The 134,998-nt window shown below is 32.7% G+C and overlaps 10 protein-coding genes and 1 long non-coding RNA gene across 21 annotated transcripts; 6 read left to right on the top strand and 5 right to left on the bottom strand.

Annotated features, from left to right (window-relative positions):
* The first annotated feature begins 12,383 nt into the window (after positions 1-12,383).
* Positions 12,384-24,503, top strand: LOC115978112 (TMV resistance protein N-like). The gene is made up of 9 exons (XM_031100137.1): positions 12,384-13,303; positions 17,940-19,038; positions 19,138-19,446; positions 19,532-20,398; positions 20,459-21,228; positions 21,952-22,081; positions 22,259-22,804; positions 23,161-23,468; positions 24,356-24,503. The coding sequence occupies exons 1-5, from the start codon at positions 12,798-12,800 to the stop codon at positions 21,170-21,172; spliced, it is 3,495 nt and encodes a 1,164-aa protein (XP_030955997.1). The 5' UTR covers positions 12,384-12,797; the 3' UTR covers positions 21,173-21,228; positions 21,952-22,081; positions 22,259-22,804; positions 23,161-23,468; positions 24,356-24,503.
* Positions 24,504-28,553: 4,050 nt separating this feature from the next.
* On the top strand, positions 28,554-30,698 carry LOC115978175 (geraniol 8-hydroxylase-like). Its single transcript, XM_031100200.1, has 2 exons — positions 28,554-29,541; positions 29,798-30,698. The coding sequence occupies exons 1-2, from the start codon at positions 28,651-28,653 to the stop codon at positions 30,401-30,403; spliced, it is 1,497 nt and encodes a 498-aa protein (XP_030956060.1). The 5' UTR covers positions 28,554-28,650; the 3' UTR covers positions 30,404-30,698.
* A 5,558-nt stretch (positions 30,699-36,256) lies between these two features.
* Positions 36,257-42,404, top strand: LOC115978187 (geraniol 8-hydroxylase-like). Its single transcript, XM_031100210.1, has 3 exons — positions 36,257-37,524; positions 37,789-38,194; positions 42,111-42,404. Exons 1-3 carry the CDS (start codon positions 36,634-36,636, stop codon positions 42,308-42,310), a joined length of 1,497 nt encoding a protein of 498 aa, XP_030956070.1. The 5' UTR covers positions 36,257-36,633; the 3' UTR covers positions 42,311-42,404.
* On the bottom strand, positions 41,168-42,078 carry LOC115978216. Its single transcript, XR_004088666.1, has 2 exons — positions 41,462-42,078; positions 41,168-41,375 (listed from the first exon to the last, which is right to left on the bottom strand). It is a non-coding gene; the product is annotated as an uncharacterized LOC115978216 (long non-coding RNA).
* Positions 42,405-43,702: 1,298 nt separating the features above from the next.
* LOC115978199 (2-oxoisovalerate dehydrogenase subunit beta 1, mitochondrial) lies at positions 43,703-50,077 on the bottom strand. 2 transcript variants are annotated; one of them, XM_031100218.1, is made up of 13 exons: positions 49,694-50,077; positions 48,630-48,765; positions 48,216-48,251; positions 48,064-48,123; positions 47,931-47,988; positions 47,722-47,819; positions 46,779-46,868; positions 46,613-46,681; positions 46,423-46,509; positions 45,783-45,878; positions 45,623-45,700; positions 44,089-44,175; positions 43,703-44,002 (listed from the first exon to the last, which is right to left on the bottom strand). In XM_031100218.1, the coding sequence occupies exons 1-13, from the start codon at positions 49,864-49,866 to the stop codon at positions 43,967-43,969; spliced, it is 1,104 nt and encodes a 367-aa protein (XP_030956078.1). In that variant the 5' UTR covers positions 49,867-50,077; the 3' UTR covers positions 43,703-43,966. The 2 variants fall into 2 exon arrangements, with proteins under 2 accessions (XP_030956078.1, XP_030956085.1); XM_031100225.1 differs by having other exon boundaries at positions 48,630-48,741; positions 49,694-50,075.
* A 1,648-nt stretch (positions 50,078-51,725) lies between these two features.
* LOC115978221 (YTH domain-containing protein ECT2-like) lies at positions 51,726-56,800 on the bottom strand. Of its 4 annotated transcripts, XM_031100263.1 has the most exons (10): positions 56,631-56,799; positions 55,899-55,975; positions 55,579-55,699; positions 55,291-55,370; positions 54,826-55,120; positions 54,575-54,678; positions 53,286-53,861; positions 52,985-53,197; positions 52,764-52,910; positions 51,726-52,585 (listed from the first exon to the last, which is right to left on the bottom strand). In XM_031100263.1, the coding sequence occupies exons 1-10, from the start codon at positions 56,683-56,685 to the stop codon at positions 52,343-52,345; spliced, it is 1,911 nt and encodes a 636-aa protein (XP_030956123.1). In that variant the 5' UTR covers positions 56,686-56,799; the 3' UTR covers positions 51,726-52,342. The 4 variants fall into 4 exon arrangements, with proteins under 4 accessions (XP_030956123.1, XP_030956102.1, XP_030956117.1 ...); XM_031100242.1 differs by having other exon boundaries at positions 54,575-55,120; positions 56,631-56,800; XM_031100257.1 differs by having other exon boundaries at positions 54,575-55,120; positions 55,899-55,966; positions 56,661-56,799.
* Positions 56,801-63,949: 7,149 nt separating this feature from the next.
* LOC115978250 (YTH domain-containing protein ECT4-like) lies at positions 63,950-69,264 on the bottom strand. Of its 4 annotated transcripts, none has more exons than XM_031100275.1 (9): positions 68,822-69,264; positions 67,961-68,037; positions 67,583-67,742; positions 67,331-67,401; positions 66,541-67,131; positions 65,468-66,052; positions 65,167-65,379; positions 64,940-65,086; positions 63,950-64,736 (listed from the first exon to the last, which is right to left on the bottom strand). In XM_031100275.1, exons 1-9 carry the CDS (start codon positions 68,862-68,864, stop codon positions 64,494-64,496), a joined length of 2,130 nt encoding a protein of 709 aa, XP_030956135.1. In that variant the 5' UTR covers positions 68,865-69,264; the 3' UTR covers positions 63,950-64,493. The 4 variants fall into 4 exon arrangements, with proteins under 4 accessions (XP_030956135.1, XP_030956148.1, XP_030956154.1 ...); XM_031100288.1 differs by having other exon boundaries at positions 63,968-64,736; positions 67,583-67,688; XM_031100294.1 differs by having other exon boundaries at positions 63,968-64,736; positions 67,583-67,688; positions 67,961-68,034; positions 68,822-69,078.
* A 7,573-nt stretch (positions 69,265-76,837) lies between these two features.
* LOC115978278 (subtilisin-like protease SBT3.18) lies at positions 76,838-92,788 on the bottom strand. Of its 2 annotated transcripts, XM_031100306.1 has the most exons (10): positions 82,812-85,506; positions 82,620-82,711; positions 82,411-82,508; positions 82,107-82,259; positions 80,903-81,591; positions 80,015-80,082; positions 79,422-79,673; positions 79,123-79,237; positions 78,561-78,774; positions 76,838-77,638 (listed from the first exon to the last, which is right to left on the bottom strand). In XM_031100306.1, the coding sequence occupies exons 1-10, from the start codon at positions 82,890-82,892 to the stop codon at positions 77,034-77,036; spliced, it is 2,367 nt and encodes a 788-aa protein (XP_030956166.1). In that variant the 5' UTR covers positions 82,893-85,506; the 3' UTR covers positions 76,838-77,033. The 2 variants fall into 2 exon arrangements, with proteins under 2 accessions (XP_030956166.1, XP_030956173.1); XM_031100313.1 differs by lacking the exons at positions 82,107-82,259; positions 82,411-82,508; positions 82,620-82,711; positions 82,812-85,506 and adding exons at positions 90,480-90,640; positions 92,646-92,788.
* Positions 87,529-91,686, top strand: LOC115978296 (probable serine/threonine-protein kinase PBL16). The gene is made up of 6 exons (XM_031100320.1): positions 87,529-88,093; positions 88,887-89,182; positions 89,305-89,440; positions 90,065-90,201; positions 90,799-90,922; positions 91,143-91,686. The coding sequence occupies exons 1-6, from the start codon at positions 88,030-88,032 to the stop codon at positions 91,529-91,531; spliced, it is 1,146 nt and encodes a 381-aa protein (XP_030956180.1). The 5' UTR covers positions 87,529-88,029; the 3' UTR covers positions 91,532-91,686.
* Positions 92,789-101,873: 9,085 nt separating the features above from the next.
* On the top strand, positions 101,874-103,842 carry LOC115977002 (probable WRKY transcription factor 3). 3 transcript variants are annotated; one of them, XR_004088493.1, is made up of 4 exons: positions 102,233-102,345; positions 102,526-102,611; positions 102,952-103,083; positions 103,419-103,842. XR_004088493.1 is itself a non-coding variant. In XM_031098659.1 (3 exons), exons 1-3 carry the CDS (start codon positions 101,978-101,980, stop codon positions 103,633-103,635), a joined length of 384 nt encoding a protein of 127 aa, XP_030954519.1. In that variant the 5' UTR covers positions 101,874-101,977; the 3' UTR covers positions 103,636-103,842. The 3 variants fall into 3 exon arrangements, 1 of the variants encoding a protein (XP_030954519.1); XM_031098659.1 differs by lacking the exons at positions 102,233-102,345; positions 102,526-102,611 and adding an exon at positions 101,874-102,012; XR_004088489.1 differs by having other exon boundaries at positions 102,233-102,611.
* Positions 103,843-127,941: 24,099 nt separating this feature from the next.
* LOC115978307 (ruBisCO large subunit-binding protein subunit beta, chloroplastic) lies at positions 127,942-133,672 on the top strand. Its single transcript, XM_031100329.1, has 15 exons — positions 127,942-128,083; positions 129,245-129,495; positions 129,602-129,727; positions 130,023-130,160; positions 130,395-130,490; positions 130,614-130,856; positions 131,006-131,240; positions 131,360-131,529; positions 131,637-131,714; positions 131,808-131,879; positions 131,974-132,078; positions 132,268-132,360; positions 132,449-132,541; positions 133,074-133,197; positions 133,301-133,672. Exons 2-15 carry the CDS (start codon positions 129,259-129,261, stop codon positions 133,312-133,314), a joined length of 1,824 nt encoding a protein of 607 aa, XP_030956189.1. The 5' UTR covers positions 127,942-128,083; positions 129,245-129,258; the 3' UTR covers positions 133,315-133,672.
* Positions 133,673-134,998: the final 1,326 nt, after the last annotated feature.

The following is a 134,998-nucleotide window of genomic DNA, read 5'->3' on the forward strand; positions in this document are numbered from 1 at the left end:
TGGTGGAGGAAGGGACGAACTTTTACTCCCTTAAGATTTTTGAATAGGGTAAGTATTACATGCAATCGGTTTTTATGGGTAAGAGTGCAGCACTCTAGGTGATGCAGAGTCTGGAACACACCATGATAGGGGTTAATCCAAAGCGTTTTTTCACGTTCAAGGATGGTGATTATACCTATACTTTGCAATAGGGGTCCAACTCATTTGGACAGTACTTATCTGTGACCGAGCTTAAGGTTGGGGGGTTGCAGAGAACTATCATTATTCCTGTTGGTAAGTCACAAGGAGGATGGAGAACTTTTGGGATTGAATTAAGAAGAATATTGGAACCTTCCCAATATGCGGTGGGTGGATTGAATTTTGTACCATACAAGTATGAGCAGGTTTCAAAAAATCGTATTGCCAGGTCCTATGTGGAAGCTGTCAAAGCTCCAGTACAGGCAAGGTTGAAGCCTATTCAGCAGCCTTTTATCAAAGAAAAGGTCAAGGATGGTGCCGTGGAGAAGATTTTGGAGCGTCCGAGAGACAATTCTCACACACAGGTTGTACTTTATGAAACTCAGGCCGAAAATTTTCCCCAGGCAGCCATGGGTGGTGGTGAGGGTGGAGAAGGTAGTATTAATGGTAAGAATAATATTGAGGAGAAAATCTCGGAGGGAAATAAGCTCAGTATTCTTTTGAATTTTAATTCGAATTCAAAAATTGTTGAGTTTGGAAAGTTGCATGATAATAGGAGATCACGTTGGTTAGGGAGAGGTCTGATTGTGGCTGTGAATGAGTTTGGAAAGAGGCGGGTTTCCTGGGATAGAGTTAAGGGTGGTCAAAAAGCTGGCAACTGGGTGGTAAGGGAGAGTAATATTGATAACGTAAGTAACGTAAGTAAAACAGTGGGCTGGGCCCATGCAAGCAGACAGATAACGTAAGTAAAATAGTGGGCCTTTTGGGAAGTAAGGGGTCTGTTGTGGGCCTGGGTTTGGCAAGCCCATGTTTCTTTGAGGCTGGAGAGAGTTCTGTAGAATACATTCAAATGTCTGAATCAAAATTTTTTGATAGTTAACATTAAAAAAACTGCAAAGATGCTCTATTCATGTACTTCTTTTCTACAAAATAGGTACAATATTATTCTAATAATTATTTTGTATTTGTTCCTTAAGCTCATTGACATATCTAGCTGAATCCCAATGAGCCAGGAAATTGTATTTCCTAACAGCTTTGAAGTCGTGAAAGACTTGGCTGCCAGAGGGACCATGATATTATTTGAGATAGTTATGGATGTAGTGCCACCACCACTCTAGAGCCAACCTTCAGCCAATAACTAGTTTCCTACCACCTTCATACCGCCAAAATTGCAAAGAGAAACCCTATAAGGCAGACCGAGAGAGAGTAAGAGAGAGAGAGAGAGAGAAATCTTAAGACCGCCTCTTGCCACACTCTCCCCATCTCTTGGCTCTTTCTCTTCCCAAAAATCTCAAACGTTACTTATGCCAGTTATAGTCTTATATAAGGTGAGTTTTTCTCTATTTATTATTATTATTATTATTTCAAACATTTTTCCAATGAATTTATGTTGGTTTGTGGTTGGTAAACTTTGGGTAGTTGTGGGTTTGTGTTTGGGTGTTGAGACATTTGTTTGTTGCGGATGATATGTCCATTTTGGGGCTTTGGCTGGTGTTTCAGTCCACCAAGAAATTATATACGTTTGTGCATCCTATTCATTTGAAAAAAAGTTTTGGAAATCAGTTACATCAATATAGGCTAACTGCATGAATTCAACATTTTTTGTAACAAAAAATTTGTTTATTGCTTTTTTGTAACTATGAGGCATTTGCATCTCATAAACAGTTAAAAGAGTAGTCAAACTTTACATATGTTGCAGCCTGTAAATAGCAATGATGCATTAATTTTAGTTTCTAATCTTTTCTTTTTTCTTTTTTAGATCTTATAAAATTTGGGGAATTTAAAACGTGATAATTTACTGTTTGTCAGATTGGAGAATGAAGGTTTTTATTTTAATTTTTTCATTAGACTTCCAGTTCTATGTATTTTCTGAAATGTCTTTCAATTACCTCCTTTTAGTGGGCAAGAAAACGATTACAAACTACATTTAATGCTTACCATAAAAATGATTGTTTTTTTCTTAAGCTCATGGTGCAAGTTACAATAGTATAAATGCCCAAATGAATTCTCCAACTGACATTGGCTGAATTTTCTCTTAGAATGTAGATTGATACTGAAATTGTTGAAGTCATTTAATTCTCCCTTGTGTTACATCATTACCACAAATGATTTACAATTTATTTATTTTTATTATTATTAATTTTTTTTATGGTAGTAGGTAGACACCTTACAATTGGTAAACATCTGAACATACATATACATTACCCTTATCAATTTTAGTATCTTCTACTTGGGTTTTTACCAAAATTTTCTTTTTTTTTACTCTATGATCTTCCATGGAAATTCGGCAACACCTTATTAAAAGATAAGAAAAATATGATTATATTCTAATAGATACTTTCCTATGGTTTTTTTTATTGGATTTTGTTTTATAAGTAAAATTTTGATATAGAAATTTTTATTAGACATGTTTAAAGGAAAAAGAAATGATAAGAGCTATCTGATGCTCATTCATGTGATCTAGATTATAGATGGTAGAACTAATTTCGCATTTGTATGTGATCTTCATTTGGAATCAATTTAACATTAACATTTTGTTATGAATCTTCTAATATGTCCAGGTATGCAAAGAGATCCTCAATGGCTTGGTTGCTTACAACATTAGACCCATAAAGACTTTTAACAGAGAAAGCATGAAGTCCATAAACAAAGGGTTAAACTATTTGACTTTTGGTTTATTTTAGGATTATAAATATTATTTTGAGCTATGAATCTAAATTTTTATGATGTTATGAAGAAAGATTTTTGTTTTTCTTCTACTATAAGTTTAATTTTTTCCCGTTATTCAAATTATGTTAATATATATTATTATGATGAAGTATTATTTACTTTTGATGATGTTATATAAAAAAAAAAAAAAGTGTACTTTTGATGATACTATAAACAAACAACCAGCACAATTAGAAAAATCTCGTGCATTTGCACGGGTTATAAGTTAGTATATATAAAACCGAAGTCTTTGGAGCTCCCACAATTTTCCATGTCAGCATGATATTTAAATAAAATTATTATTTTTTTAGTCCAAACTTAACAAGGAATGAAACTTTATCTTTCTAACAAGTCCAACTAAAACTGAAACTTATCATTATTATTTTTTTAAACAAAATTATTTTTGTTTAATCCAAACTTAACAAGGAGTGAAACTTTATCTCTTTAACAAGTCCAACTTAAATTCAAACTCAAACATTGATAATTTATCTCCAAACTTGCGAGATTAATTATGAACACTATTAAAAGCAAAGCAAACCCCAATATTTTTTTTTAAAACCGAGTAGAGGTATGAGCTTTTCTTATGTTATTTTCTTTTCATCTACTTTGTTAAAAAAAATTATGGTAGAGTCAGCACAGAATCAAAATAGAGTTCTTATCAAGAGTAGGAGTTTTGTCTTCATCTTTTCCATGAATAAACTATTTACACAAGAGGAAAGGCAGTGTGCTTCTTGGCCACGTAGAGTATTTCCTTTTCCAATACTTTTGTTGTTTTTAACTTTTGGGTTTTTATTTAATTTGAATTATTTGAAAAATATTGAACCAGCCAATTAAACAGGGTTGAAAAAAAATTAAAATAAAAAGGACCGCGTGAAGCGTGATAGGTATTATTGTAATTTGAATTTTTTTTTTTCTCTTTTAAGATTACAATATTATTGTTTAAATAATTTTAGAATTGATGATTGTTTTTTCATCGTTTAAAGTTTAGACGCGTTAAAATTTAAAACTTATTGTTTTATGGGTTCATGTACTTTTTCTTTTTCTTATATTTTTCTCTTGAATAGTCATATATTTTTTGAATTGTTTCAATAACTTATTCTTTAATTATATTTATTTTTTGGCTCTTTGGAAGTTTTAATATTTGAATTTGTGTTAGTTTTTGCAATATTTAAACATGTTTAGTTGATTTCAATGACTATATCATGTATTATTCTTTTAAAGGTAATCACTTTTTCTTTTATATTTCTCTATTGTATAATCATATACATTTGGTTTTGTTTCAAAAATTTATAAGAAGTAAATCTTATGATTCTTTAATATTTTTTAGTCTTTCAAAAGTTTTACTATAGGGGCCTTGGGCGCAGAAGTTCATGATTTATTCATATATTGGGCCTATGGCCCGAGTCGAGAACAAGGATTTGCCCGAGGAGGAGATGTCTTCGTCAAAGGAGATTACGCTGATAAATAAGAGGTGGGGTATGGTCAAAATGGCTTTGGAAAGTGTGCCGAGGATGAAAACTTCATCGGCCAAACTTGGCCGAGGTCTTGAAAGATGATATAACAGCAAGGATAACAACCCCTGAAATTCAGTTGGGACGGACAAGCACTGCAGAGATATAAGATAAGGATGAGCCCCAAAATATCAGGGGGAGAAAGCTGCTACCTCCGCATTAAATGCACTGCAGCTAACCCCCTGGCTGCATTAATGTGGAAGTGATATCTAAACAGTGTATTTCAGCCTTACAGCTACTACTTGAGGACTCATGAGAGGTGCTGATGGGACAAGTATTAGCCCTAGCCATCAAGTGTACAGGTGGAAGGTGGAGATGAAAGGGAGAGAGGGTATAAAAGAAGAAGGAGAAAACGAGATTGGAGATCGAAAAATGGAGGAAAGAAATACTGTAGCAATCCCCAATCAAACTTGTAACGTTATCTCAGAGCATAATTTAAGCACTATTGTCCTCGAATTTCACAGAGGATGTTCTTCCTTCATTTTTCAGTTGTCCACTTTTCATCTTTTTGTCATCAAACCTATCTAGCTCATTGTTTGACCAACTAAAGCCTAGTTTTTCTAACCCATTCCTCCACAAATTCATTGTTTTGGGCTTCTTGGGCCTAAGTCCATTACCGTGCTCGGCTAGGAATCCAAACCGTGTCCTTACATTAACATTTGAATTATTCTTTTGATGGTAACGCATCTTTCTCTTATATTTCTCTATTATGTAGTCACACACACACACACACACACACACACACACACACACACAGGAGTTTTGTCTTCCTCTTTTCCAATGAATAAACTATGTACACAAAAGGATAGGCAGTGTGCTTCTAGGCCACGTACACTATTTCCTTTGCCAATACTTTTATTGTTTTTGACTTTTTGGTTTTTATTTAATTTGAATGATTTGAAAAATATTGAGCTGGCCAATTAAACAAGGTTGAAAAAAAATTAAAATAAAAAGAACTGCGTGAAATGTGATAGTTATTATTGTAATTTGCTTCTTTTTTTTCTTTTTTTTTCTTTTAAGATTACAATTTTATTGTTTAAATAATTATAGAATTGATGATTGTTTTTTCATCGTTTAAAGTTTAGACCCGTTAAAATTTAAAACTTATTATTTTATGGGTTCATGTACTATTTTATTTTTCTTATATTTCTCTTTTGAATAGTCATATATTTTTTGAATTGTTCCAATAACTTATTCTTTAATTATATATATTTTTCGGCATTTTGAAAGTTTTAACATCTGAATTTGTGTTAGTTTTTGCAATATTTAAACATGTTTAGCTGCTTTCAATGACTATACCATGTATATTCTTTTGAAGGTAATCATTTTTTCTTTTATATTTCTATATTGTGTAATCATATACATTTGGTTTTGTTTCAAAAATTTATAGGAAGTAAATCTTATGATTCTTTAATATTTTTTAGTCTTTCAAAAGTTTTAACATTTGAATTATTCTTTTGATGGAAAATCATCTTTCTCTTATATTTCTCTGTTGTGTATTCACACGCGCGCGCGCACACACACACACACACACACATATATATATATATATAGGAGTTTTGTCTTCCTCTTTTCCAATGAATAAACTATGCACACAAGAGGATAGGCGGTGTGCTTCTTGGCCACGTAGAGTATTTCCTTTGCCAATACTTTTATTGTTTTTGACTTTTTGGTTTTTATTTAATTTGTATTATTTGAAAAATATTGAGCTGGCCAATTAAATAGGGTTGAAAAAAATTAAAATAAAAAGGACCACGTGAAGCATGATAGGTATTATTGTAATTTGCTTTTCTTTTTTTTCTTTTAAGATTACAATTTTATTGTTTAAATAATTATAAAATTGATGATTGTTTTTTCATGTACTTTTTTTCTTTTTCTTATATTTCTCTTTTGAATAGTCATATATTTTTTGAATTGTTTCAATAACTTATTCTTTAATTATATACATTTTTTGGCATTTTGGAAGTTTTAACATCTGAATTTGTGTTAGTTTTTGCAATATTTAAACATGTTTAGTTGATTTCAATGACTATACCATGTATTATTCTTTTGAAGGTAATCACTTTTTCTTTTATATTTCTCTATTGTGTAATCATATACATTTGGTTTTGTTTCAAAAATTTATAGGAAGTAAATCTTATGATTCTTTAATATTTTTTAGTCTTTCAAAAGTTTTAACATTTGAATTATTCTTTTGATGGAAAATCATCTTTCTCTTATATTTCTCTGTTGTGTATTCACACGCGCGTGCGCGCACACACACACACACACACACATATATATATATAGGATTTTTGTCTTCCTCTTTTCCAATGAATAAACTATGTACACAAGAGGATAGGCGGTGTGCTTCTTGGCCACGTAGAGTATTTCCTTTGCCAATACTTTTATTGTTTTTGACTTTTTGGTTTTTATTTAGTTTGTATTATTTGAAAAATATTGAGCTGGCCAATTAAATAGGGTTGAAAAAAATTAAAATAAAAAGGACCACGTGAAGCATGATAGGTATTATTGTAATTTGCTTTTCTTTTTTTTCTTTTAAGATTACAATTTTATTGTTTAAATAATTATAAAATTGATGATTGTTTTTTCATGTACTTTTTTTCTTTTTCTTATATTTCTCTTTTGAATAGTCCTATATTTTTTGAATTGTTTCAATAAATTATTCTTTAATTATATATATTTTTTGGCATTTTGGAAGTTTTAACATCTGAATTTGTGTTAGTTTTTGCAATATTTAAACATGTTTAGTTGATTTCAATGACTATACCATGTATTATTCTTTTGAAGGTAATCACTTTTTCTTTTATATTTCTCTACTATGTAATCATATACATTTGGTTTTGTTTCAAAAATTTATAGGAAGTAAATCTTATGATTCTTTAATATTTTTTAGTCTTTCAAAAGTTTTAACATTTGAATTATTATTTTGGTGGTAACACATCTTTCTCTTATATTTCTCTGTTGTGTATTCACACGCGTGCACACACACACACACACACACACATACACATATATATAGGAGTTTTGTCTTCCTCTTTTCCAATGAATAAACTATGTACACAAGAGGATAGGCGGTGCGCTTCTTGGCCACGTAGAGTATTTCCTTTGCCAATACTTTTATTGTTTTTGACTTTTTGGTTTTTATTTAATTTGTATTAGCTAAAAAATATTGAGCCGGCCAATTAAATAAGGTTGAAAAAAAATTAAAATAAAAAGGACCACGTGATGCATGATAGGTATTATTGTAATTTGCTTTTCTTTTTCTTTTAAGATTACAATTTTATTGTTTAAATAATTATAGAATTGATGATTGTTTTTTCATGTACTTTTTTCTTTTTCTTATATTTCTCTTTTGAATAGTCATATATTTTTTGAATTGTTTCAATAACTTATTCTTTAATTATATATATTTTTTGGCATTTTGGAAGTTTTAACATCTGAATTTGTGTTAGTTTTTGCAATATTTAAACATGTTTAGTTGATTTCAATGACTATACCATGTATTATTCTTTTGAAGGTAATCACTTTTTCTTTTATATTTCTCTATTGTGTAATCATATACATTTGGTTTTGTTTCAAAAATTTATAGGAAGTAAATCTTATGATTCTTTAATATTTTTTTGTCTTTCAAAAGTTTTAACATTTGAATTATTCTTTTGATGGTAACACATCTTTTTCTTATATTTCTCTGTTGTGTATTCACACATGCACGCGCACACACACACCTACACACACACACACACACACACATATATATATATAGGATTTTTGTCTTCCTCTTTTCCAATGAATAAACTATGTACACAAGAGGATAGGCGGTGTGCTTCTTGGCCACGTAGAGTATTTCCTTTGCCAATACTTTTATTGTTTTTGACTTTTTGGTTTTTATTTAATTTGTATTATTTGAAAAATATTGAGCTGGCCAATTAAATAGGGTTGAAAAAAATTAAAATAAAAAGGACCACGTGAAGCATGATAGGTATTATTGTAATTTGCTTTTTTTTTTTCTTTTAAGATTACAATTTTATTGTTTAAATAATTATTGAATTGATGATTGTTTTTTCATGTACTTTTTTCTTTTTCTTATATTTCTCTTTTGAATAGTCATATATTTTTTGAATTGTTTCAATAACTTATTCTTTAATTATATATATTTTTTGGCATTTTGAAAGTTTTAACATCTGAATTTGTGTTAGTTTTTGCAATATTTAAACATGTTTAGCTGATTTCAATGACTATACCATGTATTATTCTTTTGAAGGTAATCACTTTTTCTTTTATATTTCTCTATTGAGTAATCATATACATTTGGTTTTGTTTCAAAAATTTATAGGAAGTAAATCTTATGATTCTTTAACATTTTTTAGTCTTTCAAAAGTTTTAACATTTGAATTATTATTTTGATGGTAACATATCTTTCTCTTATATTTCTCTCTCTCTCTCTCTCTCTCTCTCTCTCTCACAGAGATTATCTTTAATTTGTTGGTTCTGAATCTTTTGATTCCTTTCAATAGTTATAGCCATAGATTATTCTTTTGAATGTAACTTATTTTTCTCTTATATTTCTCTATTGTTTAGTCATATATATATATGTATATATATTGTTTTATTTCAATAATTTCTAAGCAGTTTATCATCTGATTCTTTAATTTTTTTGGTCTTTCATCAGAAATTTTAATATTAGAAATTTTGAATAAGCCATTACACGTTCAAGCAATGACTTCTTCCTCAAATTGTAACACAAATTGAAGTCATACAAGAGCAAATCATGCAGTGATGTAGTTTCTTATTCAATTTAAGATTTTATAAAATTATTTTAGGCTACCTCAAAAATAGGTAGATTCCAGTACATAGCACGGGTTAGCGACTAGTAATGCATAATAACAAGAGTTAGAAGAATATGAACCACTTTACAAAATAATAATATCAATCAAAAATGATAAATTATATTTTTGTAAAAAGAGATAGAAATTACTTTTATAAATTGTTTAATTTTTAGAGAAACGAATTATGTAGGATAATTTTTAGAGAATGAATAATATATTATACCTTATTTCAAAATAATTATATATTTCCACGAATCACATAGGTCTCTAACTACTTATCTCCATGATCATTGGGACCTTCTCACATATTGGCATTGCATTTGCTCAATTGCCATACCAATGTCCTTTATAGTGGTCATGTGAAGAAAACCAACAAACTGGTGATCTAAAATAGTTTCGAAGAAGGGGGAGTGAGGGACAATGAATCATACGTGGCTTACAGTAGGAAGCAATTTGCCAATCTCAATGAATATTTAAGCCCTCCATTTTTAATATACTAATTAATGTCTCGCGCGACGCTCGAATACTTTATAATTTCATTTGAATTTATTTTTATGTATATTAAAACATACATATTATATAATACTTATTTTGTCATATAATATTTATGTTTGTCCACAATATTGTTGAATGCTTTGAAACTTGATTTTCTTAATTCATATTTTGTTTTTAAAAAGTTGTCTAACACTATAAGACTCTATTTTTTTAAGTAATAAATAATATTTACTATTACAAATAGACTATTAAAATCTACGATTAAGAATTTAAAGTATAAAATATTTTTATATCCTAAAATTACATAAATTTAAGCAACCTCCCAAACACTTTCTTAACCACTCATTCTTACACAATCAAATATGAAGATCCCAATCTCAAATGCCCAATTTATTATCTCAATGAAATGAAGGAAATCATTTGTGGCATAAAGAGAACGTGATTAAACAAAGAGATATTGGCTAAAAGCACATTCATTTATCAAATTTTAATTGCCTTTAGTTGTACTTTTGTATCTTTAAAAATTTAAAAATATATATAATAAAAAATAAAATAAAAAACACCGGAAAAAACTTTGAAATCTTCATCAATTTTTATTTTTATCACTATGGCTCATACCTCACAAAATAGCAAAAAAAAAAAAAAAAAAAAAAATGCTACACAAAAACCTACTAATTATGAGTTTTATAACAAAACAAAAAATAGCTAACTTCATAAATAATCAATTAGAAGGTTTATTTTTATTTTTCTTTATTTTTAAAACAATATATATATATATATATATTTTTTTTCAAATCCTCTTAAGATATTTTGGTTTACAAATAGTGTCCCCATAAAGCAAATATTGAACAAGGCTATTGTTATTGGGTGCTGTTCAACAACCATTAAGATTGAATTTTTTATTAATAAAGTATTGTTGCTTTAAGCATGCTAAAGCAGCACTTAAGTGTTATAGATTCGTAGGTTCCAGTTAGCTTAATTGATAAAATTTTTTATATTTGAATAAGAGATTTAGGGTTTAATCCCCTTGCCTACACCAAAAACCAATTAGTGTTTTGGTCTGATGATAAAGAGCAATTATTAAAAGCGGACGCTATAGATTGAAACCCTCTAATAAAAAGTTTCATGGACTCATGGAGCATTAAAAATCACTCATTTTACAACAAGACCCAAATACCCTTTTTTAAAGTTATTTCCTCTTTTTTTTTTTTCCTTACTAACATTTTCAACTTGGTTATGGACTTTACTTTTCTAGATGTACAAAACGACCACCCACATACCCCAAATTTCAAAACCAAGCCAAATTATCAAGCTTTTTCACATCCCAAATTCAACCCGGTCACCAAAACAACCCAGATACAACCAAATGGAGGAAGAAAAAGTAGAAAAAAGGGAAAGAGAGAAAGGGGAGGCCGACAGCTACAAGAGGTGGTGGTGGCCCCGGTGAGCACCACTACCAAATAGGTATTTATCGTTTAGTTATAACGGTAGGGCCAGTTGCTTACGTATAGCTTATGCACATGCGAAGACTTCCATATGATGCTTGCTGATGCATTTGGCTCTTGACAAAAATTAAAGAGAAATGTGATGTTCACAATATTTTTATAGCAAATTTTACGTGGCAGGTTTTTGTTGTTATTGATGGGACAAAAAAGTATTTAATTTTTAAATGTTATTTAATTTTTATTATTTTATTATTGCAAAATTACTTATTAATTTTTTGTAATTTTGTTCTATTAACATTTGTTTTTTAATTGGTAACATGATAGGACCAATCCACTTATTAAAAAAAAAAACGACCATCCACAAAGCAATGTCCTTACAATATTCTTCTTTTATTTCTACAGACTTTGCCTTCTTCTTTCTACAACTTTCCTTTTTTATTTCTACAGGCTTTGCCTTCTTCTTTCCACAACTTTCCTTTGTTGTACTCAAATATTTCTTTAATAGAATAAAACATATTTCACATTAGAAGAAAGTATATTTACATTGTACTTGCAATTTAAATTTACATGTAGACACACAAAAAATAGTAAATGTTATTTGAAAATGTATACAAAATTTACTTTTCTGTCTCTACAATGTAAATTTACATTGCAAGTACAAAGTAAACATATAAAGTCCCTAAAAAAATGGTAGAATATGCTAAACTAGCTGACAAATTGTAAAATCTTATCAACTCAACTGTCATAAAAAATGTTATGAACCTTTATGTGTATGTAGCATTAGTTTTTATTTTTGTGCTACATTCATTGTGTTAAGTTTTTACTGGTTCTAATTTGAACTCACCACTTAAATAACTTTTTTACCTATTAATAACAGTTAGTAACAACTAAACAATTAAGATTTATTGTGAAAGTATTGTGAAAATATTTTAGAAGTAACATTTATTTCTTTTTCTTTTTTTTCCTTTTTTTATTTAATAAAAAATTATTATTTTATTTATTGAATAATATTTGGTCTTAATTTATTACTATCTCAATGAAATAAGTCATAATCCCATTGGTTAAAATTTGGAAGACTTTTGACCGCATCATTTACACGCACTCTGCTACTGACAGAGGCCACTTGCAAATATATATATGCATATACTACGTATTCTTTTTTTTTTTTTGGTCAAAACTACGTATTCTTTTTGGCTGAATAGGCCGCGTGCAAAAATTATTACTCACTCTGTCTCACTTCTCTCCTTCGGTTGACTTTTCTCTCTCTCTCTGCACACTGAATTTTCTTCCTCTCTCTTCCTATCAACCAATATCAACTCCTTCATAGACGACCCAAGCCAACGGCAGAGAAAGAGCTCCGATCCGTGAGATTCTGTCTCAAAGAGTAATTTACTCTGATCTGTAAGTCTTAGTATCAATATCCTTCATGCACCTGATTGCAAGCAGACGATGTATAAATGCACCAGTGCTTCTCTGTCTGTCACTAACAAACAGTCAAACACTTCATCCAGATCCAGTGCTCTGCTTTCTTCTTCCCTAATTTACTTTCCTTTCGTGTGTTAATTCTTTAAAACTATAGTTGAATAATTTTTTTAGTACATATCTTTAGTATATTTCCCGAAAGCAATTCTATGGGCACAGAAAACGCCTCCTCCTCCTCCTCATGTTTTCCTTCTTCTTTTGTGCCTGGATGGAGGTACGAATACCACGTCTTTATCAGTTTTAGAGGCTCTGACACTCGCAAAAAATTTACAAGCCATCTATACGGAGCGTTGAAACGGAATGGCATAACCACATTTAGGGACGATGAAAGTCTTGAGAGAGGAGAATTCATCTCTCCAGAGCTCTTGAGAGCAATTGAAGAATCAAGATTTGCTGTCATCATTTTCTCTAAAAACTACGCTTCGTCTAGTTGGTGCTTGACCGAACTAGCAAAGATTGTCGAGTGCATGGACAAGAAGAAGTTGATAATTCTGCCTGTTTTCTACGATGTGGATCCTAGTGATGTGCGCAAACTGAAGGGGACTTTTGCAGAAGCTTTTGCGAAACATCTCAATGATAACAATGAGAATGTGCAAACTTGGAAAGCTGTTGTGACAAAAGTTGCTGGTATCTCAGGATGGGATTTACAGGATGAGTAAGATTTTATTTTTTTGTTTACCATTTTTCCCAATTAATATTATTTATCGTTACTTTCTGTTGAATGTTTTTAAGTTAAAAATATCATTTTGATCTCTTTATTTTGGGTTTATTGTCAATTTGGTTTATACATTTTGGTAGCAGACAATTTGACTTTTGTTATTTTCAATTGGTAGTCAATTTGGTCTCTAATGTCAAATCACGGCTTTTCTTACATTTTCTTTCACTTTCTTAGCAACCAAACATCAAAACGCAAATCAAATTTTTTAATCTCTAACTCTGATAAACACATATCAACTCAACAACAACAACAACAACAAAAAAATCTCAAATTTGGACCCATAGTGACTATAAATTGAAAATAACATGGATCGTATTGACTTCAAGTTAAAAAAAAAAAATAGGAACCAATTTGACTCCACCAAATATAGAGACCAAATTGACTACAAGTTAAAAAGAATAGGGACCAAATTAATTACTATCAAAATGTAGAGAATAAATTGACAATAATCTCAAAATATAGGAATCAAAATAGTATTTTCGCCTAGTTTTAACTACAATAAAAATTTAGAGATACATGATTAAGAAATACTATTGTGCTTCATTAAAAAAAATAATGTTTATGTGAAGTTGAAAAATCTCATGATTTTTTTATTTATTTATAAACCTAATGAAAATAGTGTTTCTATTTTATGAAACTTGATCATTTTGAGAAAAGTTCACGTCTTTAATTTTTTGAGGTTGGAAATTATGATTTTATGTGACTAATTTTCATTTAAATTTTCTCAAATAGTAGGATTACTGAAAATTATGGAACATGAGATTGAAAAAAAAAAGTGATTTGAGAAATATTTTTTGAGTCATAGAAGAGTTGATGATAAATTTTAACTATGTGAATTCTATTGAGAATTAAAAATAAAAAATTATTTTTGCCCCAAGTGTGAAAAAAAGTAGAATTATGGAAAAAAGAAAAAAGAAAAAAAGGCCATTTCTATTGTTAAGTGAAAATAATAATGCCATTTGAAGTTGGTATTCCTATTATATGATGGAGATACAATAATACCAAAATTTCATTTGATATTATCTTTTGTGCCAAGGTACTCAAGTAGACACTTAAATATGTGCCTAAAAAAAACTGAGAATGTGTAGGCATTCACATTATACAATCGTGTTATTATGATGCCAAGTTTTACAAAAATACTAAGTCCCTTATTCTTGTGAAATTATGAACATTTTTTTTTTGTTCCTAAAAGTGGTTCCAAGTAGTTAGAGACTACTAACTAGGAGTGTTCATCAAATCACTCAAACCGCATGACTATACCAAAACTAATCAAAACTGCCCGCAAAATGAAGTAGTGCACTGCACTGTAGGTGACAATGAACCGCACTGCACTATACGGTGTAGTGTACAATTTTATTATCATAAAACTGATACAACCTCATTACACCACACCCATATATATAGTAGAGATTAAAATTTAATATTATATGAATTAATTGGTCAATCCAATGTTAGTGTGTTCCAGTTTCACGTTAAAATGACTTCATTTTGGTTAAATACAAAATCAAAAATTTAAAACTTCATTCACTTCTCCATCCCACACTCTCACCCTTCTCTCTTGATACCCTCTCACTCTCAGTAGGCATGACTAGTGCATATGGTACACTGTTATGGACCTTATAGTTGTTGCTTGTTAAACATTTTTGTGTTATATGTTATATTTGTTTAACATGTATAATTGTGTGGTTTACTATCATGGATTATTTCTTTTATTTTGCATATATTTGTGTACTTTTAATTTACTATAAATCTATCATGGATTTTTTTTTGTCTTGTATATATTTGTGTTACTTTTTTTGGTATATATATATATATATATATATTAAAACTTACCGTTATATTGTCTTGGTTATTAATAGTGAACTAGTAATTGGCTATGACATCTTGAAAAATATATTAGCCCAAAACCAACCAAACTACACATTGTACACCGCATCGTACTGGACATGTGACTGCAAATTGAGGTGCGGTGCAGTAATAGTTTTGGCCAAACTGCACAGCAAAATGCAATGCTAAAAATGACACAAAACCACATTGAAATGCACTACGAACACCCCTACTACTAACCCTATGTAGATGCTAATAGATTTACATCTCTTGCCACACATATATGAATTGAGAAATGATAAAAAATAAAAAATAAAAAAAAAATAATAGAAGTTTGCATACAATTATCCAACTAGTATTTTGGACTAGTGGATAAGATTTAGTGGCAATAAATTTTGTACAAAAGAAACCACAAAGGACAAGAGTGATTTAGATATATATATATATATATATATTTATTTATTTATTTATATTGGCTATATGTGTTGTTTTGAGATGGTGGATAATTTATTGTAACTGTGAAATATGAAGGGTCCTTGTTAAATCCACCAAAGTGAGCCAAAAAAAAGTTGGTGGTACAAAAATTATAAATTTTTAGCAATTTTTAATACCATTATAATCTATACCTTTTGTCAAGTTGTGTATGAGAAGAAAAACTCTATAGCTACAGCCAAATTAAAGGTCTAGATGAACATCAAGAAGAATAAGACTAAAATCCAAAGAAGAATAAACTACATATTAGGATACCTTACATAGGATTAGAGATCCCAAGAACTAAGTTCAAAGGGAAGAACGATCGATAGATTAATGTGAATAATATGCACTTAGTTTAGTTTTGAGTGCTAGCACTCTTTGTCACTCCCTACGGTGTAAGTGTTGTATCTCATAACATAATAAAGGATGAGCTTTTCTATTAGGTGAGTATGGAAATGAGGCCGCTTCCTATGACAATAGGGCTAATTCTCTAAGTTGCTCATGAAAGCTGGGATTAAGCACAAGGCTATAATGTGCTGGCTTAGAAGCTCATGGTAAAGTACTGGAACATTTTGTGTGTGATGAAAAGTTTTAATGTCACTATTGACTTTGGAATAACATTGCCGAAGCACTAAGTGAGGATTCAAGCCATTGGCACCCTATTCTTGACCTAGAAAATTTGTATACATATTTTACATACGTTTTTATAAAAATAAATAGGAGATTGTTGGAATATTTTTATAAAAAAAATTTATATATTATTTTAATTCCGAAAATAAATGGCCAATTAAGGGAAAAAAAAATAAGATCAGCTTTTTATTGATGGACGTTCCACTTTCTTACCAATTCTTAAATTGAAATACAAATTCTGTAATTATATTCTTTTTGTTATCAATTATGAAATGAACATTGGAATTAGTGACTTTAAAATTTTTTCAAACATATTCTTGCCCAATGTTTTAATTTTTTATGAGAAAATTCTTAGGTCTTAGAGCCTAGTGAACCTTCTTATGAATTTAATAAGTAGACTCCACCATGAATATTAAAAGAGAAAGCATCATTCACCGTACTCTATGAGTACTTAAGAATTACTCTGTTTTATAACTGCTTAATAGTAAATACTAAACAAATCTTAGAATTTGTTTCCAAAAATAACAAGTTCTATACATGAATAACGTTAGTAATATGAGGACTATTTACTCTTTTGATTTGTGAAGACAATAAGAGGAAAAAGGGGAAGTCATTTATAAACTCATTATAAAGGATTTTAAATGGAATAGATTCATTGCAATATTATAAGAGGACATCATGTCCAGGAGAAATTATACAGTCCTCATGATGGATCACATCATTTGTCCACCATTTCAGTAAAAGACTCTCACCTATTTAAAATTGCTGAGTCAATATTTAGTTTTTATTTAAAACTCCACAATTTTAAACAAGTGGGAGTATTTTACTAAAATGGTGGACCACATCACTTGTCCACCATGAAGACCTTATAATTTCTCCATATCCGGCCATAGATGTTGAGAAGAGAGAAAAATATCAATTTTTGTTACTGATTTTTCACATAACATTAAACTATTAAAATACTTACTCATTCAATATTCTCTTTTAAACTCATATTACTGTTGAGAGCTTCTTATCCTATAAGTGGTATATGCATGAAAGAATAATTAGCAAGGTAATTGTATTGTGGGAACAGACAGGCGAACAGCATGCATAATTGCTGGTCTACTAGATGGCATGTTTTGTTTCAAAAGAGCAACCTAGTCTGTGCCTCAACTCCAACACCTCAAACTTATGAAATTGACGGTATTTTATTTTTCTTGTAATAAGATATTATGAAGCACACCAACTAGGTAGTATCTTTATTATTTGTTCTCTAATTTTATGGTAAATAGACATTTTAGTAAAATATTATTGTCCAAATAATTATTCTATAAATTATGAGAATGTAACTTATATATTAATTTATGTTCTTAGGAACAGCACTTTCTTTACTTGGCCACATGACAAATTTCTTTGTCCACTGTAGAATTGGACTTTGGTTTTATTTTAGGAGTATTATTTTGAGGGAAGAATTGGACTTTGGTTGAAGAACATTGCATGTATAGTTTGTGCCATGTATATATTATACACTTTTAGAGTTCCCCTTTAATTTGCTAATGAACAAAGCTAAGATTGTGCTTTTGCTGATATAGTTTTGTCCCTAAATTAATGTATCTAGCTCGACCTCATCAAAACTGTCGTTCTGCTATATTCTTTGCAGGAGTGAATCAACAGTTATCGAAAAAATCATTCAAAGGATATCTCTTGAACTGGATCATAAATTCTCGAGTGTTTTCGAGCACCTGGTAGGAATGGATTCCCGTGTTAAGGAAATGTTGAATTTATGCATGCAGGAAGGGTTGGATTGTGTCCGCTTCATTGGGATTTGTGGGATGGGTGGAATTGGGAAAACAACTCTTGCCCGAGAAATTTATAAGAGAATTTATAGTGCCTTTGTAGCTTGTAGCTTTCTTGATAATGTTAGAGAAGATACCAAAAGTAAAGGTTTAGTTTCTTTACAAAAAACACTTCTTTCTAAGATCTTCATAGGAACTGAAATAAATATAAATGATTTTAATGAAGGAATTAATGTTATAGGCACTAGACTACGCAATAAAAAGGTTATTATTATTCTTGATGATGTGGACAAAAAACAACAACTAGAAGCATTAGCAGGGAATGAAGGTTGGTTTGGTCCAGGGAGTATAATCATTGTAACAAGTAGAGATAGGCATTTGTTGAGAAGGCATGGAGTGAAACATATATATGAAGCTAAGGAGTTGAATGAAGATGAAGCTTTGGAGCTTTTTAGTTGGAAGGCTTTCAAGAAACCTCATCTTGAAGAAAATTATGTGGATTTGTCTATGGATTTTGTGAAATATGCTAACGGCCTTCCTTTAGCTCTTGAAATTTTAGGTTCTTCATTGTTTGGTAGAAAACTTGATGCATGGAGAAGTGCTCGAGATAAACTAGAAGCAAAACCTAATAGAGGCATTATGGAAATACTTCAAATAAGTTTAGTTGGGCTCGAGGATACACAGAGAGAATTGTTTTTAGATATTGCATGTTTCTCTAAAGGAGGGTACACATATTTCGTAAGAGATACTTTAGAAAGTTTAGGTCATTATCCTGACTACGATATTGATGTTCTTATCGATAAATCTCTCATAGCCATTGTATCAAATGGAATTTTATGGATGCATGATTTGCTACAAGAAATGGGTCAAGACATTGTTCGTTGTGAATCCTCAAAAGAGCCTGGTAGACGTAGCAGGTTATGGTGTTATAAGGATGTCTTGCATGTATTGAAAAGTAATACTGTAAGTTGACAAGTCTAAACTTGAATTTAGAGAAGTATATATATTCTTTCAAATTTGTTCTGGATTTTTTTTTCTAATTTTACTGTTCTTGGTATCTAGGGAACAGAGTTTGTTGAAGGTATAGTCCTAAAGATGCTTGTGGATAAAAATGAACACTTGAGTGCTGAAGCCTTCTCAAAGATGAACAATTTGAGATTGCTTAAAATTGGTTATGTGGAACCTCCAGAAGGCTTTAATAGAGGTCATGTCCAACTTCCACAAGGTCTAAGTTATCTTTCTAATGAGTTACGCATAATAGATTGGTATGGATATCCTTTAAAATCCATGCCAACCAATTTCCAACCAAATAAACTTGTTGAATTGAGAATGCATTGCAGTGGCATCAAACAATTATGGAAAGGAATTATGGTAAGATTTTCACTTGTGCTAATTTGTATTTCCTTCATTTTCATTAAGGCTGGAGTTTGTCTAATTATTTATTGGTTTATAACAGATTTTAGACAAGTTAAAACTCATTGACTTGAGTGACTCTCAAAACTTAATTGAGATCCCGGACCTTAGTGGAGCCTCAAATCTTGAAAAATTAATTCTTCAACGTTGTACAAGACTATATAAGATTCATGCATCTGTTGGAGATCTCAAAAAGCTTATACGATTGGATCTGAATGGTTGCAAAAACCTTTCAAGTCTTCCTATTGCAATTTGTAGTTTGATGTCTCTAAAAACTCTCAATTTATCTGGCTGCTCAAGACTTGTGAAATTGCCAGAGAACCTTGGAAATGTTGAAGGCTTAGAGGAGCTAGATGTGAGTGGAACTGCTATAAGAGAGCTATCTTCATCCACCTTTCTCTTAAAAAATCTCAAAAAACTATCTGTCGGTGGATGTGATTTTCTATTATCTAAACCATCCAATAAGCCTCTCAATTTTCCTTTATTGCAAAGGAGTCCAGATTCTATGGGCATGTTAATGCATACTTTATCAAGCTTATCCTCTTTGATAGATCTTAATCTAAGTTATTGCAATCTTCGCACAGTCCCTGATGCTATTGGCTGCTGTTTGCCCTCTTTAAATTATTTAAATCTAAGGGGAAATAATTTCATTCGCCTTCCTGAAAATATCATTCGATTATCAAATCTATACACTCTTTTTTTGAGTGATTGCAAGGATCTACGATTACTACCAGAGCTTCCATTAAATATTAAGTATTTTGAGGCAGAAGGTTGTACTTCGCTGGAAGCGTTACCCTTAAGACCGGAAGATGTTTTTAGTCCCCATCTCTATCTTATTAACTGCGTCAAATTGATCGACAATCAAGGTTTCGGTGACATGTTCTCAACAATGCTTGCACGTTACATTCAGGTCTCTCTCTCTCTCTCTCTCTCTCATGAAGTTCTAAACTTCTTGATTTGTGTGTTTCAGAGACCTGATGATTTAGGTTACCAAAATTTTATTATACCTGGAAGTGAAATTCCGAAATGGTTTAGCCATCAAAGTGAGGGGACTTCATTGAATCTACATGGGCCTTCAGGTTTTGTGGGAATCGCTACGTGTGTTGTTTTTGTAATCCGCCCCCATCTTTCACTTCACCAACCTCCTTCGGAATTTTATAAAGCTACGCATTGGGTTAAAATTTTATTTCTTGTCAATGGATCTAAAATTTTAGAAACCTTAAAGGTTGGTCTTGCTGAACAATTTGGTAAGATTGATTCATATCACCTTTGGATAAAATATTTTCCTTCCAAAAGGAAAAGGGACAAGGAATTGAGTCAAATTGGTGTTGAACTAAAAATAAGCCTCGAGGGTCCAGGCTTGGTGGTGACAAAATGCGGAGCCCGTTTTGTATATGAGCAAGACATGGAAGATCTCAAACAAAACATGCCTAGGTCAAGCAGCTGCATTATCACTCCTTATGAGGATAATTTAGAGGATTCAGCAAATGATACCAAAATTAAGCAAAGCTTTGATGACTTTGATGGAGATAGGGCAGGATCTAGTGGAGAAGGTACCTCTAATGAAGTAGACGACCCACGGCCAAAGTGGATACAACACCCTAATCTAATTGAAAATTGGATTGGGAATTTATGCACACAAGGACAAGGTGACTCTAATTATGAGGAAGAGGAATCCCCGTGACAATGGAGGCATTGATGACCATGCAAAGTTGATAAACCTTCTACCTTTGATCTTTTGTAAGTCACCACCTTTCTCTCTCTTACAAATCTTGTTTGTTTGTAGCTATATTTGTAATCATTTATTTATTATTTTTTAAAAATTCATTGGCTTTTGCTTGCGTTTCTTTTTAATATTTGACAAAGGCCAAATGAGTTTAATTATCCATTTTAGAACAAATTTATGGGAAATTGAAAAATCTATTTAAAAAGTTAGTCACTTTTTCATTTTTCCATAAAATGTTTCCTAAAATAGTTTACTAATATATGCTCTAAGAAGTTTCCTAAAATAGTTTACTAATATATGCCCTTAGTAAAATCTTAAAGTATTAGCATTAGAGGTGTAAAACCTCCCAAATTGCTATTTTACATTCAAACACACCCAAATTGCACTTTACCAAGGTTGCTACTGCTAAAACTTTTTAGAAATTGTGAGCAGAAGTATGCTAGTATATTTAAGAACTGCCGTAGAAAAGTTTGTAAAATAATATATATTATTTTATTATCTTTCTCCTCTTTCTCTTTATTTAATGACTTTTCTTATCTCTCTTATTTCTTTAAACTATTTTATTGTATAGTTATATTATTTTAATGTGTTGGATGTCAAAATAAAAATCGAGATGTTAGACGTATTGTAAAGTGAAATGGTATAATAAATAAAATAACTTTTAGATGGTAAAATAACAATTTTTATGCAAACCTGGATGTAAATGCTAAGTAGTTTGTCATTCCTATTTCTGCTAGTTGCCTTATACGGGGTACGAGAAAGTTTTTGGATTTCGTTGGAAAGGAGAAACTGTGTCACATTGCTTGCTGACGGGAAAGCATGTACAGCTGATTGCATGGTAGTCATTTTGTTCAATTGTGTTGGAGGGTAAATTCGGCACTCTTGTTGCTCCTTTTTTTTTTTTTTTTTTTTTTTAATATTATTTACTACAAACTTTCCTTGCCAACTCTGATAACATATTATACTATACTGATATTTCAAACATCTATTGTGAACCTATCTGCTCAGTTCCCCCTGTTCTGATGGTTATGGCCATTCTATTAGGAACCTTCTCACTGTAGCATGATGGATATCTATTTATCCATATTGTCCAGAGGATAGCACTGCTTTCCTGTACAAGTAACATTCCATGAACATGATCAGCTTTATAATCCTCTGAGATCATCTTCAGCCATTGATTTACAGATGGAATTGAGTCCTCTCTGATATTCAAGGGCAAAGCAAAGCACAATGCACTTGCAAATGGACATTTGGTAAATAAGTGGCCCAATGTTTCTTCTCCTTCTTCACACATTACACATCCTGAATTGACGGTAATTTTTCTTTTAACAAGTTCGGTCCTAATGGCGGAGCCCCATTGTGTAAAAGTCACCATCTTTCTCACTCTAAAGAATCTTGTTTGTTCGTAGCTGTATATTTATATTTTCTTTTTAAATTCATTGGCATTTGCTTGCATTTTTCTCTTTTTAGTCAGTGACAAGGGCCATTTTATTGGACTTTGTTGGTGAGGACAAATTGTCGCACTGATAGCAGACAAGAAGATAGGTGCAACTGGTCGTGTGCTCATCATTTTAGTTCAATTATGCGATGGTAAAATCCACATTCTTTTTAGTCTCTCTTTATAGTATTTATTACAATTTTCCATGGGAGAATGCAATAGATGCTTGCAATCCCAGTGTTGTTGTAAAATCAAATGGAAAGAAGAAAATTGCAAAAATATGCACTCTTGTTGCTCTCGATGAATATTATTAATTTCTTTCTGTAAAATGTTTGTAGTTGAGGGATTATCTGCTATCAATTTAATGATTCATCTTTATTAAGGATTCAATTGCTAAAAATTGGCCAAGCTTGACAGTGCAGAATTGTAAGTTCTAACATGCTGATATGTAGATTTTACCTTTTGGGTTATTCTCAGATTATTATTTGTTTTGTTTTTTTTGAATCAGTGCCGTCACATTGAGGTTGCAGTTGTAAGCTACTTCCCACTTTTGAATGTGCTGATCAAGAGCTAGAAGGGTTTGGGCAAACAATCATTAAGTGCTCTCCTGAGCTTTCTCACAATATGGATTTCATCCATCAATCCGTAGCAAGTGATACTTCGAATGATAAGCAAAAGAGTGAAGTTGGTTGCTCCTATGAGGACCCATATCCTGGAAGGTTGAGAAGACTTCTTTATCCGGAGCAGATCATTAGAAATAACATCTATTTTGAGGACTAACACCCTGATAATCAACTCCACCAAAATGATTTAATGGTAATAAATGTGTGTATTTCCTATGAAAGTACTATCAATCTCTCTCCCTCGCATCGGATTACATGCTTCTGTTTTACAGACTTTGATTATTATATAATTCTTGTCAAATTTTAGAGTGATTCAACCATTTTAGTGGTGAGCCACCACAAAACTTTGCCTTAAGACACTTGCACCATTATGTACTACTCTGTAACCGTACCTGGTGTAAAGAATATCATCAGCATGCCACCAATCCAGCTACAAAATAATTTTTTCCATCCCCCATAGATCTTATTAACTGTCTTGTTCACTCTCTAAGCTTAAGGAGTTTCCTTTATCCCCAAATTGTTTTTGAGAAATTTTAGTCATTCAAAAGGATCTTCCTCTTAGCAGATTTTCTTTTATCCAAGCCTCCAAATTGAGCCAGATTGAGCAAAAAAAATTCATTTATATATCATGATTGTTGACTTGTTAGTTGTTACAGTCCTCAACTCTCATGAGCCTCACACATATTGAATTCCAAGCTACTTAGGACATGAGTTGTCACTTCCAGTCCATAGGAGTTTTCAAAATCGCTGCTCAATCATCTTAATGACTTTCTTAGGTAGTATGAAGATGTTAGATCAGTATATCTGTATGCTCTAAAGCACTTAAGGATAACAATTTCAGCATCCAGCAAAGGAATATTTCTTAGTTCTCCAGGAATTGGTTCTTGCATATCAGACTTTATTTTCATTGTTTGATTTCATGTATATATCATTTTATTTAACAAGACGTAGTAATTCTGGCTTAGTCAATATGCATTTGGGTTTAGATCAATCTAAACATGATCTTTGTAATTAGAAGTAAGTCTTTTTTTAGACCCACTTTTGTCTATTAACTTGTTTTATTTCTTTTGGTTTTCCAAGAGGGGGGTTTGAAGACATAGCAGTTATTGGTGTTACTAGCAAGACTGTCATTGGATTGATTGGACGCAAGAAAGGTTTTGTCATTGATTTAAGAACTTCTATACCTGTCGTTTGTATACTTTTAATTTGTTAGAATGGACTTAGATAAGTGATACCACCACCTGATTATAATGCAAAATGTCCTTCATTCGACAGTAAAATACTTTATTAGTTGACCTAAGTCGATGTTTTAATTGTTGTTGTCTTTGTCTTAACCTTTGTAAGCTACGAAGCATCGATGAGATGTGTTGTATATGTGGTAAGCACGGAAATGTTTAAAACTATATGCAAATTTGACACTAATTAATGTTAATGGGAGTTTATTTTTTGTGTGAATTTAGTGGTTAATATAAATGGATTCAAGTCATACGGATCAACTTGCTTTGACATAAGTAACAAATAAGTCAATTTAATGTTAATCTACTTAACGCATAATTGACTTGAAATAAATTAGTTCATTATTGTGTCAAAATGAGTTAATGCGCTTTGTCACAAATTCATTAAATCCATATAAATAAACCTCATAGTTGACGAACATAAATTTAAAACATTTAAATGAGCAATTGAGTAATGAAAAGAAAATTAATGATTATATTGAAATTTTCTTCTATAAAAACCTAAAGTCCCTAAAACTTTTTAAAAAAAAAATACCAAAAACAAATTAAAAATATCATTCAAATTTCTAACCTCAGTGAAAATGAGAGTGCATGAATCTGGATCGACAGCAGGTATTCAAGTTGGCAATGCGTGTGTACTTATTACTGCGACAGTTGCAACTTGCAAATGCAAATGCAAATTGCAATGCATGTTGGTGTTGTAGACAGTTTTTGTTTTGCGCACACAACACAGTGGGGCCCATTTGGGATTATGATCTTGTTGGGACCGGGTCTTTTTGAGATATTTGTTTGGAGAGTACGTGCAAAGGCGCGTGGGTCCTGAGGAAATTATTGAAATTGAAAGTTGGAAAATATGAAAAAGACAATGTAGTTTTAGTCTTTTTTTTAACAAAAAATTATACAATATAAATACTAATATATCTTGAAATATTTATTCCATATAGATATTTATGTCTTATAATAATATAAGTATTCTTGTAAGTATTACTAATTTTAAAATTTTATTATTATTATTTTATATTAATGAATAAAAAATTATCACAATTTGAATTTTGATCTGATCTCTTAATTTTGCATTTCTCTTTCTTTTTTTTTTAGTGATTTGAATTTTTTTTTAATATTGGATTTAAACATTAAATATAGTGTGTACATTTAGTATGTATGCATCATTCTAATAAGGGCAAAGCAAGTACGGTTCTTTACGTGCAATACATTAGGTTTTTTGATTAAATTAAAAAAAATATATATATATATAGTTGTATTCACCAATGAAGTACAAACAATATTGTTTTTTTCAAAGGACAATTATATTCAATGATGCTATGTGTTTCAATTTGATGGGAGAAATTGAGGCATGTTGGTCTAAGAACAATACCTAAGTTTTACCTTTATTCAAAAGTAAATATGGTAGTGATACCAATGAATATATCTCAAAAAGAGCTTTTGCATAAATAAAACTTGTGCATGAACAAAAAGTAAAACCATGAGTATAATATTATTTTTTTTAGTATGATATTTAATGGAAGCAACAAGTATAGAAACACATTTTTGCATGCACTTTACCACAACTAGCATATGTGTGAAGTTATTATTAGATTAATTTTTACAAGTACCAGTGGTGGTGCCTTATATAAGCGATGAAATCCAATCAAAAATTCATAAATATGCAAAGTGTGTTGTAAAATGTATGTTCAATGAAAAACTCTCAAAGGAAAGACTAGATTTTAAAGGGGTTTTTATCCTATTGCTTCAGCTTCACCCTATGTTTGGATGGGAGAGATTGCGATAACCACATTTTAAGCCATTACACCAGCAACCTCCACATATATGAAACTCCTTCATTATACCATGGAGTCATCATTGCACCCCAAGAATATTTAGAAAGTTTGACTCCTACAAATCACATTTCCAACGATCTAATTGGCCCAAAAAGGTTTAAGGAAAATAATAATAATAATAAAGTAAAAAGGTCAGTCGGCCCATGACATGTGATCATTCTTTACTCATAGACAATGATCACATGTTCATGTTAACATATAACATTTTTTTTAGTACATAGAGCACTCCCATTAGGTGTGCCAAATGCCAAATATTTGGCACATTTGACACACCAAACACAAAAACAAGCCCTCATCAGGCGTTCTATATCTCAAAAAATTTGGAACACGTCAACAGTACCGTCTTAAATATGAGACGGTACGGACAAAAATGCTATACACTGTTTGGCTTTATTTAATTCGTTTTTTCTCTCTCTTCCATCATTTGTCTCTCTCAGTGTCTCCGTCTGCAACCCATCTCTCTCTCTCTCTCTCTCTCTCTGGCATTCTCGCCTCGCCGTCTCGCTGCGCCGTCTCGCCACGCCGTCTCGCCAAGACGTCTTGCCACGCTGTCTCGCCAAGCCGTCTCGCCACGCCGATCTCACCATGCTGAGAGACAGAGATCGCCCAAGCTCGCCACTGATCACTGACCCACTTTGCGACGAAGAGGAACTCCAGTGTGAAGGACACAGTGGCCGAAAGTGAAAACTTCCATCAGCGACGGCGACGGAGACGGTTGTCTTGATCTGGTAACAAACATTGAAGGAAGAAAAAAAAAAGGGTTTGTGCCGATTCAATTTATGATTTTAGTGTAAATTGTAATTAATTTTATAATTGATTTGGTGGATTTAGGATGTGGTTTGTTTAAGGTTTCTGCCGGTGGTGGGTTTGGGTTTGTGCCGATCTCTGGTTGTGTTTTTTTTTTTTTTTTTTTTTTTTTTGAGACGGCGTTGGCGGATGTGGGTTTGTGCCGGTGGTGGGTTTGGGCTTGTGTCGATCTCTTTGGCTGTTTTTTTTTTTTTTTTTTTGTTGAGGCGGCGTTGGCAGATGTGTATTTGTGCTGGTGGTGGATGTGGGTTTGTACCGGTGGTGGGTTTGGGTTTGTGCCGATCTCTCTGGTTGTTTTTTTTTTTTTTTTTTTTTTTGAGGCGGCGTTGGCGGATGTGTATTTGTGCCGGTGGTAGCCGTTGGTGATGATGATAGTGATAGGGATAGGGAGGAGAAGGTAATATATTATTTTAATATGTAGTAAATATTATTTTAATGTATAAAATTGAAAAATAGAATATCTGATAAATGGTATGTTGTAAAATGATATATTAAAATGATAAAGTGAATTTTTGATGTGTCAAAATGACATTTTTTTTAGAGAACTGATGAGAATGCTCTAAGCCTCAAATTCTATATCCTTGACAGCAAAAACAAATTCCGAGGTTTCCATTTGTAGTTGTTCAATGACAAAATTATCTATTTCCTCGTAGGTTCTTAAATAAAAAAAAGAAAAATAAATACTCTCTTTCCTCAACTTCGAAAAGGCATCTTCTCTCTTTAGTTGTGGTAAATGCAATTGATCGTACAAAATAAGATGTATGAAATTGTAGAAACTATTATTTAGTTGTTGGAATAAGTATTAAAAATTTGTCTAAAGAGGTGTAGGTTTTGTTGTGTGTCGGAAATGCGTAGTTTTTCTTATCTTGAATAGTCACATTTTTTTTCTTTTTCAATTTATTGCATGACCCTTTTCCTCTCCTTTTGTTCCCCTGGTATTTTTATTGATCTTCGGGGTAGGAAAGAATGTAAAATCCCATGACCCAAGGTACGTATGTCAATAGAGAAGAGATCAATTTCTTAAAAAAGATTGATTGAAATGATACCCTTTAAAAATGATTCTTGATTGGTGAATTGCTTCATTATTTTTGAGTTTCATATTTGTTAAATATGCTCTATATTTAGTATATTTCACTAGTCTGTTAGAATTGTTAAGTGTTAAAAGTAGTCACTCTCAAAGTAAAAGTTAAGAGAGCAAAGAAAGAGTTTCGAAGGATGGACTTTTCAATCAAACGCATGCTTAACTATGTACGTGTGTATATACATTTGTGATTGATTTTCATTTATTGCAACTTGGCAGTTGGCACTATATAGCTCGGTCCCTCTAAGAAATAATATTGGTACCACCACTGACTTTGGTGAAGTTACAGAGCAAGTGGGTGTGTTGCAACTTGAAGTTCTGTGCTACTTCTTTGTGTATATATAGGAAGAATGGGAGTCTTGTTTTGTTATTGCATTCTTCTTCCTCCTTTAAGATTAGAGTTCACAGAGAAAGATGGATTTCTTGAGCTTTATAATATTTCTTTCCCTCATTTGGATCATAGTCCAAGTCTTCCATATAATTTCAAGAAGCAAAGCAATTCCCAAAATGCTTCCTCCAGGTCCAAAACCTTTTCCAGTAATAGGAAACCTCTTAGACCTTGGTGACAAACCCCACAAGTCCCTAGCTAACCTTGCCAAGGTTCATGGCCCTATAATGAAACTGAAACTAGGCCAAGTAACCACAATAGTCATTTCTTCAGCAACCATGGCCAAAAAAGTCCTTCAAACACATGACCAACTCTTGTCCAACAGATGGGTGCCAGATGCTTTTCATGCCTGCAGGCATCATGAGTTTAGCTTGCCATTGATACCCGTCTCTACCCGATGGAGAAACCTTCGTAGAATATGCATAGAACAATTATTCTCCAACAAGATACTAGATACAAACCAAGCTATCCGCAACAAGAAAGTGCAAGAACTCCTTGTTGATACTCAACAAAGCAGCCTAACAAGTGAGGCAGTAGATATTGGCAGAGCAGCTTTCAAGGCTACGGCTAACATGTTATCAAACACAATCTATTCGATGGATATGGTGGAGTCCAAATCTGACCAAGATAAAGAGTTGAAGGAGCTGGTGTGGAATGTCATGAAAGATGCAGGGAAACCAAACTTGGCAGATTATTTTCCTGTGCTTAAGAAGATTGACCCCCAAGGATTAAGGCGAAGTGTAGCAGTGAACTTTGGAAGGATGTTAGACATCTTTGACCACATCATTACCCAAAGGCTGAAGTTGAGAAAAGTGTCTAGTTCTAAAATGAACAATGATATGTTAGATACCCTTCTCAACATCAGTGAAGAAAAAAGTGAGGAGATGGACAAAACTAAGATAGAACGTCTATTGCTGGTTAGTATTTTTACTCTATCTTTGTCTTGGATTTCTTTTCTATCAGATTCAGATATTGGGTAAATGGTAGTTTAATTACATGGTATCAGAGTAAGTAAAAATCCTACAAGTTGGTCCCCACTAAAAAGTTTGGGATAAGTAGTTGTTTATTGCTTTCATAATTAGTCCTATTTTATTTTTTATTTTGATGGACAATGAATAGTATTGTTTATGATCTACAAAAAGAAACTCTTAACTTAATGTTGTTATGAATTAGGACCTATTTGGTGCTGGCACGGAAACAACTTCAGCCACAGTGGAATGGGCAATGGCGGAGCTACTCCACAATCCAGAGGCATTGTCAAGAGCCAAAGTAGAGCTGGAGCAAGTCATTGGCAAAGGCAACCAAGTTAAGGAATCAGATATCCCTCAGTTACCTTACTTACTAGCAATAATCAAAGAAACATTGAGGCTGCACCCAGCAGTCCCTTTCTTACTCCCCCGGAAAGCTGGAGCAGATGTAGAAATCAATGGCTACATTATCCCAAAAGGTGCACAAGTGCTGGTGAATGCATGGGCTATTGGCCGAGACCCGAGCTCTTGGGACAATGCAAAATCGTTTATGCCAGAGAGGTTCTTGGGGATGGAAATTGATGTCAAAGGCAGGAACTTTGAGCTTTTACCGTTTGGTGGTGGAAGAAGAACATGTCCTGGTTTGCCATTGGCTGTGAGAATGTTACACTTGATGTTGGGTTCACTTATCCAGGACTTTGATTGGAAACTTGAGGATGGGATTAAACCTAAGGATTTGAACATGGAAGATAAGTTTGGCATAACCTTACAGAAAGCTCATCCTCTAAGAGCTGTCCCTATTCCAGTTTAAAAACAGTTGAAGATTTTCTTTGGTTGCAGCTGAAAACTGGCCCCTATTATCCAATTCAGGTTGTGATATCAGTGGAGGAAAAGTGCTGTAGCTTAATAAATTAGTAAATTACTACTGGCCCCTCTGCTTTCCAATGTTTATTTCCAGGGGTGACTTTCTTTTTTTTTTTTTTTTTCTTTTTTTTTTTTGAGGAAAATTATAGGGGCGACTATGATTTGCTGTCTTTGTTATCTTTGTAATTTCATAATTTTGTTGGATCTCAATAATATACATACATAGCTTGTCAACGGTAACCCATAATGGTAGTTGGTACTTGTAACATAACAATAAATCTAGCGATATATAGTGTTAGTAATGGGTTAATGTAAAAATTATGTTCCAATAACAATTTATCAACTTAATAAATTGTGACAATAACCTAAATACATTTCCATTCGGTCCATTAAATATGATCCAATTTTGTTGTGACAATGGCACTCATAGCCTAAGCCCCACAAATGTCACCTTCATAATCTTCTTGTTCTCTTTTGATGGGTCAAATAATGAAAAGTAGTAAAAGTAAATAAATAAATATTTTTAAACTAACTTGTGTGTGACTTCTCAAAAAAAAAAAAAAATCGATTAGAATAAAAACTCAATCTTAACTGTAGCCTTCACAGCACACGCTCATTAATGGATTCATATTTAAATTGAGTAATGTTATAAATGCAATAATCTTCACAATAGTTGAGCTGGCGAGTTTTTTTTTTTTTTTTAATTGGCTCATCACTAATATCATTTTTTTTATTTATAAATAATAAATTATAAATGTTACATCAGCATTATTTTTAAAACAAATTTTAGGTGATAAACGGTTACAAATAGACAAAAAAATAATTTCAATGATATGCTTAAATTATAACTAATAATATTCTGTTATTTAAGATTTGTTTTGAAAATATTGTAAACATTTCTAGTAACAAATTGCTAAGTGGTTTTATATAAATATATATATATATATATATATATATATATTTTTAATCTAAAAAGTTATCTCTATCTCTATATATACTATAAAACTAAAGTCACTGACCTATGTTTGACTTTTTTTGACTTACTTGGAGCTTGTCATGTAGGATTTGAAGCTCTCACATTTTTTCATGTCAACACTATTTTTAAAAAACACACACAAAAAAAAACTATTTCTCACTATATCTCCACCCGATGCTTCTTCTAAAAACTAAAACTATAACCCGATAATTAAAAAAAAAAACTCTCTTCTACCGATCTCCTTCTCCTTCCCCAAAAAAACCCGATCAACTCTCTCTTCCTTTCACCCCCATCTCCCTCTATATCACAAGCCCAGTACAAACCAAAGCCAAACCAAAACAGTATACATTAGCACAAACCCAAACCAAAACCAAAACAAAAGCCAAAACCAAAATAATCCCATCTCTCTCTGGAACCAAATGACTTGTAAGGGGAAAAAAATAGGGAAGAAGAAGTAGAGGGAGAAGAAAGCACAAATCTAAGTTGAACGAACAAAGAACTCAACTCTCACAACAAGTAGCCTTCATCATTCCAGAAGTCACCTGAAGGTCCTGAACGAAACCCCTTCTTCTTCTTTGTTTCGTCCTCATTTTCATCTCCACGTGACTAATTTCTCTATTGCTATTTTTTTTTTTTTAGCTTGGGCAAATTATAACTTGGCCTCCTATGGTTTGACCAAAATTTAAGTTGCCTACTTGTAGTTTGAAATTTGACACTTTATCCACCTAAAGTTAGCTCAATTAGAGTTATGTAACTCACATTTGTTAAAAAATAAAAATAAGGCTAAATATGTAATTTTGTTCTACTTTTATGTCCCTCTCTTCCCAAAACAAAAAACACATGCAAAAACAAGACAAAATAAGATAAAAAAGGGAGGGTTTTGTAAAAATTAAGAATCATCGTAATCACTTCCCCTCCACATCCCATTCATCAAAGCTCCAGCCAAAATAATTTCTTCTTCTTCTTTTTCCTTTTTTTTTTTTTTTTTTCAAGTTTACTTCTATTAGACCCCTAATCAAGCAGATTAATATAATTTCCACTTAATTAACTAGTCCGCTTTCAGCCTATTTGATTGAAATAATGAATCACAGTCGAAATTTTTTTACTCTAGTAGTAATTATAGTGAATATTTTGTTCAACATTTATTTCAAGTTTGAAAGGGAGAAGATTTAAACGTTCTTTGATTTAATTTACGATCCTTGGAGTGTGTGCGAGTTGGTAATAAGAGCACTGGTATCACCGCCAATTTTTTGGAAATGGCTTGTGGGTTTGTTCCGTTGATCCTTTCTTCTCTCTTGATATAGTTGGGTTTAGAGATTTATCTGAGACCTGGATGTGTCTAGGAATTACTTAAGTTACTATATATTGACTAATGTTCCTGGAGATGAATCTTTCTACAAGCACTATACGTTCACTGCCAAGCCTTCCACTCCAAATTAAAAAATAAACAAATAAATGCACACAAAACCCACTGAACAAAGGAGAGATAAAGTCTATGTGAGTTAAGAGAGAGACCAATACCACATTTTTATTGCCAAGTGCTTAGATTTAATATTAGTTTTTTTGTTTGATTTATTACTTTTTGAAATTGTTGTTAAGAGTTTTGAATATAGAGTCCAAGTATTAATTTTTACCTAACTCTCCATTTTTTATTTTGTTTTGTCTTATTTTTGTATGCAATTTATGTTTTGGGAAAAGAGAAATATAAAAATGGAGTAAAATTACATATTTAGTCTTATTTTTAACAAAAAAGAATTACAAAACTATAACTGAGTTAACTTCATGTGAATAAAGTATCAAATTTTAAATCATAAATAAATAACCTAAATTTTAGTTAAACTATACGTAATTTTTTTTTCATTCTCAAAAAAAAAAAAAAAAAAAACGTAATTTTTTCTTTTTTTCTTTTGTACTGACTTTTAGTTTTATGAGCCCAAGCATGTGACTAGCGAGCAATGCTGGTGCCACACACTTTTGCACAACTTTATGCCACAACTCGCCACATGGCGAGTTGTGATTGGTTAAAGTGTGTTAGTGGGCCATGTGAGGACACACTCTAACCAACCACAACTTCGCCACCATGTGGCGAGTTGTGGCACAAAGTTGTGCACAAGGGTGTGGCACCAGCATTTCTCACTAGTATTGGAAATGAGCACTGGAAATGACGAAGGACAGTGGAAAATTGAAGGGTGGGCGTTGAAAATGTTTTTGAGCCCCTCCACTCGACCACATGATATGTATGTTATGTTTCTCTCTCTCTCTCTCTCTCTCTCTCTCTCTTTTTCTTTTTGGTCAACGTGTACTTCTTCATTTTCTTTTCTCCTTTTTTTTTCATTATTTTTAGGTTCATATTATAATTACAATATTCTAGAAAATGTAGTTGTTAGTATTATTATTATTGGATAGAGATTTGGGTTTGATATAATAGTCTAGAAAATATAGTTGTTATTATTGGGTTTGGTATTGATATATTAACATCTTAAAAAATTATACGAATGTTTGGGTTTGGTATAATATTCTAGAAAATGTAGTTGTTATTATTGGGTTTGGTATTGATATATTAACATCTTAAAAAATTATATGAATGTTTGGGTTTGGTATAATATTCTAGAAAATGTAGTTGATATTATTGGGTTTGGTATTGATATATTAGTTGAAACACCTTAAAAAATTATATGAATGTTGACTAATAATATATAAAGAAATATATGTCTCTATTTCATTGGACTATTTTAGTTAATATTTCTACTTGTACTATTTTAATTTATTTAGTTATATTTTTAATTAATTATGACGTTATCACGATTCAACTTTGGCTCGATCTCGATCTAACCTCAAAAACCTTGAACTCCTCCCTTTTATAGTTCATTAAATGGTTCAAGTCTGAAAACAATGTTTAGTATCTACTATTGAGGATATGGATTTTTGAGATTGAAATCCTAATGTGCAACATTCATTTTTTTGTGATAAGAATTAGATATCTATTACGTTAGATATTTATTTGCTTCTTAAATATATCAAATTTGACCCTCACTTTCACAAAATGTAAGGTGTTACATTCATAAAATTTCACGTAAGGCTTTTTTTTCTTTGTAAAAAAATTTCAAATCCATTCCATGAGTTTATCTCAAGCTTTTAAGGTTGTTTAGCATTGTCAACAACTCTGCATAAGTGAGAGCTTAAACTCTTCATTCATCAATTGTTAGTTTTTTTTTCCATAGTTAATACCTTTCTCATGCATCGCACAAATTATCAACTAGTTAATTTTAAAATAAGAGGCAACCCAAAGTCATTGCTTCTTTTAGAGCCAAGGGATGGGCGTCCGGGCCCAACATTCACAATATATATATATTAATCCTTAAATATTACATTTGCACCCTCAAAAATTCAATTGGTCCGAGTGGTAAAAATAAAAAATCAAAAGAAACGAAGGACGTTTTGACATATAACATTTTTTTTTATAAAATTTATTACCTATGCCTTGTGGTGTTTCATGCGGATTAAATATCTTTAGTTGTTGTAAATGAAATTTTATCATATCTATGCACACAAGAAAAGGAATGTCCTTCATTATGATGTATTGAATTGCAACAATTAATGAATGCTATAGAAACTTCTCATTTAAAAAAAAAAAAAAATTGGCGCTCTTGTATTTCCAAATGAAACCAATGTTCGAATCCTTATTCTCCCAACTATTGAATTATCAAAAAAGAAATAAATATAATTGACTCACATAAAATAGAATGCACAAAAGTGCAGAACCTACCACTAAATTATTAATAAGTTGTCTAAGTGCCTGTTTGGTTTGGCTTAAAAAAAAAAAAAAAAAAAAAAAAAAAGAAGAAGAAGAAGAAGGAACAGGGGTTTAGCTTTTCTCATAGGTTGGGTAGTCATATTTTTTTTTTCTTCATTTTATTATATGACTCTTTTATTTTCTTTATTCTTTTTTACAGTATTTTGTTTAACTTCCATGCAGGAAAGAATGCAGAGTCCCATGGTCCATTGTATATCAATTAAGAAAAAGATTGTTGCTTAAAATTATTCTTGATTAGTGTATAGATTTATTATTTATGGGTTGAATAATTGTTATATACATTAGGCATTTAGGGTATTTTATAATTTTGTTAGTCTGATAAGTGAAAGTAGTCATTTTTCGAAGCAAAAAATTTAAATATTTAAGAAATTAAAATAATATCAACAAAGCAAAAATTATTCATAAACATGAATAAAACTAAAAATATATTAGAAATATATTATATACAATAAATTATACAATTTAAATTCAATTTTTATAATATAAAGATTATAAGTCTTCAATCACTCAATAACATGAACTAAAGTATCTAATCAAAACTTAGGTTGTTAAAAAATCCAAAAGAACAATTAAATCTAGAGTATCATGTAATGTTTAAAGATACTATCTAATCAATTTCATAAGTCATTTCCTATCTCTCACAAAGTAAGAAACTTTTCACTATTACTTTTTCAATCAAACACTGCATAACTACGTATATGTGTGTACATGCATTTGTGATTTGAGTTTCATTTAATTGCAACCTGGTACTATAGCTCGGCCCCTCAATGAAAAATCTTGGCTCTGTTGCAGGAAAGGGATTAATTGTGAAAACATAATAGCTATAGAAAGATATTTAAAAATAAATAATAGAAATGAAGAAAACCCAAAAGAAAAATAGACAACCACATATATAAAAGAGAACACCAAGTATTTTTGTGGTTCGGTCTTATGTCCACAACAATGTATAAGTACTCTCACAAAACCCAAACCCCAATACACCCGGATAGGTCTAATTGCCCAATAACAAATACTAGTGCAATTTCTGATTTCTCATTCCTAATTGCCGCAGCTCTCTCTCATAGAAAACAAAGACCAAACCAAATATATAAATAAGGGACAGCCTAACTGCAGATCAAGTCGAAGATTGAGAAGGAATCTTTTGTCAAGAGTTGACCGCCAAAACCAAGAAGTAAAGAGCTTTGATGAGCTTATGGGGCTTAAAAACTGCCTAAATTCAAGGCAGTTGCTAACAGGCTCCACCCGAAACTGGTGAAGTTAGAGCAAGTGGGTGTGTTCCAAAACTTGAAGTTCTGTTATGCTTGTTGTATATAAAGGAAGAAAGGGAGTCTCTTGTTTTGTTAGTGCTTTGTTCTTTCCTCCTTGAGTCTAGAGTTCACATAGAAAGATGGATTTCTTGAGCTGTATAATATGTCTTTGCCTCACCTGGATCATAATCCAAGCCTTCCTTATTATTTTAAGAAGCAAAGCAATTCCCAAAAAGCTTCCACCAGGTCCAAAACCTTTTCCAGTAATTGGAAACCTCTTAGACCTTGGTGACAAGCCCCACATGTCCCTAGCTAACCTTGCCATGGTTCATGGCGCTATAATGAGACTACAACTAGGCCAAGTAACCACAATAGTCATTTCTTCAGCAGCCCTGGCCAAAGAAGTCCTCCAAACACATGACCAATTCTTATCCAACAGATGGGTGCCAGATGCTTTTCATGCCTGCAGACATGATGAGTTTAGCTTGCCATTGATACCCGTCTCAACACGGTGGAGAAACCTTCGTAGAATATGCACGGAACAACTATTCTCCAACAAGATACTAGATGTCAATCAAGACATCCGCCGCAAGAAAGTGCAGGATCTCCTTGCTGATAGTCGACAAAGCAGCCTAACCAGTGAGGCAGTAGACATTGGCAGAGCAGCTTTCAAGGCGACGGCTAACATGTTATCAAACACAATCTATTCGATGGATATGGTGGACTCCAAATCTGACCAAACTAAAGAGTTGAAGGAGCTGGTGTGGAATGTCATGAAAGATGCAGGGAAACCAAACTTGGCAGATTATTTTCCTGTGCTTAAGAAGATTGACCCCCAAGGCTTAAGGCATAGTGTGGCAGTGAACTTTGGAAGGATGTTAGACCTCTTTGACAACATAATTAGCCAAAGACTGCATTTGAGAAAAATGAGTGGTTCTAACATGAACAATGATATGTTAGATACCCTTCTCAACATCAGTGACAAAAACAGTGAGGAGATGGACAAAACTAAGATAGAACGTCTATTCCTGGTCAGTATTATTACTCTCTTCAGCTTGGATTTTTTTATTAAGATTTTAGGGTAAGTGGTAGTTTAATTACATGGTATTAGAGTAGGTAAAAATCCCACAACTTAGCCCTAATTTGGCCTTCTGGACCACTTGAACTCTTGGGATAACTAGTAGTTTACGTTTATCACTTTGATTATTAGTCCTTTGTTTAGTTTACTTTTGATGAATGATGGATACGGTTTGTGATCTACAAAAATAAGTTCTAATTAAGTTGTTATGCACTAGGACCTATTTGCTGCTGGCACTGAAACAACTTCAAACACACTGGAATGGGCTATGGCGGAGCTACTACACAATCCAGAGGCATTGTCAAGAGCCAAAGCAGAGCTGGAGCAAGTCATTGGCAAAGGCAACCAAGTTCAGGAATCAGATATTCTTCACTTACCTTACTTACAAGCAATAGTCAAAGAAACATTGAGGTTGCACCCACCAGTTCCTTTCTTACTCCCCAGGAAAGCTAGAGCAGATGTAGAAATCAATGGCTACATTATCCCAAAAGATGCACAAGTACTAGTAAATGCATGGACTATAGGCCGAGACCCGAGCTCCTGGGACAATGCAAAATCATTTATGCCAGAGAGGTTCTTGGAATTGGAAATTGATGTTAAAGGCAGGAACTTTGAGCTTATACCATTTGGTGGTGGAAGAAGAATATGTCCTGGTTTGCTTTTGGCTATTCGAATGTTGCACTTGATGTTGGGTTCACTTATACAAGCCTTTGATTGGAAACTTGAAGATGGGGTTAAACCTGAGGATTTGAATATGGAAGATAAGTTTGGCATCACCTTACAGAGAGCTCATCCTCTAAGAGCTGTCCCTATTCCAGTTTAAAAACGGTTGAAGAATTTACTTTGGTTGCAGCTGAAAATACTGGCCCCTATTACCCAATTCTGGTTGTGAAATCAATTGGAGAAATGTACTTGGGGTGACTATGTAATATGTTTTTGCTGTTTTTGTTGTTGTACTATCATAATTTTGTTGGAGCCAAATAATATACATGGCTTGTCAATGGTAACTCAAACATGATCGGTAATATAACAAGGGTTTTACTTAGGGTATATGTTAGTAAACCAATTTATAAAACCTTTTATTGAAAAATGAAAAAGTGGTTAATTTTTTTGACAACAAATTTAGTGATACAAAATTTTAAATACTGGAAACATGCAAACTAAAGTTCCAATTTCGAATCACACGTCATTGAATGTGATCCAATTGTGTTGTGACAAGCACCACGAATGTCACCTCCATAACCTTGTTTTTTTTCTTGGACACTCTCACATCTATATATTACTAAAAGTTGAAGCGTAGCGTTTAATACTGCTGCTCTCACGTTGCGCCACATCAGCTGTCACATCATTTTTTTTTTTTTTTTTATAAATATAATTTGTCCTACAATTTTTTTTTTTTGAAACTATTTGTCCTACAATTTTAAAATGGTTTTTACAGTTTTCAGCCCCATAAATTCAGCTCAATACTTATTTATTTACTTCCACTATCACCCTATAATAAATTTGTATAATTAATTCAGCTTACCTTTTATTTATTTACTTCCACTATCAAGCCCAACTCAAAACCTTTTCAGTTTAGCTTTAGAGTTTTGTATGAATCTTTTCAGCTTTAAAAAAAAAAAAAAAAAAAAAAAAAAAAAAAAAAAAAAAAAAAAACAACAACAACAACAACAACTTTGAAGCCTTTCAAGCTTTAGGGTTTTTTTTTTTTCTTTCCAATTTTTCTATAATTGTTTTTAATATTTATTTTTTTAATATTTACCCTTCTCCAACTTTTCTCTCTCCCTTACCATTTCATCTCCCCACTACTTTTTCAATTTTTCTCCCTCCCTTACCTTTTCATCTCCCCACTACCTTCTACATTAATATCATTCTTCATTTTTCCTTTCATCTTCCTTTATTTTTGTCTTTTCTTATTCACACTCTCTTACTATAAATTTGTTACTATCTCTTCTATTCTATGCATAGTTTTCCCTCACCAAAAAAATGGTTCTCTCTCTCTCTAAATTTTTTGGTGGATTTTTTTATTTTTCTTACATCTCTACTTTAGGTTGATAATTTTTTATATTCTTTAAAATTCTATTTTGGGTTAATGCGATTTAGTTTTGTTTTTTAAATTGTTTTTTTTTTATTCTCTTTGATTGTTAAATGTTATCTTATTACGTTCTAAATAATTAAATATAGCATATAAAAATATAATATTATTCTATTACATAGCATGATTTGGATAATTTGGTATTTATTTTGTTACATAGCATGATTTTTTATAGTGCCCAATTTAGATGTTAAACGATGTGACTTTACTAATTTTTGTTTATTTTCTAATCCTTTGTGGTGGACAAAGTACTCTTAATAGTTGCATTAGAAGTACTCTATAATGCCATTCATTTAAAGAGAAGTAAAGGTTAGCCAAACGAAAATAATCGGATAGGTGACAAATTTTAAATTTTGCAATTTTATTTTAATTATTATTATTTTATAACAATGCCTGTATAAAAATTTAATTCTTAGATTTTGCTAATAATTGTTTATTTGATAATATGTTTTGGGTGGCCAAAATTATAATTTTTACAAAGAAAATAATCTTAATAGATTATCAAAAACAAAATTTTATCCTAATATTGGTTCAATTAATTATTGTTAAGTTTTATTAACTTTTTTTAATTTACGTTTTTTTGATGTTTTGGATTGTTCTTATATTATATTTATGATTGTTCCTATAATAAATAAAAATATAATTACGAAATACATCACTCATTATTAGATTAGTTTAAATTGTAATTTTTTTTAATAAAACTATCATAAAAATTATTATCACGCGTAATGCGTGAGTTTATAGCTAGTTCAAACTACTCTAGAGGGGAAAATACTTACATACCCTTAGAGTATAATAAAATTGTGCTCACCTCATTATAAATGTGAGAAAAAAAAAACCATTTATTGTGCTATAAGGACGTAAGAATTACTCACATTAGAGAAGACAAACAGTTAAAAAAGGTCCCTCGGGAAGGAGCAAGTTTGTACTTTAGCCTTAAAGGAGGAACTGGGGAGTGGGGACCCATATCAGCAGAAACTGATAAGAGTCCTTTCTTTGAGGTGGTTGCAGTCATTGAAGTACTCCATTAATCACCCTCTTGATTTTTTCAAAGCTGAAAGATATGTTTAACGGCAACCCAAAGTCAGTGTATCAGACAATTTATTGGCTTGGACAATTACTGTAAAGTTTGTCTCTATTGAAAGGTTGGGCAGTATTGATTTGCACCCAAAAGAAAAAGAAAAAAGCTGAGGAAATAGCTTTATCACATTGATTTTACTCACTAAAATAGTATCCACGTGATGGGTATTATTGATGCAGGAGGCCATATACATTATTGAAAGACTTATTTTGAATTTTGTAATTTTCAAAATTTTCTAAAATAGCATTTTAATTCCTTGATTTTAGGTGTTCTAAAGATTTTTCTGGTTTAGATAAGATAATAATGAGGTGCTTGTATTTGGGCAGCAAAATGAGCTGCTTGTATGTTCATTTCATTTATATCAGGTTAAAAGAATTCTGGGTATGAGACCCTTTAATTGCCAGTTTTTTTTTTTCCACATTTAGAAGAGATTGAAAATGGACAGTGCACTTCAAATTTCTTCCTGATGTGTTTATTTTCGTTAGATAGCCCAGATGTGAGGATTATTTGTACATGTAAATGACAACAACGGTGATAATGACCATGATGCATCTTTAGAATAAAGCAGGACAGTGGACAGTCCGATGTGCACGTAGTAATTGACAGTTGATTTGATAGCGTCCAATATCTGCAAGCAGGCAGGGACCATGTTAACAAGAATAAATTTATATCCAGACAAGAGTATTGTGCAGGAAAAAGATCTAAACAGCATACCTTGTTCTTTGTTGGCATATAGAATGGTTCAAAAACAAGAGGGAAGGGGGTGTCCAGACCACAAACTCTGGCTACAGGGGCTTCTAACTGCAAAAGCATGAACTTTTTAGTCACTAATTCGTTCAAGTTCAAGTATATCAGCTCACATCCAGGCTGATCCAGTTTGCCTTACCAATTATAAAGCAAGCACATGTTTATATTTTGAGTTTTTCATAGAATCAGTTCTTCAAGTAGCATTTCCACTTCTAAAGACATGTTATGATAGTATGATACTCCATATAGCTTAATGTGACATGCTTCAATTCATGACAGACAGAAGAGATCTAAAAGGAGAAGTGAGCAAAGAAACAATAAAGAAAAAAATAAATAAAAATAGAATTCAAAGATGTAATTTGTTAGTCAACCCTGTAACGTAAATCCATATCGAGGCAACCTCACCCCCGGTACTCCACATCTTTGAGGATTTCATCTTCTATATGGCTGATAATGGGTTTTTTCTTGTTATGCCTTCTTGGGAAATTCTGTTACTGTATCTAACCAAGACAACTTTAGATTTACAAATATTTTGCAGCTTACAAGCATCATCTAATGCAAATTGCAGTTGATGGGTATTGCTGTCAAACTCAATAATTCGAAGTTTCGAACCTACCATTTGGTGGTGGAAGAAGAATATGTCCTGGTTTGCTATTGGCTATTCGAATGTTGCCCTTGATGTTGGGTTCACTTATCCAAGCCTTTGATTGGAAACTTGAAGATGGGGTTAAACCTGAGGATTTGAACATGGAAGATAAGTTTGGCATCACCTTACAGAGAGCTCATCCTCTAAGAGCTGTCCCTATTCCAGTTTGAAAATATTGGCCCCTATTATCCAATTCTGATTGTGAAATCAGTTGGAGAAATGTACTTGGGGTGACTATGTAATATATTTTTGCTGTTTTTGTTGTTGTACTTTCTTAATTTTTTTGAAGCCAAATAATATACATGGCTTGTCAATGTTAACTCAAATTGACAATATAACAAGGGCCTTATTAACTAATGCCCTTAGTAAACCTTTTCAAAAAACTTTTATTGGAAAATGAAAAAGTGATTAACTTTTTTTATAATAAATCTAAAATGATACAAAATTTTCTAAAATGATACAAAATTTTAAATATGGGATACATGCAAAATGATACGACCCCCTCCATGGCCACATGCAACACATCTTTTCCCTCGAAGGGCTATGGTTAGATCTAAGGATTTTCAAAAATAAAACAGTAAACAAGAGAAAATTTATGGTTATACTGGATAACTAAGACCTCCTTCACAAGCAAAACTTGATTTTTACTAAAATATTCTCCTCCCTCTTTATTAATCATAATAGGTCTTATATAGGCTTACAACTGAACGTAAAAACAAATCCAACACCTAAACAATAGAAACAATTCCTACAACTGCTAGCCTACTAATCTGATAAGGATAAAGGCAATTGCTATCCTATTAAATAACAAATACTTGAAATATTAAATAATAATCAATAGCTAAGATAAAGATAAACTCCTAAGCAAATTCAAAAGCTAGAACCTATCTGGTATGGCAGCTGGTACGTAACACAAAACCAAAGTTCCAATTTCCAATCACCCGTCATTGAATGTGATCCAATTGTGTTGGGACAGGCACCACGAATGTCACCTCCAGAAGAAAATAAAAGGCACTAAAAAGATGACCACTCTAAAGGAGACAAACAGAGAGAAAGAGGGGAAGGAACAAGTTTGTACTTTAGCCTAAAGGAGGAATTGGGGTCCCATATCAGCAGAAACTGGTAAGAGTCATATCTTCGAGGTGGTTGCAATCATTTAAGTGCTCCATTAATCACTCTCTTGATTTTTCCAAAGCTGAATGGTACATGTTTAATGGCAACCCAAAGTCACCGTATCAGACAATTTATTGGCATGGACAATTATTGTAAAGTTTGACTCCATTGAAAGGTTAGGCAGTATTGATTAATTTGATTTGCACCCAAAATAATAAGAAAAAGCTGAGGAAATAGTTTTATCACATTGATTTTACACTACAATAGTACCATGTGACGGGTATTATTGATGCAGGAGGCCATATACGTCATTGAATGATTTATTCTGAATTTTGCAATTTTCTAAAATGTAATTTTAATTCCTTGATTTTAGGTGTTCTAAAGATTTTTCTGGTTCAGATAAGATAATAAAACCAGCCCTCACTTTGTGGTATCAAGTTATCAACATATTTGGGCAGAAAAATGAGCTGCTTGTATGTTCATTTCATTCATATCAAGTGAAGAGGATTCTGGGTATTAAACCCTTTAATTGCAGTCGTTTTTTTCACATTTAGAAGAGATTGAAAATGGACAGTGCACTTCAAATTTCTTCTTGATGTGTTTATTGTCGTTAGATAGCCCAGATGTGAGGATTATTTGTACATGTAAATGACAACATGGTGATAATGACCATGATGCATCTTTAGAATATAGCAGGACAGTCCGATGTGCACCTAGTAATTTACAGTTGATTTGATCGTGTCCAATATCTGCATGCAGGCAGGGATCATGTTAACAAGAATGAATTTATATCCTGACAAGAGTGTTCTGCAGGGAAAAGATCTAAACATCATACCTTGTTCTTTGTAGGCATATAGAATGGTTCAAAAACAAGAGGGAAGGGGGTGTCCAGACCACATACTCTGGCTACAGGGGCTTCTAACTGCAAAAGCATGAACTTTTTAGTCACTAATTCATTCAAGTTCAAGTATATCAGCTCACATCCAGGCTGATCCAGTTTGCCTTACCAAGTATAAAGCAAGCATTATTATTTTGAGTTTTTTCATAGAATCAGTTCTTCAGGTAGCATTTCCACTCTCAAGACAAGTTATGATACTCCATATAACTTAATGTGACGTGCTTCAACTCAAGACAGACAGAAGAGAGCTAACAGGAGAAGTAAGCAAAGAAACAATAAAGAAAAAAATAAATAAAAATAGAATTCAAAGATGTTATTTGTAAGTCAACCCCATTATGTAAATCCATATCAAGGCAACCTCACTCCCGGTATTCCACATTGTTGAGGATTTCATCTTCTAAATGTGACTTATGATGGGTTTTTTCTTGTTAGGCCTTCTTGGAAAATTCTGTTACTATATTGAAACAAGACTTAGATTTACAAATTTTTTGCAGCTTAAAAGCATCATCCGATGCAAATTGCAGTTAATGGTTATTGCTGTCAAAGTCAATAATTTGAACCTACCTCACACTTCAAAAGAGAAAGATTTCCATAGCATGTAAAGACTTGCTAACTAGCCTAACGTGTGATTACGATTCATTTAGTATGAACCAATAAAGAGAAAATATCATTAGTTAACCATAGAAGCACAGAAAGTATCAACCCAAAATGCAACCGACTTTTGTATTGGTCATGGAACACACCACCATTCTATAGTGCCACACGGAGGATACTATTTATCCATTGGGTTGGAACCTGGAAGAAATTTGGTCCAGAAAGTCATATCTGAGGGCATGGTCTAAGTGACAAAGTCAGAGTGGGTGTGGGAGCATTGATGTTAATAATAACCTGAGAGTGGGAGTGGCTCCCGAGAGGCATATTCATGGTTTTATTGGAAGAAGACAAGTAACATAATCTGTTAAGTTTGACATTTCATTTATTTTTTATTTTTAAATGTTGATAGGGTTGGCTTTAGTTCTTAGGTATGTTTTTTCTGCCATCTAGCTAGTGATATGGCGCTTTTAGACCATCTAGCTAGTGACATGTCTCGGCTTGGCTAAATTCAGGTTCCATTAATCTAAGTCAAAGATCAAATAAAAATACGCACGTGTAAAGAAAAGAAGCCACTCGTGTTCTTGCAAGTATTTGCTTCTTAAATTGGATTTCTTTTTAAATATCTTTCAGCTACTGACTATACTAGTTTGTGTGCCTCTTGTTTGGGAACTAGCCAATTATTAGGAGCCCTAGCTGCTGTAAGTAAAGGAAATCCCAAGTTTTACTAGAATTTGCAATTTTTTTTTTAAGTTGCTACCATAGATGAAACATCAAAAGGAAAAATCAGAAAGTAAAATAAAATAGAAAAGACTTGTATTCAAGTGAAGTATGTAAGTATTATCAAGTGATCAGAAATATACAAAGATTGGCACTTAACCCTTAAGAAACAACGTTCAACAATAGAAGCAGAAATTTCAGCACCAAATCCTCCTGTAACTGGAGCTTCATGACTAATCTGCACACAGGAAATTTATGGATCACCTATAATTTCACCAATTTCATCTCATAAAGCATTTGAATGGAGAAATTATGCTTACAAGAAGTCTTCCAGTCTTTCTGACAGATGCTTCTACAGTTTCCTTATCCCAAGGTATTAGAGTTTTCAGGTCTATCAGTTCACAAGAAATTCCTTCCTGCAAAGTCGCATGGTTTGAATAGAGTTTATAAAAGTAAGGAGGACGAGAATCAGAGTCCTTAAAATGACATGATTTGATCCTGTGTTATAAATACCAAGTCAAAACTTAACATATTTGCAATTTTAAATTTATCCAAATCAGGGAATATTTGAAACTTGAGAATTCTCTGGACTAGACAACTTAATTTCTGGAAAAAGTTCATCTCAAGAGGTGGGAAGGCAATGCCCTTTGTGAAAATATCACTTGTCATTTATTAGTATTTACCATAATTGAAAATTTTGACTATTAGTAAGCTTTGTATTTCTAATGTTTACTGGAAAATTTTAGCTTCTGGAAACTTTGAAGAATAGTTTTCCAGCAATGAGAATCACATAAGCTTTGTATTTCTAATGTTTACTGGAAAATTTTAGCTTCTGGAAACTTTGAAGAATAGTTTTCCAGCAATGAGAATCACATAAGCTTTGTATTTCTAATGTTTACTGGAAAATTTTAGCTTCTGGAAACTTTAAAGAATAGATTTCCAGCAATGAGAATCACATACCTTTTCAGCATCAAGACAGGCCTGTTCCATTATAGATAACTGAGCTCCCCACCCAACAAGTGTAATGTCACTGCCTTCTCGAATCACCTGAGTATTTTCAATTTTATTTAATATCAAAGTTCCTATATTACATTACAATCAGTGTTATCTTTTGAATTCTTCAGCTATGATGAAACCAGAAGAAGCGTACCTCTGCCTCTGATAGAGGCAACATGTAATCATGCTCGGGAACCTCTTCTACTGCCAAACGGTAGAGCCACTGTACCACAAGAAATTTTTCCAATTCCAATTTCAATCTCAAAGTTCTCGTTTGATAAATCATCACCTAACAATTCAATGAAGTTTCCTTGCAATACCTTTGGTTCAAAAAATACAACAGGATTTGGATCACGGATGCAGGATAGCAACAAACCTTTTGCTTGCTGCGGGCTTCGAGGGATGATCACCTATACAAGAACTTATTTTGAGAGATTTGATAATAATTCATCAATGCTATACTAGACAACAATGTGCAAGAAGCCCTATTTCCCTTGCAACAAAATTTAGGAAGAAACAAGAAATGCAATATTGCTAATTCCCTCTTTCAACCTCATGGCACTCAGCCATCCCAAAAATTGGTTAACCAATTTAGCTTCATGTATTTTGAATGCAGAAAAATCCATTTTCAATAGAAAATATCAAGCTCTCATGATGAAGGTAGCTGCCAAACATAAAAGATCTATGTGCAGATGAAGACATGAGTGGCGTGTTATGAAGTGGCCACTAGGTTCCAGGCACAACAACTACCAAAAACCCATGCTGACAGACCAGGCTATGTATGAAATCTAGAAATTATGGATTAGACACACACATACACATGTTTGAGCATTTGCTTGCATACAGTAAAATATATAATAGGAATGTTCCCACCAATGTCATAATTGTCCGATGTGATGGTGGTGTAAGTAGCTGATTTTTCATTTGTCATTTGACAAGACAAAAGTACAGTCATAAACTTCCAAAAGAAAAGAACCTTATTAAAAGTGTTGGTACTGTTGTTGTGGTTCACATACCCTTCATGGATGTTCAAGAATTATAAATTGCTTTCAAGGAGACCGTACTCATTGCTGGGGGAGACTTTACAGTTTACACAATGATTTCAACTAATTGTGAACTCATATAATGGAAGTATTTCATCAGAATACTCACATATTACAGTTACAAAATGGAGAATTGCTCATTTTAGAGAATAGATAATAACAAAAATAGAAAATAAATCCCAGAAAGAAGACTAGATGTCTAAGAAGAATGAAAACATACTTTAATACCAGGAACATGACAGAAGAAAGCTTCAGGGGACTGTGAGTGATAATGTCCACCATGGCCCACAGCTCCATAAGGGGTTCTTATTGTTAAACCTAGGGAGAAATGTTGAACCTCAGCATGTGAAATAAAAAGGGGGGGGATAAAAGGTCCAGAAGCTTTTTTTATAAAACTTTTTAAAATGGAAACAAACTATAAGAAGTTACCTCCACAATTAAATTGATTCCCGCTACGGTATCTGAACTTCGCAGCTTCATTAACAATCTACAAGAAATATTCTGTCACTCAACAGTCAATTATAAGGCAACTATAGAACATAGCATTGGGGAGGATGCATGCCTGATCAAACGCAGGAAAAATATAATCTGCAAATTGGATTTCTGCTATGGCCCGATTGCCCTATCATGACATCAGATGAGACAGAAAGTTACAGCTATAAGGCAGAATTAAAAAAAATAAAAAAGCAACCTGTATTTAGGTTTCAAACTCACCATTGCTGCTAGACCAATGCCAAACCCAACGATGCCCTGTTTACACGGCCACGTTAGTATCAAACCTATCAAATGCTCCTTGATCAAATGATACCAAAAACAGAAAAAAGAAATAGGAAGCTAATAGTAAAAGTAGATTAACAAAGATCCTTTGTGTATCACACATTATCAAAATGTGGTGTACAGCTTTCTGTTATACTCGGACTTTGTTGGAGCCTTAAGCTACAAGCCCAAAACCTTCAATCCTTTTTTCTAAATGGGTATTTCCAGAGCACCTCATCTTGTCATTTCGTCCAATTTACAGAGGATTTATTTATGCCAAAAATAATTACTCTAACCCACATAATGTTTTAGGGTGTATATATACAAGGACAAAGGTAATGTAGCAAAAGAATGTGATGTGAAACAAAATACCTGTTCACAAAGAGGGGTATTGAAAACCCTACTTTTACCAAATCGATCAGCTAATCCTGTCGTGCAACGGAATACCCCACCAAAGCCTACATCTTCCCCAAATACGTAAGCTCTGAAAGGAAAGGAAAAGCATGAGCTGAAACATGCTATAAAGATAAACACAATGAGGCAACTTATATTAGTCAAAATGCAATTGAAAATATTGACATCTTTGCATAAAGATTCAGTTATATACGAGCTCTAATGTGTGACTTCAGGCATAACCACAGGAATGAAACAGAATCTACCATGTGCTTTACAGCTCAGAAATCAAAAGCAATTCATTATGGAAGCAAAATTGAGCTTTGAATTAATGGAAGTAAACAGAAATTTGAAACAAAGGGAGACCATTTACCATTTAAGCCTGGCATTCAAGAAAAGGTTTATGATTGAGACTAAGGCTTTGTTGTAGTAATTGTTTCTTTTTATTTTGTTTTTTTTGCTAGCAGTTATAACTTTATAAGCTGTTTTGTAGGCCAAGTCGTGACCATCTGTATCTATCATCTTCTCCTAGTTGTCATATATCTTCAATAAACGGAAACAATTTTAGAAAAATCTAAGAGACAAAATTAATCAATGTGAACATTCTGGTGTTGGAGGGGTCCCAATTTCTTTTGTTTTAGTGTTTCAGAATTCTATCATCATAAGCTACATAAATCACTCAAAGCAAGTTCTCAATTATTAGTTAATAATCCCATGGATGATAAAAAAAAGACTCCATAGTTGGGAACTTGGTATTTCTTTTACCATATATAATTCATTTTCAATAATGGACAGGAGAAAGAAAATGCCAATTACCATAAAATCAATATAGATTCAGTACCAAAATAATCCAAGCTTTATCCTTACCAGGCAAATAAAGAAATGGAATTCAGCAATCTATGACTATCAGAAGCTACAGTTCAATCCAAACAAACCCATTTCAGCAAAACCAACAAAGACCCATTTAGACCCAGCCTCTGAATAAGAATCAGAAACCACAACTCAATAATTTAAATAAATTATAAAAAAAAAAAAAAAATCACCTAGGATCGGTTTCCAAGGCTATGTGAAGAGCTTGGTTGATGGCAGAGTAAAGGTTCATGGATTTCCCATTTTGCTGGACAACAACCTTGTCATCACAAGTGGAAAACTCCCTCCTAGGAACCCAACAACCCAATCTTCCAATCCTTAATCTCTTCAATGAGCTAGCTGCCATGTCAAAATAGGGATAGGAGCAGAGCTACTCTCTCAAGTCTCAACTTATAATATATAAAAGTGTTTTTTATGGGACTGTATCTAATCTTATTCTGTTTGAAGTGAATCACGTTTGTTATTAATCTATCATTTTGAAACCAGGATATACTAGGATATGATAAGGAGCATAGAGCCAGAGCTGTTCAGTTGAGAATAATATCGTTGTTTTGTTTGTTTGTTTGTATAATGAATTTAGTTACTTGGTTTGGTTGTTAGCCAAAGACCAAAAGTCGGACAAAATTTTTTTATGATAAGATATAGTTAGGCGGGACTGAGGTCCACCTCAGCCTAACATGTCATTGTTATCACAATTGTGCCCATCATCAATACAAAGAGGAAGGTGGCCTTTTTTTCTTTTTCTTTTTTGCAGCAATGTTATGCACAAAATTATTTTCACAAGCTGCTAAAATAGCAAATTGTGATGGGTGTGGTGTGGGTGCAACATTATTTTCACGTAAGTGTAGAACCTTTTTTTTTTTTTTTTTTTTTTTTTGAGGAGCACTTTAAGTGTAGAATTAATATCAATTTTTTAAAAAATTGTACACTAATTTGAACTTACTATCTTAATAGTTGTAAAAAAAAATGTTCAATATTTTGTATCTTGAAATGGATAATTGGCAAATTATTGTGTATAATAAAATGGATGAAATTTTTGGGGTTTGAAGGAAACAAAGAAAAGAATGTGAGGGATCTTGATCATTTTGCATAATAAAAGAGTTTTTTTTTTTTTTTTTATTTAAAAAAAGCAATGACACGTAACACAAAAAACACTATAATTTTTTTCACAACTAATAAGGTAACGGATGAAAATCATGTTGCACTACTCATAGCTTAACACCTCAATAAATTAGGGAAAATACAAAAACCTCCCATAAGGTTTGGGCTAATATCAAACACTACCAAGGTTTTTCAAAAACATTCAATTTGTTGTCTAAGCACAAACAACACTAAGCAACGTTTGTTATCTGTGTTCAGGTAAGTAATTCTGTTGCTCCTTACATCATGACCTCCAACATCTTCAAACAGCAAGAAACATCAAATATGTTTAAAGTTGGTCTCAATAGCGAGTTACAATTGACTCTCATAAAAGAAGTTGGACTCCTTTTCATATGTTCAACAGCTAAACAAGTCTCAGTGACTATATTGAGACAATTATATGCACAAATGTGGGTGATAAATGGTGGATGTATGGCAGGCAAAAATTGAGAAGGAAACAAAGAACTTGAAGGAGTAGGGGAATTTCCAAATGGTGTTAAGAGCCGTTTACGCTTAAAGAGCAATTAAGATATTTTTGAAAGTATTTGTAGTGCCTGACATTAACCTAAACCTCATAAGTAGTTTCTCTATCTTACCCAATAAATTATGAGAAAGATTAGGTCCCTAATGCTGCTTTAAAAACACATAATTCTCTGTAATTCCAAGACAAAAGGCTGTTTAAAAAAAAGAGGGTTTTCCTTTGGACTATGGCCACCAAGGCAATCGTAGACAAAGGTTCATATCAATTAGCTAAAAATTCAACCTGGCAAAATGATACAACATTTGGACATGAGTCAAATGTCAGAATAAATTGTTCCAAACAAAAACTGACATCAATGAACACATTCCTGTTTCAAGTGTATCAAGAGCATTTTGGAATGAATTAGTAACTTGTGTAGAAGACACCCGGAATTGAAAAATAAATTTCCACTGTTGGCAAACAAACCAAATTAGCAAACTAAAACTTATGATTACAGTAATGATAATTATGCTCAACTCCTTAATCCCAAATAAATTGAGTATGCTTTATGGATCCTTTTCCAACAAATAATAATGACAACTATATAAGAGAAAAACAACAATTATAAGAGTAAATGATCGACGAAGCTTTTTAATTGATAAAATTACACTATTTTCCCACCTTATTTCAAGCTCTTACAAATACGAAGCTTTTTAAACTTGACAAAATTACACTATTTTCCCACCTTACTTTGAGCTCTCATGCAAATATAAAAGCTTCGTTGCAAGAGCTCTCATGCAAATATAAAAGCAGCGTTGCTTTGCAACGAAGCATACCTAGATTTACAAGATATAAAATAGCCCAAAAAGAGGATATAAGAGGTAAGGGCAAAATAGGGGGATATAAAACAGTGAAACAGAAACCCCAAACACAAAATCCTAGGGTATCAGAACCTGTTGGGAGCTAACCTTGAAAAAGCAGCCTAAAAGTAAGTGGGCTTGACACTAGGTTTAAAATTTCTAAAGATGACTTTCAACTACTCAATGAATGATTGACTATTGAAGCAAAGCAAAACATATGTAATAGGCACTAGTTGGCCAGGAAGATGGAAAATTGGCCGGTAGTTTTTTCTGTGTATATTTGGAGGCAGCAAAACTTCTCAGAGAACTCCTTGTAAGAGCCTTCACATAAGCAAATGGACTAACATTCTGTAATGCAGCGTCTAGCAACCATTTGCAACCTCATTTGCTGCAGTTCTATTCTCTGATACAACCGGTTTAACATCCTTTGGGGCATCTCCCAATTTTTCAATTGAAATGTTCTCTGAAAGTTGCAGGTCCTTGTCAGTCTGTGCATTAGGGATAGGTTTCTCGATCAAATCTGAGGTAACTTCCGATTGAATCTGTGTTTTCAGCTCCCCATTTGCACCTTCTTTTTCCTGATCAGTGGGCTTTCCTTCCCATTCCTGCACTCACAAGATCAGAAGTAGGCAAAAAAAGTAAGCTCATATGATAAACAACATTGAATATTGTCTTTAGCAAGTCATTATTATCACAAAAAGAAAACATTATGAATGAGTCACAAGAATAAAATATTGGAACACAGACTACAAAACAATAACCAATATGTGGGGAGGGTCTTGCCTTTATCAGGAACTTCTTTTGCTTAGTCTTCATCTCTTGAATTTTCTTCTGGCGGTCCTCATAAAACCCAAAATCATCCAAAATGCTTGTTTTGCTGGGATGCTCCTTGAATATTGCAATCATTTTAAGCCCTTGCTCTAGCTTGACCTACACAAACCCATTAGTTTGCTGCAAACCAAATAAGATTAAAAGGCAAAGACAAGAATTATAAGTAAAATTACCTCTTGTGTGTCCCTACTGTTAGTGACAGGTTTGTTGTCATTGTTCTCAAGGGCAATGTGCTTCAACAAACTGTTGGGAATATCCTTTACAATATGCCACTTAACAGGGAAGCAGCCTTCCCATTTGTCTTGTTGCCAGTACTCCACATTCTTGTCAAAATCAACTGGCCCCACCATCTCCGCAAGGCCAACAAATTGCCCACTAGTGTTGACCTAAATAAGAATTCAGAAACATTGTTGAAAACCAATTTAAACCATAAAATAATGAAAAGCCAGTATGTATAGATAATTAGATGCTTACCGAGAAGAGAAGGAATACAGGGCAACCAGCCTCCTGGTATGCTGCCTGAAGCTTCTTGTTGCCATTTGGGGTACTGGCCCAAACATTATACTTAATGCTCTTATGGACATCATCCTCGCTATATGACTTAATAATGAAGAACTTAGCATCAGTACAGTCTCCAGGGAAATCTTCTCTGTTGAACTGTTCTTGGTCTGGCATCTCACTCGTGTTATCCTTTTCCTCACCATTAGTTTCAATTGAAGGCAAGTTCTGACCCTCTGCTAAGACAGTGGGCACAGATTCATTTTGGTTCTTAAAACCTTTGCCACCTCTAGGCCCCTTCTTCAACTCATTCAAACAGTCCACATCATTAGCATAGCCAACATACCCATTGACTCGTCCCCTGTGTTTATACTTAGGGTCAACTGCTAGATATCCACGCCGGTATGTTTGCATATCATAACTATTGTATCCAAAGCCCATCCCATATCTAGCTATGTTTCCATAATGACCATGAAACTTGTACGGATAATTATTATTCATAAACCCATAAGCTGCACCGATGCCGGACATTAGTATTGGATCATGGAAACCCTGCAGCAACAAATAAGAAAATTCCTTATAGGACCTCCAGTAAAACTTTAAAAATCAGGTTATGACATAGGCTCTGAAAACCAAACTAAATTGATCACAAGTAGGATAGGCAGACAGTTTGGTCAGGGTCAACAAAACTTTTTTGGTTGGTAAGTTACAGACAGAACTCACCCTGTATCAGGGTTTACAGTTGTATAGCCAGTATAGTCTATTAAGGATCCACAGTCAACCACAAAGTTTTGGGAATAATGCTTTGTTGTTAGTAAGTTACACACAAATCCCATGAGTCTTGAACCTGCGAACTTACCCTCAGTCCCAATTGTGGGAAAAGGACATGCCATTTAATCTAGAGCTTATTGGCCCCAACAGAACTTTCATGGGTTGAACCAGACAAATTATTCTAGTACTTTTTTTTTAATTGATGAATTAGGTCTTGAACTCATGACCTCACCCTCCACCTTCCTATTACAAAGGGAGGAGGTTCCATATGAGCTATGGGTCATTGGTCAAATTATTCTAGTCATATAATATAACAATATCAGATAGGTTCATGCAATCATTCAAAATTTACACTGTAAACTTAGTGAATGCTGCAGATTGCATTTCTAACCATTCTATTTGCAGATGCTGTCTGAATTTCATGAGATCAACACCAGCATCGCTATGCAGAAATTAAGTCCCAACTGAAGATGGCAATGTGGAATCTTTCTTACCATGAAGTGAGAATTCGGTTGGAAATTCTGGTTCTTTGAAGACAGAATGTTGTTGACATTTGACATTGACTTTTTGGAACCAGTCACAGGCCTGGGCTTCTCATCTGAAAATACAGGGCCATCAAACCTTGGGACGGGATACCTCACCCCATCAAAAGTAGATCTTGGATCCTGATAACCATAAGCATATATACTCCCTGGCAGGAAAGAATTTTCAAATGTTGGTTTTGAGAAAGCTGAGCCATTTTTACCTTTCAGACCCCCACAACTTGAAACATTAGAAGTTTCCACAGTTAAAGGCTTCTGGTCAGCAGCCATTGAGGTGGTAACATCCTCTTGGGAAGGAGCAACAGGACTAGGGGTGTGTGGCCTGCTGGTTGTAGTCAGCGACTGGAAATAGTGAGGATACTGGTAGTGCTGATGCCCATATAGCTGATCACCATTTCCCATAGTTGAAAAAGGGGGCCCTGCTACTGAATATGGATCATAGGGTGCATAGCCATAACCATAGGGATGCATAAGAGACCAATTTTCCCCGTATACTCCCTAAAAATAGACACCATAGACAAGGCAACTATTAGATTATAAGAAACTTTCTCAGTGAAGGCTACAATTAAAACACATGAAAGAGTATTAGGAATTCTAAGATGAAAAGTATAACCAACTACAGTGCCCACTTTTGAGCATATTTATGCACAAATTAAACACAAACTTACAGAAGCCATTTTCATGCCATCTGGATTTACATTTGTTGGGTAAGTATTAGAATACCCCTCAGTACCAGTCCCATCATACCCTACAAAATATATACAAGAACATTAATACAATACAACATACCCTTCAATACACAAACTTCATCCACAATATAGACAATATACTACACCAATGATTCATGCTGTTAACATTTTGATATAGTTTGCACCTCTGTCCATTGAAGCAAGCTTTGGTTGCATCAAATATAACTCAAAGCATTCTCATATGGTGAATATCATATGTTAACTTACCTCCAGAATAATGGGCAGTAGGTGAATAAACATTAGGGAAATTGTGCATGGTTGGATCCATAAGATCTGGTGACAATGGGGTTGCAGACCGCTGATATGGCCGGAACTCCTTGGTAAAAGGCTGCATATAAAATACATCAACCTTAATGCCAAAAATATATACCTCTAAAAATTTACACACCGAGTTATTCTCAAAAACAGGTTTTCACAATAAAATTTCCCTTGGGAGCATAACGACTGTTACATTCTAATCAACACAGAATGATTACAGAGAGACAACCTTCTAATTGATAATTGGTAAAGTCTAAAGTGAAATTTACCTTCTTAGCAGGCTCAGAAACTTCAGATGCCTTTGTCTGGGAATCTAATGACAAATCCTGCTGCAAGTCTGCAGCTTCTAAAGAGAGGGAAAAAAGAATACAAGAAATCAATAACTCTGTACCTTCATGACCTTATTCTCTTAACTACATTTGCTTATCCAAGAAACACAGAGAATTTCAAAACTCAATAACACATGTTATTGTCATCATGCACTTAACACTTCATCTTTCTATAACCCAAACACAACTAACAACACAAAACCTTAACCCTTCAATCCAGAATAAAGCACCAAACTTTTTGTAATAAAACCAAGCCCAAAACACAAAATTGATTAACCAAAACTAGATTTTTTTTTTTTTTTTTTTAAACGTCCATTCAAATAGTTTTTGAATAATTAGCTCAATCAAAAATTTCAGAGATCACCAAACCCATCTACAATAGTATCTCAAAAACCACAACCAAATAACATAACACAATATTTCACATCTCTGAAACTATAAACAAGACTACAAAAACTAGCCTACAAAACAATAAAATCTAATAAAGCAAAAGCTTCAAGAGCCATACACAACACTGAAACACCCAAAACACAGTAATTTCCAGAAACACATCATACACAAAGGCAACATACAAGAAGGTAAAAAACCCAGTTTGGATCCATAGGCAGGCATAGAAGAAGAGATCAGAAACTAAGGAACAACAGCAAAGAAAACCCAGAAACCAAAGTATACCCAGATGAGCAAATTGAGCAAAGATACGACCTTCAAGAGGAGCAACGGTGGCCATGACCAAAGAGAGAGTTTTGAAGCTTTAGAGAACAACAGGGTTCGTAGCCGCCTAAAGGGTTTTGGGTTTTTGGAATGACACACTTACTCAGAGTCACAGGGTTTTTATTGGTGTGTAAACTCAGCCAAAATAAATGAAAGTTTTATTTTACTATGCTACGCAATCATTTATGGATTTTTTTTTCCTTTCTGCCAAAATTATTAGATATATATATATAATATAATATAAGTTTTATATAAAATATAATATAATATAATATAAGTTTTATATATATATATATATACACAGCCAAAATAAATGAAAGTTTTATTTTATTATGCTTCGCAATCATTTATGGATTTTTTTTTCCTTTCTGCCAAAATTATTAGATATATACAATATATAATATAAGGAAGTGATGAATTTAGTCTTTAACTATACTACTACCACACTCACAGATTAACAAGCCTTCCACCCAAGTATTTTGTGATATTACTTCTCAAAAACCCAAAAAAAAAAAAAAAAAAATGTATATTGTGATGGTGCCAAAATTATTCTAGTTCTTGGAAATTGGGAATTTTATTCCTAGATTTTTTTAAAAAAAAATTCTTAATTGATAAGGTTCAAACCTGTACGATAGGCCTTGCGTCTTTGATCAAGAGAAAGTAATAAGGCTTTATAAAATCACCATTTTACAATATATGAGTCTCACACGCTTATGAATGAATGGTTTTGTAGAATGACTATATAAGATAATTTTCCTTAAGACAAAAGGATTAATGACCATACACTTTTATCTTATTATTATTGAAAAAGACAACATCATTTGAGCTGGAATTTAAAACTTATTGATGTCCATTTTTAAAACTATACGGCAAGACTTAAAATACCTAAAAGAAAATAAGTAAACAAATAAAGATCACGTATTCTTGTATATACTAAAAAGACAATAGTTGAATTTTTATTTTGTTTCCTCATACCAAAGAATGTATTTTTTAAAATATTTTATTTTGCTTGCTTAGGCAGTCATTTATGAAATAACATCTTTTTCTTTTTGTCAAAATTATGACTTTACTTGCAAATTTATTTCTAGTTTTTCCCCCCTTAATTGATTAGTTACTAACCTATCTAACACACCTCGCACTGCCACTTAGGACTAAGAGGAAATATCGAGACTCCATGAAGTCATCCTCTCAATCTCGTAACAGATAAGACCTACACATTTGTGAATGAGTGATTTTATGGAACAAATTCATAAGGTAATTTTCTTTATGATTAGAGTGCCTTATTCTTTATCTCATTATATTTTAAGAATACAACAGCATTTGAATTGGAATTTGAAACTCATTGCCATCTATTTTTGGAATTATATGGCAAAACTTAAAATAGAAAAATAAAAGGGTAAACAAATATATATCACCATATATGTGTGATAATTATAGAGTATGTATATATACTCTATATACTTGAGAAAATAGTTGAATTTTTATTTTATTTTACTTGGCACAAAAATAGGGTTTTATTTTATTTTGTTTGCTTAGGTGGTCATTTATGGGGTTTTTTTTATTTGGGTTTCTTTTTTCTTAATTTATTAGTTACAAACTTATCAAATAGGTGAATAGGTCTTGCTTCTAGGACTCATAGGAAGTATTAAGGCTCCATAAAGGCATCATCTCATGGTATATGGGATCTACAGGCATGTGAAGGGGTGGCTTTATGGAACAACTACATAAGGTTATTTTGCTAGGGTTAGAGGACCATATTCTTTATCTCATTATTATTGAAAAAGTCAGCGTCATTTGAGTTGGAATTTAACATTGGATTTTGAAATTATATGGCAAGAGATAATTACAATATGCTAATAATCTCGCAACTCGAACCATTTCTCCCCTAGACCTCCAACACTTTGTTCATGGAGAGGGGTCAATTTAATTACGCTATATACTATATATGATTTATAGAGTATATATACTTGTATATACTTGAGAAAATAGTTGAATTTTTATTTGTTTTACTCAGCCAAAAAAAAAAAACAGGTTTTATGTTATTTTATTTTTACTTGCTTGCTTAGCTTATCATTTATAAAAGGCAAATTATGAAATCACTTGCCAGTCTATTTCTAGATTTTTTTTTTCTTTCCTTAATTGATAAGCAACAAATCTATTTAATAGGTCGTGCCTAGTATTAAGAGGAAGTGTTGAGACTCCATGAAACCATCCTCTCATAGCATAAGGGTGCCACAAATATGTGAGGAGATGACTTTATGGAATGGCTTCATAAAGTAATTTTCCCTAGAACCATGAATCTACTCTCTCTCTCTCTCTCTCTCTCTCTCTCTCTCTCTCTCGCGTTATCATTGAAAAAGACTACGTCATCTGAGTTGGAATTTGTAATTCGTTGCTATCTATTTTTGAAATTATATGGCAAGATTTATATACTTAAAGAAAATAGTCGAATCTACTACAAGTGTTTGTCTTATTGTAAACGAGCTCTACCTATGAAAATGATAATGAAAGATTATATACTCTTAAGTAACGTTGCTTGGGCGTAGAGATGCAGATGATCTTTCTGCATACTACTACTACTACTACTTAAAGGACACAGGCCACTACAGTATCTGTAGGGAATTAACCCGAATTCCCAACATGTGAGAAACAAAAAAAATAGAAAAAACACACGTCAAAGAAAAACAATTACACGCACAAGACAATATTTACGTGGTTTGGCAATTTGCCTACGTCCACGTAGTTGTAGGAATTTCACTATTATCAGAGAAAAGTACAAAGTGCGGCTATAATTTTTCTCTCACTCAACAAATACGACAACAACAAACCCTATTCACAAAATTGCATTTTCTACATCCTAAGCACAGGAATTCACAATGGGCTACAAAACGGGCCAAAAATTTTCTATCGGCCCAAGCCTCCGCTCAATGGACCAAGCCTAAAAAAATCTCCCATTAAAAACTACGCAACATTATTCGGGTCAGGTCAGGTCGTCAACCGGATCAAACACAACTAGGCTCCACAATGCCCAACAGTATCCAACTATTTATCTCATTTATTTAGGAAAATAAAGAATTTGATTGGTATTAAAAAAAATGATAAATGAAGCATAATCTAGCAATGAGATAACTAATTCGACAAATGGATCAACAACTATGTGTGGAGTAATCAAGTAGAAGCATGAAGTGGGTAAATTGAACAAAACCAATGGTGACATTCAAAATCATTCGACCAGTTTTTGTTTTATACAAAAAAATTTTGAGAAAGGGCAAGGCAATTATTGACCCCCCTCATTGTAGATAATGAAACTGCAAGAATCAATAAAATTAATGTTATGCATTTGAAGGGTATGAAATGAGGGGTTTGGGATTCTCAAAAAAAAAACAATAAAAAAAACAAAAACAAAGGTTCTGATTTTAGTTTTTAGTTTGATGACTTATTAAAGTACAAGAGAACAAGGGTTTCTTAATCATAAAATTAATGGGGATTTGAGTTTTGTTAATATGTAGATCTGGAATGATTAAATGTAAAATATTATACCAATTCCATATCATTTCAAATGTTTTTATTAGAGCAAAACCCCCAAAACTCAATCATCTTGGGTTGAGAAGTTCATATCAAATTATTATACTAATTGTTTTTCAAATTTCTTGATGTTAAATTTTCAAATCCAAATGTAACCTTACATGATCCATATTGCTTAACTTATTGTCGTGAAAATCTCCTGATATTGAATATGGAACAAGTTTGTTTTCTAAATCTTGGTGTTCACATAAATAGAAGTTATTTTAAATGATTCTCAATCAATGCCTTATCCTTTAGCAGCAATTAATTCACAAGTGTAGTCAAGTTTTTGGGAAGCAAGAAAGAGTGGAATACAAGATACAAAAAATATACACCTCAAAGTTTTATTTTATTTTTTTATTTATTATAAATTGATAATTACAATAATGATGGAAGGGGATTCAAACCTCGATTCTTCTCATAAAGAAAAACAAGCAACACCACTAAGTTACAAGACTCTAGTTAGACCTCAAGCTTTAATATAACACAAAATTGGCAGTAACCTTTGTCCTTTGGTGGAAGGTATGTGAAAAAAAATAGAGTAGTTGATTAAATTGCAAGAAACAGCTTCACCACCCTAAATAAGTTAATGTCAAAATGCATAGCAGTTAAGGAGCTCTAAGCGCAAGAACCATTACTAAGAAACTATGGAGCTTTTAGCACCCAAACAAAACAACAAAAACAACAACAGCAAAACCTATGGAGCTTTGCTAATGCAAGAAAATGCAATAATAATAGATTCTATCTAGTATCTTGATGTAGAATGGTGCAAATCACCTTTCATTGTGTAGATAATTGGTATAGGATAGTGGTAGGGGGGCTTCAAAGTTCAAATAGCTCAACTAAAAAAGTATATTGTCATCAAATTGACCTGGATGGTGGCTGAATCTTCCACCCACTTCTATGGCTTCCAAATTTTTATGATTATTTCTTGGTCATGTAATTCAATTTAACAAATCATATATATAAGCTCAAACTTTAAAAAAATTATACATAAGTCAAATAAATTAAATAAGCTCATGCAAACTTTTGCAACACTATCTTTTAAAAAACAATTGCTATATTGCTATTTTGGTTTTATCGCATGTTTTTTTTTTAAAAAACCCTCTTTCATTGTTTAGCCATAAGTTTATAGAATAATAATTTTATTGAGAAACTTTAACTAAGTGTTACGTAGATTGAATAAAATTCGGTGCTTTAAAAATCTGTAAATAATCTTTAAAAAAAATATGTAAATAATAAATTAATTATGATAATTTCCTCACATAATCATAGATAATTCAATGCTAATTGTTATTCATTAGAATTTGAATTCTATATTAGAAGTTATTATAAAATACTAGACTCATTACACGCGCTTTGCACGTGCAATAATGCTATTTCTTTTTTGTTATTTGATTTTTGGTTTAGTGTTATAATGTGGTAAGGTAATGTGAAATAATATTTAAAAATGAGATAGATAACCATAAGAAGTTGAAACCTAATGGACATTTGAATTTATTGATTGGGATAAGAATTGTAATAAGTAAAAAATTTGAGATTTAAGCAAAAGAAAGATCATATATGCTAATGTGAATGGATGAGGATTTGTAATAACTGTATAGAATTTAGATAACAAAAATTTTGGAATGTTTTAAAGAATAAAAATAAAAATAAAATAACTATAGAAATTTCGGGATAAGAATTAGTAGGTTTTACATGAGGTAGTAGATTTTTTTTTTTTTTTTTTGGGAATAAGTAATTTTGTATTTTTTTTTATAAAGATAATTGAAGTATTTAAATTTAAATAGATAACAAATACATATAGGAATCAAACATTTGAATATAAATGGATGGTAAGAATAACGGGGTTTTTTTTTTTTTTTTTTCATATTTTGTACATGAGATAGTATTACTGTTTTAACCTTTTTCTTTTTTTTTTTGGTAGGAAAAAATAAATAAACTAAAGGGTATGTTATTTCAGAATTTGTATAAGGATATTTTGGTATGTCAAAAATTGAAGACGAAATAGGGGAATCCTCTTATTAGTAGTATAGATTAGGAGTGTTCACCAAACCGCACAAACCACAAAAACCGCACCAAAACCACCCGCAAAATAGCATAACCGCACCGCACCGCAAGTAATAGTGCACCGCACCACACCGCATGGTGCAGTGTGGTTTGCGGTTTTATAATAAGAAAACCACACAAACCACACCACATCGCACCCTCTCTATATATTAATATATTTAATTATTTTTAATATTAAATATATTATTAATAGTTTAATAACCCTAGTTTTCAAAAAAAAAAAAAAAAGTTTGATAACCCTAGCAAGTGTTGATTAAGAAAGTTAGACCAAAATAAAGAAAAATTAGCTTAATAGTTTAAAACTTCGACCAAAATAAAGGAAAAAATTAGTTTTGGGCTAGGTAGAAAAAGCCAAAAATTTGAAATATATACCAATTTCAAATCATTCAAACCGCATCTTATACACTGCACCATATATGTGACCACAAAAATGAGCTGCAGTGCGGTTATGGTTTTAGCTAAATTTTAAACCGCACCACAAAAATAAGGTGCGGTGCAGTTATGGTTTTATCTAAACCGCACCGCAAAGTATGGTGCTAAAAATGACCCAAAACCGTACCGCACCGCACCGCGAACACCCCTAGTATAGATGATACCTATATTATCTAATTATATATCTCACATAAGATTAAAAACAATCTCAAACTAATCCAATAAGTACCCTCAAATAAAATAAAATAAAAACTAATCCAATAAGTATTAATAATTAGAGTTATGTTAGGACTTTTGTATAAATCTAACTAAATTTTCTAATGAAAAGAAAGGTTGTGACAATAAACAACTGTATCTTACAAACATAAGACTTTATTAGAAATCTTATAGAATTGAAATCCTAATTTTTAATATGATAAGTTCAACTTATACAACGTTGACAACTTTTTTATTTGAGCTAAATTAAGATAATGAGATAGTAAAAAATGAGATAAAGTAATATTTCTTATATGAGTTATATCCTTAAAAAAATTACTATATTCAAACAAATATTACTTTATCCCTTTTTTATTTATCTTCAATTAATATAATAGATTTTATTGTTCTTTTTATACTTGTGCTCAAAGTAAAAAACGAGTCCTCTGACTCAGCAATCTTATCTATAGCTCATTTATTATATAGACATATCGTCCATGAATTATGTTTTACCGCACGTTATTTTTTTTTTTTTCATTGCATATTGTACCCAAAAGCCCAGAAGAAAAGCCACAAACACCAGTTGTTTTTTCTTGAGGTGCAAATATCATTTATTGCCTATCCAAATTTTTGACTTTTTCCCTGAATGTGCATGTGAACGCTACTTGCCCATTGTGACAACCAGGAATATTTTACTCAGTACAGCATTGCCTTTTCATCCAAAGATGAGAAAAATCCAACAGCAATAATGCATAAAATGATAGAGCTGCCACTCTGATGTATGATTTACAAGTTATTATCAGGAAACAGTTTTACCGGTAAAAGCTTTTTACTTTTCTATTTTTTCCTTGATTAGTAAACACTTTCTACTTCAAGCACATACACGAGCTGTCCGTAGAAAGAATATAATCATTATGTTATGCAGACCCCCTAAATGAGTATTATTTTATTTTCAACAAAAAAATTGACCAAAATTTGAAAACAAAGCAGACAATAATACCATAGTAAACAGAGGACAATGATAACAACAGCAACAATTGCAAAATATAAAAGGAAATCTTCTTAAACTCTTGACTATATTGTGCAGTATTTTCCCACCTTGCTTCTAGCTCTCTTACAAATACAAAAGCAAAGCTGCCCCCTCGACAAAGTAGATCTAGATTTACACGATAGGAAATTGCCAAGAAAAAGGAAAACCAAAAAAAAAAAAGAAAAAAAAAAAAGGAAGAGAAAAGAAAACATGAAGATAACAATATAAAAGCCACTAAGACATAACCCCCTAAACCCAAAATCCTAGCGAAGCAAAACCTGTTAGGAGCTACCACTTTAAAACAGACCCAAAGAAGCCCTCCTTGCCTTCACCATAGCTTTGAAAAAAACTAAAGATGACATTCTATTGCTTAACTTTAAGCAAGAGCAAGACAGACGAGAGATGGCGGCCCATAAGATATGGAAACTAAGCCAGTAGTTAGTTCTGTATTATACATAAACCAACATAACTTCTGGCTAAGTTCCTCATGAGAAACTTCAGTGCACATGGACCACCATTGTGTGAGGCAGAGACTAGCAACCATTTGCAACACCATTAGCTAGAATCCTCTTCTCTGACACAACTGGTTTAGCTCCCTTTGGTGCATCTCCAGTTTTTGCAACTGAACCATTATCCAAAATCTTGGGGTCCTCATTAGCCTGCACAGAAGGGATAGGCTCCTTGATCAAATCTGAGGCAGCCTCCACCGAATTTTGGGTTTTCAGTTCACCATTTACCCTTTCTTTCTTCTCATCAGTATGCTTTCCTTCCCATACCTGCATTCACAAGATCAGTAAGTATACAATACTATTTTAACCTCACATGACAAACAATGTCAAATCTTGTCTACAAAAGAAAACCAATTTGACCGCAATTATTAGGATATATCTAATAAGAAATTCATTGTTACTACAAAGGACAGAATGAGTATGAAAAGCTTATAACAAGGAAGAGAAGGCTTAAGAGTTAAGAGTCTTGCCTGTTTTGGAAACTGCAGTTGCTTAGCCTTCTTCTCCTGAATTGTTTTCTGGCGGGCCTCATAAAACCCAAAGTCATCCAAAATGCATGTTTTGCTGGAATGCTCCTTGAATATTTTAATCAATTTAAGCCCTGGCTCTAACTTGACCTGCACAAAGACATTCATAGCTGTTTAGAAAGGAAAAACAAAGAAAACCAGGCAACAACAAAAGCAAGAACTAATATTACCTCTTGAGTGTCCCTACTGTTCGTCACAGGTTTGTTCTCATTGTTATCAAGGGTAATGTGCTTCAACAAACTGTTAGGAACATCCTTAACAAAGTGCCACTTAACAGGGAAGCAGCCGTTCCACTTATCTTGTTGCCAATACTCCAAACTCTTCTCAAAATCAACTGGTCCAACCATTTCCGCAAGGCCAACAAACTGCCCACTTGTATTGACCTAAACAAGAATTCAAAAGACAATGCTAAGGAGCAATCAAGGAATTAAAAGAAATAAACCCATTAAATTCTTGCATCCATATTCTCACCGAGAAGAAAAGAAACACGGGGCAATCCCCAGATTTCTCCTGAGCCTCCTGGTATGCTGCATGAAGCTTCTTATTGCCATTTTGTGTGCTGGCCCAAACATTATACTTAATGCTCTTATGGACATCATCCTCACTGTATGACTTTATAATATAAAATTTAGCATCAGTATACTCCTCTGGGAAATCTGGTATGTTGTACTGTTCACGATCTGGAACAACACTTGTCTTATCCTTCTCCTCATCACTAGTTGCATTTATTGTCTCATTCTGACCCTTTGCTGCCAAGACATTGGGTGAAAAACCCTTATGGTTTTTGGGGCCACCCTTAAATCTAGGTCCTTTGTTCAGTTCATTCAAACCATCTGAGTTCTCATTACCATAGCCAAATCGTCCTCTTGGTTTATGCTTACTATCAAACACCAACCATGGACGTCCATTTGCTCTTGAATCATATCCATGAGATCCAAAGCCCATACCAGATCTAACAGTATTCCCATACTGACCATATAACTTGTTTGGTTGGTACACCCTACCCATAAACCCAGGAGTACTCATTCCAGGCATCGGTCTTGGATGGTGCAAACCCTGTCAGATAAAACAAACCCTTCAGTAAGCAACATATAAAAAGGCAACCTTATCAACAACCAAAAATAAAAAATTAGATCCTCCAGTGAAATCATAATAAATCTGTGTACAACAACAATCATAGGAGAATTTCTAAGATCAATTTTATCATCACATTATATGTTCACCAGAAAGGCAGACAAAACAGTATGCTCCAGAGTCCAGACATTTCTACAAGCCAGTTAAACCTTTATTGGTGGAAATTGAAGTTTGGAATCAGCCCACAAGTGGAACTAACAAAAGATATCTAATAACACATTTTCTTGTAAGCTATGGGTTTAAACTGTCTGCACAATGGCCATAACTTAATCCAAACAGCAGGAAACCTAGTTCATCTTTCAAAAGTTCCCATAGCAGGAAAGCACTGGCAATCAAACTACCTGTTCAATTACAATATGAAACATTAAAACTATAAAAACCAAATGAAATAATATGCGACTCATGCATACCATGTAATTAGTATTTGGACGGAAACTTTGATTCCTAGAAGATTGAAGGCTATTGCCATTTGAAAATGAAGAAGGGATTGTTGTGCTGCTCACAGGCCTAGGCTGCCCATCTGAAAGTAGCGGGCCATCTAACAATGGGAACGGTGACCTCAACATATCAAAATTAAATCTTCCATCCTGATAATTGGAAGTAGGACCACGCCCTGGCACAGCACCCCTTCCATATGAACCATTAGAGACAAACGAATTCTGATGAGCAGGTTTTAAGGGTGCTGAAGCATTATTCCCTTTGATGCCTCCACCATTTGTAATGCCATTAGAATTCCCATTAGCTGCTTCCACAGGAAGCGGCTTTTGATCAGCAGCTACAGAGGTGGAAACATCAGTTTGAGGGGCAGCAGGACTAGGGTTATATGGCCCACTAGTTGGAGTCATCGGCTGGAAGAAAGGATACTGGTAATGCTGAGGCCCATATAACTGCCCATCATTACCCATAGTTGGAACTGGAGAAGCTGCTGGTGAATATGGACTATATGGTGCATATCCATAACCATGGTGATACATAACAGACCCGTTATCCCCGTAAACTCCCTGAAAATATGAAGCAGCACATTAATAGACAAAATTAGAATAAATCAGAACCATTGATATACATAACCATCAAAATGTATGCAGGCTCATAAAAAATTTAAAACATGATAACTGACATGTACAACCGATCACAAATTCACTTGATTGACCAAGCTTATAAAGAAGCCAAGAAAATCACCAATGATAAAGCACAACTTACAGAAGGCATCTCAACTCCATCATTCACATATCTTGAGTAGTCATCCCACTCATTACCAGTCCCATCATAACCTACAAAAGGTTCTAATGCACATAAGTACAATCTAAACAGAGCCTGGCAAACATTATTTTGTGAAAAATATCCAGAAAGACAGAATCATTTATAATAAGACATTTGAATAGTAAATAGGACTACTTTATCTCCTAACCAAAATTGTACAAGTTCATTCAGTTAGTTCACATATTAATTTACCTCCATAGTAATAGGCAGTGGATGGATAAGTATTGGGAAGATAGCACATGTTAGGATCCATGAAATCAGTTAGTAATGGAGTCACAGACCGCTCAAATGCTGGGACCTGACCATTCAAAACATTGCCCGAATCAACCGATCCATATTGATTAGTTGAAGGCTGCATCAAGACACAATCAATCTTAAGACACTTTCTGTATATTTAGTATAACATAACGCCAGAATAATTTACACTATTACTGATTTTTCCTTCCAACTCAATGCTTTTTGTTAGCTTTAGTGTATCAAATATCTTTACATGTGAAATTTGGATTCCAATAAACACATAACGAGATGCAATTAACTAATCAATCACACAAAACGCAGAGTGAAAATTACCTTCTTGGTAGGCTCGGGAATTTCCAGAGTCTTCGTCTGAGAATCCAAAGACAATTTCTGCAGCAAATCTGTAGCTTCTATAAAAAGAAGAAAAGTAAAGGAAATACATACTTTCGGAAACTGAAGAAACACATTGATCACAATATATCCTCTATATAATCCATCTTTCAAAAGCATAAATAAACAAATCAGACAACCACAATTGTTTCCAAAGCCTGATTCCAAATTATGGTCTCCTATAATTCACAGATAACAAATATTCAAATCATATAATTTCACCAAAATATGAACCAATCTCTCCTCAAACCAATTCAAAGTAGAATTACCCACCAAACACCGAAATTTTAAATTGTAAACAATCCAGATCTTAAAGATAACCAACAAAATTACTCAACAAATAGGCATATCATTAACAAAAACAACAACAACCAATACAAATAACCCATCAAAATTGTCAATTCAATCATAATTTCAACGAAAGCATCATGAAAATCAAATACCCATTAATTCTTATACGAAAAAACAAAACCCCAAATAAATCAAGAACAGCTTCAACATATATAACACACAACAAATGAACAAATCACACCATAAAACCTAGCAGAAACAAACCCTCGACATCAAAATCCAAGCCAAACAAACACATCTCAACCCGATCCGAACACATAATCTTCCACAAGGACCAATAAAACCCCATAAAACGAAACACCCAGATGGATCCAAACCAAACCCGAGTCACACAAGAGCAGATCAGCACAACAACAAAAAATAATCCACAAAACTCAATCAGACCCAGATGGAGAAAACGCTAAAAAACGAGAAAACAAGGAAAACCCAGATGAAGAAATCGAAAAAGGATACGATCTGCGGTGGGAGGAGAAGGAGCTGGAGCAACGGTGGCCATGACCGATATTTCTGGATAGATCTCGTTGAAAAATAGGTTTCAAAACCCTAAATAAATCAAAAAAATCCCCAAATAAAGGGTTTTAGAGAGAGAAACCCTAAGAGAGAGATTAGGAGGGAACAACGGGTCTCACACTGTTGTATCTCACACACACACACACACAGCCGCCAAGGGTTTGTGGGTTTTGGAAGAGAGAGGGTTTTGTCGATCCAAAAGCGGTGATTCAAATAGCACCACGGCTCTCTTTTTACAAGCTCCTTATTCGGTTACCCGCAGGTGAGGGTTTTCGAGCTCTATGATTGGGCCGTGGTACACGTGGCGGGAATTGAGTGGGTTTGAAGTGTTGGAAGGTGGTGAGTACGCGGAGTTTGATTGGTCTGTGAAGTAGTTTTGGAAGACAGGTGGGTACACACGCGGGGGGGGCCTTAAAAGCCATTTAATTTTCAATCTCTCAAATTGAAAGAGTTGTGTGCCCTTTGGCCAAAAGATGGAAACCCTAATTAGAAAAGGACACAGCTGTCCCCATTTTGTTAGTCATGCAATTAACCTTTACCTTGGGTTTTCTTGTCCAATGGCAACCAAGAAAAATAATATATATTAAAAAAATAAATAAAAAATTGGGCTTTACTTTGAAGGGGCCTTTGTACTATGGGCCTTTTTGTGATGGATGTGCGAGTGTGGTATCTTCAAAGAGATGTGAACACACTGAAAATGACAAAAAAGACAAAAAAAACTAAAGGTATCTACAAGACATTTCATCTTTTCATTTTCATGCTTTTTTTAGTATGGTGAAATCTATGATATTTTTTAATTTTGAATTTTTTAAAGGGTTTTTTAAATATTCCAAAATACTACTACTCTTTCCAATTACCTTACTTTATATATTATTATTATTATTATAGGGGAGAAAATTTATAGGAATATAACAAATGGTACATGCATAATGCATTGATTTGTACAACACCACCACCAATAATAAATATATTATTATATTAGTCTCAAAATTGTAGAATATACTAAGAATCCTTAACGGACATATTAGAACTCGCCACGTGTGTTATTCCAATCATTTTATCATGTTCTAATCATACTTCATCAGTGACAGTGAGCATGTAGAGAGCATTTTAGTGAGTTTATTAAAATTGCTAAATTCAGATCAAATTTGTCCCTTAGAGGTGGCTTGGAAACTAGAAGATGTTTTGTTTATTTTTGAGAGCTTCAAAGTCATTTATATTTCTAGTGTACCTTTAAAATTTAATTGTGCTACTAATAAAAATGAAGAGGTCATTGTTTGTCTAGAAAAGTGCCCCTCCTTTTTCATTTCTATTTCTCATTGTAAAGATGATTATAAATAAATAAATGTTATATTGTCGCTTTACTAAATAAATAAATAATAATAAAAAATGAGCATGCTAATTGCAACACAATGCTCTGTCAAAATTGTCCATTTGTAATAAATAGTAGTTTGGGATGACATTATTGGACTACCACTATAGTAAATCTAAAGAATTTTTTTGAATGTCTTAAGAAATTTTGTTTGGATAAGTGGAAATATTGAGAACCATCTATAATTTATTTTATATATATATATATATTTATTTATTTATTTATTTATATAATCGAGTAAGCTTGTTATAAAAGAAAGAGAATTTTATTTTATTATATATTCCTATTCATTGCACAAATTCCCAATCAGTTAAGAACACAATCTAAAATTTTCAGAGTTATATGTAAAGTAAAACGATTATTTATATATATATATATATATATATATTTTTTAAGCTAAACCATTTTCATTAATCCTAAATATTTTTATATAAGTTTGGAAGTGCTTTTTTTTTTTTTTTTTTAACATTCAGTTTGGAAAGTGCTTTTTAGCAATGGGAAGATTCTATTTTGTTCTTTTTATTTCAAGAAATAAGTATGATAGCTTATGAATACATGAGCATATCAGTTACTTGTACAATTAGTGAATAAGTCATCCCTGTAAAATAGCTAGCTATAACACTAAATAGTGTAACCAAAAAAAAACTACATCAAATACCACCTAATGAACTGAGGTGTCAAACCCTCTTGTAATGTTAGGGACACGCTTTCTAACACCCAAATCTATACACTTCTTATTTGTCAACTACTGATTGGATTTTAGTTTTTTCAAATACATGTGGTGGACCTATATGAAAGTATTGAAATTCAATCAAAAATGGACACATAGGTAGGGTGTGAAAAAGGGTGTCCCGTGTATTTGCATATCAAATTGGTTAAGCCCCCCAATATATATTGGCATGAACTTTGGGGACTGATAAATGGACTTACACTTGCTCTTAATGTTGGAATCCAAATAATTCACATGGATTTGGATACCTTTGAAGATATCAATCTATTTAAGAACTCACACTAAACTAATAAATTGCTAATTGCTTCTGTCTATGAATGTAGGAAGTCACTACCCATGTTTCCCAAAGCATCACTGTGCATTTGCATAGAAAATGGAACAAGCATGCAAACGCCTTGGTGAAGAAAGGATGCTACCAAAAGGTGGGTTTTTGACATTTTGTTAGAGCATTTGCAGATGTAGGTATATAATAGAAAAATGTGTCAAATTTACACATTTTAACCTCAAAATCATTTACATCAATCAAGTTAAACTTGTGTAAATTTGCAAAAAATGCTATAGTGACCATGTAAAATATACATGAATTATGTAGCTTTGTATATCATTATTTTAATTGTTTTTCTCTCTCACCTCTTGTCTCATCAAATTCCTCTCTCTCTCTCTCTCTGTGAAGATAATAATGAAGAATGATTATTTAAATAAAATAAAATGTAGAATAGATAATCTGATGTGAATGTTTTTGAAAAGTAATTGTGTAAAATAGAAAATGTAGGTTTTTATGCTAAAATTGACAGAAAGTTTTGCATGAACTGATACGAATACTCTTACGTATGAGATCTCCTCTCATGTGGATCTATTACCTCTAGTAATTTTGATTTTATGACATGTTCATGTTGGTTAACATACTATCACAAATAAAATTCACAATCATAACAAACTCTTCTAATTATAGCTTCTCTTTTCGCCCCCTCTCTCTCCACATATCAATCGTTGACTAATTGTTGACCAATTGTTAATTTTTTTTTTCTCTAATTGACTAATTGTTGACATTTTTTTTCTCTAATTAGTTGCTTTCATGCTTAATTTTCCAAGTGGATTCCGAATTTATTGTCTATTTTTCCATTTAGGGTTATGAAAAAAGCCTTCCCACTTAGGGTATGTCTTCTTTAAAGAAAATTTTTGTTCATACAATTATTTGAAATGATTAAGAATAGTTTTTCTCACTAGTAGTTAAATCAAATAAGGATATACAGTCACTCAATTCTATTTGAAAAATGGCGAATAAAAATAATTGACAAGACATTGTTATACACTTGCACTATATTGTCATTTTTTAGGGAACATTTTAAAAGGTAGGGAAAAACATAATAGACCACAAAAATAATTTGACACATTTCAAATGAGAAGGAAATGGCTTTTATCTTTTGCTGGCTATGCTGCAAATCAGGAAACAAGCCACCCTACAGTCCACCACATGTCTTAGACGATGAGAACAATTTTTGTGCATATGAATTGCAGACACTTAGAAATTACATGTGCCACACATTAGGTGCACAAAATCTGATTTGGTAGTTGACTACCAGTCTACCATGAACATTTAGCTGCATTTTGGTCACACTTGTAGGTTGAGGCAGATGACAAGGACTTCACTATACTGAGGAGTGAGGAGAATATCAAAGTAGATAACAGAGCTTTTACTTCCTTCCCCATATTAAAGACAATGTAAAAGTAGTAGTAATTTTTTACTGTTAAATTATGTAGTCATCCAATCCAGTTATCTAGATTACTTACTTTGTGGTGAATTTGAAACCAACAATTAATCTTTGTTTGTTTTAGTAGAAAACTTTAAAAAAAAAATTGTGAACAAATTATTCATTTTCTAGAAAATTGACTTGTTTCAATGCAGACTTTTTAAGTTTAAAAATAAGTTAGCCAAGGATTTTAGCATCACCATTTTTATTGTAGAACTTGAAATCTTATCTGTGGTGCACCTCCTAAACAATTCAACTGCAAATAACTCTTTGGAATCTCTTCTCTCTAATTGCATTACCCAATTGAATGACTGCCCCGAAGATTGAGCACATCTTTCTGGATGCTAATCGATGTGTGGATGGCCTTGCGAAGCTTGGAACCTCTCAATCATATACTTATGTTTTATTTGATAACTCATTGTCTGCGATGGAGAATTTCTTAACTCTAAATAGTAAATATGGAAGGTTAATCCTATTAATAGACTTATTACTATCTCTTAGTTAATGCATTATCCTTTTATTATCAAAAAAATTTATTTTTTTTGTCGTGTAGCTCTCAAGGAAATAACTAACATCTCTTCCAATTCCAAATAATTATACAAACAAAACTTTCATCCTCGAAACAAAACCCAAGTTGGAAAATATTTTCTATGTTTTGTGCCATTTGGGAGTAGAAAATAAACTTTAAATTTTGAATTTATCCAAAAATTAGAGCAAAAAAGATTATTTAAAAAAAAAAAATCAAACAGTTAGTTAAAAACTAGACTCGTCACATGCGCTTTACGCGTACAATAATGCTTTTATTTTATTTTATTTTTGTTTAGTGTTATAATATTTAAAAGTGATATATAAATAACCGTGTGTATTTTTTTTTTTTTAAAGAAAGAGGTTAGATAATGTGGAATAATGTTAAAAAATGAGATTGAGAACCATAAGAAGTTGAAACACAATAGAACATTTGAACTTATTGATTAGGATAAGAATTGTGATAAGTAAAAAAATTTAAGATTTAAAAAAAATATATGATATATGTTAGTGTAGATGGATGGAGATTTGTGATAATGGTATAGAATTTGGATAACAAAAATTTTGGAATGTTTTAAAGAATTTTTTTTTTTTTTTTAAATAGAAATTTTGGGATGAGTAGTTTTTACGTGAGGTAGTGACTTTTTTTTTTTTAAGAAGTAATTTTGTATTTTTTTTTATAAAGATAATTGAAATATTTTAATACAAATAGATAACAAATACAGGTAGGAATCAGACATTTGAATACAAATTAGTTGTGAGAATAACAGTTTTTTTCCCCTTTTGTACGTGAGATAGTATTACTTTTTTAAAAAAAATTGGAAGAAGTAATTTTGTATTTTTTTATAAAGATAATTGAAATATTTGAATTCAAATAGATAACAAATACATATAGGAATAAGACTTTTTTTTTTTTTATAGGAATAAGACATTTGAATACAAATGGGTGGTCAGAATAATGATTTTTTTATTTTTTTTTCCTTTTGTACGTGAGATAGTATTACTGTTTTAACATTTTTTGCTTTTTTGTAGGAAAAAAAATTAAACTAAAGGGTATGTTATTTCAAAATTTGTATGAGGGTATTTTGGTACACAGAAAGTTGAAGACGAATCAGGGGAATTCTCTTATTAATAGTATAGATAATTAATGGTTAATTACTTATGATTAGTGGGTGCTCTTAAGACATTTGTCAATGAGTCATTTTAGAAAAAATTTGATACTACTTTTATAAAAAATATAAAAAACTAAAAAAAAATAGTTACTTTTTTTTTTATTAAAATTAAAAAAATATATATTTCCTAAACTAATATCTTTAAAGTATTCGTTAACTTTTTCCTTCCTTAATTTATGAAGAGAGAGAGAGAGAGAGAGAGAGAGAGAGAGAGAGAGAGAGAGAGAGAGAAGCTTCAAGTCTAGGAAACATTTGCTGCTCTATATTGTGTTTGTTTTTCGCTGACCACAAAAAATGTTTTAGGTTGAATTGTTTTCTGCCTAACTAGACAGAAGAAAATAAGTAAACGGAGCACAAGTTTTTCATCTACTTATCTCCTTGTTCATTTCACTTGCCTACAAATAATAGAAGTGTAGTCTATTATCAAAAAAAAAAAAAAAATTCCCATCAAAAATCTTTTATTTTCTTCTTATTCTTATTCTAGCTTGTTTTATGGGGATTGTTAATCGCCAACAACTTTTTTTAACGTATTGTTGATGTAATGAGTAATTATTGATAAGTGAAAATGTGATGTTACAACAAAAATTTGTAAAAATTGTCCGATTAATAGATACTCTTAAGATATTTGTTAATGGAATATTTTAATAAAATTTTAATACAACTTTTATAAGAAAGAAAAAAAAAATTCAAAAAAATTAGTTACAGTACTTTTTTTTTCTATAAAAAATTTTTAAAAATAATTTTTAAACCAGTGCCTTTACAATATTTATTAACTTTTTACTAGTAAAAATATCATAAAATAAATTATGAAAGTTACTCTAAATAAAATAAATTAGTCAACTACGTGAGTAACGTGACTACTGTTTCTATCGCTTTTTTTTTTTTTTTATAAAAAGAAGATTCATACATTCCACAAGTAAAAAATAAAACAAGTATCTAATTCAAACTTCTTCCATACAATAATTGTTTGCAACATATACAATAACTCAAGATGTTTTATAACAATACAAAAAGTGTAGCATAATATAATTAGAACTAACGGAAAATATCCTCATATGTCTTCAAGTAATGCCAAAAGTAAATCTCCTAAAAGCCACCAATAAGAAATTTTGCTCAAGCTAATCTTACAACTTTAAAAAAAAAATCCAAAGTTATTGAAAACAATGTGTATTAGCCTTTTGAAGATATGAAAAGAGGGCCACTCTTGGAAACCTTGAAGATTAAAATTGAGAGCAACAAATGTTTGGCGGTCCCTCCTATGTGAGGGAAACCCCACACATATTAATTTATATTAAAAAAAAAAAAACTATGTTACGGTAACTTTTGGTAACAGTTTTTTTTTTTGTTATTACGTGAAAACACAGTAACCTAATAAGATATTAATTTTAGAGAGAGACAAAAAGAAATTTCAGAAATTTGAAATTTCTCTACCAAACCTGTCAATTTCAAGTCAAAATTTGGAAGATTATTTCAACTCTGATTTGGATGAAAATTGGGTATGTTATACCTGACAAAAAAGAGTTTTGTGTTGTTATTCATGATGTTTTTGGTAGCCCTTAGCATTTGTTTTGAACCCATTATTCTATAGTGGAATACCGTAATTTTTCTCTTCTCGTTGCAGGATTTTCCATGTAAAAATTTGGTGTTTTAATTTTGGGTTGTTGCTGAATTTTTATTTATATTAGTTATTGTACTTGACTAATGTATTTGAAATACCCATTGAATTTGCACAAAATACGAAAAAAAGAAAAGAGACAATTTCATTGCATGTTGTTGCATTAATTGAGTATTTTTTTTTCAACCACAAGAGGCATCTACCATTTTGTTCTAGTTTATAACTCAGATGGCTGTAGAAGAAAAGTATCTTTCATCCCCATTTCGGCTTATAATTAACATTGGTACACCATCTATGGTATAGTGGGCACATTTTCAATGTGACATTGCAGTTGCTACTAGAGTTGCTGCGGCAGTTGCCTTTATAGTTTATAATGACAATTCCTTGGTCCAATATAAAACTTGTGGTTGATTGTAAAACACCGACTTCCCTGTTGAGACCTAACCTAATTCATTCCTCATAGATTTCTCGAGATAGTTTTTTACAATTCTTATAGAAAACAATTTTCAATAACTTGTTGATCCCTATCCCTATTCCCAGCCTAGCCTCTAAGTGTTGATTCCACAAATAGTAAGTTCCAAGCATTTTAATTAAGGTGAATAAGTTCAAAAGGCTGGAGCTTTCATAAGCACAATCCACCAGTTGTATGGAATCCCTTTTTTACTAAATGCACTATTGAATGAATTATTGAAGTAAAGGTTCAATTTCATCCAAAATGGTTTTGGTCCAATTATTTTGTAGTAATTTCTGAAGTTACTTATTTTCCATCCATATGGAACTTCCACTCACACGTATATACCCAATACCTTGTTTATGTATGTATTACAATTAGGTAGAGCACAATAAGCTTTTTATGAAGATATACATTCAATTTCCAAGAAGACGAAGCCATGAGACTTCGTCATAGTTATTAGGATAGATGGCAAAACAGCCAAATGTGTAAGCTTGCAAACTTACATAGCAAAAGCTTCACTTGAGTAACAATTGAGCTTAAATTGTGCTAGCTTGTGTTATGGAATCACTATAATCAACAGTAGTAGTGTTAACCAGTACAACCAATGGACTCCTTACATGATGGAAGCCATCTGACCAAACTATCTCTCCAAAATCATACCTCCCTTGAGACTTCTTCCGTGGTTTGAGAGTCACATAATATGAGTTCTCTTCATTGAACCATGAGAAGAATAAAATTCTAGGCCATATAACTACCTCAACCCCATTAGGCTTAACAATGTTGGCAAAGTAAATGGCATTCCTGTTTTGTCCCACGTTACGAACAGTCCTTTTGATTGTCATTGTTGATTCTAGATTTGAAACTGTGATTGATGGGTAATTTATGTTTGTGTTGGTTTTATGTACCTTTGGACAGCATGTTTCCAATCCAGCAGAGGGAAGAACAATTTTCTCTATGTTTTCTTGGGTGTAACCCATATTGCAAAGGAAGAGAATGTAATCGCTGGTTTTCATGTCGTAAACTAGCCCTGGATCCATTGCTTTGAAGGGGTCAATGTGACCGGCGCCAATGTCAAAGGGATCAGAAACTTTCATTGATCCACCAGCTAGAATGCTGTCAAAGGTTGTGTCCCTAGTGTAAGCTGTGATAAGGAGCACAAGAAGTAAGACATGTGTACTTGTTAGTCAAGATGATTTACAAGTAGAATGTAAAAGCAGAACATTTTAGGCATTTTTTTTTCTTTGATAGATAGTGCGGGAGGGGGAGGGGGGTTCAAACCACAAATATCAGACATCACAGAGGATGTCACTACCACTTGGCTATAACTAGAACCCAATACTATGCATCTTTTGCCTATCGTCTAGTTTAGAAGATCCATGATAATGCTACCAAATAAGGTGAATTTCTTGTAATGATTATAAAAAAAAAAGGTATTCTTCATCTCTTTGCCCCCATTTTTTCCGTAGGACTAAAGTGCCTTGTGGTGACTCATACTTCCTTTGTGTCACCGACTGATTTCAAAAGCATTCATGTATTGTCATGCTTTCTTTTTTTTTGATAAGTAAGAATGTTATATATACGAAAGCATGTATTGTCATGCTTTCGGTACTCGTCATGGAAGCATCCCCTCCTTTTGCACTGACTAGGAACACATTTGTGTTAGATTTTAGGCTTTTAGCTATAAGCCAATTGAAAGTTGACTGAGAATGTGGGCTTTCCTAGCTAAGATCCCTCTTTCCATGTGGTTGAGTGGAGTACCCTATCAATGTAGCCTTATCTTTCAGCTTTAAAGAAAAGTAGAAGGACAAGTTAGTTCACATTTTAGTTAGGCCCTATACTCTTTTTGCCATGGTCCATAGCCTGACAATAAGATGCATGACAATGTGGCATAAAAGGTGTTTCGTCTCAAAAGATTAAACTTGTTAGCAGGGACCACTTGTTATGATATCCTGATAAATTACTGTCTCAAAAATTTAAGTTTGCTAAGAAGTAATAAAGTTAATCTTTTAAGTTTTAACCATTGTTCTAACACTATTCAATGGTTGAAGTCATTTTCTTCTTGCCTGTTGTCATGAGAGCAGATCTAATGGCAGATGGGGACCAGTTTGGATGTGCTGATTTGATAAGGGCCACAGCACCAGACACATGAGGGCATGACATTGATGTTCCTGACTGAAAATTCCACTTCACAGAACGTTTATCACTTGGTGACAATGTTGGTGAAGTATCAGTAGGCCATGCTGCTAGTATATTTACTCCTGGAGCACTTACATCCGGCTATTAACAAAGAAAGAAGAGAATGAAGTTATTGTATGTATACAAAAAAAAAAAATTTCTTATTATCTTTGATGATGAAAGTACAAATTCACATTTGGTGACCAAATGCACTTGTCATTTTCAAGTTGGATGCACATGCACAAATGCGACATCAAATAGCATTAGTTAGAATTCATTTGCATCCTCATTAATTCATTTTAACATAGTAATATAATATAAATTGGATCCTGAAAACAAGAAGACAAGATCAAGACCCCGAAACAAAAAATTGAGAAGATGTACTAGAGCTGGGGTTTTATTCAAGGAAATGGAATACTTTTCCAAAATTTCTAAATTGTCACAACATACCTTGAGGATATCGGGTGTTCTTGAGCTTGGTCCTCTAGAAGAAAAGGTTGCAACTGTAGGTGCTGGTGTCTTTCCAATTATGGTTTTAGTTGGTTTTATCTGCACTGCAGGGAACCTTCATATATGGTCCAGAATATATGCATGTCAAAAGCCTTTCCCACTATTTGTTATAACATTAATCATTTAGATTTACAGAATATTGAACATGTTTTTTAAATGCTATAGTGGCTATTATCATTTCCAATTACTAGGATTGTGAAGTAAGTACCAAACAACTTCTTTCAATCATGTTCAGTTACCTAGGAGATTGAGCAAGATAGTCTTTAAGTTTACTCCCTTGCTCAATGTTGACAAGAACTGTGGGGATGATTTCAACATAAGGAATCTGCATAGTCATAGGTGCAGCAAAGATCAAGCCCAACCCATTGGCCATCTTCACTGCTGCTACTGCTTCTCCACTTAATTCTGATCCAATGGTGGAGAAGCATAGGACTACCTTTCCTGCGGCTGATTTGTTTAGTGTAGTATTATAATAGTCCCGATCACAAATCCTGGGAAAGTATTGCAACATGGAATAGCAATGTCAGACATGAAAGAAGGATTTTACCATTGCGTGTTTGCAAGAACTCTGCTGTATGCATGCATGCACATAAAGTATTAGAATATAAGCCCAATGGACTTAGGCTCATAGTGTAGGTTATTTGTACAGCACATATTGTCTACCTATATATATATAAGGCAGACCTTTGTACTCTATTACTTACAGTTTAATACAGTATTTCAGACTTTCACATAAATTAAGAATGAGGTATCCAATAATATTAAGGTAGTTTATATCAAATCACAGAGAGAGAGAGAGAGAGAGAGAGAGAGAGAGAGAGGGGGAGCTAACCCATCTTGAAAATATATTCTTGAATCTGCCAATTTTCCCTTAACCTCAGTGGTAATAAAGCTTTCTCCCTGTACAAAAAGGAGTCTACTAGTTAAACTTCCGGCTTATATTCTAAGCATCTGTGAATTAAGACACTACATGCATGCTTGTTGTCATGAGTCATGACAAACCAGTGCTCATAATATATATCACATATCTCCTAATTAAGTCAAGAAGTAACGACCACCACAAATGTCTAAACTTTCATTTCTTAATTATTGGGTTATTATATGTTAAAGAAACATATGTGATTTCAACATGATTGATTGACTGTGACTTGGTTTAAGAATTAGAGAAAAAGGTGACATGCCCAAAGCCAATCAAATTTGATGGATATTTGGTCCCAATGCAATTTTTGGAAACCTATGAAAATGATGCAGTGAAATTTTATGATGTAACATTAATGTACTTAAGCTTTCAAGTTTAGAGTGGAAAAAAAAACATTGGTCTTCTAGGGCACCTCTGTCGGTCTGTCCTTGCTTTATCAAGTAATAGCCAAGTGAGATCTTTTGCACCATATATAGAACTAGGCAGAAATGGATACTCTCAATTTCAAATGGATCCATTTTATGGTTCAGATAAAATATTATAAATTTAAAGGTGTATCAAATATCACCTTTAAATGATGTGACACCACGGACATTGTTAGATGTAAGAAATAAATATTAATCGTGAAATGGGATCCTATTCCGATGCATGAAAATTATGTATTAGAAAATCAGTTCCGTCTGAAAAGGTGCTTTTCATATCTTGTAATATATTACTGAAAAATGTCATGTTACTATATTATATGCATATTTGCTTCTGAAAACAACAAAAAATGATTTCCCTTAGCCAGAAGTTAATTACCATGAGGTCCATCGTAGAGAGAGTATTATCCAGGAGTATCTGGGTTGGAAACATTCGATCAATAGAAGATGCAGCCACTGAAATGGACCATGGTTGAACATTTTGTACAAGAGACGGATCAGGCTCATCATTATCATTATTACCTGCTGAGAATACTACAGTAATACCAAGTTGCATGGCATGAAATGAACCTATTGCTGCTTTTGATTCAAAAAAAGGACGAAAAGGTGGACTTTCACCAAATGAAGCTGAGATAACATGAACTCCATCATGCAAAGCATCATCAAAGGCTGCCAATATATCTGCTTCAGAGCACTTGCCTACAAATTTCTTTCCCCAACATATTTTGTACACTGCTAGTCTAGCTCTAGGTGCTCCACCCCTGGCAATGCCCTGACCTAAACCAAAGAAACTTGCATTTTTCACTATGGATCCTACAGCTGTTGAAGCTGTATGCGTACCATGGCCAAGAAAGTCCCGAGGTGATCGGTATTCTGGGTTGCCACTCTTACTTAGTGGTCCATAATCATATTCAAAACCTTTGAGGTAGTAACGGGCACCAATTAACTTCCGGTTGCAGTCTTTTGCAGGGTCAAACCTTTCACCTTTTACACATTCTCCTTTCCAATTTGGTGGAATTGGCCTCATGCGAGGCCCTTCTTGGAAACTTTCAGATTCAGGCCATATACCTTATCACAAAACAATAAGCATGTACATCAAGTTATATATCAAGAACTTGTGAATCAATGATCAAAATTTATCATTTGTTCTTATTGTTTCATTATATATCTGCAAGGATTGATCACACGATGACAAGGCCAGGTGAATGCATATTGATTTAATACACTTTAAACTCGAATTGAGACACTTTGTGACAAATATAAATGGAATCATTTTGTTAAGCATGATTGCCCATGTCACCAGAAGGCTGATCATCATGCCATCTGTAAATTGAGGTAGAACTTGTATAGTTGTATAACATAAAAAACTTAATTGAGTCATAATAAACTCTAAAGATAATGTGAAATTAACCAAATCCTGTTATATGTAGTGAGCAGTATTGCACTAAAACGCATTTAGAATTTGCAATTTGAAAGATCCCAAGTAGTGAACTGCCAGTGAAACTTATTTGGATTGGCAATGAGCTTAGCTTTAAGGCCTTTTCGGCCAAAGATAGAACAAGTTGAGTTACTAATTGGAAAACCTGTATCAAAGACCCCAACCACAATATCATCACCGAAGGCTAGCTGCCATGGAGTCACTTTACTATCCAAGGTAAGGCCTAAAAAGTCCCAACTTCTTGTTGTGTGCAACTGCAGTGTCTTGCTCCTAAACACTGATATCACTCCTTCCATCTCTGCAAATTCCTCTTCTCACGTTAATATTTTTTTGATAATTAAAGCTTGCATAAGGTTCTTATTCAACTCTAAAACAAAACAATTAATGATTTCCAGAAAATCTTAAAAGACATAGATTAAGAAGAAAAAACTGAAAGGTTAGCTCATTACTGGCTAAAGAAGTTGCTTGTGTTGAATTGAGCTTTGCTGAAAAGCCTGAGAAGCTATGCTTGTAGCTATAGAGTATGGATTGCTTAGCATCTTCTTCACTAAAGGATAATATATCCAATGAGAGAAGTGAGAAATTTGATAATAATTGAGTACATCATGACAAATTCTAAAGAATTAAAACATAGGATTTAGAATATGTAAACAAAAACCTTGCAAATACATTGGAAAGCAATTGGTGATGGTATTTTGAAGTGAGAATAGGATCATGAATATGGCTGACTCCTAAATAGACTATATAAACCTGTGAGAAATCAAATAAAAATCAGAAATAAAGATGACATGAGATCATTATTAGAGAAGGGGACAAAAGAAGCTGAAGCACTTTAAGGTAATAAAGTTACATGAGGTGTGGCTGTGGACTGAATAAAATAAAGTGAAAGTGTGAGAGATAGGCCCCAAAAACACTGAAGATAAGTAGCCATTGTCTCTCATGGAAGAACCACATGGTTGGTTGGCATTAAATAGTGTTGTGGTCAGGGCAGACTTATGATTTGCCAGAGCGTGCATTCAAAGTCTTCCAGGCTGCAAAAGCACTGACATTCCTTCTTGGGTCTATGATGATATTTTCTCTTTGAAGCTAGCTAGTTGACAAAGATGAGGACCACCCACCTCTAGCCTTTCCTCACTCTCTCTCCATTTTTTTCCTGGTATATTTGCTAGTATAGTATTGTGCTTAAGGTACAATTACAGCCTAGGACTACCTCAATGAAGTTGCATCATAGCTGCCATGAATACTACAAAGAGAAATGCATGTGACCATCATGCTTAAGACCTTTCAGTCTTCTTTTCCTTGGAAACAATATTAGTTGACTAAGATAACTGCTTTAAAAGCTTTTTATACCTTTCAGCCTCATTTCCCTCGTAAACAAAATTAGACTAAGACAATTGCATTACCTTATTGGCTGCTTGAAGCTCATATCTGGCATTTCTTGTGAAACTTAATTAAAGAGAAAGAGAGCACATGAATTCAACAATGCCCTGGGGGGGCACTACATGATTTAATCTTTATAATAACTTCTATTTATCAAAATAAATTGTAATTGAAAAAATTTGAAGTTAAAATTTAAATCTGGGAGCTAGTGCAAGTGTTCTTTCTCAATTGAGAATACTAATTTAAGTTGCTTTGTACAACTTGGCTTTTACCAAGATTGGTATGACAATATTCAACAGTGTTATTTATAAGTCTGCAACCCTAGTTTTAGGTTCTACTGTTCCTTTAAGCAATTGAATGTTCTTAACTAAAGATTGATACTTTAGCCTGGCTAGCATTGATCCATTTTGGTTATAGGATGCATCTATAAGAAATAATAATTCACAAACAAGCATAATCACATCTAATAAACAGACGAATCCTAGTGTTGCCCCAAGCTAGATAGTGCTTCTCTATTCTTGTTAATTACCATATGAATTAAGTTTTATCTTATAATCTACAAATTTATTATGCCCTAAGGAGTACATTTATGTAAGAAAACCATCTTTCAAACATAAAGGATTATATATACGCAATGCTCACTTGTCAACCTACAAAGACATACTAACATGATTAAAAAAAAATGCAATATTAGGCTTAATTAGGAGAATCATTGCATAGCTAAAACTTTCCTAACACGTTGCGTGAATTGAGTGTAATCGTGTTGCGTAATCAGAAGTTTATAATCAAGGGCCTTAGACTTTCGATACACGTCTAACCCTTCCAAGTTAAACTTCACATCATTGAACCTTCTCAATATAAATGCATATGAACTTGCTTTGTCAACTGGCATTATATTTCAGTCATAGAAATATATTATGGCATTTTCATGCATCATAATTTGATTGAAGGAAAGCATTTATCTAGTTTGCTTTGACAAGCAGTAATTTCAAGTACAACTTAAAGATTTATCTCTGTTGGGACAGTTTTACAGCTGAATTATTTGGTCCAATTCAATTCACCTTCTAGGACTATAGTACATGATCAAGTAAAATTGCTCAGATACATTTTGTAATTGTAACAATTTCAAGTGTGCACATCATGTATGAATATGACATTAGAAAATGATAAGAGGCATACTAATAATGTACCTATTAGCAAAATAGAGAAGATTAACTGTTAGATTATATGAGAGCCAACATATATAGTATTCTTCTTTGTTGTTTGAAGTTTATATAAGGATAAGAAGTCTTAAGACACATGACAATAGGGTGAACCCACTAATTACCCTGTTTATCAAGATTTTGTTACTTTCTAACTGGAATCAAACAAAATAGTGTCTGCTAAGCAAGCTTAGAATTTTATAAATATAGTTCAGATTGCAATGGTCTATTAGATAAAACTAATGAAATGATTCTGTAGGAAAACAGTATCATCTGCTATGTAGGATGGCTAGAATAGGGTTATTTTCAAAGGTTACCTGTGAAGCATCTTACCTCTAGCAGGTTCTTATAGATTAGCATTTTCACTGAAAAGATTACAGGCACAGGATTGTGATCATTTGAATTCTTTTCTGCCAGGAAGTGTGTTCTTAGAGAGGTCTATGTCCTAAAGGCATTGTGCATGCAAATGAGGTATCTGAAATCCCACCCTTTGTGTTGTCTGATAGCATACAGAAACTGGCCTAGTTCCCTTAGTTGCATGGCTTTTAGGAATTCAACTAACGACTCACGGAAAATTATAATAAATGACCATTTGGTCCCAGTTCAAGCATGATTACTGAGGAAAAATTTGCATGCCGTTTTCTTAGCAGAAGTGGGACCAAAGTCTCATTGAAGCATTCAATTAAGCAATGGTAGTTACAAGATGCAGGTAACATGTAAGTCATTGATTTTACATATAGGCACTTTATTGATAAAAAGTGCTTTACAATTGAAATCTATGGTCACAATATACCACACCATGTTAATTATCACTTAGGTTAACATTAACATTATCACAGTTATATTAGATTATGATAAACAATATATATGTACATAATTCTCCAATTATCTGCATAAATGGCCGTTATTATCAAGACATTGAGTGTGGATGTGGGCGTGTGTATGTGTTAGAGAGAGAGAGAGAGAGAGAGAGAGAGAGGAGGATTTCCCAAAAAAAAGTGGTGGTTAGTGAACTTTTTTCCACTCATGTCAAACCGTGTGGTCATCTTCAGGGCTTTCTAGAGATAACAAGACAAGGAGGGGAGACCATTGGACCCCCCAGTCATCACTAACATATTCCCTTTCACTTAGAATTCTTCCTCTGTTAAGTGATTCTGAAGTACTTTCAGAAGAATGAGAATATCAAGCTCAGAGATAAGGTGGGACATTGAACTAATGTGTCCACTAATTTCCAGGCTGCTTTAGTATTTTAAGTAACATAAAACTAGTAGATAAAGAGAAAGAGAGAAAAAAAGTAATTTTTCTCTCATTAGAAGAATAATTAAAGGAAAAAAAAACATAATCAGGACAAACATGGTAAACATGAGTGTTATTAACTTATCTACTGACCATGGGATGGGACATAAGTATACTTTAAATTACCTGCGGATGAGTAATAAGCAAGCTATTCTAATCTAGTTGCAAGCACAACTTGAGTGATTTTTCATACATCATGTTAGACAATGGTTATTACCCTGACCATATTTGCCTTGTCATTTCTGTCAAAAAGTCGTTATATATGAGCCACATATGTAATTGACATGTAGATTAATATCATCCTTACACTAGGCATGTTTTGATCAAAAGAACAACCTGGAATCCAACCAATTTTAGCTTTTATACAGTCAAAATGATATTGCCTAGCACTAAATTCTGTATCCCAATTTTTTCTTTTCAACACAAATCAATAACCAATGAAGAGCACTGATTACACATTAAGATGGTGACTCTTAGGCTCCCTCCAGCTGCTAAACATTTCTCACTGGTTGCAAAGGTTGCTGATATAAAGTTTTTAAAAGTTCCGAAAAACATCACATCCTTTCCGTCAAATCCAACAATAAAAAATAGGTACATCTTGACTTTTTACATTTAAGCACTATCTTACAAAAATGAGCTGAATGTGTTTGTGTCTGCATTTCTTTGTCCTTCATTATTTACCTTCCCAAATTTATTTGGTGAAGAGGGATGTTAAATATGGATAAAAACCGACATAAAGGTCATGAACACTTTGAGCTCTTTAGCTTCATTAATTTTCTTTTGCTTTAGCTAACAACTGTGCAGGACCAAATGTCAAAAGTTGCAAGCTTAACTTCTGCTTCAGAATAGGTTTAGATGAGGATCAATAAAATGATAGCATGATTGTTTAGCACATAATCATCGCCAGCACTGCACTGACAACTCAGCATTAAGCACTACTCTAAGTTGACAAGTTCCTCCCCATTATAGTTTGTAGGCCATTTTACCTTTTTAGACAAACCTTATGTTCAACTGATTTTTGTTCTTGAGAGCATATAAATACTTGCCAAATGAAATGACTTTTGGAAAATATAAAATAAGTACAATTCATTAAGGCTATTTGAATAGTGGGTGAATCGATTCAGTGAATTATTTCATGCTTATCTCCTTCCTAGTTCCTTCCTAGTTCATTAATGTCCATCAGTACTAATAGGCCACAATTTGCGTCTCATATTGGCTAAAGACTAAAGAGCAAAGTATGATAAAATAATCACACGCTACAACATGCTATGCATGTGTGTCACTCACATCAGTAATTCAAAATTTTCTATAGCAGTTGCAATGTGATCCTACCAGATTGATTTTTCTGCAATAGTAAGCGAATTCTCAGCTATTTTATGCACCCGTAATCAATCGTATAAACATTTACAGATTAAAGGCCATGACGGCAAGATCACGATGTGTATGTGTGTTTGTATGTGCATGTTTCTTTTACTAAGTAGATTCACAACATACAGTTATATAACATATTGATTGTGGGAGAATTAAATTATTCACCCACTATATTATTCCAAATGGGTAATATGCACACACAAATATCTACTAAGGTAGTACTATACATAATTCAAATAATAAATTGTTAGGTAAGGTAGTTGCAAGTTTCCCTCAATTTTTATTTTTAATGGTAAAAGATAAAAACAAGTTTCCCTCAATTGGGGGAACTACACACCGTGGTGTGAATGCGTGAGGCAAAACAAAAAGAGATGGGCACAGAAGGAAAATAATGAGATCATGTTGGAGAGTGATGAAAAAAGATTGGTGGGGATTAGAATGCACTTACACTTACATGCGCACTAAGAAGAAAGCACACAAAGGCACAATTTGAATCAAAACAAAATCCCCTGACTCTGTGGGCCCATTTCCACCATAGCCAAGAACCAGCACCCACCTCAACACTCACCACATCATTGCCATCAAGAATTTTCTTGTACTCTTTCTTGCTTTCATCAACAATTGCACCCACAACACAATTCTTACCAACAACATTTCTCATTTTCCAGAAAAATCCATCACTTAAAACAGAGTGTTTCTTTGTTTTTTCCTCTCTTAATTTGGGTCTAAATCTTCTTTCTAAAAGACTAATATAACTTTTCTTTGGTAATGGGAGGTTGGTGAGTAAGTGGGTCTTGGTCTGTTTCTGGATTTAGTGTGATGGGGAATTGCTGGTGTGGGTGGGAACCCTCTGTTTACAGAGTCTCATCCAATGCAAAGTCAGGTTGGTTTTTCAATAAAGTTTTTTTTTTCAAACTGTTTGGGTTGATTTTATGTAATATATTTTTTTTCTACATGATTTCACAGATGGGTATCTGTTTTCTCTCTTTATTTCAATGAAATTAGTTATGTTAGAGTTCAACTTGGGTTTGGTATTCATACTCTGTTTTTCCTCTGTTTGCTACACTTCTCTGTGTTTGATTTTTTTTGTATGAGTGATAAATTTATGCAACTTTTCTTCCTTGGCTGATCTATGTTATCCCATGAAATATTCTCAAAAATAAAATGTTATCCAATGAAATCAGGGATTAAGGTTTGCATATTCAAGAATGTTATGTTTGCCAAAATAATTAACAAGACTCAATTCATGCTCTGTTTGCTCCTTTTCCTTTTGTGTTAGTTCTTTTTCTTAATACTGTAGTTGGTGAATTATTGGGAACTTAGCTAGATTTTATTCTAGTTAGAATCCTGATTTTAAGTGTTCCTGCACTCTTTTAGCATTGTAATCAAGACAATCTTTTTTTCTTATAACATTCTCTCCTAGTGTGCTTCTTACATCTTCATATATTATATCAAGTTTGAACTTCGAAAATCTTTGAAGAACTTTTGAACGTAGGATATTAAATTAGTTCGGAAAGATAACTTTTTTACGTGTGAATACATCACCAATTATGCTGTTGCACTGTAGTGAGAATTTTATATGCATATTTTTCTTTCTCTTTAAGGCTTTGTCATGAAAGTTGAATAGAATGAATTTTACACCTGGAGGATGTGTATAATGCTCTCTCATCTTGCAGAACAAAGCCCATCAGTGAGAGAGAGGAAGGAGGATAGTAAGTTACCATCAAATCCAGAAGAAGTGGAAGACCTACGCCGTGATTCAGCAACAAATCCATTGATTGCATTCACCTTTAATGAACTAAAGATAATCACAGGAAACTTTAGGCATGACCGAGTGTTAGGAGGAGGAGGATTTGGAAGTGTTTATAAAGGGTTTATTTCTGAGGATTTAAGAGAAGGGCTTCCTCCCATTCCTGTAGCTGTCAAGGTCCATGATGGTGACAATAGTCATCAAGGCCACAGAGAATGGCTGGTGATCTCTATGTTCTTTATTGTTTCGTTCTTTCAAATTTATGGTGCTATATATATACCTGCACTCTTCTTTCAAATTTAGCAACTTATATTAGGTTGATGAAGTGCTTTGTGGGTTTCTAGGCAGAAGTCATATTTTTGGGGCAGCTTTCTCATCCAAATTTGGTAAAATTGATTGGATATTGCTGTGAAGACCAACAACGGGTACTAATATATGAATATATGGCTCGGGGAAGTGTGGAAAACAATCTTTTTTCAAGTAAGAATTTCCTATTGCTTCTTGCGTTCCTTTCCAATACCCTTTTTAATGATGTTTCCTGAAAGTCGAAGCTATAAATGATAATAGTTTAGGACCCTGGATTGCCATCTTAAGATGTTGGTTTAATATGTGTTAAGGATGCACCATTGGTGTAAAGCAGTTAGGAAGGTCAAAGGTGATACAATGATGTCTAACAGCCTTTATCAGATGTTATTTGCAAGAAGAGGAGGTGCTAAAATTTAGTGAGATGAAAGGTATTTTAAAGGCTTAGGTTTAATTTCTCCTAGGAAAAAGTAAGAGTGGCAGGTTATTTAAGAAGAACCTATTAGCTGTGAATTTCTTGTTAGATATAACTAACTTGTTTCAAGATTTGCACTTGGGTGAGGCAGGCCTATTGTTAGTTTTCACTAAGGTGATTGAACTTTGAAGACTTAGTCTAATTTATCTTTAGTGATAGAGGCAAAAAACTGATTGGGAAGTTGTTTTTATACAATGTCTATAATTTCTGAACTTGTTATTGTTAAATCTAGTGAATTTTCTTTTTAAAGGTTTGTTGGTGGCATGGGAGGCCTATTGTTTAGTTTTCTATGACACTTAATGTAAATAATTACTCTTTTTCTGCAGGAGTGTTGCTTCCTTTGCCATGGTCCATTAGAATGAAAATTGCATTTGGTGCTGCAAAAGGACTTGCCTTTCTCCACGAAGCTGAGAAACCTGTCATCTATCGTGATTTTAAGACATCTAATATTCTGTTAGACTTGGTTAGTATACAGAATCCCTATTCGTCTCCTTTGGAAATAAATCAAGTGATTTATTTGGTCTTCCTGCTTTTCTTTTAATATCAAAAAAGTTGTAGAAAAAGGAGTGTTCATTTATGTTGGATGAAGGCTTGTGTAGATGGTAATGATAAAATTCAATACATCTATAAGTAAAACATTAAGAATTAAATCAGCAAGTACTATGTGGAACATTCTTTATTAAAAAAATAAGTACTACCATGGGGAAAATATCAAACTCCTAAAAAAATTGTTTCACATACCCATTGAGGTCAGCATAACATGGATTATGTGCTCCAAAGTCAATTGATAAGCAATGAGGTGGTATTTTCACGATCCACTTTTCCACTTGTCAAATGCCAACTGCAATCTCAGTTATACTTATGGATTGGTCTGCACTTGGAAATTCAGCCTGGATCCTGAACTGAAAACAATTTATCTACATAGTCATATAAATTCATGCATAATATGGAGTCTAACTGATCTATTCTAATGCAATAAAGGTGCTATTATGTCAAGTTATAGTCAAATCAGTAGCTTTAATTTGCAACTATGGTTTTTGAATACATGTTTCACAAACAGGACTACAATGCAAAGCTCTCTGACTTTGGCCTTGCAAAAGATGGACCAGTGGGAGACAAGTCTCATGTTTCTACTCGCATAATGGGAACATATGGATATGCTGCACCTGAGTATATTATGACGGGTAAGTTATCTTTCTGACTAGAATTTCCTAACACATATCTGTTAAGCACCCTTCTGTATTATGAGGTTTCTGGAAAACACATGAAAGTTTGTGTTATTCAACTAAGCATATGAAATGGACTAGGCCATTAGACATCATTTGAGGGTTTCTCTAGACTTAGAAATTGGTTTCTCTAGTTAATTCCAAATTGACATGCATTTTCATCTTTTCTTCTGTGCAGGCCATCTAACTCCTAGAAGTGATGTTTATAGTTACGGTGTTGTTCTTCTTGAACTTCTGACTGGAAGAAAGTCTTTAGACAAGTCACGACCAGCACGAGAGCAGAACCTAACGGATTGGGCTCTACCATTGCTTAAAGAGAAAAAAAAATTGCTCAATATCATTGATCCAAGACTAGAAGGAGATTATCCTATCAAAGGAGTTAACAAGGCTGCCATGCTAGCTTATCATTGCTTAAACCGGAATCCAAAGGCAAGGCCTCTAATGAGAGATATTGTGGACTCCTTGGAGCCTCTACAGGTTTCTACTGAGGTTTCAACTGAAAAAACTATGCCTACTGTAATAATTGAGGTTCCAAATGCTGAGTTAAAAAGAAAAGAAGATGCATAGAGTAACTAAATTGATCCTGGTTTTTCTCATTTAAGCTTCTCCAGCTTAAAGGGAGAGTTTTTGTATTAGGTAGCTTCTTTTTAATGTGGGTTTGGAAGGAAAATTTTATGCTTGGTTATTTTTTTCCTTTGGCTATAACATGTTGGTTGCAGTTACTTGCAATTGGATTATTTTAACAGTAAGTAAATATTAATCTAAACAGATATATGCTTTGTATTATATCATCTTGGACCAGGATTTCTTGTGCTGGCTTTTAGTTTGCTTTTGGAAAACAAACTATTATCAGACATAAACTATTAACAAAAGTGAAACCTAAGACAATCTTTTTGCTTTTTCCCCCCCGGATAATTTTAAAAACTTTATCAAAAGAGAAAGCACAGAAAGCTATTAATATACAAAGGCATAAAGTCCGCAGCTCATATATACATACATAAGTTTCCTACCAACCTTGGTTTCTTTATTCCTAGTTGAGCTCCACAAGATATCAAGGATACCTCAATAATTCACCCACACTAATTTTTTGAAAGTGAACGAAAGAAATTAGTGGATGACGTGTACGTGTTGATCCGTACCCATCTTCATGAGGAGAGAATATCTCATGAGACCATCCTTTCGCAGTAGGTGAGATTCATAAGTATTGTAAGAGAGGGGTCTGATGAGACCTTCTCTTAAAGATACTTTTTCCACATTCAAACTTCATCTCACATCACTACGCAGTGAGTGAGGATGTGAGTTTATGTGCTAAACATAGAATAAAAACTAGAGAACACTCTCATGACACTTGCTAGTATGGTCTAATACCAGTGAACTTTTTTCCACTTTTGAAATAAGTTTGTATAAGGTGGGTCTCATGACGTTAAAAAATTTTGTATCTTTAATAATCAACTTTTACTTTATAAGATTCTCACCCAAAAAACCACTTACTTTTAGAAGCACTAATCAAAATTGTGAATTTTTTTAATTATTAAAGACACAAAAATTCTCACAACGATTAAAATAGTATGCTATAATTAGTGCTACTAAAAATAACATTAGTAATGTATGGTGGGTCTCATGAAAGTGATGTTGTTCTAATTACGAACTCAACCGTTGTAAAAAGTTTCGTGGCTCTTACCTTTTAACATGTTTGAATAATTGCATTCTCGAGGATGTGTACCTCCTTCCTCCTTAATTCATTGCCAGCATCCATTTCCAGGCCCAGTTTCTTATTCTCTCTTTACTAACATTGAATCTGCCATTCAGATTTGATTTGCCAGCAACATAATTTTGTCTTCATGGCATACGAATATTCAGTGGAATGCCTTTCATGCCCTCTAACAAGTTTGCATCAGTGGTGCCAAAAATTTAGCAATTTGGCACCACAAAAAACTGCTTTATTTATTTTACTCTCTCACTTTAAAAAACACCCAATATTAGTAATTTTATTTTAGCATTCAACACAATAAAATAGTATAAACATCACAAAAAAAAAAAAATATATATATATATATATATCTACTACAATAAACAACAACCAGTGCTAGTTCAACAACTTTGGGAACCTTAGGCTTAAATTTTAAGTGGAGCATTTTTATATTTAAATATTAATTAAATAATATTTATTGAATTTTTTTATTTTTTATTTAAAATCTGTTGATCCTTTTTGAGATTCAATTTGTTTTTCGATTTTTTTTTTTTGAAGTTTTTCATATCCAGATAATTTTTTTCTAGTAAACATTTATAATTAGCAAATATTTATAAATAAACTAAAAATAAAATTTAAAGTATAAAATAATAGAACCTGATTATTGCAACTTTTTAAACGTCATGGCCACTTTATTCTTTAAAGTTTAAACCTACAATCTTGCACAAATAAAAATTAATTTATTAATTGGTTCAAAAAATTAGTATCATTATAATACAAATGGGTTGATATAATATACACCAAATTATCAATTGGTGTGATAAAAACAAATTATGCATGTACAGGCGTTTATTATACAGTGGGTGGGTTTAAAAATGTTTTGTTAATAAAACTTAAAATCCAAAAAATCTTGAAGCTTTAAGTGTTTAGTACTATTGTTTAAACAATAGTTTTCAATGTTTAAATAACATTATACCTATTTCCACACATTTTTTCACTCACACATATTTCTACAAAACAACAATAACGTTACTAGAAATCTCTTATCAAACGGGCAAATGCTAAAACTCATCTAATCAATAGGTGGTTAGTGTCTTTAATGATAGTGTGTGGGCCATGTGGGATGTGGCTATGGTGTACTATAGTGATATTTGCTGTGTGCAGTGTGTAGTGCAATAATATTTCCTTCAGCTATGTAGTGTAGATTATTATTTCCACAAAACAACAATAACGTTACTAGAAATCTCTTACCAAAAAGGCAAATGCTAAAACTCATCTGATCAATAGGTGGTTAGTGTCTTTAATGATAGTGTGTCGGCCATGTGGGATGTGGCTATGGTGTGCTATAGTGATATTTGCTGTGTGCAGTGTGTAGTGCAATAATCTTTCCTTCAGCTATGTAGTGTAGATTATTATTTCCACAAAACAACAATAACGTTACTAGAAATCTCTTACTAAAAAGGCAAATGCTAAAACTCATCTGATCAATAGGTGGTTAGTGTCTTTAATGATAGTGTGTCGGCCATGTGGGATGTGGCTATGGTGTGCTATAGTGATATTTGCTGTGTAGTGTGTAGTGCAATAATCTGTCCAGTCAGCTATGTAGTGCAGATTATTATTATTATTTTGAAAATTTGAATAAAAAGCTAAAGGTCATCACAAATCAGTACTTCAGTACTCTTTGAGAGAGAGAGAGAGAGAGAGAGAAAGTACCCCTAGGGCCGGCTCACACATACACTGTGAAGCTCACACACACACCATTCACGGTACACCATTGTAGTGAAGCTATTGCAAATTGATTTCATAGTGAAGAAAGAAAGCTCATAAAAAAAAGAGATTCGAGATGATGAAAAGAAAGGTGAAAATATAGATGGAGAGACATAAAGATAGAGAGATTGAGAGTTTTTTTTTTTTTTTTTTTTTTTCTTTTGTTTTAGAAATTTATAATCTCTTCTTATTTCTTTTGTTTGGTATTAATTTTGATTTTAGCATATTTCAAGAATGAGTTAATGAATCTGTCTCCTATAATTTAATTTTGTTAGCTAAATTTGACTATTTTTCCCTTTTTAATCTACTGTATTTTAGGATATAATTGTGCATTTTTAATGCATTCTACTAACCAATAAAAGGAGTTAAAATTTTGTTTTCCTTAATTAAAAGATATATATATTTTTTTTTCTTTTTTCTTTTTTCTTTTACAATTGGGGCCTTCTTTTCCTTTTTAATCTTCTGTATTTTAGGATACAATGAGACATTTTTAATTCATTCTATTGGCCAATAAAAGGACTTAATTTTTTTTTCCTTAATTAAAATTTATTATTATATATATATTTTTAATACAAGTGGGGGCCTTTTTTTTTTTTTTTTTGGTGGACCTTAGACGATTGCATCAATTGCATCCATAGTTCAGCCGACCCTGACGATAACCACAACCACCAACACAATATAATAATATATCTTTTAATATAATATATTTTTTTACACCATCTTAACTACTACACTATAGCTCTGCAACAAAAAAATATAGATTTGGCTCCACTGATGCAGCCCATTTTTGCTATATTTTGATGGTAATTTTAGCATTTTAGCAAAATGCCTCCACCAATACTAATGCTCTAATCCAATCTACTTGCTTGTCTTTCTCTTTCTAGGAGATTCAATTTTGCATATGTACAAGAGGTGTAGAATTTTACACTCTTGGTTTTTTTCCGAATTTTCCATCAACTGTGTTCCTTAGATTAGTCCCTTTTTAGAGCCTTTCAAATACTTTGCCAAGCGAAGAGTCAAAATACTATCTTGTGATGCGTATTTAATATTTACACCTCAAGATGGATACAATAGTAACAATACAACACATGAATAAGAGTAGGTTGTACTCGGTAGTTATTGAATATTGTAAAAGATTTGAAGTTTAAATCCTATACCAAGTGGGTTTCAGTTAGTTTAACTGGTAAAGTCTCTGATGGACGCTATAGATTGAAACTCCCTCAAAAAAATCCTACACCAATATTCAATTAATGTCTTGGTTATGGAACGGCCATATGTTGAAATTCTACAGTATCTAAAAAAAAAAAAAAGACTGTCAAAGTAAATTACAAGGTTTACTCCTAGTGGTTTTGTTTGTGTCAAGACTCAAAAGTGCCAATTGCATAGCCAACTCAGGGTGATATGTTTAACTTTAGGGGCTGTTTGGATTGGTAATTTCCATAACTCAATTCTCAGTTTCTATAACTCATAACTCAAAAATGGTGGGACCCATAGCAAAAAGGTTGTTTAGCAAACGATAACTCTGTTTCCATAACTCATAACTCAATAATAATATTGTAATTAAACACACATAGGGGACCCACAGCTGCAACTTTTGACCACTTTTGACTTCTTTTTTTTCTTTTCTTGGGTTGGCTGTTCGGTTTTTTTTTTTTTTTTTTCCTAGGTTGGCTATTCGGTTCTTTTTCTTTTCTTGGGTTGGCTAATCAGTTCTTTTTTCTTTTCTTTTTCTTTCCTGGGTTGGCTGTTCGGTTCCTTTTTTTTTTTTTTTTTTTTTCACTAGGTTCAGTGAGTTTGGGTACTGAAAAAAAAAATGAAAAAGCTACATCGGTGACAATTATGGGGCCCACAAATAGTGTGAAAAATATTGAGTGATGGGAAGTGAGTGATGGTGCCAAACAAACATGGTATTTTAGAATGATGAGTAATAAGTGATGAGTTATGACAGATGAGTGATGGAAATTAAGTGATAGAAAAAATGAATCCAAACAACCCCTTAACTCCTCTCTTTTAGAGATGTCCAAGTTAAACGAAGGACTCATTGGAGATTATTCTGGCTGGTATCCATTACTTTGGGGTAGGCAAATCCCTGTTGGATACCATATTGGGAGGTGATCTTTTTAATCATTATTGATTTATTTTTTCTGAAATTTGTAATATTATGACTGAATGTACGGTTTGTGTATTTTGAAATAAGTGTTATGATGTCATAGGATAACGAAATAAGAAAACATGAGATGTGGTAACCCAAACATTGTCCACCCCCTATTGTAAAGTGATTAAGTGTTACTCAAAATTTTTAAGGTTGACTTAGCTATTTATGTCTATAACATCACCAAGAAGTGCAAATTAACAGCAAACCTGAGTTTTGTCAACCTCATGACCAAATTATGATTCATGGGGCAGATAGATGTTAAGCATGTTGGAGAGAAAAGGAAGGGGGGGGGGGGGGGGTGGCTGTGAGCCTAACTAGGAAACAAGTGAAGAATCCTATGTAGAAAATTTTTAGAAAGGAAATTGTTACTTTTAATTCTTTTTTTTTTAGTTTAGAATTCTCTTATTCCCTCTTAACATGCATATTATACATGCTCAATTATCCACTTAATGACTAATGTACCAAGTGCTTTGTAACTCAAGTTTTTAATTGAGACATCTACAATTTAAATTCTTCCTTATCCATTGTAACTATAGAATTATAAAATTTAAAAAAAAAAAAAAAAAAAAAAAATCTATAATGCGTGTGTATCTCAATTGTGGCGGAGCCAAGAATTTGTAGTTGGAAGGCCAAGTAATGAATAAGAGGATTACATTATTTTTTTCTTAATATATATCCATACTATGTACAATTATCTAAAATATATAGTAGTATCATAAACACAATTCAATATACAATACATGTTTTTTTTTTTTTGTGATACATATATATAATATAGTTAAGTGGATTAATTTATAACTCAATACAGTTTTTAAATTGTATGTCGACTTATGTTTTCGAGTTAAATTACAACACACCAATTATAATGATTAAAATAAAAGAATATTATTAATAGGTTAAAAGCTGGCTAAAAATTAGACAACAATCATTGAAATGCATAAAAATAAATTGAATCAAAATATCTAGTAATATATTTTTTCAAATTAAATAAGTTATTGTATTTATACATTATATAATATAATATATTTATCAATTAAAAAAAAGAATAGATGAAGACAAGCCATAATGGTTCTAGGACCATAATTATTTTACAACTTTTTACCACAATTTTATCATTACAGGTTATGAGTGGTTGTCTATTACTTATATAAAGACTCACTACTTGACTACATCTTGTAACAAAAAAATTGTGAAAGAAGTTGTTGTAATTAATATATTTTATCCATACCACACGTGGGAGTAAACTAAGCTACTATAGTGATATATCAAGTTTGCTTTTGACGTGTATGTTTTTGAACCATACACGTGGTCATTTCTTAATAGCTTTATTGTATTGGAATTAGACAAAGTAGTATGGAGGTCTTGGACTCTCTAAATTGTATAGCATTAATCTGAAAATAACTTATTTAACTGAATTGTACAGTAGGACTCATGAATAATACCAAAAAAAGTTAAAAACTCTAATAAATTGCAGGTTTCATCACTTCCTAAACACACTCTAAGGGTGTGTTTGGTTGGGGTGAAAACAGGGAGAATGGAAAATAGGGTGAAAAATGTTGTTTTCTACTATTTGGTTGAGGAAATAAAATAGAAGAGATAGAAAATAAGGGAGAAAGTTTTCCCTCCTGGGTCCACTTTTTTTATCCTCCCAAATTAGAAGGAAAATGAGGAGGGAAAAGTGATGAGAAATGCATTTTACACAAATACCCCCACTTTATTACACTCACCTACCCCTCTCACTTTCCCACTATTATATAACAAGGACATAATAGTCAATTTATATAAACTACATTTTCCATCCTCCCATTTTTTTCCTCCAACCAAACAAAAAAGTTTTCCACCCTCCCACTTTTCCACCCCTCCAACCAAACACACATGAGGGAAAACTAAATATTTTCCATCCTCCCACTAATTTTCCATTCTCTCACTTTTTCACTCTTCCAACCAAATGGACCTTAAGTATCAATTACTTGAAGTAAAGAAGAGAAGGAAAAGGAAAATGGGACAGAGAGACAGAAGGAGAAAACTAAGGGTGTGTTTGGTTGGGGTGAAAACAGGGAGGATGGAGGCTAAAAGGGTACCTTCTTTGAAATATCTTTTAAAATTTTGGGATATTTAATTTATGAGTGCATATGTTTCAATTTAAAAAAAAAAAAAAAAAAAAAAAAAAAAAAAATTTGGGGGGGGGGGGGGGCCAAGGTCCCCCGGCCCCAACGTGACTCCGTCACGTACTGATCTCAAGTGCACACATATATGATAACCCATGTGACTCTTCAGACCATGAAGTAAAGAATTAAGTACAATGTCCTATTCTACTTCACACTCTTTCTCAAAAAAGGAAAAAGAAAAAAATTGTCTACTTTACACTCCTGTGCGTTTTAATTGCCCTTATATCAATTGAGAAGATCGGTTTAGCCCCCAAATTCATTATGCAGCAGATTTATCAGTTTATTATTAATTAAACCAATTATGTGATCACAGTTATATTAATTTAATCGATAGAACCTAAAAGTTACCAAATCTGTATAGCAACAGACAATACAATGATATGGCGGCGAAGTAGAAAATCAGTAGAGAACGCTTTTAAGTGAAAAACCACTACAGAGTGACACAACCCAAATAAGACAATCCACTATAAAAGAAGGAATTTACAAATTTAAAACATAGCCTATTTTTACCTAGACTTTACGCAATATTTTGGGACTTAAAAGTATATCATAAAACAAACATAATTACATGTAAAATCTTAAAAAAGATAAGAAAATGTGTTTTGTAGGTTCTTTTTTGGTATTAATATAATGCTAAGCCGAAGCAATCACATGAAGGGTCTTTTCAATGTATGAAAAGATCTCAAGAATTTTTGTTATATTTAGTGGACAAAGACTCACTTAAAAAGTTCATATGACACTGATCTTATAATGATAAGGTGTACAATGATGCAATAAAACTTCAACGTATAAATTAATTTCAAGGTCAAAAACTAGGATTTATCATCATGTGATTATCTCTTAATTCTAATTAATTGAATTAGAATTAATTTATTCGAATGAAAAAGTGATGTTAATAGTAGGTCTAGATGAAATCCAGTAAGAAGTTTACCACATCAACAATTTGTAAAAATATTGTAAATAATTTATATTTGTAGCATTACTCTTGAATATAAGTGATAACCCAACAATCATCTCTTGTAGTTTTCCATGCCTGTGTTTTACCTCCTTAATTAGTATATAATGTATGTGGTTGAAAGTTCAAACTTTAAACCCTACATTTCCTTTACTCTCTATCTACCTAATACCTATATATATAAAAATAACATTTATATTAATACGTTGCTACTTGCTACCAATTCATCCAAAAAGAATGAGTCAAGAATTGTACAGTTTATTTCAAAATTCGAATCCTGGTAAGTTTGTGAACAAGTTTTGATTTTAGGTCTTGTACTGGCTCAAAAAGAAGTTGTATAGGCTTGGTAGTTGGTTCCATATTATTACTTATCAAGGCCAAGGAAAATTAATACTAGAAAACTAGAAATTAAGCATCAAAATATTTTCATGAAACCAATTTATTTTGCTAGCATGCACTTTGAGGTTAACCTTGGAAATAAGTGAGAATATCGATAATTCTTATTTGCATGCTTTCTTGTTTGTCGTAACTCTTAGGTGAGAAAACTCTAACCTAGGAATTCTGAGTCCCCCTTCCTCTTATAGTTTTTAAAATTTTTATTGCTTTGTAAAACTAACCACTTATGCATAATTTATTCTCTTAAATGATTTTCTCGATTTCATTGTCCAAGTCACTAGGACTAGGCACTCTAATACATAAAGTGACCTTATCATGGTCATCTTTGTTTGCTATTCATTTTATACAATATGAAGTTAGCACACTTTTTTCCCTAAGTGATTTTTTTTTTTTTTTTTGAAAGATAATTACAACATGCTGCTAACCTTGTAGTTCAAATCTTTTCCCCCCTAAACCCCCAAACACTTTGTGCATGGGGAGGTACCAATTCAACTACAAAGCTTTTGGCAAGTGATTTTAATTTAAGACTGAAAATAGCGTATGAGTTTTAAATATTAATGGAGCTTAAGCTTAATTAATTACCTTGAATTTTTTAATCCAAATTTCAAAAATCTCCTGCAAATATAAATTCGAATAAATGACAAATTTATATGCTTGAATAAAATGATAATATATTAAACAAGCTTTTTTAAAATAATAATAATAAATTCTTCATAAATAATTTGAACTAATACATTAAAATGAATTGGAGAATCTTTTTTTTTTCTTTTTTTTAATAAGCTAATGCATAACTTAAAGAATAGCTATTACATACCTTTTGGTGATATTTATCAACTTATTTATTTATGTACAATATTTTAAGACCTCGATCTTTCCAAATATAAATATACCTTTTATTCATTTTTAATACATATTCAACTTATTAGTAAAAAGTTAATCCAAACTCAAACAATATCGGCACTGCAGCATTTGTGTTCATTAAAAGAAAGTTTTTTTTTTCTTTTCTCAAAAAAAAGAAAAAAAAGAAAGTTTTTTTATTTTTTCCTTTTTTCTTTTTTTGAGAGAGATATAAAAAGAAAGTTTAAACTTCATGAACTCATCACATTCTTTACTCAATCCTTTTCTTTTTCTTTTTTTTGAGAATTTCTTTACTCAATCCTTTAAAAACAAAAGGAAAAAAAATAAAAAATTTGTAAGTTTGGACCGTTTGGTGACAATTTTTTTTACTTTTTTATGCTAAACTGTAAGTTTGGTGCCCCTCCAAAAAAAACTGTAAGTTTGGTGACAAATTAATACGTACTGATGTCATTAAGGAGACGTGAGTTTATAGTTTTCCAAGTGCTTGGTCAGGAATCAAGATATCGGTTCTATCCATTCACCTCTATATTGTACCATTTTTTTGTTTTCTTAATGATATGGTGAACCATGGTCTTCCAAAGTTTCCATGCCACCTACGTTTAAGAATGACAAGTGGTCCAATAGGAATGATCCATGTTGTTCCACATCCTTCAGTTTCATTGGTTGAATGATCTATATCAAAGTGTGGAAAATGTTTCACCACAGTCATAGGAATCCCATGAAAAAATGGGCTCCTACTTAATAGAATTTTTTTTTTCTCTAATTTGGGTAATATTGTCACCATGGAAAAATGACTAACCCCAAGAAATATTATTATTGTAGAATGACATTGACAAATTTTCTGTATTTTCTATGTTTGTTCCCATTGAAAATAATATAACTGGCCCTAGGAAAGAGATATCACTACCATCATCATAGAAAGAGAACAACATTTTCCTCTCACTTTCTCATCCATTTTTCCACAAAACAGCTAGTAGTAATAAGCTGAATACTTTTTGGCTCTTTCTGGGTGAGAGCAGCTACCATGAGTGAAGCTTCCCAAACTAGACAAGACTCCATGTACATTTCTTGCTCCTTTCTCTCTAACTTTCTTAGTCTTAGAAGGTCGGAGGAAAAGAAAAAGAAAATGTCAAAAGGGCAAAGATTATTTTCAACTATAGTTTTTCTTTTCATTTTCCTTATATCTTCTGAGAAATTTCCTTAAATCTCTTATATTTTTACTTTTTAAATCTTTCCTGAGTTTTTTATTATTTTATTTTATATATATATACATTAGATCTAGTGCATCTTTGATCATGGAAATTTGGTTGCAAGCTTTTCCCTTTTGTTCTTTTTAGTTTTGCTTTCTAACTCTCTATATATGTGTGCATGTATAATAAGGATGTACTACAGGTATGGAGGTACTTTGAAATGTACCTACGATGCAAGTTTGTTGGTTTTGGTGCACGGATCTTGATTTATTGGAACCAAATACTGTGTTTTTCTCTCCTTGATCAACTTTGTGTTTCCTTGTTTGGATCCAACTTGTATAGGATAAGTAAAAAAACAAATTAATCATTTGTGTATTGCAAGGTTTTGTAATTTTAAACTCAGATCCGCCCCCACTTATGCTCCTCTTCCACCCACACCATATATATATCATCGTCTTCATCATCAAGGTGCACTTCAGCTTTACTTTTTGGCTTCATTCGTTCATTTTTTTTTCAGCTACTAATTCATTATCCGCCTGCCCTATATGATGATGATATATGCTTGGATGCATTCTTGAAAGTTTTGAATGATAAGAAAAGCATATATATCTTTCACTTATACGTAATTGCTTAAATATATGAGAAAACAATACTTGAAATTTCTCTCCCTCCACTCTTTTCTCACGCCTATACATGCTTATAGGCTCATACATATGCGTTCAATATATAAAAATAAGTGTGTGTAGTCATTTTATGCAGTGACTGTATGAGAGAATATGTTAATCTGATCCTTGTGATCTTCCACTAGGGAAATATTGGAGGAGGGATATACAGAAGAGCAAGATATGGACCAAGGAGGCTACAGATTGGTGTTACCTGAAGATGGATATGAATGGAGAAAGTACGGCCAAAAGTTCATCAAAAATATTGGTAAAATGAGGTAATAGGGTCATCTCCTTATGAATGATTTCATTTTATTTTTGAATGAACTATTTTGTAAATACATTATAAATACAAAGAAGTGCTAGCTGGTATATGCAGAGATTAAAATGAACAACTAGGAATTCAACTTAATTTCCAATATTTTCTAAACTATATATTGATCTATGAGCACCAAGAACCTTGTGTTTCTAACAAAAAAATCCAAAGTTCAAATCCCTCTCTCTCTCTCAATTCTCAAATTTTATATGTGTATATATATATATATATATATTGATCTATGACCTATGCTAATGCATGTCATTACATGCCTTTCAATAATTTATATATGCTCAGAAGTTATTTCAAGTGCCAAAGGAGCAGTTGTTCTGCAAAAAAGAGAGCTGAGTGGTCAACCTCAGAACCCAACAATCTTAAAGTAGTATATAAGGGGGTGCACAACCATGCCTTACCAGCATCAGAATCTAGCTCCTCTCAGCTAGGGACTTCTTCGAATGCCAACCAATATGACTTGTTGACACAAGTCTTTGGAGATCGATCAACTGCTCATTAATTATCATGACAATTGAAGTACTAGTTCTGCTTATTACTATGCTTTCTAAGAGACCTTTTTCTCTTCCCTTGGAGAAAGCCTTGCCAGTTAAGAACAATGAAGGTTAAATTTATGATATTTTAATTCACTGGAACATGGGTTTTCTTCAATCTGTTTGTAAATATTTTTGATATATATCCTAAAAAAAGTATCCTCCTTTTTCCAGTCTTTTTAGCATTCAAGTTTTTACATATTAATCATGTCATACTTGATTTGGTGCCATTCAATTCATTCACCATATCATAAGATTATGAGTTTGGATGGAACCACAAATTTCATTTTATTTATTTTGAGGGTAACCACAGTAAATTTTGTCTTTTTAATCACTTTTCTGTCCTAAATCAATAAAATGAAGATAAATGGTCTCACATCCTTTCTTCTTGTTGTTTGTAATATATGTTAGAAATAGCCACATTACAAAAATCTATTTGAAAAAGGGTAATATGTTTTATTATCATCTTGATCTTCTACAACAAAATACAGTTTGTTCAATTGATCATTCTTAACTTTCTTAATTATTACTCCAAATCTACATATATATATGTTTTGATGTATATTACTTAAAAGAATTAAAAGGTTTCAAAAAATAAACTTGTTCAATTCTATTTCATTATGTTTTTCTATTTTTCTTGTAGATCTAACAAAGTTGATTGAAAATTCTTTTGGTTGAATTTTATTTCACCAATATAATTTGTTTCATTCATGAAATCATATATTTATTTTCCTTAAGTAGGTGAGTTGACAAATGACAAATTAATGAATATTTGTTAGGACTTTTATAATTGGTATATATTTCTAAAATTTTTATATAAAATAGAGGTGAAATAAAGAAGGTATATATATATATATATATATATTTTTTTTTTTTTGGGAGAAGTCTTTATATATTTTGTTAAAAAAATGTATTTGTAACCTAAAGAGAATTTGAAAATAATTGTTAGGGAGGCCATGACCTATTGGTCCCCAAACCATAACCTACGTCTGAGGTCTGCCCCTAGTTAAGAGTAGACTTGTATTTAATCGAGTTTGCAATGGCCATGGGTTCAAAAACTTTTTTACTCCAATTCTAAACATGTTTTGACGATTATATTATTATTAGAAAGAATAAAATTAAAGGTTTACAAAAGACTTATCTTGATCAATTCTATTTATTAATTAATGTTGTTCTATTTTCCTGAAAGAAACAAATTTGAAAAGTTAGATCAAGAAACTTATAAATAATGGTTTGAACGAATGAACTTTCACATTAGGTTTGTTATAAGAATATAACTCTTTTTTAAGCAACTTTAAAAAATACTAATTTTATGACTAACATATTATTAGCATACTTTATGTCGCAAATTTGGACCAATTCTTGACAAAATAGTAGCAGGCTGCTTCTAATTTGGAGGATTTTCCAGCTGAAGTCTTCCACTAGAGGAACACGCCGCAATAGCAATATTCAATAAGGTGGCCATGTTTTGCTTTCCAAACAAACAAGAAGTTTCCATGTAAGTCCATTTCCATTAGAGTTTATGGCTTTCAAACATATGTTTGAGAATAGAGAAAGTCTATAAACCAATAAATTTAACAAAAAATTGCATACTTGGATGATGTAAAAGATTGAATAAAAATTAATAAAAACTTGTCAATTCAACTGTTGTGAAATTTTTTATGTATATAGTATTTGCTGTTGAGAATACATAGGCTAAGTTCAATTCTTGACGTGGATGGATCATACGTTGGAAGCTGTCGTACTGTTGTATTTTTTTTGAAACCATTTGGAGCATGGTCCACTAACCTCATCCCTGGTTCTACACCTGGCACATAGTTCCCATGGGTTCTGAACTTTCACCAAATTTAGTTCAACCTCAACACCCACTATATCTCCATTTATATTCACATCCTTCTGTGGCCAAATTATTTGTCACAACTTTTTGAAGTGGTGAAACTGTAAGCGATAACAATCATTTTCAAATAAATCCATCATTTTTTCTCCATTACTTAAAGTTGACCACATTATAGTTGTGTCACAAAAGCTGTGTTCCTAAATTTTTTTTCATGTTCATTTTTTTTTAGTGTTTAAATGCCCAAGCATAGTATTTTTTTTTTTTAATAATTAATAATAAGTTTAATCACACAATAAATTTCACAATTGTTTTTTCCCAATTACTAAGATGGTGGGTTGTGATTGATGTATAATTTAAATGATGTCAATGATGGTTCCTTTCAAAAATAATATCGCACTAATAATCACATTTTGCTACTTTAATAAATTGTGAAAAAAAAAGTTATAGAATTTGTTAGGTATATAATATATATAGTTTTGTTTTACAAGGATAAGGAACTACATGACACATTAGTGTTTACATACTTTTTAGGATAGTCAACAGTAGGTGAACCTTGCAGCTGTGTGTGAGTCACATGCACAACTATATAGGACCCATATATAGGGTAGAGTTGGGAGGGGGGTTGCCCCCTGGCTTCACTAAATAAAACTCACCCTTTTTGTCTTATTACACAGATTTTTTTTAGTTTTCTTTTTACTTGTTTTAATTTTATTTATCTAAATTCAATATTTTTAGATACTTTTTAGACCTATTGCTGATACTAAGTAGCACTTTTAATATGTCAAACTTAATTTTAAAATATAGAAAAAAAAATTATTCATATTTTATCATGTTTTCTAATGTTAAACTGTTATAAAATAAAAACTAGCATTAAAAAAAGAAAGAAAATAAAGAGTCAAAAGTTTTTTAATTGTAGATGAAAAATATGAAGAAAAAAAAATAGCTTTAAAAGGGCTAAGACTAAGATCTCAAATTATTTATATGATTATTTATTATTATTCATAAAAATAGATGTATAAGTAACAAAATTTTAAGATAATAATATAATAAACGCCATAATTTTATATTGATTCAAATTGAACTATAAAGTTTTTGATGCACAAATTGAACAATAATTTAATCATTTTATAAGTTTTACAAAAATTAAATGTGTATTTGAAGTTTATTAGACATGTGTTACAAGTGGAATTTTGATTAAAAATACAAATTAGAACACAATTTATTCATATATAAAATTCCTAACAAATAAATACAAAATAATGAATATGTTATATTTTTATTATTTCGTTCACATTAAAATATCGTTTAGTATTCAACTAGTATCCCTTGGTGTCTCCAACGAAAATTTCTTGGATTCAAATCTTCCATTTTTTATTGTATTTATTGAATATTATAAGAAAATCATATATATATATATATATATATAATATGCATGTGTACATTGAATATATATGTGCATATATATATATATATATATGTGTGTATCTATGATGTTCACACCATCCGTGGAAAAAAAAAAATGACAGATATATCTCGACTACTTAGATATTTATTTAATTTATATTATATCTTCCAATATAGTTGAGCACTGCCACTACCCAATGCTTACTATTTGCAACAAAATTGCCTAATTTCTCTAGAAAGAGCTAATACAATTTTCTTTTGAATTCCAACACTCCTTCCTTTGATTGATTTTAGTGCCATTAATCTTGCTTATATCCTAAATTTTTTTTCATTCCATTTGTTGATTTAGCTACAAAACTTTATCCCATCATTTATCCACCACTTGTTAAATATTCCCTCTATAACTATCAGTACGTGCTTACTGCCAATTCTTCAAACCTCATCAGGTTTCTGTCTTCTTTCTCTATTTCCCACCAGATTATCATCATGCTGCCAAGTTGCCTATCCTGTTGACTGTGTACATTGTACCTGTGGAACCACAATGTCCACAAGATTATTAGTATAATATGTATGCAAAGTAGAGAAACTTGAGAGCCTGGTCTTACAAAATATTTTGAGAGTGATCAGATTGGACTTGGCTGGTCAAAAGTCCAGTCGTAATCGATGTTAAAGAATCACACTAATGCATATTCATGAATCTGTCTCTTGAAAGCCAAATCAGTGCCCCCATGGCCACCAGATTGTTCTTGCAAATTTTCACTCGTTTTCACACCCACTTTAATTGGCTCTGCCGCTCTAACAGGGCTGTAAAGGTCGTTCTGCTCTCTGGACCAAAGAAAACGCAGCTCAAAATGCACGTTTTTTTTTTTGAAATTTGGCACGTTCAAAATGCATTTAGCCTGTTGCTTTTTATAGAGAATAATAATCAAAGTTCACGCGTACATAAGTCCTGATAAGTGATAACAATCATGTTTAATTAGCAACAAAGTCATTTAAAAATATTTCACTAATTAATATTATTGAAAGTGAAATAGATATAATTTCTTTCCATTAAATTTGATGAAAATTCGAACGGTAGAGGTAAGGTGCTTATTATTAATAGTTGTGGGGGCCGATTATTGCTTAATTTTGAAGTTTAGGGAACATTGCAACTGCAACATAGTTAAGGAAGAGAAAGTACAAGTAATCCCTTCATTTTTAAAAACCCCTTTTATGTTAAATGATGGAAGTATATTGATTTGCACGGAGTTTTTATGAAAATTAAAAATGATTAGGATAATCCGAAAATAAAAAATGAAGCATCTTTTAAGTTTTTCCAAACTTGGTGATTGAGTTTTAATCAAAGTAGTATATATTTGTAGGCTCCAATTAGTTTAACTGGTAAATTCACTTGTTATTGAATAAGAGATTAGGGTCGGCTTAACAACTTTGGGGGCCTTAGGTAAAAATTTTAAGTAAGGTCTTTTTATATTTAAATATTAATTAAATAATATTTATTGAATTTTGTTATTTTTTTATTTAAAATCTATTGATCCTTTTTGAGATTTAGTTTGTTTTTCGATTTTTCTCTTTTCTTTTTCCTTTTTTGAAGCTTTTCATATCCAGATAAATTTTTTTCTAGTAAACATATATAATGAGCAATTATTTATAAATAAATAAAACACAATTTACAATTAAAAATTATAATTTAACTAAAAATAAAATTTAAAAGTATAGAATAATAGAACTTGGTTATTGTAACTTTTCTAATGTTGTGACCATTTTATTATTTAAAGTTCAAACCTACAATCCTGCACAAATAAAAATTAATTTATTAATTGGTTCAAAAAATTAGTATCATCATGATACAAATGGGTTGATATGATATACATCAAATTATCAACTGGGGTGATAAAAAGAGATTGTGTGTATAGGTGTTTATTATACAGTGAGTGGATATAAGAATTTTTTGTTAATAAAACTTAAAATCCAAAAAATCTTGAAACTTTAAATGTTAAAACTCATCTGATTAATAGGTGATTAGTGTCTTTAGTCATAGTGTGTGGGCCATATGGGATGTGGCCGACGTGTGCTACAGTGATATTTGTTATGTGCAGTGTGTAGTGCAGTAATCTGTCCTGTCAGTTGTGTAGTGCATATTATTATTATTATTATTATTATTTGAAATATTGAATAAAAAGCTAATAGTCATCACAAATCAATAGTTCAGTACTCTTTTATGAAAATTTTAGAGAGAGAGAGAGAGAGAGAGAGAGGGTACCTCTAGGGCTGGCTACATCACTGTAGTGAAGCTACTGCAGATTGATTTCATAGTGAAAGAAGAACGCTTATATTAACAACAACAACAACAACAACCAAAAAAAAAAGAAAGATTCAAGATGAAGAAAAGAAATGTGAGAATGTAGATGGAGAGACACGAAGATAGAGAGATTGAGATTTTTTTTTTTCTTTTGTTTTAGAAATTTATAATCTCTTATTTCAAGATATTTATGTTGTATTATTAATTAATTTTTCTGGTATTAATTTTGATTTTAGCATATTTCAAGAATAATTTAATGAATTTATCTTCTATAATTTAATTTTGTTAGCCGAATTTGACTATTTTATTCTCTTTTTAATTTTTTTTGTATTTTAGGATATAGTTGTGCATTTTTAATGCATTCTACTACCAATAAAAGGACTTAAAATTTTGTTTTCCTTAATTAAAAGATAGATATATATATATATATATATTTCTTGTTTCTTTTTTATTTTACAATTGGGGCCTACTTTTCCTTTTTAATCATCTGTATTTTAGGATACAATGAGACATTTTTAATTCATTCTATTGGCCAATAAAAGGACTTAAAATTTTTTTTCCTTAATTAAAATTTATTTTATATATATTTTAATACAAGTGGGGGCCTTTTTTTTGGGGGATTTCTTAGGCGATTGCATCAGTACGGCCGGCCCTGTAAGAGATTTGTGATTTGAATTCTGCTTACAATAAAAATTAATTGGTGCGTTAGTTAGATAATAAAGAATAATTATTATGGACCAAATGTCATACATACATACATACATACATACATATATATATACTAGTCACTAAACCCGTGCGATGCACGGGAAACCTATTTTGTATAAAGATGAAACATTAAATTACTTAATGAAAAATAGAAATCAAACTTAAGTTTAAAATAAAATGAAGAATTAAATCTTAAATATCCTCAACTATCCATAAAATGTATGAAACATAAAATCTTAAGGCAGTTATTCATTGCCTTACTATATACTGTCGTGTATGTACTACAATGACCAATCACCACTTTCCAAGAGATGCAAATAAAACATTTGCTTTGACTTCATCACCGAATTGCAGAAAAAGAGCAGCACAATACGAACACACTACAGATTAAATAATTCCCAGCCAAACAATAAACCGTAAGAGACAAAAAGGCTTTAACCTCATATAATATATTATAAGCCAACTATATTTCAAAACCAAACAATGCAGCGCAGGCACAATATGCACAGACCAGCAAATATATAGACCAATGCTCAGTCAAACAAAGATTCAAGAAGACAAATATCTTAATATAGTATAATTTAATTAATCCCACCACTACTCTCAAAACAACTTTATACAATGGTCGGAAAATATCTCAGACACAGTGCAAACACAGCAAATATGACAAAGGCAAAACACTTTATCGGCAATTGGTTTACTCTGCGCAAAATTTTCTCAAACACATGGTGTGCACAAAATATTTTAATCCATTAGTTATAAATGTTTGTTATTATAAAAATTAAAAATTAAAAACAGAAAACAATTGCATGATTGTGAAGAAAAGAATTACCAATAGTAGTAGTGTCAAGAGTACTCTATTTTTTGTCCACAACCTTTGCTAGGTTTGTTCTCACTGAGGGAAAAAAAACAGAAAACGAAAGAACAGAAAGAAGAAAACAAAATGTAAACAGGGTATATAAACAACAATAAGTAGTTACCCACTGAAACTAAATAAGCAAACCACCGAAAAGATACAATTGTTTAGTGTAACGTGTCAGCAATTTATGTAGTCATGTGACGGAATGAGGAGTGGTCAACGAAAAGTCAAACGTTTTGACTATTAATTATTATATAGATATATATAAAAAAAAAAGGTAGTATATAAATTTGTGGAAACTTTGATAATAGAATTTTAGTTAAAAACATTTATCTTAATAACTTTAATGGATATACTTAATTTTACAACTTATCAGAATTAGTCAAATGTAAATGATAAACAATTACTCTAACATTGATCCACACTTTTTCTTTCTATTACCTACAGTTATTCATTTCATCAAGTTATGAAGTTACATGTGTCTGTCGATTTAATATAACTTTTAATTTTGAGTCATATGAATAAAGCAATATAACATTTACACTGTGCAGCATATGATATAACATTTATCATCTTTTGGGGTTGGTACCTATCATGGAGAAAATGGGGATTGGGGACCACTAACAATAACTTAATAATATATACCACCATTAACAAAACCAAAGATAAAAATATCTACCTTCGTGATGCCAAAAAAAAAAAAAAAAAAAAAAAAAAAAAAAAAAAAACTCTGCTTTTAAGCCCAGTTAAGTTGGGCTATATATTATTCACCCGGCTTGGGCTTGGGTTAATACTACATCCATCAAAGAAGTTCGCCACACTGCAGAGTACAAAGACATACTTGTGGTTCTACAAGGCCCACTAATCAGTGAAATCAGTCCATAGTACTCGCACGAAGCCTTTAATTGTTTCACCTTATAATTGGAATTGGTGATCTGGGCAAGAGTTGGTTTAATTACAACATTTTTTTTAGAGTATGTTTGTTTAGAGGTGAAATAGAGAGGATGAAAAACTTTAAAGAGAAAATAGGAAGGAAAATTTTTTTAAAGTGTATTTGGTTGGATGGGAGAGGAAGAAAAATAAATTGTGGGGTTTAGGTGTTTTTTCTCATGGCCCACCGAAAAGTTTTCTCTTCAAAATGAAGAGAAAATTGAAAAGAAGAAACTCATAAAATGAACTTCCAAAAATATCCTTAAAGCTCACCTTCAAATCTCGAATGTGTTGGCTTTTTATTTTTTCCTTTCATTTTTTCTTCCTTTGTTATTGACATGTTGACTTTTTTTTTCCTTGATTTTTTTTTCTTTATTACTGACGTGATGATTTTCATTTTTTATTATTATTTTTTCTTTTCTTTTCTCTAAACGTAGCTTCTTTTCTTTTCTTCTTTTTATTTTCTTTGACTTTTTCTGGATGTGTATCTTCTTCTTCTTTTTTGACTCGTATGTTTATTTTCTCATTAATTTTGTTTGGGTTTTTCTTTTTGGTTCTCTTTTCTTTTCTTTTTTGAAAACATTTTGTTATGCTTTTTTTTTTATACTTTAATTAGTGTCTATCTATACATAATTATTAAAATATATATATACATAATATGTTACCTTTTATTTTATTTCATAGGGACATGATGGTCAATTTATACAAACTTTATTTTCAACAAAATAAAAAAGTTTTCTATTCATCCACTTTCCACCCTCCCAACCAAACACAAATGAAGGAAACTAAAATATTTTCTATCCTCTCTGCATTTTCTATCCTCCAACTTTTCCATTCTCCCAACCAAACAGACCCTTAGTCCCCAACTCTTTTTTTACATATATATTTATTATAGAGAATTTAGTCTCCAACCTTTGTTCCATTATTTAAAATGGTCATCATCCTTTGAAATATTTATAGTCTTTATAGGTTTAAATTTGTGTCAAAACACTAAAAAAAAAATACATGGCTATCCCAGCATTTTTTTTCTTTGACGGTTTCTATTTCTACCGCTATAGGCACCTACTGTCACGCTTTTTGGAATTGCTGCTATAGGTCACCCATGTTATGGTCTTTCTAGTCTTTTTAAAGTCATTGTTGCTTTGATTTTTTCTATCTCCAAACAAATATTAATAAATAGATAAATAATCGAATAACTAATTTCTTCTCTCCTTTACTGCTATCAAAATCCTTGAGATTTTGCTAAACATTCTCAAACTCAAATCAAAACAAGAATTAATGATATGAACTATTCGTACACAAACTTATGTATAGGAACGGTAAATGAAACATTTCAAATGACATGGATTATTTTGAAATATGGAGCAAATGTTTGAGAATTGGATGTGTAATTAAACCAATTTAGTTGCATGTATGTTCTGTTAATGTAGGAAAGTATGACAAGGTCTTTTTTTTTTTCTTTTCTTTTTTTCAAAAAGTTCGAGAACTGAATTTATAATTAAACCGATTTAATTGAACGCATGTTCGATTAATGCCTAGCAGATACTCCCTGCAAGTAAAAGAATTTGATGTTACCACCGCGCATCCTTAGTACGGTAGTTACTCCACAAGTATAAGTATTTCCTCACAAGTATAAGTGCTTGTGAGGTGTGAGGGGTAAGAGTTGGGGTAAGGGTCGGTTCAAATTTTCAGGAGGGAGCTTCATACACACATACATTTAGATTAGACTAGAGTAGAATTTCTATTTTATATTAAAAAAAGAATAAAGATTTTTTTTTTTTTTTTTTTTTTTTGGAGAAAATAGGTTTCATTCAACTGAAAAAGACATACAACAAGGTCATGAGTACAAATGAAATTAAGCTAACTACAATCAGATTGGACTATGTGTTGCACCATATATAGGTGGTGATACTCCTTTCCAGATTTGATTGGTGCCACATCATTTAGCATGCTAAGCTAACTTATGGGCTGCCTTGTTTTATGCCCTTTTCAGATGCTTGAAAATCATATATATAATATGCATGTGTACATTGAATATATATGTGCATATATGTGTATCTACGATGTTCACACCATCCGTGAAAAAAAAATGACAGATATATCTCGACTACGTAGATATTTATTTAATTTATATTATATCTTCCAATATAGTTGAGCACTGCCACTACCCAATGCTTACTATTCGCAACAAAATTGCCTAATTTCTCTAGAAAGAGCTAATACAATTTTCTTTTGAATTCCAACACTCCTTCCTTTGATTGATTTTAGTGCCATTAATCTTGCTTATATCCTAAATTTTTTTTCATTCCATTTGTTGATTTAGCTACAAAACTTTATCCCATCATTTATCCACCACTTGTTAAATATTCCCTTTATAACTATCAGTACGTGCTTACTGCCAATTCTTCAAACCTCATCAGGTTTCTGTCTTCTTTCTCTATTTCCCACCAGATTATCATCATGCTGCCAAGTTGCCTATACTGTTGACTGTGTACATTGTACCTGCCAGTCAAAGACTTGGATGATCATTAGTAATGTTTCCATTGTAGAACACTTTGTTTTTTCCTTCATGCATGTACCACTTTGACTCCTGTGGAACCACAATGTCCACAAGATTATAATTTGCATAATATGTATGCAAAGTAGAAACTTGAGAGCCTGGTCTTACAAAATATTTTGAGATTGATCGGATTGGACTTGGCTGGTCAAAGGTCCAGTCGTAATCGATGTTAAAGAATCACATTAATGCATATTCATGAATCTCTCTTGAAAGCCAAATCAGTGCCCCCATGGCCACCAGATTGCTCTTGCAAATTTTCACTCGTTTTCACACTCACTTTAATTGGCTCTAACAGGGCTGTCAAGGTCGTTCTGCCCTCTGGACCAAAGAAAACGCAGCTCAAAATGCACATGTTTTTTTTTTTAAATTTGGCACGTTCAAAATGCATTTAGCCTATTGCTTTTTATAGAGAATAATAATCAAAGTTCACGCGTACATAAGTCCTGATAAGTGAGTTTCAAAAAAAAAAGTCCTGATAAGTGATAACGATCATGTTTAATTAGCAACAAAGTCATTTAAAAATATTTCACTAATTAATATTATTGAAAGGGAAATAGATATAATTTCTTTCCATTAAATTTGATGAAAATTCTAACGGTAGAGGTAAGGTGCTTATTATCAATAGTTGTGGGGGCTGATTATTGCTTAATTTTGAAGTTTAGGGAATGTTTCAAAAAAAAAAAAAAAGTTTAGGGAACATTGCAACTGCAACATAGTTAAGGAAGAGAAAGTACAAGTAATCCCTTCATTTTTAAAAACCCCTATTCTGTTAAATGATGGAAGTATATTGATTTGCACTGAGTTTTTATGAAAATTAAAAATGATTAGAATAATCCGAAAATAAAAACCGAAGCATCTTTTAAGTTTTTCCAAACTTGGTGATTGAGTTTTAATCAAAGTAGTATATATTTGTAGATTCCAATTAGTTTAACCGGTAAATTCACTTGTCATTGAATAAGATATCAGAGTCGGCTTAATAACTTTGGGAGCCTTGGATAAAAATTTTAAGTTGGGTCTTTTTATATTTAAATATTAATTAATTAATATTTATTGAATTTTGTTATTTTTTATTTAAAATCTATTGATCCTTTTCGAGATTTAGTTTGTTTTTTTATTTTTCTCTTTTTTTTTATTTTATTTTATTTTTTTGTTGTTGTTGTTGTTGAAGTTTTTCATATCCAGATAAATTTTTTCTAGTAAACATATATAATGAGCAAATATTTATAAATAAATAAAACACAATTTACAATTAAAAATTATAATTTAACTAAAAATAAAATTTAAAGTATAGAATAATAAAACTTGGTTATTGCAAATTTTCTAACGTTGTGACCACTTTATTATTTAAAGTTTAAACCTACAATCCAGCATAAATAAAAATTAATTTATTAATTGGTTCAAAAAATTAATATCATCATAATACAAACGAGTTGATATGATATACATCAAATTATCAATTGGGGTGATAAAAAGAGTCTATGTGTATAGGTGTTTATTATACAGTGGGTGAATATAAGAATGTTTTGTTAATAAAACTTAAAATCCAAAAAATCTTGAAACTTTAAATGTTAAAACTCATCTGATTAATAGGTGATTAGTGTCTTTAGTCATAGTGTGTGGGCCATATGGGATGTGGTTGACGTATGCTACAGTGATATTTGTTATGTGCAGTGTGTAGTGCAGTAATCTGTCCTGTCAGCTGTATAGTGCATATTATTATTATTATTTTTGAAATATTGAATAAAAAGCTAATAGTCATCACAAATCAATAGTTTAGTACTCTTTTATGAAAATTTCAAAGAGAGAGAGAGAGAGAGAGAGAGAGAGAGAGAGAGAGAGAGAGAGAGGGTGCCTCTAGGGCCGGCTACACCACTGTAGTGAAGCTACTGCAGATTGACTTCATAGTGAAGGAAGAACGCTTATATAAAAAAAATAAAAATAAAAATAAAAGATTCAAGATGAAGAAAAGAAAGGTGAGAATATAGATGGAGAGACATGAAGATAGAGAGATTGAGAGTTTTTTTTTCCTTTTGTTTTAGAAATTTATAATCTTTTATTTCAAGATATTTATGTTGTATTATTAATGAATTTTTCTAGTATTAATTTTGATTTTAGCATATTTCAAGAATAATTTAATGAATTTGTCTCCTATAATTTAATTTTGTTAGCCGAATTTGACTATTTTATTCTCTTTTTAATTTTTTGTATTTTAGGATATAATTGTGCATTTTTAATGCATTCTACTACCAATAAAAGGACTTAAAATTTTGTTTTCCTTAATTAAAAATATATATTTTTTTTTCTTTTTTATTTTACAATTGGGGCCTTCTTTTCCTTTTTAATCATCGATATTTTAGGATACAATGAGACATTTTTAATTCATTTTATTGGCCAATAAAAGGACTTAAATTTTTTTTCGTTAATTAAAATTTATTTTATATATATATATATTTAATACAAATGGGGGCCTTAGAAGATTTCATCAATTGCGTCCATAGTTCAGCCGGCCCTGTAAGAGATTTGTGATTTGAATTTTGCTTACACGAAAAATTAATTGGTGTCTTAGTTAGATACTAAAGAATAATTATTATGGATCAAATGTCATATAAACATACATACATTTATATATATATATATATATATAAAAAGGTAGTATATAAATTTGTGGAAACTTTGATAATAGAATTTTACTTTAAAACATTTATCTTAATAACTTTAACGCATACATTTAATTTCACAACTTATCAAAATTAGTCAAATGTGAATGATGAACAATTGATCCACACTTTTTTTTTTCCTATTACCTACAGTTATTCATTTCATCAAGTTATGAAGTTACACGTGTCTCTAGATTTAATGTAACTTTTAATTTTGAGTCATATGATTAAAGCAATATAAGATTTACACTGTGCAGCATATAATATAACATTTATGATCTTTGGGGGCTGGTACCTATCATGGAGAAAATGGGGATTGGGGACCACTAGCAATAACATAATAATATATAATATACCACCATTAACAAAACAAAAGATAAAAATATCTACCTTTGTGATGCCAAAAAAAAAACACTCTGCTTTTAAGCCCAGTTAAGTTGGGCTATATATTATTCACCCGGCTTGGGCTTGGGTTAATACTACATCCATCAAAGAAGTTCGCCACACTGCAGAGTACAAAGACATACTTGTGGTTCTACAAGGCCCACTAATCAGTGAAATCAGTCCATAGTACTCTCACGAAGCCTTTAATTGTTTCCCCTTATAATTGGAATTGGTGATCTGGGCAAGAGTTGGTTTAATTTCAACATTTAGTCCCCAACTTTTTATATATATTTTTTTTACATATATATTTCTTATAGAGAATTTAGCCCCCAACCTTTGTTCCATTATTTAACCATTATTTTTTTTTATATACAAAATAGAAATTTTACTCTAACCTAATTTAAGTGTATATGTATATAAAACTCTCTCCTAGAGACTTGAATCCTTACTCCCCACACCCCACAAACACTTATACTTAGAGGTGTTCACGGTGCGGTGCGGTGCGGTTTTAGCCAAAATCATAACTGCACCGCACCTCATTTTTGCGGTCGCATGTGCGGTGCGGTATATAAAAATTCACTTGCTATATAAAAATTCAACATATATATCACCATATAATTCAAAATGTATCAGTAATATCACTATCTCAAATTCTCAAGTATACATCAAACATGTAATGAAGTCAAGTACTTTGAATAAGGTAGAGTAGCAAGCAACTTAAATGTTTTAACTATCAAAATCTAATGTTCTTCAGTCCTCACTTTAGATCAAGAGTATGAAGTAAAGAGTTTATGTGAAACACCAGGTACAAAGCAAAAAGGATTTACCCATACTTAAAGCAATTCTAGTCATGCCTACTAATTTCAAATTTCAATTATCAAAACCATATTGTAAACAAGTCTAAAGAAAAGCATGAAATGAATTACAAATCCAAAAAAAGTATTAATTATAAACCCAACAAGAAATTGTGTAAATGAACATGAACGCAACCAAAAAAAAAAAAGGTCTGTCCATCCAATGCTATACTTCTCCAGTTCTCCCCCTCCCAATTCTATTTTGTAGCTCACACTCCAAGTCTTCACTTAATCTTCTTTCTCTGTTACCAATTTCATCAATTCTATGAAAATAAATACAGAAAATGTTAGTAAACTAATATACAATTTAAATATATAGTTTTAGAAAATTACCTGCTTCAACATCTTGCTCAAGACTTTCCACTTCATTCATTGCTTCCCGAAGATTGATTGGTTTAGATGGGTTTTTTAACCAATTTTGAGCACAGATAAGGGCCTCCACAATTGTAGGAGCTAGTGAACTCCTAAAAGGACCCAAAACACGACCCCTCGTGCTAAAGGCTGACTCAGAAGCAACAGTAGACACAGGAATAGCCATGACATCTCGTGCTACCTCGAAAAGGATTACATATCTAGTAGAATTCACCTTCCACCAAGCCAAAATATCAAAACCCTCCCTATTTTTTTCACTAGCTTCATTAAGATATTTGTCCACATCAGTAGTGCATTCATTATCATCTCCTGTAGTTATGTGTTCATCAAACTCATGTGAAGCAATCTTCCATGGATCATATGGAAAACTAGCACTTGATTCTATTGAAGAACCAACATTAGTGGCCTACCCATTGCCACTAGCACTTGATAATTCAGTACCCTTTGCATAGTGGGCATACAAGTCATCTAAAGCATTCCTTACCAATTTTAAAGCAAACTCTGTCTTCTCTTTTGAATACCACTTATTAAACCAATATTTCAAATATTTCATCTTATATCTTGGGTCAAGAACCACGGCAATAAACATTATCAAATTCATATTTTTAATGTCTCCCCAATACTTCTCATATTTTTTCTTCATAGATTGTGCCATTTCTTTTAAGAGAGGATCACCATCAATGCCACACAATCTATGCAATTCATTTTGAATGCCCCCTAGCTCACAAAAATAAGTATTTGAAGTGTCAAATAAAGAACCAGAAAAACGTAGAGTTACCTCATAAAAAAGCCAGAGAGACCCAAACCTTTGGGAGGACCTAAAACATTATGACATTCACCCAATCCTTACCTTTGGGAGGACCTATGTGCTTCTGATTCTCATTTCCATCTACCTCCATAAAGTAAGAAATAAATTTCACATCCTCTTTATGCATCCTATCAAAGGCTGTTTCAAACTTCTCGGCTGCCTCTAACATAAGATATGTGGAACTCCATCTAGTAGGGACATCAAGAGATAATAAACTCTTAGATTGGATTTTTTCATCCTATACAGCTTCCTTGAACCTATCCATCCTTTTTGGAGATAATTTAACATACCGCACTGCATTCCTCACCTTAACAATTGAGTTATGAATGTCTTTCAATCCCTCTTGCACAATGAGATTCAATATATGAGCAACACATCTCATGTGCAAGAATCGGCCTCCCAACATACAACCATCCTTCATCTCCAACTTTTTCTTCAAATAATCAAGAGCCACATCATTAGGTTTAGCATTATCAACTGTGACAATTATCACCATTTTGATACCCCAATCATTCAAGCACCTTTCAATAGTTTTCCCAATTGTCTCCCTTTTATGATTTGGAACTATACAAAAATTCAAAATCTTTTTTTGATAGGTCCAATCACCATCAATATAGTGGCAAGTGAGACACATGTAGTTGAGGTTTTGAATGGAAGTCCATGTGTCAGTAGTCAAAGACACCCTTTGACCAATTTCAAATAGCTTATCAACTTCTCCCTTTCCCCCAACCAAAGTTTAATACAATCCCTTGCACCGTGAGACGAGAAGGCATAGGAAACCTAGGCTCAACCACCCCCATAATGTATATAAAACCATCATGCTCAACAAATCTAAAAAGTAGCTCATCCACTATAATCATCCTCGCAAGTGCCATCCGAATTCTCTCAATAGAAAATTTAGCAACAACAAGCTCATTACTAAACTCTCCCTTAACACCACCAGTTTTTTTTTGCTTGGAAACTCAAAGTGGTTTGGCTCGTGTCAATGACACCTAGAATCTTCTTACATTTTAGTATATGAGCCCGCATGGATGAGGTCCCATTCCTCCTTACAACATTGTATTGCTTCTTACAATATTTGCATTCTGACTTTTCACGATTTTGTAACTTAACAAAATGCTCCCAAACATCAGATGGCTCTCTAGTGAACGGATTCTCATTAACTCTAGTTTTTTTTGGTAGGGGTTCATCATCCACAATCAAAGGGTCATTAGGGCCATTTGGTGCTAGTGGATTTGGATTTGAGGGAGCATCCATTTAGGGCCATTGAAAAAACAAACACACATATATATATATATATAGGTTAGAAAAGGAGTTTTGCAGGAGCTTAAGGCAAAAAAAAAAAAAAAAATATATATATATATATATATAGCAGGGACACATATGATATTTGTTACTTTATGAAACGAAAATTTTTATTGTCATCAAATGGAATATTCATGAATTAAGTTGTAGATTATCAGAATTGTTTCAATCCGATGACATCATGTTCATTGATTACTGGAGAGGATAAATAAGAAGTGGTTTTTCTAAACATGCTAGTGCAGTATAATTATTCTTGAAGAACATAGCCAACTAAGATGAAATAGAGCTGTGCAGATCAAGCTTGCAAGTTGGAAGATCTGAAAGATCATGAGGAAATAAAAAAAAGTTACATTGGAAATTGATCACAACCTATAGCTTAGGTTCTCACTTCATTGCCACTTGCTATAGAATATATATATAATAAAAGGATTTTGCTAACGAGTGCCCTTAGGGCACTTATTAATGATCCACTTTGGGAAAGTTTTAATACCACTTTTATGGAAAATGAAAAAAACTGTCAAAATATTAATTACTTTTTTTTTTCATTTCCCATAAAAACTTTCTTTATATGGATTATTAATCAGTACCCTAAGGGCACTCGTTAGCATTTCCTATAATAAAATAATAAATTCCTTGAAGATGGAAATTGATCAGAACCTATAGCTTCTAACAATCAAACGTAAATAATATCTAACATAAAAAATATATATATATATATATATCTAACTTAAATATCTAACATAGGAAGTTCCAAGTGCCACTATACCAAAGAAAAACTTTAACAATAGAATAATGAGATACAACTAATAGTCTGGTGCAATGGCAGTGAATTGAACAAATAAAAACTTTAACAATAGATTGACTTTAACAACTTGTCCTAAGTGAATAGTATAATAGGCCAATAGATTAACTTTAACAAAGAAAAACTTGAATTGAACACATGAATACCTTAATAGTAAGCAACTGGTACGGCAGTGAGTAGTCTAGGACTCTAGGTTGAAGTGTGGCGGCTATGTTTACAAAACAATTAGATACTGCTAGAGTATTAAATTATTAATGTATTGATCTTTTGTCCTTTTATATATATATATATATAAATATATTTAATATTAAATAAATAAATATATTAATACATATAGAGGATGCGGTGCGGTGCGGTGCACTGTTACTTGCGGTGCGGAACACTGTTACTTGCGGTGCAGTGCAGTTATGCCATTTTGCGGGCGGTTTTGATGCGGTTTTTGCGGTTTGATGAACACCCCTACTTATACTTGTAGAGTAACCATTATTGAAAATGGTCATCATCCTTCGAAATATTTATAACCTTTATAGGTTTAAATTTGTGTCAAAACACTACAAAAAAATTCATGGGCTATTCCAACATTTTTTTTCTTCGACGGTTTCTATTTCTACTACTATAAGCACCTACTGCCGTGCTTTTTGGACTTGCCGCTATAGGTCACCCATGTTATAGTCTTTCTAGTCTTTTTAAAATCATTGTTGCTTTGATTTTTTCTATCTCCAAAAAAATATTAATAAATAAATAAATAATCAAATAACTAATTTCTTCTCTCCTTTACTGCTATCAAAATCCTTGAGATTTTGCTAAACATTCTCGACTCAAATAAACAAAAAAGAATTAATGATATGAACGGTAAATGAAACATTTCAAATGACATGGATTATTTTGAAATATGGAGCAAATGTTTGAGAATTGGATGTGTAATTAAACAAATTTAGTTGCATGCATGTTCTGTTAATGTAGGAAAGTATGACAAGGTCCTTTTTTTTCTTTTTTCTTTTTTCAAAAAGTTCGAGAACTGAATGTATAATTAAACCAATTTAATTGAACGCATGTTCAATTAATGCCTAGCAGATACTCCCTGCAAGTAAAAGAATTTGATGTTACCACCGCGCATTCTTAGTACGGTGGTTACTCCGTAAGTATAAGTGCTTCTCCACAAGTATAAGTGCTTGTGAAGTGGTCGGGGTAAGGGTCGGTTTAAGTTTTCAGAAAAGAGTTTCACACATACATACACCTAGATTAGGCTATAATAGAATTTATATCTTATATTAAAAAAAAGAAAAAAGAAAATATATATATATATATATATTTTTTATAAGAAAACAAGTTTCATTCAACTAAAAAAGGCATACAACAAGGTCATGAGTACAAATGAAATCAAGCTAACTACAATCAAATTGGACTATGTGTTGCACCATAGGTGGTGATACTCCCTTCTAGACTTGATTAGTGCCATAACATTTAGCATGCTGAGCTAACTCATGGGCTGCTTTGTTGTAGGCCCTTTTCGGATGCTTGAACTGCCAAGAAATGAAGGAGTTAAGAATACACCTAACACCTTGGAACAAGTGGCCATTGCAACCACTTTCGTCACCAGCATTTACACTATTAACAACTGATGAGGCATCAGATTCAAAGATGACTTGCTGCAGCTCCATTTTCTTGGCTAAAAGAGCACTTTAGTCTCCAAGATAGAGTACTCACCAGGGAGGGGCATACAATGGGCAACAATGGTTTCTCCTTTGTTGTTTCTGATGATCACACCAATGCTGAAGGGTCAACAGCGCCATCCACATCAACTTTATACATACCTAAGGGAGGGGGACTCCATCCTTCCTTTAAGGAAGATTGCTTATCACAAAAAGTATTAGAAGCCTCTATGAAGTCGCGAGAGAGCCTTCTAGCAAAATTCCATACTTGGGTAGGGGGTGGCAACTGTCTTCAAAAACTTTCTGGTTTCTATTATACCAGATGGATCAAGCAGTCAAGAAGAATGTTTCAATATCTTGGGATGTTCCTTCAGCCATAAATCTCATAGCAACATTTAAGATATCATTGTTATTGATTAAAATGTTCATTGGATTTTCAGACCAATTATCCCAGACCTCTTTAGCATATTCACATGAGATAAGGGAGTGTGAGGTGGTTTCAACTTCTTCATCACATATGGGGTAGGACATATTAGTATTTACTTCTCTCTTGCTTAAGTTAAGCTTTGTGAGTAGAGCATTCATGCAAGCATGCCAAGCAAATATTCTGAACTTTGCTAGAATCTTAAGGTGCCAAAGTTTCCTCCATAATGGAAATCTGGGATCCCCCTTAGAGCTTTCACCCGTTTCATTAGTTTCCAATACGTTAAGAGCAATGTAGTAGGCACTCTTGATAGGGAAGTCCCCTTTTTTGTTGCCAACCCAAATTACTTTGTCCTTAAGTAGATTGTGGCTTAAAGGAATGTTAAGAATTATGCTGGCTTCAAAAGGCAAGAACAAAGCTCTTATTAAATTAACTTTCCATCTTCTTGTATCAGGATCAATCAAAGCAAATATCACAGGGTAATCATCAAGCATGCGAGGAGGGAAGATTGCCTTATAAGTTGTGGGAGTGGGTAGCCACTTATTATCCCAAATATGAATAAGCCTCCCATTACCTACCCTCCAATAAGTACATTTTCTAATCACTTCTAACCCATTGAAGATACTTTTCCGGGCATAAGACGGGTTACTTCCTAACTTTGAGTTAAGAACATCACCATAGGGGAAATACTTTGCTTTATAGATATGTGCCACTAGGGAGTTTGGGTTAGACAGTAGCCTCCATCCTTGTTTAGCTAGCATATCCAAGTTAAAGGCTTGTAGGTTTTGAAACCCCATACCTCCTTTAAGCTTAGACTTACACATGTTTCCCCAGCTGACCCAAGCAATCTTCATCTCCTACTGCCTTTGTTCCCACCAAAATCTCCCCATCATACCTTCAATTTCATCACAAAGCCCCTTTGGCAATTGAAAGCAGCTCATTTTATAAGTAGGTATGGCTTCGGCCACTGCCTTGATTAGAATCTCCCTTCCTCGATCAGAATCTCCTTTCCTCCTATCGACAACATTTTCTCTTTCCATCCTGATAGTTTCTTCTCCACTCTTTTTTAACTTCAGCAAATACTTCCTTTTTTGACTTTCTAATGATTGATGGGAGGCCCAAGTATTTGCTATGCCTCGAGTCTTGCATGAGACCCAAGATGTCCAACACTTCTTTCTTTGTGTTATCAGGAGTGTTGTAGCTGAAGAACACAGATGATTTATTTGTGTTGATTTTCTAATCAGAAATCGCCTCATAGAGCTCAAGAACCTTATTCAGTGCATGACACTCTTGCCCACTTGCCTTACAAAAGAGGAGGCTGTCATCCGCAAAGAATAAGTGAGTGATCATGAGACATCATTTGCAAATAGAGATTCCACTATTTGCTTTATTCTTGATAGCACCATAGATGAATGAAGAAAAATCATCTGCACATAGGAGAAAGAGGTAAGAGGAGAGGGGACGCAAGCCCCTTGTAGGCACAATGCATCCTTGAGCTACCCCATTAACCAGAATAGAATAGGTCACAGTGGTAATACAACGCATAATAAGACTAATCCATTTTTCTAGAAAGCTAAATTGCTCCATGACTTTTTCAATGAAGCTCCACTCAATCCTATCATATGCCTTACTCATATTAAGCTTGACCACCATGTAGCAATCCTTACCATCTCTTTTATGGTCTAGATAATGCATCAATTTTAAGGCAACCAAAACGTTATCTATTATAAGTCACTCTGAAAGGAATGCACTTTGGTTTTCAGAGATGATTTGGGGAAGAATTGCTTTAAGTCGATTGGCTAGAACTTTTGAGATGATTTTATAAATGACATTACTCAGGCTTATAGGTCTGAACTCAGTCATCTTTGTAGGATTTTTAGTCTTTGGGATAAGAGTAATATTAGTTCTATTGATATCAGCTATTGGCATGTTAGAATTTAAAACATTAAGAACCATACAAGTAACATCATTGCCAACAATATCCTAATACTTTTGAAAGAAAATTGTAGACATACCATTTGAACTTGGGGTTTTGGTAGGATGCATTTGTTGAAGTGCTGCTACAACCTCCTCTCTGGTAAATTCTTTGATCAAACTTTGATTCATCTCATTGGTCACTCTAGTTGGAATAGTATCGATTACATCCAAAATTCGGCTGAGACAGGATGTAATATACAAATTCTCAAAATAGGACACTGCCACTGCTACAATACCCTCATTGCTATCCCACCAATTCCCATCTTCATCCATTAGCCTAGTTATAGTGTTTTTTCTCTTTCTCTTAGAGGCATTGAAATGGAAATATTTCATGTTACGATTCCCAAGGCCTAACCACTGAACCTTAGACCTTTGCTGCCACATGGTCTCTTCATTGTCTAATAAATCATTGATTTCCCTTCGAAGCACATTAATTTCTCTACCTTTGCTTCCATCATTATCCCTTAAGACCATTTTATTAAGTGCTTTCCTTTTTTTTTTTTGGTATCTCTCTTGGAACCTATCCAAAAATAGTCCTATTCCATCTTGAGAGGTCTTCAGCACATTATTTTAGCCCCACAGCCATACCACTAGGGGTACTAAAGTTTACACCATCCTTCCAAATGGCTTCAATAATCCCTCTGCAATCCTCCCTTTGGTCCACATTGCTTCAAAGTGAAAGTGACTCTTTTTAGGAAACTAAGGAACAAAGGAATCAGAGATAAGAAGAGCACAATGGTCTGAAGTGGAATTAACAATGTGGTGAACACGAGCCTCCTTAAAATGTTCAATCCAATCTTGGTTTGCAAACACCTGATCCAGCCTTAGGTATACTCTACTTGCATCTTCTTGCATATTACACCACGTATAATCTGTTCCTGTATACCCCAAATCCCTAAACTCACAATAATTAACAACATCCCTAAACTCATCTATCTGTCTCTGTGGCCTGCGAACACCTCCCAATTTTTCATTCGTCGATAATATTTCATTAAAATCACCAAAACAAATCCAAGGAAGTTGGAATTTCCTCTTCAAATATCTTAGTTGCTCTCATGTTTCTTTTCTTCTATGCGTTTCGGGGTGTCCATAGAGACTTGTGATTCTCCATTTGAACCTCGAAATTGAGTTAATAACAATGGCATCAATATAATTACTTGCATATCCTTTGATCTCCATATTAATGTCTTTCTTCCATAACATTGCAATCCCTCCCATCCTCTCTGATTTTGGAACAATCAAGCCATACATGAAGCTTGCTTTATCCTTTGCCTTTTCCATGCCTTTTTTGTTGAGTTTTGTCTTCGATAGGAAGACAATACTGGAATCCCATCGTTGCACGATGTTGTGCAGCGCATTAACTTTCTGGGAGTTCCCAAACTCCCGACAGTTCCAATTTAAGGCAATCATTGCTCCAGGCAATGCTGCAGCCACCGATATATCAGAGTTCAAAGTGTCAAGCGAGACTTTTGCTTCACAAAGGCGTTTCTAAGGCCTAACCTTTGTTACTTCTGTTTCTTCACAATTGACTTTTTTTTTCTTTTTTTTTTCAACAATAGGGCTTTGGGCTCCAACTCCAGTGACTTGGGCTTTATTTTTCTCCCTTGCTATTTTCTTCCAATTACCCTTACCTGTTATTTTCTTTTCCTTGCTTGGGCTTTCCACCAAAACTTCTTTTCCTTTACCCACATTCCTTTCCTTCTTGGGCTTGACGGAGCTTGAAACTTCACTTACTTTGTTGTTGGGCTATTTTGGTTGGCCCACCACTGAAAGTTCATCCTCGTTAGCTTGTAACAATGCCCTGACTAGAAAAAAGAATTTGATGTTATAGAATCCAACCAACCCAATGTGACCCAACTAGAAAATAATAATAAAAGTTTCAATGAAATCAATTTTGGAGGAATCAATTATAACTCATTTCATGACTATTCAAATAATTATCCATGACTTTTTTTCCCATAACTTCTAAGATAATTTAAAACAAAAAAAAAAAGAACTTCCTACATGTCTCTCCAATTATTGAATTGTCAAAAAAAAAAAAAAAATACAAACTTTCTGGACATTTCTGGTTGAAAACACACCCCCAAAAAAAAAAATGACACAGTTAGTATGGACAATTTTTGCCCAAAGCTCCAATTTAAGAAGTATGATGAATTATTAGACTATTTTAGTAATAATCAACAGGTGTCATACAATGATTGGGTGCCATTTTTAGTTACAACCAAAGTAAAATTGGTACTTCCTTCACACGTGTGATGGCAATGTCAAATAAACACACCAAGTAGCAACACTACAACAACCGTGAAATCACAAAGGTTCTAGAGTGTTCCAAGGTAGGACAACCAGAATTGCACTCGTTTACATTGGACGGCCCAGATTTAACCGAAGCTTCAAGATCCTTGAAGGGTACCGTTTACCCTTTTTTCTTTATTTCATTATTGTTGTTAGAGTGAGAGAGAGAAACACACAAAGAGAGAGAGAGAGAGAACAAAAACCAACTATATACCTACTAATACTGCACACTCTCATTGTTTCTTATCCAAAACCCCCCACTAAACCCTAGAAAGCTCACTCTCACACCAAAAGTAAGCATCTTTCAGATTACCCTTTTGTTCTTTTTGGGCTTTGCTTTTGTTGTTGAATGCAAACTTGTGTGTTTTGTACGTGTTTTTCTGGTTTTGTTTGGTTTCATATGGTGCAAAATCCTTGGAAAATGCATATGGGTGTTTTTGTTTTTTGGTGGGGCTATTGGTTTTGTGGAAAAGATTGCTTTTTTGTTGTTGAATTGCAAAGGTGTTTCATTGTTTGGTTTGTATGTGCTTTTTACTTTTGTTTTGGCTTCATTTGGATAATGTTTTGGAGCAAGGGGGAAATATATGGTATTTTTGTTGGTTTAGTTTATGACTGCATTTGAATTTCCTGGAGGTGTTCTGGAGATTGAGTAGTTTGGCTTGTAAATATCTGACATTTCATTTTTTGGATTTGGGCATAATTGAGCTCGATGATTGGTTTCTTAAACTTTTACTATGTACTTTTGTTATTAACTGCCATTTGGGTTTGAAGAAACTTGCTTCAGTTTCTTGATATAAAGTTGAAGAATTGTGATAATATGTGATAAGTATTTTAATTGTGGGTTAAGTTATAACGTTTAACTATGCCATCTGTGAAAAGTTGTATTGAAGATGTTGCTGCAGTTGTTAGATATTCTAGGACAATTGGAGTCCGTTCTAAGATTTGTTAGAGTTCACAGCTATGTTTGTTTTGAGCTGGGAAATTCAAATTTTAAGGCCAGCTTTAGCCAATTACTGCTGGTTCAGCTTTGAAACAATTCAAATATCTTAACTTTTCTCGTCTGAAATTACTTACTCGAGCTTGGAAAGTTTATGCGGTTACAAATTTGTAAAAAATATAACTTTTTTGAGATCATATTATTATCCAAATGAAAGTTTGCGTCCTGTCAAGCTACATACTTCTGCTTAATATTCCAAAATCCGGTTTCATTGTGAAGTTAGAAGTTAAAGTGTAAACTGGGTTTGATATAATGCTTGAATTATTTGTCTCATTTGCTTGTACATGAGCTGCTTTTGGTCAGTATTATTGAATTGATTAATTGCTTTCTTTTTTTCCCCAGTAGCTTCCTTCCTTCTCTCTTATGTTCTGTTTTAGTACCTCCTTTGGTCTTTTGATTGAGTACCTTTATATAATGTGTTTGAGATTACTAAGACAATGATGTTCATTGTTTTCAGCTTTTGAGAAGTAGATGGCATCAACTTTCACAGCCATGTCTTCAGTTGGCTCCTTGGCTACTCCAGGCTGCCGTGTTATGGACAAGAAATTTGCTTCTTCAGACAAGTTGTCATCTTCTGCTTCCATTTCTTCATTCTCATTTGCTAGGAGGCAGAATGTGATGTCACAAAGAAATCGCTCTCCCAAGATTTGTGCCATGGCAAAGGAATTGCATTTCAACAAGGATGGCTCAGCTATTAAGAAGCTGCAAGTGAGTCTATGATTAGATGATGTTGGGTGTTGATTTATTGTGGTGGAGTTTTGATTTTGGTTATTTGTTTTTTCTAGTTTCTAATCAATTGCTTGGTTTGTTTCAGACTGGTGTGAACAAGCTTGCGGATTTAGTTGGGGTTACTCTTGGTCCAAAAGGCAGGAATGTTGTTCTGGAAAGCAAGTATGGCTCTCCAAAAATTGTTAATGATGGTGTTACTGTTGCAAAGGAGGTTAGTTTCTATTCATTGTTTACAATGCCAAGGTTGTTTCTTGATCTTCAAAAACGCTGTTGTCTTCATTAGTTGGAATGTTTTGGTGTTAGATGCTTAGATTTCCATTATTGATGAAACTAAGGATCAAATGAACTTGATTTGCCCAGAAAAATTATGATAAATAAATTCTTATGCAATGCTATTAATCTTTTTACAAATTTCTCCCTTGTATATACTTCTTTTGCTCAACCTATTACGAACCAATACCATCTTGTGTGAGATATTGATGGATTTTGGTCTTTCCCCTCTTAAGGTTGAGTTGGAGGATCCAGTTGAGAACATTGGTGCTAAGTTAGTGAGACAAGCGGCTGCCAAGACTAATGATTTGGCTGGTGATGGAACAACAACATCTGTTGTTCTTGCACAAGGTCTTATTGCTGAGGGTGTCAAGGTTTGTATTTTGATTTATGGTACTGTGCTGTTCAAAAATATGAAAATCCTGTTTTATTCACTTCATAAAAGAGACAATTATGAACTGAAATTCATATGATCTCTGTGCCGTGCTTTTTGTTTCTCTCTCTTCATTTAGGAAGATAGTAGAAAGACAAAGAAAGCAAAAAATTCTTTCAAACTTTTTTAATCAGCGATGATCTCCCAATCTCATGAAAATGATTTACAATTCCAGGTGGTTGCAGCTGGTGCAAACCCTGTTTTAATTACTCGAGGTATTGAGAAGACTACGAAAGCTCTTGTGTCTGAGCTTAAGTTGATGTCAAAGGAGGTAATGTTTGTCTTGAGTTTTCTGGTTTCAAGCATCAAGATTGTGCCCCCACCATAATTTTATTTTTTCTTGAACTAATCAGTTTCTAATATGTCACTTAATAACAATGGCATTGGACTGCAGGTTGAAGACAGCGAGTTGGCCGACGTAGCAGCAGTTAGTGCTGGAAACAACTATGAAGTAGGAAATATGATAGCTGAAGCCATGAGTAAGGTGGGTCGTAAGGGTGTGGTGACCCTAGAAGAGGGAAAAAGTGCTGAGAACAGCCTCTATGTTGTTGAAGGAATGCAGTTTGATCGTGGTTACATCTCACCTTACTTTGTCACTGATAGTGAGAAAATGGCAGTTGAATTTGAAAACTGCAAGGTGTGCATCATGTCAGACTGACCTGTTTTGTTTTGTTTTGTATTTTTGGTTTTTTTCCCCTCCTGCAACCGTTAAGATTGACAGTAATATCTGTTAGCTTTGCTAATTGACGCATGTGTGGTTTTTTTTCTTTTTCTTTTTTAATGCAGCTGCTTCTTGTTGATAAAAAGATAACAAATGCAAGGGATCTTATTAACGTTTTGGAGGATGCTATCAGAGGTGGATACCCAATTATTATAATTGCAGAAGACATTGAACAAGAAGCTCTAGCAACTTTGGTTGTGAACAAGCTGAGGGGGGCTCTGAAGATTGCTGCACTGAAAGCTCCTGGTTTTGGAGAGCGCAAGAGCCAGTACCTTGATGACATTGCTATTCTCACTGGAGGTCTGTTCACATCATGTTCTCTTCTTTCCTGGCTGTTCTGTATTAACTATGAAGTGTCTCATTGTATTCTTCTGTGCTATCATTGTCACATGTTGAGAGACATTTTGCCTGGCTTGCAGGAACTGTAATTAGGGATGAGGTGGGGCTTACCTTAGACAAAGCTGACAAGGAAGTACTTGGCACTGCTTCTAAGGTGGTGCTTACCAAGGATACCACAACAATTGTTGGTGATGGAAGCACACAGGAAGCAGTAAACAAGAGGGTTGCACAGATTAGAAATCTTATTGAGGTATCAATCTCTCATCCTCTCTTAATCTTTCACGTAAACAAGCAGTGTGTGCAGGACTCATTTTGATTATTTTTAGGCCAATTAATTAAATCGACATTCTCATGCAGGTTGCAGAGCAAGATTATGAGAGGGAAAAACTGAACGAAAGGATTGCAAAATTGTCAGGTGGAGTTGCTGTTATCCAGGTAAGTTCTCAATAGCTGGTTGTAATTGTGATGTGTGATTTTTTTTTTTTGGGTTGAGTGAAAATCTGAATTCATCGACTTTCTTTGCACAAGGTTGGTGCACAAACTGAGACAGAGCTCAAGGAAAAGAAATTGAGAGTCGAAGATGCTCTTAATGCAACAAAGGTAATATATTGTTACAATTGTAAAGTACACCTGCACAAATAGGTTTTATGTTGAGGGTAAGTCCTTATCAGCTTACAATTTCAATGAGTTTCAGGCTGCTGTTGAGGAAGGTATTGTAGTTGGAGGTGGATGCACCTTGCTTAGACTTGCATCAAAGGTGGATGCCATCAGGGACAGCCTTGACAATGATGAAGAAAAGGTAAGCTATTTACTGAAGGTTCAAGTCTTGGCATTGATAAAATTGTAGAAGTCACTTCTAAGCAATAGAAGTACTAAACTTGGTTGAAATCCTTCCAATTTGTAGATGTTGTTAAATGCAAAATGAGGCACATGTCCTTTTGATCTTTTAGATAGCTTTTTAGGCTCAAGCTGTTTGGATTAATTGCAGGTTGGAGCAGATATTGTCAAAAGAGCTTTGAGTTACCCTTTGAAATTGATTGCCAAGAATGCTGGTGTTAATGGAAGTGTAGTTAGCGAGAAGGTATTCTTTCTATTCTTGTCATTTTGGTTTGTCTTTAGTCTTTTTTATGTTGTATTGTAATGAATGTAGTTTTTTATTTTATTTTTAGGTGCTTTCCAGTGACAACCCTAAATACGGATATAATGCGGCCACTGGAAATTATGAAGATTTAATGGCTGCTGGAATTATTGATCCAACTAAGGTGAGTTATGATAATTTTGACATGCTTTCTGTGTTATGTTTTTTTTTAGGTGCTGGTAGTTGAAATTATAAGCAATCATGATGAAATACATGCCATAATCATACAAATGTGTTATGAGTGCAATCGTATGATCTGCTGGTAGAACCTTGTGTCAGGGTCTTGGGAGGCTTGGTTCTCTTTTAAAATCATGTTCATGCACTAATACTCAATTTTATTGAAGAGAATGGGTTCTACTTTCCATTCATCTATTTTATGTATATCGTTAACGATAGAAATAGAAAATAAGGATTCAGCTATTCCATCTAGTTAGACTGAAAAATTGTTGGCTGTAGAGTGTTTACTATATAGATGGTTCAAGTATTGAAATGACCCTTAATCTGTGGCTTCAGTTCTTTTGGTTTAGTTAGCATGTGGGTTTACCCGGTTCAAATCTGCATGTCGAACAAGTGAATCATAACTTATCATTTTTTTTTTCCTGAGACAGCTAACTATTGAAGCTATTTATTGAAACATTTGCATTCTCTTACTTCAGGTGGTTAGATGTTGCCTTGAGCATGCATCCTCGGTAGCAAAAACATTCTTGATGTCAGATTGTGTAGTTGTTGAAATCAAGGAGCCGGAACCAATGCCTGCTGGCAACCCCATGGACAACTCAGGTATGTAGTGCTAAAAATTATAACTCTGCCCTTTGCTTATGTTGTTCAAAAATAGATACTAAAGTAAACTAAATGCTTTTGTTTTCTGTTTTGTTTTTATCAGGATATGGCTACTAAGGTGATTGACAATAGAGCATTTCAAGCGGCTTTGGCTTTGTGAGATGTGAGATGTGAGATGTGAGGGGAAAGTGACGGGAGGAGTGGAACCAGTGTAGTTTTATAGTAGCTGACTCCTTTTTTTTATTTATAAAATTTTGTAAATTTTATTTTGTTGCAGCAAAAGACATAAAAGTATAGCGAGGTGAGCTTGCATGAGTATGACATTTTTTCAAGGGTTGAGAGTAATGCCATTAGATAAACAGTGTTTGGGCCCTAAATGCTTTCAACTTGGGTGGACTTTTATTAATGATTTCCAGCATGATGATGCTCACTATTCTCCTTTTTGTTCAACATGGGATCCAATTATTTTTGCACACTTTCACATCTCTCCTTACGTGTCTTTTCTCATGTGTTGGGGTCTCAGTGTTTCTTTACATACAATATGTGCTGCTATTCGTAACTATTATTCTAATTTCTAAGCCTGTGTGATCTGCCAGGTAATAAATGCATGTCCCAACTGTCTAGGTAGTTTAGTTGGTTTTTTTTTTTTTTTAAATAAATTATATTTTATATCCTATGATTTAAGGTGGTTTGGTTTCAAAATAAATCTTACAATGTAAAATTTTTTAAACTAAACTAATTAATTCCTGAAGTTTCAAATTAAACATTGAAGTTTAAGTTTTGTTAGTTTCAAATTGAGTACTGAAGTTGTAAAATCAAGTCAACTTAAATTTTGAACCTTTTGAGTATGATGCGGGGTCCTTTTTGGATTTGATTGGGGTTTGAATTGATAATGATGGTATGATTTTAAAAGATTAGGATTCGATTTGAAACTAGCTAAACTAAAACATTCAACTTGTGCAATTAGAATGTAATTTGCTCTCTCTGTCTCTCTGTGTCTCTGATTTTGTCAGACATGATGAACCTGACTATTTGTGTCATCGTCTCCTGAGTGAAGTTAATAAGCATTTAAACTTATTGAGATGATCATGTCAGTCCCTTTAGGCCTTTACCATTTAAAACTTAATGCCATTTAAATTCTTGATGCATAAGCATAAACAATGTTAAAGTGCATTCTTGACTTTTTGAGCCTGCTTTCTTTACGTTGCACAGTAGTAAAATCAAATTATTAAAAAGACATGCATACGCGTCTGAGGTACTCGAGGTAGCATTTAATGTAAGCAAAAACTATATGGAAGTAATAGAGGAAAATTTGCTCCTAGTTTTCAATCTTTAAAAGCTTAGAATATGGAGAAAAGCAGCACCGAGATAAACTATATGTCAGTGTAGTAAAATATTCAATTATTAATTTAGGAGGATCTCATATAGAATTTGGCTCATGAATTAAAAAAAAAAAAATCATCTTGCAAGGGAGGAAAAAGAGAGAGAGAGAGGAATAACATAGAGTGCACCCTGTAGAGTGAGTCTGTACACAGCTAACAAATTTATGGAGGTAGAGAGAACTTGAAATTAATAAACATGTATTTGCTCAAGTTCATATATACTACAATCTTGGACCACAAAATTGGTTCAAAATGAAGGCACGCACTGGATTGGTTGAGTTTATCAGGGGAGATATTGTTTGGTTCTCTTTCGTAGGACCCTTTACAAATAATTGTCCTTCTCCTAAAGAAATATATGGGGGGTTGATATAGTGCATGATGCAGCAATAAATATTACTAACGTAAATCCTTAAATACTG

The sequence above is a fragment of the Quercus lobata genome, chromosome 1 (genome assembly GCF_001633185.2).
Source record: "Quercus lobata isolate SW786 chromosome 1, ValleyOak3.0 Primary Assembly, whole genome shotgun sequence".
Taxonomy (NCBI): domain Eukaryota; kingdom Viridiplantae; phylum Streptophyta; class Magnoliopsida; order Fagales; family Fagaceae; genus Quercus; species Quercus lobata.

Excerpts from the sequence above, each read along its gene's own strand:
- LOC115978112 (XM_031100137.1), top strand. The coding sequence starts at position 12,798 with ATGGGCACAGAAAACGCCTCCTCCTCCTCCTCATGTTTTCCTTCTTCT. Across the intron at positions 13,304-17,939 it reads GGATGGGATTTACAGGATGA|GAGTGAATCAACAGTTATCG; the intron begins GTAAGATTTTAT and ends TATTCTTTGCAG. Across the intron at positions 20,399-20,458 it reads TGCTTGCACGTTACATTCAG|AGACCTGATGATTTAGGTTA; the intron begins GTCTCTCTCTCT and ends TGTGTGTTTCAG.
- LOC115978175 (XM_031100200.1), top strand. The coding sequence starts at position 28,651 with ATGGATTTCTTGAGCTTTATAATATTTCTTTCCCTCATTTGGATCATA. Across the intron at positions 29,542-29,797 it reads AGATAGAACGTCTATTGCTG|GACCTATTTGGTGCTGGCAC; the intron begins GTTAGTATTTTT and ends GTTATGAATTAG.
- LOC115978187 (XM_031100210.1), top strand. The coding sequence starts at position 36,634 with ATGGATTTCTTGAGCTGTATAATATGTCTTTGCCTCACCTGGATCATA. Across the intron at positions 37,525-37,788 it reads AGATAGAACGTCTATTCCTG|GACCTATTTGCTGCTGGCAC; the intron begins GTCAGTATTATT and ends GTTATGCACTAG. Across the intron at positions 38,195-42,110 it reads CAGGAACTTTGAGCTTATAC|CATTTGGTGGTGGAAGAAGA; the intron begins CATTTGGTGGTG and ends TTTCGAACCTAC.
- LOC115978199 (XM_031100218.1), bottom strand. The coding sequence starts at position 49,866 with ATGGCAGCTAGCTCATTGAAGAGATTAAGGATTGGAAGATTGGGTTGT. Across the intron at positions 47,820-47,930 it reads GAATCAATTTAATTGTGGAG|GTTTAACAATAAGAACCCCT; the intron begins GTAACTTCTTAT and ends ATTTCTCCCTAG. Across the intron at positions 46,869-47,721 it reads GTCATGTTCCTGGTATTAAA|GTGATCATCCCTCGAAGCCC; the intron begins GTATGTTTTCAT and ends GTTCTTGTATAG.
- LOC115978221 (XM_031100242.1), bottom strand. The coding sequence starts at position 56,685 with ATGGCCACCGTTGCTCCTCTTGAAGGTCGTATCTTTGCTCAATTTGCT. Across the intron at positions 53,198-53,285 it reads CTGTATTCCTTCTCTTCTCG|GTCAACACTAGTGGGCAATT; the intron begins GTAAGCATCTAA and ends ATTCTTATTTAG. Across the intron at positions 52,586-52,763 it reads AAAAGAAGTTCCTGATAAAG|GAATGGGAAGGAAAGCCCAC; the intron begins GCAAGACCCTCC and ends TTGTGAGTGCAG.
- LOC115978250 (XM_031100275.1), bottom strand. The coding sequence starts at position 68,864 with ATGGCCACCGTTGCTCCAGCTCCTTCTCCTCCCACCGCAGATC. Across the intron at positions 67,402-67,582 it reads CACTGCCTATTACTATGGAG|GTTATGATGGGACTGGTAAT; the intron begins GTAAATTAATAT and ends AACCTTTTGTAG. Across the intron at positions 65,087-65,166 it reads ACAGTAGGGACACTCAAGAG|GTCAAGTTAGAGCCAGGGCT; the intron begins GTAATATTAGTT and ends GTCTTTGTGCAG.
- LOC115978278 (XM_031100306.1), bottom strand. The coding sequence starts at position 82,892 with ATGGCTACTTATCTTCAGTGTTTTTGGGGCCTATCTCTCACACTTTCA. Across the intron at positions 79,674-80,014 it reads AGAATATATTTTCAAGATGG|GATTTGTGATCGGGACTATT; the intron begins GTTAGCTCCCCC and ends ATACTTTCCCAG. Across the intron at positions 77,639-78,560 it reads ATCTGCTCTCATGACAACAG|CTTACACTAGGGACACAACC; the intron begins GCAAGAAGAAAA and ends TCCTTATCACAG.
- LOC115978296 (XM_031100320.1), top strand. The coding sequence starts at position 88,030 with ATGGGGAATTGCTGGTGTGGGTGGGAACCCTCTGTTTACAGAGTCTCA. Across the intron at positions 90,202-90,798 it reads CTAATATTCTGTTAGACTTG|GACTACAATGCAAAGCTCTC; the intron begins GTTAGTATACAG and ends TTTCACAAACAG. Across the intron at positions 90,923-91,142 it reads ACCTGAGTATATTATGACGG|GCCATCTAACTCCTAGAAGT; the intron begins GTAAGTTATCTT and ends TCTTCTGTGCAG.
- LOC115977002 (XM_031098659.1), top strand. The coding sequence starts at position 101,978 with ATGAGTGAAGCTTCCCAAACTAGACAAGACTCCAT. Across the intron at positions 102,013-102,951 it reads CAAACTAGACAAGACTCCAT|GGAAATATTGGAGGAGGGAT; the intron begins GTACATTTCTTG and ends ATCTTCCACTAG. Across the intron at positions 103,084-103,418 it reads AAAAATATTGGTAAAATGAG|AAGTTATTTCAAGTGCCAAA; the intron begins GTAATAGGGTCA and ends ATATATGCTCAG.
- LOC115978307 (XM_031100329.1), top strand. The coding sequence starts at position 129,259 with ATGGCATCAACTTTCACAGCCATGTCTTCAGTTGGCTCCTTGGCTACT. Across the intron at positions 131,241-131,359 it reads CATTGCTATTCTCACTGGAG|GAACTGTAATTAGGGATGAG; the intron begins GTCTGTTCACAT and ends CCTGGCTTGCAG. Across the intron at positions 131,715-131,807 it reads GTGGAGTTGCTGTTATCCAG|GTTGGTGCACAAACTGAGAC; the intron begins GTAAGTTCTCAA and ends TCTTTGCACAAG.